This window comes from Arachis stenosperma, chromosome 1, assembly GCF_014773155.1.
Source record: "Arachis stenosperma cultivar V10309 chromosome 1, arast.V10309.gnm1.PFL2, whole genome shotgun sequence".
NCBI classification, from domain to species: domain Eukaryota; kingdom Viridiplantae; phylum Streptophyta; class Magnoliopsida; order Fabales; family Fabaceae; genus Arachis; species Arachis stenosperma.
The window spans coordinates 7,551,206-7,682,564 of record NC_080377.1 but is presented as its reverse complement, the minus strand read 5'-3'; the positions used below and the strand labels follow the sequence as shown (position 1 = coordinate 7,682,564).

Sequence of the window (131,359 nt, the reverse complement as noted above, 5' to 3'; positions counted from 1 at the left end):
GGTATTAAATTTATTAATAAAGACTATATCATTTGAGTTATAGTTCGTTGGCAAATAAGTTACGAACCTTGTCTAGTATTAAATTTGAATGTCAAATAATATGAATGTTCGAATAGCAATAATATTCATATTGCTTTTTAATTAGACAGACAACAATGACGTTTAAAACGTCTTTAAATAAAAATATCAATTCTATTATATGAATAATGAGAGATACGAATAATATGAACAATGGATCGCATTTTGACCCACTAACAAGGATTATATTTAATTATTTTAAAATTTGATTTTTAAAATTAAAATTAACTTTTTTTTTAACCTATTGTTCATTTTGTTAAAAAAAGGATTGTTCCCCTATACTTTTTCTAAAAATATATGATCTCGTCCATTAAATGGTTGTCATGTATTAGATTTTTAACATGTGTCATAGATTAAAAGTGTCATTTTTATTAAAAGTGTTGTTATATTCTTGAAATCATTATTTTAATTCTAATACCAATTTCTTAATTTGTTTACAATTTAATTTTTTAACAAAAAAAATTACTAAAAGATTGTTTTATTTTTTTTATTATTTTTTATAAATTTTATAATATTATTTTTCTGCTTTCATCTTATTATTATTTTGATTTTTTTATTTTGCAAACTTAATAATTTTTTACGAATTACATTTTTATTTGTAATATTTATAATTTTTTAAATATTTTTCTCTGATTTTTTAAAATCTATATTTTAATCTACTAATTCTTATTATTAATTGTTCTATTTTTAGTCTAGTGATTCTTATTTATTTTTGAATTCTTTAAATAAAATTTATTGTGTAATTGAGATTTTGAAAAAAATTATTTTATATAAATTTAAGAAATTTAATGTCCTTTAAATTAATATTAGTTAAAATTATTAATATAATTATTTTTTTCTTAAATATTCAATTTTATTCATAATTTATATTTTTATTATTAATCTATGCCTTTTAGAGTATACTTTTTAATTAGTTAAATAAATTAAAAAAAGTTATTTTTTCCATCTTTATATGAGTGGTGCTCTTTCAATTAATCTCATTAATAATAAAACATTCAAGATCATTCAAGAGATTAAGATCTAATATATAAATAATATCTATCTCAATGTTGTTGATCATAAGATATGCAAGAATAATAGTATAAGCTTGGAGATCTATTACTTTAGAAGTTGGTTGCTTTGTCCCCATATTACAAGACACCTATCATGTACCCTAAAGTTGATTCAGACTTTCTCAATTTTGAAACAATAATGGCTGAATTTTAATATTTGAATCTTTTATCCCAAATGCATATAATGGCCAACCAGATGATTTCGAATGCATATGTGTTAATAGGAACCGGATAAGTATGTGGAAAAAGAAGTGCATTGGGGAATAATAAAGCAGGGATTTTAGCATGTTGCCTAATACTATTTTGGTGGTCAAACTCAGCATCATGGTCATGACAAGTGGGAACACTCACTCAACTAAATTCATTTATTTGCATGTGATAATAATATATATGAATGCATGTTTAGAAGAAAATAATAATAGAAATGATGATAATATATATATATATATATATATATATATATATATATAAGGTTTAATTAATCTGTTGATCTTTATAGTTTTACAAAATTTTTAATTAGGTCCTTATTTTTTTTTTAATTGGGTTTCTCTACTAATTTTTTTTTAATTGAGTCTTTATACTTTTTTTTTCTTTTTATTTGAGTCTCTGTACTAATTTTTTTTTTAGTTGGGTATTTATACAATTAAGTCAATCACTATTAAAAGAGACCTAATTGAAAAAAAAATTAGTACAGAGACTCAATTAAAAGAAAAAAGATATAAAGATCTAATTAAAAATTTTGTAAAATTAAGGAGACTAACAGAATAATTAAACATAAAAAGAAAGCATTAGGAAAGATATCTGGTGACCCAAAGAGAGGATAGATTAATAGAAGACTATCTTTCTATTTTCATATTATTGATAAATTTAAGTAAAATATCCAAGACCTAGAAAATAAAATAAAATAAAATAAAATATTAGCTCATCTATATATAAGAATGGCAACAGAGAAATACCTTCCGTTCCCTCTTTATTTTTGTCACGGTATCCATAAATATTAATTAAATTTTTTTAAAAAACAAAATTTTAAAAAAATTAATATAAAAATAATGATCATAATGTAAACTAGTTCAACATAATTCAATTTACACTAAAAATTTATAATATATTCATAAAAAAATAGAAACACAATTTTTTAAAAAATAATATATACCACTGGTGGAATTTTTAAGAGACAATGGGGCCATGACCCTTAAATATTTTGTAAAAAAAAAAAAAGCCATTGGATTAAGATTTTACACAACTAAATCAGCTATATCAGGTTCAACACCTACATTTTCCATTCTTTTTTAACTTTTTTTGTTGTCCAAATTGGACTACTGACCTTTGTATTTTGGGTTTTGGCTAATTTACTAATTGGTTAAAACCTTTAAATTTCTTAGAGAAAAGAAAAAGAAAAGCCTTCGTATTTTACACATGGTATATATTACTTGTAGTAAAAAAAAAATTACAAGTATTACTTCCAATGAAAAAGAAAAGTAAGAATCTCACTGGTAGAATAAAAATAGTTGGACAAAACGATAAGATTTTACAATTTTCACGCTGCAATTAGTGGGATTGGAATTAAGATTTTTTTATTTTATTTAATTTAGTACTATCTATGGTTTATTGGTTCGTTAATTTAATTTTTTTAGATAAAATATTACAAGCATTAGTATAATTCGATTCGTATAGATTTGATGGAAAATTCACAATTTATATCTTTTAAATTCTACCAAAAATTATATTAAAACTTAAATATCTAATTATATAAATTTTATGTTAAAATTATATATTGACCCAAAAAAAAATTTTCATGATCGGTCATCGTGAATTAGTGGATATATAATATTAACTAACTAGAAAGTGAATTTAGCTTTCTCTTCTTGTTTGTATAAATATTTCATATTTATTATATTGCCTATCACGAACATAAATATTAAACTCTTCGAATTCTAACGGTAGTGCTTATTTAAAAAAAATAAGAGTTGGAAAAAATATTAGGAACTAATTTTTTTCAGCCAAATTTTTTTGTTTTTAAGCTTTTTTTTTTCATCTTAATCTTTGCGCATCTACTATTTTATTAGTTGCTAATTGACTGAAAATTAAATTAATTCCTTAAAACATCGAATTAATTAACATTTGGTTTTGCCAATTTAAGCATCCATCATTGGCAATTTTAAAGGGGGTAGTAATGACCTATTGCGTTCTCTAACTTTACTTGTAATGGAAATTTAATGATTGGGATTTTATTATGAAAATGTTATAGCATTAGAAAGTTTATAAAGGAAGCGGGGACATTGATGACCAACCTAAATAACTATGTTGGAAACAAGTCAACAACTACAGTAATTAAAACCGAAATTCAAAATGCTAATTATACAATTACAAGTCAATTACCAACAACCAATTCAACAATTTACACCACCTATTATATAAAAATGATAATGTTAAACAAACAAAAAAAATCAACTAAATTTATTTTATTTAACATTTATTAATTCTAATAACAAGTAATACGAGAGAAGTTCAATTTACACTCACTTTATATAAAGATATTTGTTGATTGTTTTTTATTTTTCACAATTCTAGCACGACAAATCAAGAATTAATCTGCTTTGAATTTAAACTTTATTTAAAAGTTTGCTGTTAGTTAATAAATTACTACATACATAAAGATGGTATTCAAACCTTTAACATTTATTTGAGTAAACAAGTGAGTTGATTACTCGACGTCTAAACCAACCCAAATTAGTTATAATTATTGACTTATAATTGTATAGTTAGTATTTCTAAGCCAAAAATATGTAACAAACCATCTTTATAAACGGGTTGAGGTAACAATAATCACTCTTCACAAACAACTCAAATAAACAGCTATAGAGAGAACTGTGATTCAGGGAAGAGAGATGTTAGTAGGTCTCTTAGCTAGCAAAAATATTTGTCATATATATCTCATAGCTTGCGTAAAATTGCATGAGAAAGGGGGCGCCGTAAAAATATTTATGATTTTTTTAAAAATTATTTATAATGTTTGAATTTTGAAGCACTCTTATTTAATAGAACTCTTTAAGAAGATGATGAAAAATTTAAACAATGTGAATAATAGACTATAAATTTAGTTTAAATACATATATAAAAAATAAAAAACTCCACAAATTACTTAAATAAAAAAATACACTCAATTATTCTAAAAAAATAACTATCCCAAATTTTAATTTATCAAACATTTCATTTTAATACCCTCTTTTCTCCCAACTGACTTTCGTCAATAATCATCCCACTTCACCATTGCTGTTTGGCTTGCCACACGACTCACCCATAGTAAAAATAACCATCTACTTAAGAATAAAAATAATCATCCACATACCTAATAAATTGAACATCCAACATATTTTAATTATATATAACTAAACTCAATCCAATCAAAATAATCATCCACATAACAATTGAAATAACCATCCACATACATGCTAAAATGATCATCCTAAAACAGCGACGTCGTCAGGAGGGGGGTTATGGCCAAACCAGCAACGGACGAAGAAGCCTGGCCGCGAGGTTGGTGAGAGCTCGACGACGGATGGGGTGCGTGGTGTAGCAGCGCCGAGGCTGTCGAGTTCAGCAGCGAGGAGTACGACCGTATGGAAAGAGAGAGGCAGCGGCGTTGAAAACGACCCGAAGTTGGCTTCCAGAGAGAGACGAGCCTGACACAACGGACGCACAACGGATCCGCGATGATGGCTGCCGGAAGAGTGGCGCGAAAACAGCGGTAGCAACATTGGGCTGAACGCCAAAGGGCAAGGTGTGTCGGGCTAACCGGCAGAGGTGTAAGCAGTGACAGTAGGAGACTGCGGTGGCATCGGTACGGCCGGTGGGAGTGCAATGGCGCAAGGTAAGGATCGGAGAAGATGAGATTAAAAATAAGTGTATGGAAAATTATGGTGAGATTAAGAATAAGCGTAACCAGTGTGAATGGATTTAAATGCTCATTCTAATTTTTTAAATTTTAAAATTTAAAATTAAATAATAAATTAATAATCTAATTTTTTATTTTAATTTTATTTTTTTATTTATTATTCACATTCTTCATCGTTAACATTTTTTTTATTATTAATAAAGTTGATTAGGATTGCCAAAATATTTATTACGATTAATAGAAGATCTAATTCGTTATTATTTTTTTTCTTGATTATTAATAAAGTTGATAGATGAATGATAAAATAATAATTTATAAAATAAAAAATAGATTTTATAATTAAATAATATATAAAAAATTAATTTGTAATTAAAATTAAATAAAGACTATTTAACAATTATTAAAAAATTAAAAAATATATTTTGTTATAAGACCATTTAAAAATCTAAACGTTGTGGGACCGTCGAATCCGGTACCCTATTACTATTATAAGAGTAAACACCCAACCCGGTCCCTGTCCATTTTCAATTAGGACAACGCGATCCCTCACCAAAAAACTAACCCACACCGGTCCCTATCTATGCAAAAAATCACTCATCGCGCCCCTTCCCGTGTATCCCCGTCCATAGATGACGGAAAAAGCTTATGTGTCAGTTACCGGCGCTGATCTGTCAGTTAACCCAGTGTGAAGTGCCAAGATGGATAAGTGGGAATGGACAGGGGTCGATTTGTCCCCCTGTCACATTAAAAAACGACGTCGTTGCTAGGTTAATAAGAAGCAAATGTTTTCTTTATCATTTCATTCCCCAACCTCTACACAAAGTATTCACAGTCTAAACAAGAAACCCTAGGAGACCATGGTTGGAAGTGGAGAACGTTGTGCATCCTCCAACCTGTGAGCTGGTGATAGTTGGAGTTATAGCATGAACTCTAATGAGAGTATTGTAGGTAGAAGGAAGAAGAGATGGGTCTCCCCAAAATGCTGTTGCGGGTCTGATGCTGTTCTGTTCATGTCTGGGACCAAAAGTAATCCGAATAGGTTATTCTTACGGTGCCCTAAATTCAAGGTATGTTCATGTAAATTTTTCTGTTGAATGTACAAAAATTCTATATTTAGTTCCAGGTCTGTTAATGGTGTTAACCTTTTTGTATCTGTCTATATGTAGACTGCAGAAGGATGTTGCTCATTTTTTGTATGGCTAGATGATTATGTCTCTTCCTTTAATGAGCATTTTTCGAAGACAACATCAAAAGGGGTATTGCAGAAGAACCAGCAGCGATTTGAAGGCCTTAGTGATGCGGTGGATGACAAAGTGGAAGAGTTAGAAATGAGGTTGATTGGATTAGAAAATCAATTGGAAAAGAGCAGGAAAAAAATGGGTGAAAGTAGATGCTTGGGGTTAGGTTGTAGTATTTTTGCATTTTTTATTGGGGTTATGGTTGCCTGTTTATTTAGGACAACTATGTATGCAACCTAATGAATAACTTTAGGGTATCTAAGAACTGTGTGGCAAGATGAGATTAGAAATGTAAACATTTTGGATGTAAGTTATATGAAGATGAATTATTATGATGAGTGTTTAAGGTTTGTTACTTGAACTTAATGCAAATTAGAGCAGCAAATATTTGTGCATGTAACATAGATTGAAGTAAACCTTGTAAAGCATAGCAAAAAGTACTATCATATTCATATTGTCAAGAAAGATGTAACTCATATGTTCACAGTGATAATATCATTGTAGAGGCAACATGGCCCTAATCAAAACTTAGACATTTGTAAAAACTAAAATACCAAAATAACAGCAAAACATTTGCTAACATAATTGTATTCTTCAAACTAAAGTCTCAAAATACCAAAATAATAGTATCACATATCTCAGTATCACATATATTAATGTCTATTATAACTGTCACCCCTGCCTAGAAGGCCTAAGTCTTGGAGGCCGGTAGTCGGGTGTTGGCACAAATTTCAGAAGTCGTGATGCTGTGGTTGAATTTGCAGCTGCCATCGTCTCTTCAGAAATCGCATCATGACTGGTTCCTGGAGTAGTCTTTCCAGCTATTGAGTCATTTGATTGGAGTTGTGAGCTGTGAGGCTTGACGATTGGGGCTTGGGAAGGTTGAGATTTGAATCATAAGGTTTGCCCCGGTGCTGGTATGGGTGGAGGCACGAAAGATGGAGCTGGAGGCCTAACAATCTGCTGCTTCTCCCTAACTGTTGGAGGGTTGTCATTGGAGTTTTTTCCTGCAGCCTGTAACAATGAGGGATTGAGATGTAATAATTTGTTGGATGAAATAGGTTTTGTTTTTTTAAACAATAGAAAAAAAATACCTCCTCAGCTGGTGGTGCAAATTGCGAAACTGAAATTTCTTCTCTCTGATTTTTGGGTAGTTTCTTCTTAGATTTTTTGGCTTTGCTCTGTGACAAAATTCAATATATTATAGAAAACAAGCAACAAAAGATAATTCTCAAACACAGCTATTGTACATAACACAACCATTCTCAATCAAGCAACATATAAACCTAATCAGTACATAACACAGCCATACTCAAGCAAGCAACATATAAACCTAATCAGTACATAACACAGCCATTGTACCTCAATTCTCAAACATAGAGTAAAGAAGTTATTGTTTAGGACAAGTCAATTCTTAAAGCTAACACATTGTACCTGGTCAGTGTTTGTTGCAATTAGCTATTGATACATGTTTAATAAAATTTATGACAACAAATAATGTAAATCCAATTAAAATGTCATAGTAATGTTTTATAATGATGGTTCCATTTTAGTCACATGCCCAGGAAGAACAAATCTCATAATCACTCAGATTATTAATTGAATCATTCATGTAGATATAGCCAAGCAGCTTCATTCCGTTTTCATGACACATGTATAATATTGCAAATTTTTTAAGGTTTCATTTGATCTCATTAAGGTCTTCTCAGGGACTTATCACATGTAGTAACTGAAGACAAACCAACCAATCACCATATTCTTATCTATCACAGTGGTGTGCTAAATTTAATACACAATCAAATCTGTTTAAGAAAAAATTCTGCTATGGACCCCTTTAGATAGTGCTAATGAATTGCAAAGGCCAATAATAACCACTAGATTCCTTTGATGGATATGTGTTTTGCTCGTGACATAAGAGCCAAACTCTTTCTATGGTGGCAAATAATGTAGATTCTACTTTGAAAGAATTAATTCATCTACTAATAAACTAAAAAATAAAAAAATTTTATCTCAATGAAGACTAATAAAACATCCAAATCCATATGATATAACACAATAATTAGAAAGAGTTATAAAAATTTAAAAAGGATTCACAGTGGTCTATGGTCTATAACAAGTGAAATCATATCATGTTAAATATTTGGGCGTTCATAAGAAAATGGAAACAAAAGAAAAAATGACTGATTGATAAATAAGTTATCCCAAGTTAGCTTAACCAAAAATAAAGGGAAAAAATGACTGATTCAGTTCTAGATACCTAAAATAACCATTCTAAAATAAATATGAACTTAAAATTAGCATCAACTCACAGTTGAAAATTAGCTGGATTATGAAATAAGTATATAGGATGCGTTTGAGAAAAAATAAAAAATAAGAGTAGCATCTAATTAAATTTATTTTCAGTTTCTGAAATCAAGTTGTCAAACCAATTTTTTGAGAATCAACAACAAACACACCCATAACTTTCCTTTTTCACAACTAAGTAATGCAGCAAAGTCTGTAAAAATGTAATATTCTATCTTAACATATCACCTAACTACTTGATAAGTTGATAGCATCGAAGAGCATGAATGTATGATAAGGCAAAAATAAAAAAAAAATAAAAAAAGCTGCATAGTGACAAAAGTTTTTCCTTTAACATGGCTTCAAAGTGCATAAGAATTAATTCCTCAACTAATAAACTGTCAAATATAAATGTTTTATCTCAATGAAACAGAGATTACCAACCAAATCAGAGCGTAGATCATACATAATTATTCAACATAAGTAACTAATTAGCAAGGTTTAGAGCTGACCTTTTGTTGATCGGAGATAAAATTCAGTCCCAACTCAGTGCAATCCTCTAGATCCTGCTTCAATACTGATAAAAACCAGCCCCAAGTGTCTTTGCATTCGTTTGGAACCACAGCATATGCAATTACAAAAAAGTGGTTGTTGGCATCTTGCCCCACTACAGATAATAGCTGCCACCATAGTAACCTTTGAGGAAGCACCCGTCCAACCCAATTAGAGGCCTGCACCCAGCTATAAAACCCTTTTTACATACTTCCAAACTTATATACAATTTGTCGAACAGTGGCAGCGACTCTGGCTGAGGTATGACATCAATCATAGCTGTGCTCCCTGGATTACTCCTGTGTAGTTCCATCAGATAGTCACGAAGCTTTTCATACTGAGCTTGTTCGTTGCCTATAACTATCTCTCTGGCAACCTTCAGTCCCCTGCTTATCATTTTTTCACTAAGATGTACATTGTACTCCTCAATCATATAATCCATTGCCTGTTTAGGCTTTAACTCAGGCTGAGTTAGTAGTCTTTTCACTAACTTTGATGTCACCCACTCTCTGCTAGCTAGATTACTGCCAAAATCTCTAGCACAGTTGTGCTCATTAATCAGTGTCTTCACCTAATAACACCCCCCAGCACTGTTCCAAGAGGTTAAAATCAACCAAGGACAATTCTCTCCTGCACATGCTGCCCTCACCCTCTTCTTTTCATTCTTTAGATACATCACATCCTTCCCTTCATATACAAAGTAGTCCTTTAGTGCATTCTTAAAACTTTCCATTGTGATGAATGTTTGTCCCACCTTAAATTCAACTTTTTCATATTCTGTCTCCTCATTGAAAGTATCAAATGCAGTCATGTTTTCATCATCATCAGACACCGGACTGTTAAATGCTTCACTCTCATATTCATAAGGCTTTTCATAATCTGAGTCTAGCTCTTCCCCAACAATATCAGAACTTGATGCCATTGTATTCCCAGCAAGTCCATGTCCAGCCTCCACACCACCACCTGCTTCAGGCCCATCAACTACTGCACCTTTTGTCCTAGTTTTTTCATCCCTCAGAATATATTTTCTCCTCCTACCAGAATATCTCTTGGAAGCCCGTTTCTTGGCTGTCTTTGGAGAATAACATGGACCACCTTTACTTGGTCCAGGTTTATCCCTATTTTTTTGTTGGGCCATCCTTGCTTAAATTTCTATTTGGGCTAGACTTAACCTCACCATCTGGTCCATCCTTCATCTTCTCAGCTAGACCCTGACTAGCTCTCTTCCTTGGTGACACCGTTTTCTTCTTTTTTTTTCTTCAATCTCTCCTTTCTTTTCTGTACCTCACTATCGTCACTGCTATGAGTCTCTTCATATTCTGGAGGAGGTGGCTTATATGGCTCGTCCTCAGTTGTTTCATACCCATCACCTGAGGAAGATGAGTCACTCATAATAACCTTCTCAGCTTGCATCTCCTCATCCACAACATCTGGCACACTAACCGGGTGATCAAAGCAGATATGAATCTCGTTTGTCTCCTTGTTTTTAATCTTGTTAGACCTCATGTCATTTATCTCAGTATCTCCCCTCATTGCATGTAAGCCGGATTCCAAATCAGGTGCCATGCAATCAAACCAAAACATAGTCTTGTACTCCCTATAACCCAACTCCTTCAGTAACATTTCAAAATCAAAGAAGTTTACCAAATCAATGTCTAAAGGTGGCTACTTCTTGACTTTTCCATTAACATATTCTAATTTGCCCTGTGCATTCCTCTTAAAAATTTCTCCATGATGAAAAATAGGAACTACTTCAAACTCATCCATCTGAAAATTATTTTTACTAATCAAAATCCAATTCATGACAGTTTAACATCACTGTGCCAATCATCTAAACTACTGACAATTAACATCAATTATTTAACAAATTAACTAAAAAAGTTCAAATTATATTCAGCATCACAACATTTATAAAAATAAACCACCAGGCAACCCATTTTAACCCACTAAACACTAAACACCAACATGCAATTTAGGAACAGAAATTGGATTAGAATAATGTTTTAGATGCCCAAATTCATTACTAACCTGAATGCCGACACAAGCTGCCTCCTCCACTACACGACGTCAGTGACTCCGTCAAGTGTGGCGTTAGAGGAGTCCTCCGAGTCCTTCCTGGCGGCCTTGTCAGCACCTTTATTAGCACCAACACTTGCTACTTCCACCACTCTCTTTCTTATCGCGCAAAGAAGGTTGAGGGGTTTTGGTTCTTCTGTAAATTTGAGTTAGGGCTTGGGGGGTTATGAGGGTGAGAATGACATTTGCTTCTTATTAACCTAGCAACGACGTCGTTTTTTAATGTGACAGGGGGACAAATCGACCCCTGTCCATTCCCACTTATCCACCTTGGCACTTCACACTGGGTTAACTGACAGATCAGTGCCGGTAACTGACACATAAGTTTTTTCCGTCATCTATGGACGGGGGATACACCGCAGGAGACGCAATGAGTGATTTTCTGCATAAACAGAGACCAGTATAGGTTAGTTTTTCGGTGAGGGATCGCGTTGTCCTAATTGAAAATGAACATGGACCAGATTGGGTGTTTACTCTTATTATAAAGTTGTAACTAATTGTATTCAATATTGAAAATGACAATGCATCACTGTTCTTTTGAAAATGATAATTAAAGAGTATTTATAATTAATAAAAGCAGTGATGATAAATGGGTTATAAAAATACTGAAGTTGAAAGTTTAAGTATGCATTAACAATATATATTGGCGTTCAAAGATTATATAGTTATACCGTTATACCATTAACAAAGAAGATGAGATGATACTACTTACTACCTAAAAAATAAAAAAGATGAGATGATATAATGAGTAATAATAGTTTTCTTTTTTTGGTTGTCTAGAGCAATATAATAACAGTTGAGTCTTGCTACTCAAACAAACTAGTAATAAAATGTAATCAAACAATCTACATGTAAGTTACACACACTTTTTTCTTTGTTTTTTCTTTTTTGCATTTAGTACTCTTCTTTTTTTATATTTTTTTATTCTTTTCTCTATTGCTGCTGTTTTTTTTATTTTACCTGAATTATGCACTTTTTCCGTTTTCTTTTTTTATGTTCTCTTCTTCTCTTTAATATTTTGTTGTTGTATTTTTTTTGTTCTCGTAATTTTATTATAGTATTTTTTATTTTTTTATCTTTTATTTTATTTGATTTTTTTCTTTTTTATTTATTCTTTTATAAGGTTAAAAAATTATTTGAAAAAAATACAAAATAAAAAAATGATAAAAAAATATTTCATCAAATCTTTAATTTGACAGTGGGTATTGTATTTATGATAAAAATTTGAATATTATTTTATCGTTGTTTTTTTCTTTTTTATTATTTTTTATTTTTTCCTCCTCTCCAATCTCCTCATTATAGTGTTATTGTAGCATTTTTTATTTTTTCATTTTTTTTCTTCTCTTTTTGTTATTCTTTGTTTTGTTTTGTTTTTTTTCCTCCTCTTAATGTTATTGTAACTTTTTTTTAGGGTCTTCTTTGTTCGACACATTTTTTCTTCTTCTTTACTTATTTTTATCCTTTTATTTTTTTTATAAGAAAAATCATTTAAAAGATATGAAATAAAAAATAATAAAAATTATTTCATTAAATCATATAATACATAATTATAACTTGGTTAAATTTGATTTAAGATTATTTGACTGCCTAATATTTTTTATTTTTTAATATTTAAAGACAAATATGTTATATTTTTCTCTTCTTACTGTATACCTTTAATCTTAAAAAAGATCTTTTATTTGTTTGGATAATATATTTCATTTAAAATTGATGATAAAGGATAAAGAGGTTTTGCAGAAAAGTTGTAGTCAATAATATGGAAACCCTAAGCTATGAAGCTATGAAATACATAGTAGGTTTGTAGTTTCAAGATGAAGACTAGACAAATTAAAATAGAGTTCGACTTTTGGGTAGATACATACAAAACATGCTCAGAAAGAGAAAAGAAAGACTGCCATCATCAGAACTGAACTGCACTGTTCTCGCTCTCATCTGTACTCTCCAATATTGAAACTGAAATACTTGATTAGTCACTGCTCATCTTCCACTATTTTTTTCAGGAAAGAACAGTTTTTTTCTCGAAAAAGAATGAGTTATCAAAATTCAATATCTTAAATATCATAGTTGATATTTTAATTCATATGTCATAATTTAGGAAATTTATTTAGTTTTTCTAGCCCATATTATAATTTTTTTAAATCATAATTTTAATAACAAAAAATTTAGTTTTCATACAATGATAGAGTAAAAAAAATTTACATAAATAATTAATCATGTGTCGTTAAATTGATAAAAATATTATTTTAAATTTAATATTTTAAAAAACTAATTAAATATATAAATACAATTAAATAACCTATAAATATAATAAGTTTTGAGGTTATAAATATCCAAACTTATATTATTTTGGATGATTCTTATCTAATATTCTCTTTGATATCAATTAATCATCCAATTATTTAAAAAATAATTTACAAAATAATTATTAACATTAAATACTTGAAAAAAAATGAATTTTATTAAATATGAATATAATCAATGAAAAATAAAATTAAGAATTCGTAAATTTAATTTATATTGAGTAATATTCTTAACTAACAAATTAAATTTTTTTTGGTGAGTAACAATCTAATTTCTTTAGTATATAGTTTAACTCTATATGTTAGTTTATATTTTTTAATATTATTAACTAACAGTCTGTAAAAATAATAAATCATAGCATTAATTAAAAAAAAAGTTAATATTATCTCAACTTTTTGTGTAAGACCTTGTATCTTTTTGTGCACAGTGTCAGTCAACAGGTCAAGGCACGCGCCAGTAACTGCCTTCAAAATATGCCTTCTTCTGGAAAAAGAAACTACATCAGGGATCTTATCTTTGGACCTTGGTAAACTTTGGCCTTTGCCTACATTAGGATAAATACTAAAATTGATGTTTAAATCATTTTAGAATAAATATTTGGCAGATTTTTAATAAATTTTTTATTTTAAAAAATTCTCAAAAATTATTTTTATTACAAAATTTTAAGAGTTATTTTTATTAGATAAATTAGTTTATTTTTTATTTTTAATTAAATTTTTAATATGTGTATTGAATTAATAAATTCTTAACAAATTTTATTATCAGATAATTAAAATAAAAAAAATATAAAACAAATTACTCCCCATTCAAAATCATAGAAATCAATCTGTCTAGTAAAATTAACTTTTGAAGATTTACAATGTAATAAATATTTGTTAAGAATTAAGGTGTTTAATGTAAATTCTTTAAACCAATATAGGTATTTATTTAGTATCTTATTATATATTAAAACCTAATAAAATCTAATATAATTCCTAACATTATTCCAATGTTTAGTGATTTATATTGATAACAAGAAATAATTTAGGTACTAGAATAAGAGTTTAATTTTTATGATAGTATAAAATGTTTTATCCAATCAAGTAATCACAAATGTTTTCTACAAATTATTTTCGCAATTATATAAAAGGTAGTTATTTTAGCTCACGTGACGTTATACGATTGGATGCATGTATAAAACAATTTTACACTTTAAATTCTTAGAATAATTATTAAACCAAAATTAAATATAATAAAACTATTGGAGTTAACACATAATAAAATGATACTACTCAGATTTTAAAAATAATTTTTCACAAAAGAACTAAACATTGACGGACTAATTAATTTTATTATTATTAATGTTTGGCTATATGCATAGAATTTTGTGAAAGTTAACTTAAAACAGTAAAATTAGATCATATTTTGACTATTTGCTCCTTTACACAAAATCTTAAAAATAAAAATTTATCTTTTAGAAAAAAACAAACTCCAAAATATAAAATTAATATTTTTATAATTTAAAAAATAACAATTTTACTTTTTGACTACTCTAAAAGAGTTGGAAAAAATAATATAAATAATGTTGCCGAAAGTAAATTCTGTACTTTTTTTGTTTTAAGAAAAAAATTAAGAATAAAAGGAATGTAAAAGAGAGGCGCTAAATTGTTGGAATAATAACTAGTGTATGCACTGACCAACAAGAACAAATTATTTTATTTGAAAGCATTTTAATTTTGTAACAACAAATTTGATGTGATTTAAAATTCAAACAAATGAATTTTTGATAATATTAAAAAAATAAAATCATTCCTTTTTCTTAAGCAATTGAATTTGATGATAATATTTATTCTCTTAAGCAAAAAATACTCGAACATAAGATATGAATTATGAACGGAATTAATTTCTAAAAACATATATTAAAAGGTCATCTTAATTTATTATTTTTATCATTATATTTAATCATTAATCTAATTTTTTAGTCTAATAATTTAATAACATATTTTAATTTATAATTATAAACATTGATTATTAGACAGCTAAAATAATAAATTCTAATAATAGTACTCCTTTTAAAAATAAATTCTAATAGTCTTCTATTAATATTATTTATCGGAACAAAATTATTTTAAAAATAAGTTGTCCATAAGACCTAATTCTTTTATGGTTAAGTCTACTGCATTCCAAAGATAAAAGATCTAATTCATTTCAGAAAAAAATCTAATCAATAAATCAAATAATTTGGAATTAAATTATTATCATTCCAAGAACTACCTTATAATAGTTATCAATGCGCTATATATAAATTAACTCTAGTTATATATATATAAACCATAAAATTAGTCTGTACTCTAAAAAAGAAATTGTTAGATTTAAAATTAAAATTGTACAACCTACTAATTCTTTAATTCCAAAACAATCTTATTCCAAGAACAGTAGGTATTCCAGAGAAAGAAAAAACACAAAAAAATTTGAAGAACAGCCAAAGGATGAGAAAAAGAAAAAACGGAGAAGAAGAAGACGATGATAATAGCAATTAGCAAGCGTATAAACTAAAGTCGAGTAAGATATAGGGCTAAGAAATTAAATACAGAATATTATCAATAGATGAACTAAAATTTCTGTTAAAGAATAACAAATACAAAGTTAGGGGTAATCCATCAAAATTATTCATCATATTTAATAATCATCGTATTCGTAATTAAATCAAGATCTTGATTTCTGTGGTTAAAAAAACATTTTATTTGCAATATTAACATTACCTGTCATAAGTGTCGAAACATGTAATAGTAAGAAGAAGCCACAAAACTCAGGATAGATAGCGCCACTATAATAATGTATGGTTTGCGGTGGCGCTATCCCTCCTGAGCTTTACAGATTCTACCATACTTGCTTTATGAGTTTCTCTTTGCCATGGTTTAGTGTCAATTTTTTAAGAGATGGAAAGAGGAACAAGAGAGAGGAATCAGAGAAGAAAAGAAAAAAAGAAGAAGAAGAGTAATTTATAGGAAAAAACTAGGTAGTTGGAAACCAAAATGAAGAGAGTTTCTGCTGTGTGAATTCATATGATTCAATCTTTATCATGTGATTTGAGGGAAGTCCACTTTGTTCACTTATTATATACAGGTTTTAGAGTACATAATTTCTTTTATTTTTAATTATTAAAACTTAAAAGAAGTGTATGCTTACATATAAATTCCGTTTTATACATGCAACAATAATAGTTAAAAAAAAGAATAATTATAAAAAATTTAAATATTAAACGGATTAAAAATTGTTAAATAATAATTTAATAAAATATATTAAATCATCTAAAAATTTTCAATTAATAATTTGAGTTTTTACGTAAAAATATTTATCATCTTAATCAATTTGGCGTTAGTTTATTTGATATTTTGTATTAAAAAAGATATATACACTCTTTTATCATTACAGAAAATTATATTATTGACTCCTTTCTAATTATAAAAACTTGTTAATTGAGTATATAATATGAGAACTAAGATATACGGAAATCAAAAGTTCAATTGGGTTGCAAAAAAATATCGCTATAAATTTGTTTTCTGTTTTTATTTATTGTAATTTTCTATAAAATTATTTAGTCTGTTCATAAATCCCTTTAAGTTACATTACATGTTTATTAATTTATCATTTTTTGTGTAAATTTCAAAGTATATTTTTATTTTTTTTGCTGTGAAACAACAAATAAACTTAAAGAAATAATACAATTGTGAGTTGGTGAGTTCGTAATTAGTGAATTATAATTTTTTATTTGACAACGTATTTTTTTATTTAATTTCTTCGTAATGTTGATTAAGTTAATTTATTATATAATTTCAATTTATTTAATATATTTTAGAGACACCAAGAGATAGTCATCTGAAATATTTATTAAAAATACTTTTTAAATAGTTTTACTTATTTGTTATATATATATATATATAATAAGAATAATGTTAGTAAAAAAAATTTTTCAACCAACATCAACTATTCTTTTAGAATATTTTATTTATTTTAAATTTTAAAATTTAAATCATAAACTTATAATTATAAACTTTAAATGTTCTAAAGAGTAATTATTTTAAGAATGAATGAAAAAAGTTAATATTAATTAAAAATTAATTTCTTATATTTTTTCTCTAATAAACATCTTCTTTACTCTCCTAAAGGCAATACAATGTTAAAAAAGTTGTGCTTAATATAAAAAATTTTTCCGATCACCAATATTTTTAAAGATTTTTTCTCTCTCCTTTTTTTTCTTTCACAATTAAAATTAAGAATGCTTAAAGGAAAAAAATTCTTCTCTTTGTGCATAAGTATTGAAAAAGATAAAAAAAAAACTGTGTATGCAATAATTGTGTAAAGTTAGGGCCGGCAATGGGTAGAGTAGGATAAGGTAGCGTATGATTTGGATTCTAATCTAGCTTTATCCGCAGGTTGAAAACTTTTTTAAAATTCTACCCTACTTTACCTGCAGGTTGAGAATTTTTCCATCTTAATTCTATCCGAAATCTAAAGTTCTAAACCCTACTCTACCTGATCCTACCCGTAGAAAAATAAAAAATTCAAACAAATATAAAATTCAACTCTTCCAAATATTATAAATATTAATAAAATAAAAAATAAAAAATTAAGTTCAAATTAAAATTAAAAATAATAAAATATTTAAAAAATTTAACATAAAATTACAAATAATACGATTATCAATTAATTTATTAGTTATTTTAATTTTCATAAGAAAAAAATTGTGAATTCAATATTCACTTTTCTCATTATATATATATATTATATAATATATTAGGAGTGCAAGTAAAATAAAGTAGGATATATCTTAAATTTATACTTTATTCTGTCCATAAATAAATTCACATTGTATTTTATTCTACCATAATAAATCGAATAAATAATTCTACCCAAATAAATTGGTCTGAATTAAATACCTACAAATAGGGTAGCCCTATATGTAAAGTGCCATATACTATAACATCTATTCAAGGTTTGGCCGATCAAATTTGTTTATTCAAGTCTTCATTCCTTTGAAACAACCTGAACATACATGGGTATAAGCAATATAGATATGTGACATGAATATGTAGTAACATTAATCAATTTCTCTAGAAAAGTATTTTCCCACAATTCACAATTTTTTTTCTCATCCTCAAAATATCTAGAAGAGAGACAAATTTCTTGATAATAAATTAGTAGCTAATTAAAAAATTTAGAGGTTTTGTTCTATTCGGAGTGATATCATCATCAACTCAATTAATTTTGTGTGAGAGTGAATATATCTTTATAAAAATAATGATTTAATTATGTCTTACAACTACAAAAAATTAAGTTTTTGTCATTTTTTTCATAATTTTTTTAATATATTTAGATTTAATTTGATAAAATTTTTATTTTTTACAAGTATATAGCTTATTAAGTTAATATTTAAAAGATAACTTTTAAATATTACAACATCTATATTTAGTAAATTAAAGTAAAATAACTTTAATAAATACAAATAACAATAATTGTATTTCGTAAAATAATTTTTAAAATTTAAAATAACCATAATAGATATAAATAGAGAGAATCGGAAAAAAGTTTTAATAGTGAATAAAGTTTGGTATTAATAATTTAATTAACACTACAAAAAAAATTGTTAAGTACTGTTGCATTAATCTAATAAATCCGTCACTAAAAAGATTACTGTCAGATTTACCGTTGTCTTGCAATTGAGAGTATAAACGACATCAAAAACCTCTTTCCGGTGAATTTTTTTGTTCGACGCTAATTACCGACAAATTTTTTGTCGGTGTTTTCAATGGATTGTCAAGCCTGGGGTTGATGATTACTGTTGGATTAACTTTGGCGCCATTTCGCTTTAAATGGCGCCAAAACTAATCCGACGGTAAATCCGCCGATAGCATTATGAATTTATTTTTTAATGGATTAATCTTGGATTAAAACTCTTGTTAATGAAATTGTTATCAGAAATCTAAAAGCAATAGAAATCAACAAATTATTTTATTAAAAATAAATGGTATGAATATAATAAAATGTCAGAGAAGAGTAATTACCCTAAAGAAACAAAAATGTATAAAACCCTAACAGCTAGAGATCCTGATAATCGTCATCGGTAGCGACAACGATGTCGTTGTGGGTCCTCCCGCTGAAGCGGCAGAGTAGGTGCTGCCATTTGTACCCGACCAGCAGCATCGCCGCCGAAACCAGCAGCGTCGCTACCCCCAGCACGCATCTGCTGGCTGTACTCCTCCATCTGTTGTTGCATCCGATCGAGCAAAAATAACCTTAACACAAGAAGTTTGGAATCATCCAAAGAATTAAAACAATTCCAACATTTAAACATGTAAAAGTTAAACATCATCCAGACAATTCCAGAATCACAATTCATCAAAATCAATAGTGAAACCATGAATTTCCACACAATCAAACAAGTTTTAATCAATCTCAAATAATCTCAGCAGCAATTTTCAGCAATTCAATCAACAACTCAAAAGAATTCCAAACACTTTCAGCTGAAATCAGAATTCAAGAAACTAAACTAACCTACCCAAACTACCTAAAATTCACTAAACAATAAATTAATCTAACTAATTAACTACTATAATTAAACTAGCTAAATAAAATTAAACTTAACTAAACATAAATTAGAAAGAATTTTAATCAAGAACCTGAAAGTAGAGACAACAAAAAATAGAGAAAAAAGAAAGGGTGCTCAGGCGTTGGGATGTGGCGGGAACAAAGAAGAGAGAACGGGGCGTAGGAGGTGGCGGCAATCAGAGAAGAGGGAAGGGGTGCTCAGGTGCTGTGATGCGGCGGGAACAGAGAAGAGAGAACGGTGTGGTTGGAGGTAGTTGCAGTCTTTCCATCGGCGGCAGGGCAGGGCAGTGGCGGCAGAGGCGATTGGATCAGTAGTGGCGGCGGTGGAAGGGGCATTGAGAGGTTAGAGGTTAGAGAGAGGGGGAAGGTTAAGGAGAGAAGAGAAATTCAAAATGAAAGGGGAAGGGTTTGCGGTTCCAATTTATGGCACTATTACCGTCAGATTTATCGGCGCATATTTCCAACGGTAACGCGGTTCGGATCTCCAAAACCCAGCGTTTCCATTAAACGTGTTTACCGTCAGAGGTCCGACGGTAAATCTGACACTACAGTTGGCGCCCATTTGTTGTAGTTTCCCGCCAAAAGTTACTGGCATACTACAAGAAATTATCAAAATAGCGATCAATTTTAGCGACCGAAACATTTGGTTGCTAATAGCGACTGATTTAGCAACAGATATAGAATTTCTAGGACCAGAGAAAAGTTGGTCGTTAAAAATTATTAAGGTGTAAAGAGAAAGAAGAAATTTCTTCAACCCCTGATTAGGTGGAAAGAGAAAGAAGAAATTATTAAGGTGTAACTTATTTCAATTGTTTGATATATATTCGTGTTTTTGAATTCTTAAGGTCTTTAGGTTTTTTTCTCTTCATGTAAATGGAATAATTTTTTTCTTTGCTTGTTCTGTACATACATTTGGGCCATTGGCTATAAAGATGCACATTTGGATTGTGAATCATAAATTTGATATATTTATAAAATTTTTCATTTAATTTCTATGTAGAAATTGTGAATATTTTTTGTATTTTTTTAAAAAATTGATCTCTGTTAGATACTTATATTTTGTTGAAATATAATTATTTTTGAAAATCAAGTTTTAATAGTGGTATATCTAAAATTAGTAAAAATCTATATAATTAAGAAATCAGTAACAGCGACCGATTTAGCGACCGATTTTAGATTTTATAGTCAGACATCAGCGACTGATTTTATTTGCGACCGATTTAGCGACCAAAGAGTTGGTTGCTATTTAGTGACCGATTTCTTCAGCAACTAATTTAACAACCGAAAAATTGGTCGCGATTTAGCGACCAATATTGTTTTGTACTAGTTTAGTGGCATTGGTTGAAAACCGGTCGCTAACGGTTAGCGACCGAAGTTGGTTGCTATTTTTTAATTAGCGACCAAGGTTTTAGTGTAACACCCTACCATACAGAGCCTTATGCTTAAGTCATAATTCAGAGATGGCAAGGTATTACGACCTCTAAAAATAAAAATTTAGTACGTATAGTAGTATGAATGATTGATTATAACTAGGAGCCTTTGTAGAAAAAGGGGGTAAACAAAAACCATCGCAACTAAAAAGCGCAACACTCCGATCGATAACGTAACGAACAAGGATAAACCAACGCGAGATTATATATACAAAGGAGTGTCAAAAACAGGAATATCAAGACTCAAGATCCGGCTGCGAAGATAACCGGTCCGAGTATAACAATATACATATGATAAAATAAGGAAAACCCCAAAGGAAACCAAAGGGACACAAATACATAAACCTATTCTCCAAAAATCTCCCATAAAAGGAGTCATCACAGTTTGTATTATTTAATGGAGATAAAAGTATCTAAGTAAAACATATAAACCAAAACATAGCCCCGAGAACAAAGGATCTTCGCAATATAGGAGTCTCCAGCATGCATCAGCGGGACACCTCACGTCCTGCATCTGAAAACCACAAAATCCGCATGGGTGAGAACCAGAGGTCCCCAGCATGGTAACAGTTTCCACATATATAATACATAATAATAGAGGAAAGCCAAAGGCAATCCTAATAACTCCCTCCAGATAATATCAAAGCTTATAAACAAGCTAAACCATATAAGGGCATCTGACTAAAGATTCTTCAGTCTAACTAATACTTCCCTTTCCAATTCCTTCAAACCTCCCAACCACCAGCAGGAGTATATTATAGCAAACACAGATATATCAAACAAAGAATATACAAATAGTAGCAGTTAAGACATTTAGACAATTAGCAAGTAATATGCAGTCAAATAGGCAATCTCAAACAATTCACATAGTATGCATATGATGAATGCCTGTCCCTAGTGGCCGATGATATCATCTTGTCGGTTATAGAGCCAACCCGACAAGTCCTGGTCGCTAACCATTGGACTGTCCCTCTGTCGTGCATCCCCAAACTCGAGTTATACTCGTTATAAACTTGATCATAAACATGATCCATATACATCACCCTCACTGGTGAATATTTACGGGGGTTCGAGCTCATCCGGGCCTTTCACAGTGCCCGGCCACACTTACGACATAGGGTTAACAGAGCTTCGAGTCTCGACCTGGAGCACGTGGTGGCTAGCCACTGCTACTACCCAAGGAAACTCGTACCTCAGATAGTGGAAGTGCAAATCAATTATCAATAATTCAGCATCAACATGCATGAATTCTCATCCATGGATCAACATCCATATCAGCCATTCCGGCTCACGGTTAAATCCATAACCAGCCAATATTCATAGCATACACAGCTATTCCGGCTCACGGTTAAATCCATAACCAGCCATTTCATTAACAATTACAGCCTTTCGGCCCATGGCATAACAAACACTTCCACCACCATCCTCCGCATCTCACATAATCATCTTGATCCTCATTGATCATACATTTTCCCCTTGCTTCACTCGCAAGTTATCACATTCACTAGTCCCTTTCTAATAGCTAGGCATATTATGATGATTTAAGACATGAATGGTGAGTTCGGAGGCTTAGAAGTATGAGATTTGGCTTTTAAAACTCAAAAATCAACTTTGGGATGAAAACAGGGCCACGCGTACGCGCACTCCACGCGCACGCGTGGATGGCCTCAAAAACTCATCGGCGCGCAAGCGTCGTGCACGCTAACGCGTGGATTCCAAACTTGCCCATCGACGCGCACGCGTCAACCACGCGTACGCGCGAGTGTTCTCGTGCCCCAGGCACAACACCGGCACAGTTCTGGCATAACTCTCGGAAAAATGGCTGGGCATTGGGTGCAGCACCATCGGCGCGCCCGCGCACATCACGCGTACGCGTGGATGGCACTTTTCGGAAGATCGGCGCGTACGCGCCAGGTGCGCCCACGCGCAAGGGGTCATTCTGCTAAAAATTTTCTAAGTTAAACGCTGCAGAATTTCACAGATTTAAACCCCAATCTTCCAACGGACATAACTTCCTCATTTTAAATCGTTTTTCACCCGTTCTTCGAACGGCATGGACATCCCGGATCCAATTTCATTTCTAAACAGATTTGATACAAAACGGAGATCCGTAGTCCAAGTTATGTCCCGTCAAAGTATGCCCAAAAACCATATTTTCATACAAAACCACAATATGCCATTTTCAAAGCAAACCATTTTCAACTCCTTTCAAAGTCAATCAAAACATGCCAATTTCATCCCTTTTCTTTGAAATCAATCAAAATGTATCAAACTCAACATCAAGCCTCCTCAACTCACACATTGACACATTACCACAATATACACAATCACTATCTCATCATTCTAGCCCACTTCACCCAAGTGGCTCAAACTCAAACATATTGACATATCATATACTACTCCTCATGCCAATTTTCAACAACACCAATTCCAATAAACCATTATTGTACACAATCAATATCACACTCACCATCAACATGGTTCAACCCACAATTCAACCATAACCAATTATCAAGCATATATCACAACATGCATATTTCTCATGCATCATACCACCAAGGCATCAATAATGATCATCACATATATGACCACATCATATATATCAACCCTTCAACAACATCAACCATTCAATGTCTATCTTAGGGCCTCTAGCCTAAGTATTTCCTACCACATTACATATTAGATACGGGAAACCGAAACCATACCTTAGCCGATTTTCCCAAGCTCCACCGGAGCACTTCCAAACCACTTATCCACAAGCTCTCAAGGCCTCAACACCTCCAAGAACAGATTTTTCACCACCAAACCCTTTCCAAGCTTGTCAAGTCACCAATCAAGCTCCAATATTCACATATACACAACCTAAGCCACAACCATCATACCCATACACAACATCTCAAAACCCAAACATCATAAAACAACAAAATACACTAGGGTTGAGAATATTACCACCTCCAAGGTCCAAGGAGACAAGATTAACCTTCTCCTTCAAGAGAGTTGGGTCCTATAACATCAAAGAACCCAAAATCTCAACATTTAACCCATGAAACTCGAAAATAAGGGCTGAGATTTCGAACAGCAACACGTGGCTTACCTCAAGATTGATTATATGGGTTTTGTAGAGCTCTCCGCGGTGAACGCGTGGCCGCAAACGGGGCGGCAATCGGAGCTCTAGATCAAAAGTTATGGTGGTTTGAAGATTAAGCAAAGGAGAGAACTTGAGAGAGTGTTCTTCCTCCTTTTCTTTCTAATTTCAGCTTGTGTGTGTAACAAATGAGGAGAGAGAGTGCTGAAAACTAGGGTTTTGGTTAAGTTATGTTGGGCCAAGGGCCCACTTTGGGTCCGGTTGGCCCGGTTTGACCCGTTCGGTCCAATCTTGGTCCGAATTCTACAAAATTGGTACCAAAATTCTCGTCTCAAGCTCCTCTATCACATTTAGCCATAAAAATCACATTTTAGGCTTTCTAGAATAAATTCTCATTTATGGGTTAATTAGCCGTTAATTAACCGGGTTTTACATCGCGACCACCATAATCGGTCGCTAAATCGGTCGCTGTTCCGGTAATTTCTTGTAGTGGCAATTTTACCGTCAGAATCCACTATCCACCGGTAATTATTTGAAATGACAAATTCCTCCTCATCAATTCCGTCGCTGAATCCAATGCCAAATTCGACGCTAAGCGTCACCGCTAAATCCAAGATAATTCCAATCATTCTCATCGTTTTCTTGTAGTGTAAGAGTAAATTTAAATATTGCTAATATATGGAATTATATTAATTTTTTATTTTAATAAATACAAACTAAGTTACCTTAAAAAAACTTTTTTTGATTACTAGAAAAACACCCTTAATAATATTCTAAAACTATAAATACAAACACATAATTTTTTTAATTCAACAAATACAAATATGCTTACATTTTGAAAAGTACAAATATTTTGTCAAAAATTTTATCAAACCAAATCGGATATGAACAACTGTTTATATGGTCAAACCAAACTTTGGTTAAATAGTAAAGTATACTACATTTATTGAAAAAATAAAAAATATTATCACAATAAATTAATACAAAATACTACTTTTATTACATATATATATATTAAATAGTTAAATAAATAAAAATTATAAAATATAATTTAAAATAATTATTTTATATAATTAAGAGCTCTGTATATATACTAAAATTTTAACCGCATATAGATAAATATTAAATAAAACTACTTCATGGAATGCTTGACACTCAAACTCGATTATAATTACGAACCTAATATAGATATGTTTAAAGGGAACAAGAATATCAGAATGAGGATTTTTTTTCTTCCTTTTGGTTCATTCTTCGTTGGAATCTAAGTATTTTTATTATAATCACTAATATTAGAATTAACCATGCAAACTTTCGTATATGATTCTGACAACAAAAAGTAGTTCTTCTTTCTAAAAAGTTTTAGAAAATACTTTTAAAATTGTTAATCATTACATGTGTTTTTTTTTAAAAAAAGAGTTAAAATAAAAAATAATTAAATTTAAATTTAAATTTTTAAAAAATACATAAATAGTATCTTTCTATTTTATTTTTAAAGATTTTATGTTAATAAATAATATTTTTATAATTACTAAAATAATTATTTGTATTTAATTTTGTCTGTGTCTAAATATTTTTTAAGAAATACTACGCTTCAAATTTTAACCAAGTTATTGAAAGTTTGGAACATTATTTTTTTATTAAAAATAAAAAATTGGTTAAAGATTATGTAAACTAGCGCCACTACCTTTTATCAGTTTATGCATTGAATCATAGACTATGGTTCTTTTATGCTAAAAGACACACAACCAATTTTTAAAGAGCAATGCTAGGGGCCAGCAATTTTTGTGATTGTTAGCCATCAACTAGCTATCAATGATGATTTGATGGTGTGAGATTGGTGTGAAATTTCATCCAATGGCTCACCTTCCTCTGCTGGTTACATGCTGGCCAAAATTCAATAAAACTGCTGGCCTCCTAGACTTTTCCATTTTTAAATGCAGATTATTGAGTACGTGCTCTTGTACATTATTATAAGTTGCCGACTACGTATTTTTATTTCACTGTTGAGTGAATCATTAAAAAAAAAAGATTATGAATTTTTTATAACAAATATTTTAAAATTTTAATTAGTTTTTTCTTAAAAATATTTATATGAAATTAACTGGCGTTTTTAGAATATTTTTTTAATTAAACTCTAATAAATTTAAGAAAAATAGCTTTAATTATAGTTTTTTTAGAATTTTGTTTATTTACATTTGAATGGATTTATAATTTTTTATTGGCACATGTACATTTTTAAATAAGTTTTTTTTATATTATTGACTTTTCTTATTTCCTGAAGAATAATATTTATATGTAACTGAATATGAGAATGAGACCAAGAATGAAATTAGTTAGAGTAATATAGAGCAAAATTGTTGCTTTACTCATATCATTTTTATCTTTAATTAAAGTTTTTAAATGATTTTGATTTTGTTCTGTAATATTTTTTTATTTATAAAATATATTTTTCATATTAATTAAGATGAATTACACATTAATGTAATTAGTTATTTTAAAATTTTATTTTAAAATAGCAGATATATTCTTTTATTTATAAATAGTAAAATATATGCGTGACATATATACATTCTTTAAATGTTAATAGTAGAGATATTCTTTTATTTATAAATGATGGATAATTTTTATTTTAGAAATTTTTATGGTTAATTTTTTTATATGGATTAAATATATGCGTAATATTTTGTAATTAAAAGTATGGATATATTTTTTAGGGTAAAATACATCATTAAAGCAAACACTAACTAACATTACATAAAAATCCTGAAACCAGAAATGTTACAAACGTTCTTGTGCATATACCTATATAAATCAAATTGGTTAAATTTAAATTATACATTATATTACTAAATTGAATCAATAGAATTTGAATTAGTAGGGAACAATATAAATAGAAATTACTTGTTTTGATTTACCAAGGAATAAAAATCGAAATGCAAGAGATATATACTAAATCGAATCAAGCTTATTCGATTTACTATACATATGTTGTTGATTCGTTTTACTGTTTGTATGATTCGATTTACTACTTATACCAATCTTATTGACATTTATTCTATATTAATAGTAAAAAAAATGAAGAAATTGAAAATTCTAATTTTATTTTAGATTTGAATACATTTGTTTGTATATACGAAAAGTAATACAAAATAAGAAGTAGAAAGGGTTGTGGTCATCAGAATTAACCAGGAAGAAGTTTAAATTAATTCACGAAATATCTATCTTTTTCAGTTAAGATTACTTATAATTTAAAAATAAATTAATTGATTTTTTTATTACTCATATATGTCATTTGGAATATTCATAACATGTTGATCATTTGCAAATGCACCTCATTGTGGAAAAATGGTTGTACATTGTTTTGTCAGAGGATGGTTAATTTAGCGAGAGAGACTATGCTATAGTTGTCCAAAGTTTCGCTAAATACAGTGGCCTGATTGATGCAGAATTATATATAGATGGAATCCCAGAATCATACAAAAGAGATTTGGTGTATGAAATATTTTTAAAAGAATGTCTTTCTGAGTCAAACCTCATCAAAATTGTAGAAACAGTAAAAAAATGAAAAAGATAAAAATTTCAATTTTAATTTTAAATTTGGATACATTTGTTTAGATGTACAAGAGAAAAACACGAAAATAAAAAGAGATTATAATTATCAGAATTGACAAAGAAAAATTTTAAATTAATTCACAAAATGTTTATATTATCTTTTTCAGTTAAAACCGCTTATACTTTGAAGGTAAATTAAATTAATTTCTCATTACTCATATATGTCCTTGAAACATTTATATCATGTTGATCAACCTTATCATTTATCAAGAGTGTAGAAATGGTAAAAAAAAAACAAAGAAAAGAAGAAGTTGAACTTTATCTTTAACTTCTTTTTTTTTCACTGTTTCTGCAGCCTTAACTTAGAGAAACATTCTAAAATCTTTTAGAAATGTTCTATACACCAATTCTCTTTTATATAATTTTGAAATTTCATCTATATAAACTTTAATCTCGTTCGGTCTTTTTTAGAGGTGTTTAAGATTTGATTTGGTCCAAAATCTAATTCGGATTTGAGGTATACTTTGTGAGATTTAAAATTTTTATTATTATTTTGTGTTATTTTTGGATTGAATTCAAATTATGTCTCATATCATGGCCTATGATTCGAAATGATTTTTTACAATATATTTTAAAATAAAATTAATAATGTTATATTATACTTTTATACTTCAATTAATATTTTTGTTTTAAAATAATTTATTTTATTATAAATATGATATAACATTTTTTAAATTTAATTTTATAAATAAAATTTATAAATTTATATATGTTGATATTATATTGGATCCACCAGTTTTAACCCAATTTATTTTAGATTACTTTTGGATTTGTAAAAATTGATTCATTAATCTTTTAGATTTAAGTCTAGATCTACATAAATCCAACCCAACCTATAAATACTCTTAATCTCTTTTTATCAATCATTTTCTTCCTTTTTCTCCCTTACTGTTTCTGCTAATGCTAATTTTTTCCTCTCTTTCATAACTCTATTCCTTTGATGAATGTCGATGCCATCTTCTTCAACTCTTCCTTCTCTCCAGTTCTAATGTCATTTCTCTTTTTATTCCGACATTGTTTTTCCTCTTTCCTATTTAGAGTGAAGATAGGACAAGTATATACATATTCACGAGTTTAGATACGAGACAAAAATTAAAATATTTGTAGATAATGAAAAAAAATGAAATATTTAATGCGGATATAAATAATTAAATAACTCGAGCAGAAGGACTAGACGATCCAATTGTCTTTCATTCAGAGGCGGCGAATTCAATAGCAGATTTGCGAGTTCAATTCTTTTTTGTTTCCCTTTGTTTCTTAGCTTGTTAACACCAAAGAATATATTGTATTTATATTTTTAAAATACTAAGTTTGTGTTGTAGTTATCATAAATTATTGAATTTCTTTTTAAAAAAGATGAAGTTTAGTCAATGATAAATGGTTTTGCCGACTGCTTATTAATTCATGATGATTGCTTTTGAACAATTGATGGAGGCCCAAAAGTAGTAAACTCACCGGAAATGCTGTGATATTGCGGTTGATGTAATGACAGCTGACCAACCTTGTCTAATTCTACTTTTTCATTAAATTAAGATATTTAAATGCATTCTTGTTCCATATAATTTGTCATGATCCCATCACAGACCTCTTAACAACACTTCTCTTGCTTTCAACCACGTTTTAATTTTGTAAGATACATGGTATATCTTACTAACATACAAGAGCTACACCATTGCCGGCTAGGTTAGGGATGGATGTATGGAGTTAGACTTGGGCTCCAACGAACTCAACCTAATATTTTTCATCAACGCATATATAAGTTGAGTTTAGCCCGCTTTAATTGTTGTGAGAATAGTCGGATCTAATTAAAGTTTAATATATAACCAATTTGACTTGATCTAGTGGTTAGTTTATTATTTTGCTTAAATAAGTATTAGAGTTTGAATTTCTTCTTGTATATAAGCAACTCATTAGTCAGTAACAAACCTTTAAATAGAGTTTTAATCTGCCACGGATTAGTCTTTGACCTTTTTAGGTTAAGGGATATTGTGGAAAAAAAAAGTTTTAATATATATTTAATTTATTAGTTAAACTCATCTAGTTAAATAAATGTCACAGGTTCAAAACAAATATGAGAGTTCTTAATCTATTGATATGAAAAAATAGGATAAATAACTATCCAATCTAACTTGTCCACGACATAGTTTGGGAATTAAATTGAAGGAACTCCTCAATTTTCTATCCAATTTCTGGATATAATAAGAGAGAGATTCACTTAATTTCACTTGTCCACATTATAATTTTCTCACGAAGCTAAAAAGAGAGTTTCACACCTCTAATCACTAAATGACAACTACCATAATTTATAAAATATTTATAATATCTTATTAAGTTAAAATAAAAAAAATTCTAAGTCCATAACATAAAATCTAATTTAGTAACTAAATAAATAAAATTAAAATATATTAAACTAAATTAAATATTCTAAAAATATAATCTAATAAATTTTAAATAATACTTGATCTCTTTATATCACGAACATTTGAGACACATATTACCTATTAAATTAGAGATATTGTGGCAAAAATTTTTTAAATATATAGATAGTTAATTTTTAATATGTACTAACATGATTGATATATATTATAATTTATAAAGTAAAATAAATTAGTTCAATATATAATATAGTTTTTTAGTATATATTACTAGTTTAATGAAAAACAAACTAGGTGAGGTCAAATTAATGTAAAATATAATTCAAAACCAACATTAGAAAAAAAAAAACAACAAATTTAACCTCAACCCAAAAAACTTCAGGCTTAACCAAAATTTCAGGTCGAATCAATTTGTGTAGCCCCCCTTTGAAACTGATCTCTTTGCACTTCCACGTGTAACTTGTTCTTTGTGTTTGCCCTTTTGTCTAAATCAAGCTCTCTTTATTAGTAGACCACACTATATATGTTGGTTTAGGTTTGAACTTTGAACGATACTATGATGCCTTGGAGGTTGGCAAGATGTCTATGTGAATGGGAAGGTTTTTGATGTTCTCTTTAATTTGGAGCTAAGAAAGTTAAGCCTTTCCCTAACTAAAATTAAAAAAAAAAGTAATGCAGATAATATTCTTCTATTTTTTAACACCCTAGAGTTTGCAGGATTGTTAAAACAAAATTCTAAACGTCCAATAATTTTTTTATAACAAAGACTAACTAACTTTTTTTTAGCTAAAATTATCAGTGTCTTTTATTAATATTTTTTGAGTTCTGTTACACATTCAAACGATTTATGCAACCAAACAACCAAGTCATTTAATTTATATTGCGCGGAGTTTCGTCTTTTTCTTCTTTCTCCTCCTCCTCCTTCTCTTTTTTCTTCATCTTTTTTTCATTATCGTCGTCATTACCACCACCATAAAAGAAGAAGAGAATCTTGAAGAATTTATGGAATAACTTTTATTGAATGAAAAAAAATGTGACAGAAAAAAAAGAAACCATGTTTTTAATCTTAACCAAATTGATCCCTTTTACACACCCATAGTTATTAACTATTCTTGAGGGATATTAACTTGATGGGTTGCCACGGATTTATTGGGCTACAGTTGACTTATACTTTGGACTGTTGCTTTCAATACCCCCTCCCCCTCAAGCTCACGTTGCTCCTTGAAATAACTTTGAGCTTGTCTTTGAGCCTCTCATAACTGGTTGCTGACAAAGATTTTGTTAAAATATCAGCAACTTGTTCAATTCTAGGAATATATACAACTTGTAATGACTTATTGTTGATCTTTTCTCGAACAACTTGAATATCTAACTGAAAGTGCTTTGTTTTGTCATGTAAGACTGTATTTGCAGTGAGCAAAACAGCGCTTAAATTGTCACAAAATATTGATGGAGCAGTAGTCAATGCAATCTTCAACTCAGACAACAAATTCTTCACCCATGTAATCTCTGCTTCACAGGCTGTCAGACTTCGAAATTCTGCCTCAGTTGACGACCTACTTATAGTTGTTTGTTTCCTGCAAGACCAAGTAACCAAAACAGACCTCCGATCCTCTAAATCTGCTGCCCAGTCAGAATCAGAAAAACCATACAACCTATAGTCATTGCATTTATGTAAGAGCAAACCATGTTCTTGTGTTCCTTGAAGATATCGTAAAATCCTCTTCACAACCTTCCAGTGAGCAAGTAAAGGGCTGTGCATGAATTGAGAAACCTTCCTCACAGCAAAACTCAGGTTAGGCCTAGTGATAGTAACATATTGCAATGTACCTACCACAGATCTGAAGAGCTTCGGATCCTCAAATTGTTCTGAACCTGTAGACAGTAACTGCAAAGAGGAGATCATAGGAGTAGGCATAGCACTTGCCGTACTCATTCCTAATTTAGACAGTAAGTCTTTAATGTATTTAGTTTGAGATAAATGAAGCTGTCTAGTTTCAGATGAACCTCCATACCAAGAAAGTAGGATAACTCTCCCAAGTCTTTTAGAGTAAAAATCTTGTTTAACTTTTGTATCATAACATCAATTTCATTCGAATCATTACCAGTGATGATAATGTCATCAACATAATATAGAATGTAAATGACATAATGAGAGCTATGTTTGATGAATAAAGATGTATTAGACTTGGTACTAACAAAGCCAAAACTGTTTAGAGTATTGCTAAGTTTTAGAAACCATTCTCTCGGAGCTTGCTTGAGGCCATAAAGGGCTTTATTTATTTTATACACTAAACTGTCAGAATCATGAGAGAAACCAGTAGGTTGATGCATATATATAGTTTCATGTAAATCACCCTTAAAAAAAATATTATTAAAATCCAATTGTCTTATAAACCAGTTTTTAGATAAAGCTATACTTAACACAATTCGAATGGTGGCAGGTCTGATAACAGGACTAAACATCTGTTCAAAGTCAAAGCCTTCAGATTGGTGGAAGCCTTGAACTACCAATCTGGTTTTGTACTTTTGTATGATGCCATTAGGAAGCCTTTTTATAGTAAAAATCCATTTAGATCCAATAATTTTGGCATTTTAATGTTTTGGCACAAGTTTCTAAGTATAATTTCTGATTAAAGCATCATACTCCTCCTACATAGCATTTTTCCGATGAAAAATAGCTAATGCAGCACTAGGTGTTTTAGGAGGTGTTTCATGTAAAATGTTTAAATTAACATTACTAATTAAGGCTTTGGGTTTAGAATTTTCAATTTTAGACCTAGTGAGCATGGGATGTTGATTTAGAAGTTTAAGAGATATAAGAACATCTGCATATATAGAAACGAGTGCAGAATTATTATTATTATTATTATTATTATTATTATTATTATTATTATTGATAGGGTCAATAGGTGGAGGGCAAATTTGTATCCCAAAGATGGGAATAGGATGCTGCGTTTCAATAGTAAAGTGTATGGAATTAGAATTACTAAGAGTACTTGAATTATAACTACTAATATCGCTAGGATTACGATTTGTATATTGAATATTTGAAATAGAAGAACTATGAGATGAAGAGCCTAAAATAGAACCTATACTAGGAATAAAATTTTTAAAAGAACTAGATTTATTAGAATTTCTAGAGGAGTCATTCTTATCAGTTTTAACAAATAATTCCTTGTAAGGAAAGGAAATTTCATCAAATTGAACATAACTTATGGTATAAAGTTTACCACAAGGTGAAAAGCATTTGTAGCCTTTTGAGTTTAGAGCATAATAAAAAAAGACACATTTATGAGATCTAAAATTTAACTTTGTTTTATTGTAAGGCCTTAAGAAAGGAAAACAACTACTACAAAAAACTCTTAGAGAAGTATAGTCAGGGACAGTGTTAAACAAGGTCTCATAAGGAGATTTGTTGTCCAAAATTGGAGCTGGGATGCGATTAATTAAGTAAGTCACTGTTAAAACAGCTTCATCTCAAAAAATAAATGGCATAGAGGCTGTAGATAGCATGACAAGACTCATTTCAATGAGGTGCCTATGTTTTCTCTTAGCTTTGCCATTTTGTTTTGGAGTGTAAGGATAACTAAACCTTTAAACAATACCTTCATTGGCCAGGAATTGACTGAACTAATGAGAAGTGTATTTCCTACCATTATCAGACTGAAAAGCTTTTATTTGGTGGTTTGTAAGATTCTCCATTTGCTGTTTAAACTGTTTGAAAGCTAACAGAACTTGAAATTTAGAGACAAGTATAAAAAGAAAAGTAAACCAAGAATATGCATCAATAAAGGTAACATAATAACGAAATCCTAAGTGCGATACAATGGGTGCTGGACTCCAAACATCAGAGTAAACAAGTTGGAGAGGTGCAGTGTAGACAGTAAGTGAGGAATTAAAAGGTAATTTATGCATTTTAGCATGCATACAGTTTTTACACACATCAAAAAACAAAGTATCTTTATTTTTATCCATGTCAATATTACAACTTGATAGAATTGTGAGTATAGTTTTCTTGGCTATGTGGCCAAGTCTTTTATACCACAAGTCCAAAGAAACTTTGAAAGAAATAAAAGTACAAGGTTGTAAAGAATCTAAAGAAAAATTAGGAACAGTAACATTGAAAAACCTGTAAATGCCATCCTGTCTATGTCCTTAAAGAAGTACTTTGTCAGTTTGCTGGCATTTAACAAAACACACGTGAGCATAAAATTGAAAATGAATATCATTATCTTCAGCAAATTTATAAACACTGATAAGATTTTTTGTGATTTCTGGAAAATAAATTAATTGTTGTAATCTGAAATATCTGTTAGAATCATAAACATATAATAAAAAAGTACCAATTTTAGATATAGGCAAACTTGAGCCATTCCCAATCTGAACTTGGTCAAGGCTTGAGTAATATGAGGATCTGATAAACGAAAATGAATAAGGAGTAATGTGGTGGGAATCACCAATATCTAGCTCCCAGAAGGAGTCAATAATAGATCTTGGAGCAGCTATGTAGGCAATAAGATGATAAAAAGATGGAGGGGGTGGTGGTGATGTAGTTGTAGTGGTACTGGCTTGTGACAAATTAGAAGAGTTTGATGAATTGGTAAAGGATGTGGAAGAAGGAGTATGAGAACTTTGTGATGGAGGAGGTATATTTGGTTGAATCTGTTGAAACAATGTCAAACAATGTGGCCAAATCTACCACATACCTGGTATTATGGCCTATTCTAATTGAAAAAGGATCTGCCTCCTCGTGAAAACCTACTACCTTTACCTCTTCTTCCTCCAAAACCACGACCTGAATTGGAATTGGAAGGAAATGAACTCTGAGAGATATTAGCTTGAATCATAGAGGTTGTGAATTTTCAAAATTTATCAAGCATATCATCAAAGGTCAAAATTTGAGTTTCAACCTCACAAAGGCTGAAAATTTCTCATTTGGAATTAACAGTGTGAAGTAAAACTTGATATTCTTCATTCAATCTCTCAAGCAGTGCATCAACATGTTTTTCAATAGTTAAAGGAGAGCCTAAAGCTACTAAAGAATCTGCAATCTCCTTAATCTTCGAAATATATTCAGAAGCTGTTGAACCTTGCTTCTTGATAATTTTTATTTGTGCTTTGAGCTGTTTGACACGATATTTAGTAGATTTATCAAAATATTATTCAATTCTGCCCCAAATTTCATGACTGAAAGAGCAACCAACCATTTTAGTTTTGAATACAGGATCAATATATGCAGAAGCTAAGACTGGAGATTATAATCATCTTGAAGCCACTGGGTATACACTGATGACTCGATTTCATTTTGTTGATCTTCAATCGTAGTGAATCTAGGAGGAACACGATCTTTATAGAGATGATTTTCCAAAAGCTGACTTCGAACTGCCGCCAATGCTTATTGTTGCCAAGTTTTGTGATTTCTTTCTCTTAATTTATCACTAATCGGAGTAAAGGGTTGGGAGTTGAACAATTGAGGTGAAAAAGAAAAGGGATTGAGATTAGCAAGAAGATTATTGTTGTTGTTGGCAGAATTTTCAGGATTTAAATTATTGTTGTTGTTGTTGGTCACAGGAGGTGAATTGTTAGATGAATGTGGAGATGCATCCATGGTTGAGAAAAATCTGAAGTTCTTGATACCATGAAAGAAGAAGAGAATCTTAAAAAATTTATGGAGTAACTTTTATTGAATGTGAAAGAATGTGTACAAAAAGAAAAGGAACTATGTTTTTAATCCTAAGCAAGTTGATCCCTTTTATGCACCCACACTTATTAACTATTCTTGAGGGATATTAACTTGATGGGCTGTCACTGGTTTATTAGGCTGTAGTTGACTTATACTTTGGGCTGATGCTCTCAATACACCATACCACTATATCCATCTCTTTCTCCTCCTCCTCCTCCTCATCATGTTTCTTTTTTTATTTAAATTTTTTTGATCTCCTCCTTCTTTTTCTTCTTTCTTCTCTATCATCATTATCGTCATCACCAACAACACCAACATTTTGCTAACATCTTTATTGATTCTGATTTCTGTGGTGACACCATTAAGTAATTTCAAAAACGAAAATATTATCAAAACAAAACCATTGTATAATATTAAATGAATAAAAAATTGTCCATTATATAAATTCGAATTTAGAAACACATGTGTCTCGAATGAACCGAAAATATTATCAAAATGAAACCATTGTATAATACCAAATGAACTGAAAATTGTCCATTATATAAATTCAAATTCAGAATCACCTGTATCTGAAATGAATCGAAAATATTATCAAAATGAAACCACTGTATAATACCAAATGAACCGAAAATTATCCATGATATAAATTTGAATTTAGAAACAAGTCAATTTTGAACAAAAATACATCCAAATCAATTTTGGATCCGACAATGTCATCAATATGACAAAAATTCGATGATAACGATAATGACGATATGTATTAAAAGAAGACAATGATGATAACGATGATGATTATGATGATGATGACGATGGAGAAGGAGAAGGTTGAAAAGGAAAAAAGAGATGAAATTCGATAAAGAGGAGGAGGAGGTGTTGGTGACAATGGTAACGAAATTGAAAAATAATAAAACGGAAGAGAGAGGGAAGAGAAAAACAAAAAAAAGAAGCGCGTAACTCAAATCATTTAGATGAACTTAGATGTTAAAATTGTTTAAACGTGAAAAATTGTTCATTTTTTATTAGTGTTTCTGTATCATTTAATGTCTCTCGGTATAATAATAAATTAACATTCATATATCAAATTCGTTATTTCTCCTTGTGTTAGCTAATGAATTTGTCGTACTCTGTCTTTGGTATCTCTTCATTCCTAACTCTACAACTACAAGTCATTCGAATTGGTGTTATTCTTTAATTTGCCTTGTGTCTCAGAATTGGATCTTAGTGGATTCTCAACTTGATAATAATCTTCTTGTAATGTTTCTATCTACCTTCATTCTCTGCTATAATACCAGAAAACTTTTCTGTGCACTAATTCATTTGAGAATTGTGACTATCTGTGAAAGAAGAAGAATAAAGAGAAAAATATAGCATAATTTTTATACTAATTCTTGATACTACTAAATGCAATGCTACTAATTGAGTTTAAATAAGCTATTTAAGCTCATCCTTGTTACATTTTAAAGTATAGTAATCATACTACTAGATGTGTTCCTCATTTTTCTTTCTAGTTTTGATTTTCTCATCTTTGAGACGCTTACTTTTTTAATGCCAAGTATTACTAACAAAAAAAAACATATATAAAGTGTTCTTTATCTAAATGCTTTAAAAAATTTTGGTCTAATTATATCATGTATACATCAAAATTTTACCACTAAATCGGTCATTCAAATAAAATACATATTGATGACTGATTTTTAGTGTATAAATAATATTTTATTTTTTTTTTTACGGATGCATCAATAATATAGCAAATACCAAAATCAAAAGGATTATTATGAAGTGCTAAGCATCATCATATTCTTAAACTCCTCAAAATCAAGTTGTCCATCCAAATTAGTATCATAGGATAAAATCATTGCCCTGCAATCCTTATTCCCACTCTGTTGTTCCAACAAGCCAAGCCTCTTCAACACACACTCAAGCTCTTGGCTACTTATGAATCCATCTCCATTCAAATCAAACACCTCAAACGCCTTCGCAAGATCGCTTTCGACTTCCTCAACCTCGCCCTTGTTGTCGCCATTGTCGTTGATCTTTAATATGGAGTCGTAGAAGAACAAGAACTCATCCAAGTTGAGGCTCTTCTTTCCAACTACATGCTCTTCTAGCTCCTGGAGGCTAGTGCTGGAGCCTCCTGTCTTGTCTAGAAGCCAATTCAACTCGTCAAGGCTCACTAATCCATCGCCATTCTTGTCCAGCTTCTCAAAAATTCTTTTCAAGTCATTGTGGGTTAGGGAACACATTTTTGTTGAGTAGAGTAAAAGGGTACCAATAGCTTCAGTTTCAAAGGTCACAATTGTTATATGGTTGGTTTATGTGTTGATGCAATACGTGAAGGGTCCTTTATATAATGTGTGTAGGGTAGGCAACACTTCTAGCCTTTCATTTTTTTTACTTTTTTTTTTTAATTTTTTTGTTAGGAGTAAAATTTGAACCTGCAATTTTTAAGTGAGTATGTATAAGAAGATTATTCCATTTGAATTATAATTCGTCAGTTTTTTATTTTTTGCATTATTATTATTACTACTATTGAGCAACATATTGACATCGAAATTCCATTATTATGACTAATCTAACAATTTAACCTGATATAATTAATTTGTTTAAATTATAACTTAATTATGTTATTTGTACATTAAAATAAGTTATTAAATTAGTTATATATATAAAATTAATATTAAAATATAAAATATAAAATATAAAATATATATTAAAAATGATTAAATACACCTGTTATATATGAATATATGCTAACTAATTTTTTCTATGTATTTAGTATTTTTTTATTGTAAAAAGGAGTTAAATGCAATCTTTATAACAATTTTTTTTTAATTCAAATTAAAACAACTAATTTAAAACTTATCATACTTATTATTAACAACTTAATTCCACGCACGTCCTTAAATATTCTGAATTATTTATGAAAAAGGAGAAAACTACGCTAAAGGAAATAATAAATAATTTTATAAATAATGTGGATGAGAATGATCCAAGTCAGTTTAGGAGGCAATATGCATGAAGCTTCGCATAGTTTTGCTTTGAAAGCCACATTATTCCATCGAATGGGATGTTTTCCCCTATATCTATATTCTAGAGCCTAGAATTTTCTAGTAGTCATGATATTTTCCTGCCCCCACTCAATAATTGTATATATGCCTCTTCAATAATTTGTATTTTAGTTGGATACTTTCCGTATTGATACTATACCTGTGCTGTCCTTTTGTATGTATGTATATCTCATCGACCATAATTAAATATACAGAGGAGGGTTATACGTAAGTAAATTTTATAATTTGTAGTTATTAATTAATTATTATTAATATTTTTAATAATATAATATTATATTTAATAATATAAAATTTTTTGTTTATTAATTAAATTTTAATAAAAATATTGATTGTTACGGATCCGGCCCACGAATCCGGGACCCGTCATCGAGCCCGAAACCGGTTTTTCGGGCCAACCCATCTCATCTCTCTAGAAAGGCCCTGAAACCGGCCCCCAGAGTCCTAACTAACTTTTGAATTCAAAAGTTCCTCTTATCTTAGCCAGATAAGATAAAGATAAGAAAACCACCATCACCTATAAATAGAGGACCCAAGTCCCCTCAGGTATTCATTCGTTCCTCATACCTTACACCTCTTAGATATATTCTGACTTGAGCGTCGGAGTGTCTTTGCAGGTACCTCCCCTCCTCTCCATCCGGACGATCCAGCGTCTAACTCGACCCGCGGGTTCCCGATCCTCCTCCTAGATCGTATCAGAATCATCATGTACATTGGCGCCGTCTGTGGGAACCTGCGACGATCGAGCGAGATGGAGGGCATCTTGGACGAAAATCCATCAAGCCAAGACGACTCCGAACCACGTCATCCCACCCCAGAGCAACAGGAAGTCATAAACCAAGCCCGGATGGCCAGCACCATCCACCGAACAAACGAGCACATGGTCACAGATCCACAACATCCCGAGCAAGCAAGGGACAAAGCGACACAGATCATTCAAGATCTCTGCCTCCGAGTCCAGGAACTTGAAGGTAAACTCACCGACAAAGGAAAATACGCCAACCAACACGGAAGCCAGGCAACGTCCAGGCCACGATCCTATCGTGGAAGGTCGCCAACACGGCAACACGAGAGAAAAGATGATCGTAGCACTTCACGTAACTACCGGCACGAAAGGTCGCCAGAACGGCGACACAGTAAAAAACACCACCGCAGTGCATCCCACAACCTAAACCGTCAACACGATTCGGACGAAGACCCCAGACATCGGCACACAAAGCGCACAAGAAACGACCACGTCATAATGGGAGCCACGCCCTTCACAGAAAGAATCTTAAAAGCAAAGCTTCCCAGAGGCTTCGACAAACCCACCGACATGAAGTACGACGGAATTAAAGACCCTCAAGAACACCTAACGGCTTTCGAAGCCAGAATGAACTTGGAAGGAGCATCCGACGCAGTCCGATGCAGAGCCTTCCCGGTGACCCTTGCCGGACCAGCGATCAAATGGTTCAACGCCCTCCCGAACGGATCCATAACCAGCTTCCACGACATCACAAGAAAATTCATGGCCCAATTCACGACCCGAATCACCAAGGCCAAACACCCCATCAGCTTGCTAGGGGTCACACAAAAACAAGAAGAATCTACAAGAAAATACCTCGACCGCTTTAACGACGAATGCCTGACTGTCGACGGACTCACGGACTCCGTTGCCAGCCTCTGCCTAACTAACGGACTTATGAATGAAGACTTTCGCAAACATCTCACCACCAAACCAGTATGGACCATGCACGAAATCCAGAACGTCGCCAAAGATTACATCAACGACGAAGAGGTTAGCCAGGTCGTCGCTGCCAACAAGCGGCAGCACGGCAACCCGACTCCCCGTCATAACCCTCCACCCAAAGAAAACCAACGAGACCACCTCAAGCCGACCCACCGACCACCAAGAATAGGAAAATTCTCCAATTACACCCCCCTAACAGCACCGATTACTGAGATATACCACCAAATAGCAGATCGAGGCGTCATCCCCAAAGCCCGACCACTCAAGGAAAGAACAGGAGGAAACAAAGCCCTCTACTGCGACTACCACCGAGGTTACGGACACAAAACACAAGATTGCTTTGACCTTAAAGACGCTATCGAACAGGCTATACGAGACGGCAAACTCCCGGAGTTCGCCAAATTCATCAGAGAGCCAAGGCGTGCCAACATCGACAAGTCACCAGAAAGAGAAGGGCGCAACCCAAGAACCCAAAAGCCGCCCCTCAGGGAAAACCCCGAAGAGGATCCGACCATCATAGTGAACGTCATCACGGGCAAGGACGTACCGAACAAGTCAAAGCTAACAATGAAAAAGGACCTCAAAATAATGGCCGTCAGGCACCGCGACCCAGTCACCATAGCCGACGGCACGATAACTTTCTTACCGGAAGACTGCCAACACGGCACGTCGGCCGAAGACGCCCCCTTCGTCATATCAGCCTGAATCGGAACAGGGCTAGTAAGAAGAATATTGGTAGATACTGGCGCCGACTCTAACATCCTTTTCCGAGGAGCTTTCGACAAACTCGGGCTCCGCAACGACAACCTCCAGACACACCGTCACGGCGTCACGGGCGTCGGAGACAACTTCCTCAAACCAGACGGGTCGGTTACCCTTCCCATCACCATAGGAACAAGCAATCAGAGAAAGACGATCTTGTCCGAATTCGTAGTCCTAAAGGACTCCACAGCCTATAACGTCATTCTTGGGAGGAAAACAATCAACGACTTCTCCGCAGTCATCTTTACCAAATACCTCCTCATGAAGTTCAGGGCCGACGACGGCACCATCGGAACCATTCACGGAGACCGGGAAGTCGCGGCCGAATGCGACAACAATAGCTTAGCCCTAAGAAAGAAATCCCGGGACGCAGCCGGAATATTCCTTGCCGACCTAGACGCACGACTAGACGGCCAACCTAGACCGGAACCAGAAGGAGACATGGAAAAACTACAGATAGGGCCAACCAAAGAAGAATACACTTTCATCAACAGAAACCTCCCATACGACCTCAAAGAAGAACTCTCCCAACTTCTGAAACAAAACAGAGACTTGTTCGCATTTACACCAGCCGATATGCCGGGAATAAGCCCCGACCTTATGTCTCACCATCTGGCGGTGGACCCCCTAGCCAAACCAGTGGCACAAAGAAGACGAAAAATGTCACCAGACCGAGCAACCGAAGTCCGAAAACAGGTGAAAGCCCTACTCGAAGCCAACTTCATCCGAGAACTCCCTTATACGACATGGCTAGCCAATGTCGTACTAGTTAGAAAATCTAACGGGAAATGGCGAATGTGCGTCGACTACACTAATCTCAACAAAGCATGCCCAAAGGACGCCTTCCCCCTACCAAACATCGACGGGCTAGTAGATGCGGCATCCGGCCACCGATACCTCAGCTTCATGGACGCATATTCCGGCTACAACCAGATCCCGATGCACCAACCAGACGAAGAAAAGACAGCATTTATCACCCCAGACGGAACGTACTGCTATAGAGTAATGCCCTTTGGCTTAAAAAACGCTGGAGCCACCTACCAGCGACTCGTTAACAAGATATTTTGCAACCTATCCGGAGACAAAATAGAAGTTTACATTGACGACATGCTCGCCAAGACGGAATCCGGGGAACAACTAACCGACGACCTCAAGGTAATAATGGACACCCTGCGAAAACACCAAATGCGACTCAACCCAACAAAATGTGCCTTCGGAATGGAAGCAGGAAAATTCCTCGGTTTCATGATCACACAACGCGGAGTTGAAGCAAACCCAGAAAAATGCCGCGCCGTCCTCGAAATGACAAGTCCCAAAAATCTCAAAGAAATCCAAAAACTCACCGGCCGACTAACCGCACTATCCCGGTTCCTAGGGGCATCGGCCCAAAAGGCAATTCCTTTTTTCAAACTTATGAAAAAAGGAACCCCCTTCAAATGGGAAGCAGAATGCGAAGAAGCCTTCCAACACTTCAAAAGGGTTCTAGCGGAACCTCCAATCCTCGCAAAACCCCAAATAGGGGAAACACTATACCTATACCTCTCCATAACGGAAGAAACAATCGCCGCAGCACTCGTCCGGGAAAACGAGAAAAAAGAGCAGAAACCCATATACTTCATAAGCAAGGTCCTTCAGGACACGGAAGCTCGTTATTCACGCCTGGAAAAACTAGCTTTCGCACTCCTCTCGGCGTCCCGACGGCTACGACAATACTTCCAAGCTCACCCCATAACGGTCCGGACCGACCAAGCGGTCAAACAGGTATTACAAAAACCCGACCTAGCAGGAAGAATGCTAGCATGGTCCATCGAGTTATCCCAATTCCAGGTCAGGTTCGAACCCCGGAACGCCATCAAAGCACAGGCCCTAACCGATTTCATCGCCGAGATGACACCGACCAAACCCACACCCGAACCATGGAAACTACACGTCGACGGCTCATCAAACTCCACTCACGGAGGTGCCGGAATTATACTCGAAAACCAAAACGGGATCATAATCGAACAATCAATACGATACGACTTTCCAGTATCAAATAACCAAGCAGAATACGAAGCCCTCTTAGCAGGCCTAACCCTAGCCCGAGAAGTCGACGCAAAGGTACTCGAAGTAAATACCGACTACCAGGTGGTCTGCTCCCAAATAAACGGAAGCTACCAAACCCGGGATCCCCTACTCCAACTATACCTCAACAAGGTAAAGGAATTGAAGGAAGGATTCGAAAACTTCACCATACAACACGTCCCCAGAGAACGAAACGCCAGGGCGGACCTACTTTCCAAGCTAGCGAGTACAAAATCGGGACACGGCAACAGATCGCTAATCCAGGAAGTCGTTAGGTCGCCTTCCGTATCGGCAACGATTAGCGCACATCTAACATCCTCAAATCGGGAGTCCTGGACATACCCAATCCTTCAATACCTCCTTAACGGAACCCTACCACCAGACCCAAAAGAGGAAAGGCGAATAAAAAGGGAAGCCGCCAACTACACCATCATAGCAGGACAACTATACAAACGTGGATTCTCACAGCCCCTACTCAAATGTGTTGAACCCGAGAACACGGAATACATACTCCGCGAGGTCCACGAAGGCTGCTGCGGTCACCACATCGGAGGAAAAACGCTAGCTCAAAAAATCATCAGGGCTGGCTATTTCTGGCCCACAATCATTCGAGATTCCATACAAATAACAAAAAGCTGTGACAAATGCCAAAGGCACGCCAATATGCACCAAGCCGCCCCGCATCAACTCAGCATTATATCAGCAGAACGGCCATTCGGCAGCTGGGGAATCGACCTAGTCGGGCCCTTCCCCACAGCACCCGGCCAACTCAGATACCTCATCGTCGCCATAGACTACTACACCAAATGGATTGAAGCCGAGCCCCTGGCATCCATAACAGCGACCCAATGTCGAAAGTTCGTCTGGCGGCAGATCATTACCCGATTTGGAATCCCCGAGGTCATCATCTCGGACAACGGAACCCAGTTCACCGACAAAAAATTCAGAGAACTCCTAGAAGGATTACACATATCCCATCGCTTCAGCTCGGTAGAACATCCCCAAACGAACGGACAGGTAGAATCCGCCAACAAAATAATCGTTAAAGGACTCAAGAAACGACTCGACGAAGCCAAGGGACTGTGGGCAGAAGAGTTGGGGTCAGTACTATGGTCGTACCGAACAACTCCCCAAACGAGCACGGGAGAAACGCCCTTCCGACTAACATACGGCGTGGAAGCAGTCATCCCAGTGGAAATCGGAGACCCCAGCCCCAGGAAAACGGTCGGAGGTAACGACGAAGAAGCAGAACGAGACCTCGTGGACGAAGAAAGAAGCATAGCTCACGTCAAAGAGTTAGCACTCAAACAAAGAATCAGCGTAAGGTACAATCACGGCGTCATCCGACGAGAATTCGCGGAAGACGACCTCGTCCTACGACGAAACGATATCGGCCTACCGACCCCAGGAGAAGGAAAGCTCGCCCCCAACTGGGAAGGACCATACAGAATCAAGGCCGTAATCGGAAAAGGAGCGTATAAACTCGAACGACTAGACGGCAGCGAAATACCGAGAATTTGGAACGCAGCCAACTTGCGAGGATACTACACTTAAATAAAGTCACTTTATTTATTTTTTCCTTTCTTTCTTTCTCCTAATCACCCTTTAGTTTCTTTTATTTTTTACTGTCTTTTAGAACCTCGGGTACTCTTTCCCTCACGAAGGGTTTTAACGAGGCCCAAACTATTCAAAATAAAATTTTACAAGTTATTTTCACCTCATCCCCATTACAAGTCACTATTGTTTCTCAAAACACGGAACGAAGACACGGCCATCGCTGGAGGACTGATCACCCTTCAGGCCGAACACACGGATATCCAAAAAACCGACCAAACGAACGGTTACGTTAAAACACGACCCAAAAAATGCAAAAAAGCCCGAACGGCCAAATAAACACCACAAACGGATCATGCAAAAGGCCCGAACGGCCGAAAATACTATTAAACGATCCCCAAAAGTCACGGCCCTTGGCCATACAAAATATTCAGAAACTAACAAGTTCAAAAATAAAATACAAAAAGAAACCACTCAAATATCTACAATCCGCCCATCACGGATGGTCTTGAATGCTCCCGTCACAGACACATCCACGTCAGGGGCCAACACCAGAAACTGCGCCTTCATCGTCTCCTCGGTAGCAGCAACGGCATCCCCAGCATCAGCCAGCAAAGCCGCTTTCTCCTTCTTCAGAGCTTCGACCTCAGCCTTCAGAGTTTCCGACTCGGCGAGAAGCAAAGCAGCTTGAGAACTTGCATCTGAGGAACGCTTCCGCTCTTCAGCCAGTTGAGAAAGAAGCGAAGTCTCAACACCGGCAAGTCGGAGAATCTCCGCCCCAGCATCCTCTGAAGACTTCGCCGCTTTCTCCTTTGCAGTAATAGCGACCTTGAGCTCCTCCTTCAATTTGGTCACATCAGCCTGAGCCTGCCGAAGCTTCTTCTCCAACAAACCCGCTTGGGCCATCACGGGCTCAGCTTTCCGAACAACCACAGCTGAGCGAAGAAGGGCACGGTAAACCGACTCAGCCTGGAACGAGACATCACAGCCATCAAAAAACGACTCCGTTCCAGGCAACAAGTGCTGATCAATGAAGCCCGTGGCGTCGAAACGTCGGTCCATCACACTAGGGACCAAGCCCTCCCCTTCGAAGGTCTCGCTACCCGGCTCCTCGGCCCTACTCCTCTTCCGAGAAGCCTCAGTACCCGTCAAAACGACCACTTCAGGCGAGCCGGGAGGAACTTGAGCCTCAGTAGGCGCCCCCGAGGAAACCACCCCCTGAGAAGCAGCATGAGAATCCACAGCCGGATTCGAAACAGGAGTGGAAGGGGACGGCGATCCCTCCTCCCGAACCAACGCTGCCTTCAGCCTCGCCAAGGTAGTCAGCCCGCTAGCCATCTCAACTGGAAGAAACCAATAGAAGAGTTAAAAAAAAAAAGAAGAAAAAAAGAAAAAGGGAACACACCTATATAAGTCCGACAAGCCTCGGGATCCCCCATAACATCCCGAGGATTCAACGGACGCTCGCCAAACAAATGCCACAAAACGCTGGCAATATCCTTATCCTCCCGGGACAAATCGTCATAAGAAACTTTAGTCAGCACCGACGGCCCGGCGCCAAAATTCCAGTACGTCGGAAACCGGCGCTCGCCTTCCAGGGTAAGCCAAAACGGGCGGTGCCCCTCAACAGGACGCACCTTAAAATACTCCCACTTAAACCCGTGAAAGGAATCCTCAAACAACCCGAAAATCCGACGATGAGGCTGAGCCCGGAAAGACATATACCCTTTCTTATGCTTCCCCTCCTTAGTCGGAAGAGTGCACAAGAAAAGGAAAAGAAAAACGGGAACCGAAGCCGGAAGATCGAGATACTGGCACACCAACTCGAAACACCGAACGGCTGCCCAGCTGTTCGGGTGAAGCTGAGACGGTGCCACGGAACACCGACTAAGCAAACCCTGAACAAACGGAGAGAAGGGGAACCGCACTCCGAGCCGAGTAAACATGGATTCGTAGACCCACATCCAGTCCGGCACGGTGGGAGAATGGAGGTTTAGATAGCAGACGCGCTCATCCGCATCAGGGAGCACGAGCTCGTATCGCCCCTCCTCTTCACCGCCACCACAAATTGCCCCTTGATCGCGGAGCCGTTGGAGATCACCCTCCGTCATCCGCGACGGAACGCCCCACACATCGCTGGTCACCCAACCATAGCGATTGGGAATGCCCCTGGAAGGGACAATGGGGGCACCCACACCCTCATTCCTCCGACGCTGCATACCTAAAACAGGGAGGAGCACCACCATCAGCCTACCAACTCGACACAATTACGAAAAATAAAAACCTAAACACCACTACAAAGCAAAGCAGAAAATGGCGGTGCTCAGCCCCTTCCCCAAACTCAAACACCAAACACAGCAAAACAAAAAGGGAAGCAGGCAGAACAAAACATGGCAAAAACAGAAACAGGCACACAAACAAACGCATGGAAGAAATAACAGAAAAGAAAAAACCAACCTGGTAAAGGTAGAAGAAAACTTGAAGAAATACAGGGAAATGAGGAGAAGCAGAAACAGCACCAGAAAGCAAAAATCCACTAAGCAGTTTTTTCTCTCAGGAAATGAAGAAGTTCTCTTTCAAAAGAAAAAACGGGCGAGGGAAATAAAGGGCCAAAACGAAACGGTTTCAAAAAGACAAAAGGACACAACTGACCCTGTACGTAACAAAAACTGGTGGGGGCAAAAAAGAGAAAACACCTCCTCAATAAATGCCCCCCTCGGAAAAGCAAAAGTAATCAATTACGCCTCAAAGGACTCAAACAGGCGCAGCAGGCACGGAAAGGTCACGTCAAGACCAAAATACGGTCAAGACGAATCTTTTACCAAACGAAATCGAGAAACCGACCTCGTCGCCAAACGAACACTCGACCAGCACCAGAGACAGTAAGAAACGTCTCAAACTCTTAGCGACAAACCGACCTTACTCGCTCTCCCGCTACGGGGGCAACTGTTACGGATCCGGCCCACGAATCCGGGACCCGTCATCGAGCCCGAAACCGGTTTCTCGGGCCAACCCATCTCATCTCTCTAGAAAGGCCCTGAAACCGGCCCCCAGAGTCCTAACTAACTTTTGAATTCAAAAGTTCCTCTTATCTTAGCCAGATAAGATAAAGATAAGAAAACCACCATCACCTATAAATAGAGGACCCAAGTCCCCTCAGGTATTCATTCGTTCCTCATACCTTACACCTCTTAGATATATTCTGACTTGAGCGTCGGAGTGTCTTTGCAGGTACCTCCCCTCCTCTCCATCCGGACGATCCAGCGTCTAACTCGACCCGCGGATTCCCGATCCTCCTCCTAGATCGTATCAGAATCATCCTGTACATTGATTTTTTAAACTTTTTTAAATATATAAATGGAAAAATCTAAGAAACGGTAATTTCAATTAAAATGGTTAGGATATTTAGTTAACGGTCTGACATTATATTTTTAGTCAATAATTTTAAATATTATTAATTAATGTTTATAAAAAAAGAAAATTATATGGTACAGATCTAAATCTGTACAGATTTAAAGATATAATGATATGGCAAAATTTAAACTACACATTCTAAAGCTACGCTTTTTACTCAAAACCGTAATTCTTCACAAAGAAAAGCGTCACCTAATGGGAAAAAGTAAATTAGAAGATTTAAGAGAAGAAATAATTAAGTTATCAAAATTAATAGATAAAAAATTAATGATTTTAACTAATGTTAATTGTAATGACACCAAATTCTTAAAATCAATACAAAATGATTTTTCTCAAAATCTTTATTTTACTATAAGTTTTATTGAAGGACTTCAAAAACCTGAAAAAACTTATTTTTCACACGGAATTTCTAAAAAATGTTACCATGGAAATGATTCCCCACATCTTTATCATACCTTCAACCCACAATTAAATTCTATAGTAGATATGCTTGAAGAAATATTAGTATCTATAAAATTTCAAAGGGATAAGGAAAAAGAGAATCCCAAAGAAGAAAAATTTCAAAATATAATTAACATAACAGATCTAAAAGTAAAACCACCATTGAAATTATGAATATTGAAGAAAAATTAGAAGAAGTTACAATGCTTTTTAAACAATTAAAAATGGCTCAAGAAAATAATATTATGGAACATGGTTTTCAAATAGAAGAATAGTTAGTTAATTCTGAAAATATAGAAAATGAAGAACACATTCTAGATTATTCAAGTGACGAAGAACCAGCAATTCCAATACAAGTAAAAAATGAAGCTGAAACATCTAAGGATAATCAATCTCAATTTAAATAGGAAACAGGTTTTGATAATTATGCTTTCAAAAAAGGGTTTATAAATAAAGATTCAAAATATACAAAAATACCATCAAAATACGTTCCTAAAATCCAGGAAATGGAACGAGAAAGAATGCTTGACTTAGACTGTAAAAAAGAATGAAAAGGAAATTTTTGAAAATTGGTTGAATTCCTTTTTATTAGAAGCATTTACTAATCCAAAACTTAGTGAATTGTTTGGAAGAGATATTTGGAATTACATAGGGTTTCATACTAAAGGAACTATAAGAGATTATATGACATCAATAGATAACCAAATAATAGAAGAATTAGCAACAAAAATAATAGCTTATGATAAAATATTATATATAATGATGATTCTATATAAAGAATTTTTTGAAAAAAATATTATAGATCATAGACAAGAAGTCTATAATAAAGAATATCAAGAAGCAAAAAACCATCTAGCTAATATTCAGATATATGATCTATGTAATGTAGAGTCTTATATATGTGAATATAGAATACATTATTACAAATTAAAAGAAGAAGATAAAAATCATTATCTTAGTATGTATATAACAAAACTTCCATATCCTGCTAATGAATTTATAATGGGAAGATTTATAAGAGAAATAAATAGAGGGACAATTGAAAATAATTTTGGTGGAGCAACCTCTACAATAAGAGAGGAAATAAAAGAACGTTGTATGCAAGAAGCGACTCAAAAAAGATTTGCAAATATAATTAGAATTTGCTGTCAGGATAATGAAGAAATACCCCAAAAATATGGTCTTAATAAAAATTTTCAAAGAAAAAGAAAATATCAATTTAGAAAAAGAAAATACTATCCAAACTGGAGAAAAAAGAGGTACTTTAGAAAAAGAGATAACAATAAAAATAAAAGACAAAAAAATGACTATTACCCGAATAAAAAAGAAAATTGCAAGTGTTGGTATTGTCAAGAAGAAGGACACTATGCGAATGAATGTCCCAAAAAGAAGGATAAAAAAGATCTTACTAAGCAAATAGAAATTGCTAAGTCTTGTTTCATGGAACAATTAGAGGAATCTGATGATAACTTAGACTATATTTTTGAATATGTCTCAAAAATAGACTCAGAGATTGAGTAATAATGCTACATTTATTACTATAAAAATAACAGAAAAGTTTATAAATGCTTTCATAGATTCTGGAGCAACACAATGCTTTGCTAGTTCAAATCTAAAACTTGATTGGAAAAAATTAAAGAAACCATTAAGAGTTAGAATAGCTGACAAATCAATACATAAAATTGACCAAAAAGCAGAGATGGCTGAAATTTTTATTCAAAATTATAGGTTCATTGTTCCATCTATATATATGTTAGATTCTGGAATGGATTTTATTATAGGAAATAACTTTTTAAAGCTATATCATCCATTCATTCAATAATTAACATATATAGTTTTAAAAGTTCCACACGATTCTTCAATAAATCAAAAATCAAAACGTATAAAAATACCGACTACTACTATAGATAAGATCTTAAAATTTAAAATATTTTCTATATTAGAGACATGTTATTTAAATTTATACTTTCAGATAAATATTCCAAAAAATAATCTTGAAATAAAGATAGAAGAACTTTTGGATAAAATTTATGCTGAAAATTCTTTAGATATTAAAAATACAAATAACGAATTAGTAAGCATTAAATTAAAAGATCCTACAAAAGAAATAAATGTTCCAAATAAAATTCCTTATTCCGCAAGAGATAGAGAAGAGTTTTCATTAGAATGTAAAGATCTTTTGGAAAAAGGAATTATAAGATTAAGTAAAAGTTCTCATGCGGCTCCAGCCTTTTACGTCAAAAACAATAATGAAATTAAAAGGGGAAAACGAAGGATGGTTATTAACTATAAAAAAAATGAATGAAGCAACTATTGGTGATGCTCATAAACTTCCAAGAAAAGATTCTATTTTAGAAAAAATCAAAGGAGCAACGTGGTTTTCATCTCTTGATGCAAAATCAGAATATTGGCAACTTCGTTTAGATGAAGAAACAAAGAAATTAACTGCTTTTACTTGCCCAACAAAAGAATCAACAAGTATGTTGCTCTATGAATAGAATGTATTACCATTCGGATTAAAACAAGCCCCAGGTATTTATCAAAGATTTATGGAAGAAAATCTAAAAGAGTTAAATGAATTTGTTTTAGTATACATTGATGATATACTAATTTTTACAAAACAGGATAAAGAATATCATCTTCAGAAATTATTAGTTGTTTTAGAAAGATGTAAAGAAAAAGGATTAGTTCTTAGCAAAAAGAAAGCAAGAATAGCAAAACAAGAAATAGAGTTTTTTGGATTAATTCTATCCATTCAAGGAAAGCTAAAACTTCAGCCAAATGTCATAGAAAAGGTAAATTTATTTCCTAATAAAATAGAAGATAGAAAACAATTATAAAGACTTTTAGGGTGTATAAATTATATTTCTGATCAAGGTTTTTTAAAGAATATAACAGAATACACTAAAAGCTTATTTCCAAAAATAAGTACTAAAAAAGAATGGAAATGGGATGAAAAAGACAGTATGCAAATTCAAAGAATTAAAGAATTATGTGAAAAAACTTCTAGAACTTTATATTCCAGAAGAAAATGACTACTTAATAGTAGAAACAGATGCTTCAGACATAACCTGGTCAGGATGTCTAAAAGCTAAGAAAGCTATAAAAAGTTTGGAACAAGAAAAAGAATCACTAGATTCTAAATATTCCCCAAAGGAATTACTTTGCAGGTATATTTCAGGGACTTTTACTCCAACAGAACAGAGATATACCACTCATGAAAAGGAAACTCTAGCAGCAATTAAATCTCTTAAGAAATGGAAAATTGATTTACTACCCAGAGAGTTTACATTAAGGACAGATTCAAGTTACCTAACAGGTTTCATACGATATAATTTAAAAGTTGATTATAATCATGGACGATTGGTAAGATGGCAATTATTTTTGTTACAATATCCAATAAAAATTGAATATATTAAGGGTGACAAAAATGTTATTGCAGATACATTAACAAGAGAATGAAGTTCGTCTACAACGCATTAGATCAAGAAATTCAAAAATATGAGCAAGAACTCGAAAAATGCAAGCATTGCCAGCAACTAAGGACACAGATCCAATCTCTCAAGAAGGCCATTGAAGCAATGAAATCAACACAACAAGCAAAACCATCAGAGTTCAGCCAGCTAAGCATGGTGGACAAATCAGGTGAAGAAAAAATTTTGAAAAATAAAACAATTGCTGAAATCATTAAAAAATCCACCCAAGATAAAAAAATATTATGTAATTTATAATGGCCCCATGAAAGGAGTATATGATGCCTGGGAAAAAGCAGCACCATTCACACACCAGTCAAGGATAATTCATAAAGGAGGATTTTCAACACTAGAAGAGGCAAAGGAATCCTTCAGGGAATATGAAGCTCTTCATCCAGAACAAACTCTAAAAAGAGCAGATAAAGCTCCGATTCAAGCCCAGAGAATAGGAATAATGAGAAATATTCCTACAAGAGCTGAAATCATGGAAAAGAAAAGGGTCTGTAGATCAAATCTCAGAGAAACCCTCAACATAGTCCTAAATTGGACTGAAGAAAAAAAGGGCAATTTTGGGATATTATCCTATTGCCAAAGAGCAGCTAACAAAGCTGGTTATATTTTCAGATGCTTCCCCATCGGACACATATCAGTTTTTTCAGTATGGATTAATTGATACAATTTTAATTTTTAATGATCTAAAAATTATTAGTGAGTTTCCTGCAGGATTCGTTGATGCAGTAAAGAGATTTAAAAATATGATTGACAATGTAAATCCAAGGGATATATCCCTAAAATTTACGAATAGTCAACCTATTTTTAATGAAGAAGAAGAATGCTTGGTTCCAGCACATCAAGTAATATTTATGTCCATCTTCCCAGGAAATTTTCAACCAATTGATCAAGTTCAAGATTTAACAATCTACAGTCATGAAGGTAGACTAGCCAGCACACTAGCAAGGGTCTTCGAAAGAACTCAAAAGATAACAAGGGAATCTCACACAAGAATCAATTATAAAAGCAGAAATACTCTGCTTGTGTCCAGTAAAAGAAATGAAATTGAAGAGAGAGAGATGAGACTCTTGGTAGAGTTTGAATCTATATTCTACAATCTATATGGACTCTTAGAAAAACTCCCTGAAGGGATAAAAAGGAATATCTGCTATTTGATAAAAAACAAAGAAGACCACAAGTGCCAGCTGTGTGTCTCAGAAATATTTGAAGAAAGCAATAATGAAATGGGATCCACCCACATGATAAAAGAAGAGGACAGCTCATCCACCCACATAAAAGAAGAGGACAGCGCATCTGAAGCATCTCTCGACATTATTGCATAATGACGTAAGCGCTTAGGTCATAGAGCACCAACAATGTAGCTGGTGCAAGATAATAAACAATGACGTAAGCAATGACGTCATAAGAAGGGTAAGGATGGAAATTGTCCATCAGACCCAACCATTATAAATAGATTGCTTAGACAATTGTAGAAGACATCAAATAATAGAAAGCAGAATGCTAAGAGTACTCATATGCTAGGAGAGCAAGGAGGAAGCTGCCGAGGCGATTCTATAGTCTGAAGAAGAATTTCCTTAGGAAAAACCAATTCTAAACTCCCCTCTGGAGTTAGTATCTACAATCTCCCATCTGGAGATAAAAACATCTTATGTAAAATATTCTAAATAAAGGAAGTTTTTCTCCAGAAAGGTACGCCTTTATCCTAATCTCTTAGTTATGAATTATTTAGAAAGTTTAGAATTAACGGAAGAATCTGATTATTATAGATTATCTGCTTTATTAGATAATGAAAAACAGGCTGTTCTAAAAACAGGATTAAATCTCAAATCAAATGAAAATTTTAATAAACAAAATCTTTTAAAAGAAGTTTTTAATAGAAAAAATATAATATACTATGGAAAAATTCAACTTGAAGCCCCTATAAAGATAAAATCCGCCAATGGAGAACTTGAAATAGCTTTGATAAATGATGAAGAATTGAGTAAACAGATTGAGAAAATTAAGGATCAACAAAAAAGATCTAAAATTGGATGGATTCATATTAGTACTATACAAGTCTTAATCAAATCTACATATATGAAAGGAATTAATTCACCAATAAGTTTAGCAATCTGTGACAAAAGAATTACTGATGACCCAATAGATCAAATAATTGGAATTGTTCATGGAAACTTGGCAAACGTAAATGTTAAATTCAATGCCCATCTTGGATATGCTATACCTTTATCAACTGAAAATCTTAGAAGATCTATAAGTTTGGCTTATAAATTTCACAGAAAGAATCTAATGGAACAAGACGATGAACCATTTTCAATTACATATGCAATAAATTATGCTTTAACAAATAGCCATCATAGTATAATATTTAAAAACAGAGAAAGAATTTATGTTGATGAATTATTTCAGAAAATTGTAAAAACAAAAATACCAAAATATAAAGCTATTGAAAATCCAGTTCTATTATTAAAAGAACCATCAGGAAAATTAGTTTCATCGAATTTTCAAATAAGAGAATCTAAAATTAATAGCCCTTTAAGTTTATCCAAGTTAAATATTAAAGAAGAAAATTCTGAAATAAAAGAATTAACAAAAAAGGTCGAAAAATTAAATGAAACCCTAAACATTAAATTATGACAATAAATAAAGAAAAAATATATGTAATTTATCAAGACAAGAAACAAGAGCTCTTTGAAAGAGAAAATCGGTTGAATTATTTACAGTTTTCTGAAATAAATCAAAGAGCATTTAAAGCTCTAAAAATAATCTATGACAAGTTAAAAAGAGAAGTCGAAGAGCTAGAAAAATTAATAGAATCTCTAGAAAATAGTGATGAATCGATGATAGAATTTGCAGAAATTCTAAAATAAATAATGAAGCATACAAAGATTGAGAGACCAGAAAATAAAATAAAAAGGAAAAGGGCGAAAAAATTAAAAAGTAAAATAAAGGAGTATAAAAGGGAATTAAATAATCTTCAGATCGAAATTGATGACCTTATAATAAAAAGGATAGAAATAAGAATAAATATAAACAGGTTGAAGTTAAACTTAAAAAATTTATAAATGCCTGGAAAACCATATTTTGACTTAAAAGAATTAAAGCTATTAAAAGAAAAAATGGAGAATGAAGTTGAAAAATTAAAAAGATATTTAGAAACAACAGAAAGTGTAGAAATAAAAGAAGTTTTTGAGGATTTAAGAAAATATATTAAAGAAAAAGATAAACAGATAAAAAATTTTATATACAATAATCCATGCAAAAAAGAATATTATAAACTAAAACAAGATTGAAAAACTATAAAAATCAGAATTATGGTCAATACTTTTGATTATGAATTGGCAAATTATTTGAAAAAATTTTAAAATCGTTTTACTTTTAAAAATTGGTATCAGAACCAAGTTAATAATTAAGGGTAACACTTTCTCTTTAAGCAATATTTTTAGTGATACGCTTTTAAATCAAAATCTGTAAGTACAAACATGTATCTGTACAGTAGATAAACCCTATAAAAAAATAACAAATTGGACTATGTTTTGGGTCGCTCTCAATTGAGATTTCAGTAGAATATATGGGAATAGAATAGAATAGCATTCTAATCCTTGCGGGGGGTGCCCCTCATTAGGAATACTTATCAACATGAACACGTATCAGGCCGGGGCCCAGGAGTTGATGTTCTTGTTTGTTTTCAACCAGATATTCTCTCACCTTCTCTTCTCTGATATTTAATTAATTAATTAAATATTCTATGAACAAATATATTAAATTATACGATTGGAACAGCTGTGGAGAGAAGCTAACCACATTAGCTGAAGCCATGGTTTGGTATGGTGTGTTGATGTCAATGAACGTACAATAATTGCAAGTTTGCTGCAACTAGCTACTGCAATGCTGCATGATAATTGAGACAGGGGTGTGAAAATAAAATAACGAAAATATTTCACAATAATAAAAAAAAAACAGTCAAATTTTATTTTATATTTCTAATATTATCAAATAACAAAAATATTAATGAGCACAAGTGGCTTGTAAAAGTGTGAATGGGCTAGGGTCGAGAGTGCCTCCATGCTCTCCATTCCAATCCTTATCTCCTAAGTGCTAACTCCCAGATCATCACCATTTTTTATTTGCGTTGCGGGGACATTTTCGTTTTTGGCTTTTCTGCCAATTTTTGCGGAATCCTCCAAGTTAACTTAAAAATTGAAAAGAAAAAAAAAGAAAATAATCTAAAAAAAATATGCAAAGAGAAAAGTACAACATGAAATAAAAATACAAGAATGCACGTACAAAAGGAATTGTTCAAATATGTAGACGGAGCTTGAGAAATTAGTTTTTTCTTCAAAAGTTAATGACATGAAATACCATAAAATTTCTCAAGAAAAAATGTTGGATTTTATTAATTACTTAGTATTCTGAGGTTGTTACTTTGAACTAACAAAGACAGTTGGGCTCAAAATGAGGGCAATCTAAAGCTTTCGAGCAAGGTGTGAATGGCGGTAATTAAATTAGGTTAGTTTAGTGATTAGATTAAACAAGGGTGAAATTTTAATTTAATTTTATTTTATCTATCAGTAATAAATCTTTAAATAAAATTATAATTCATGGTTTATATGCAGATTGGAGAATCCTCTCTTTAGTAAAGAATAGATCTGTTACACATTTAAATAATATTGTCATCCAAGTTCAATTAAGTAAATTCAACACGAATAAAAATTACTCTCATTTAAAAGAAAGTAATTACATTTACACGCACACAATTATTTTCTTAACCAAGTCATTTACGTTCACAAAAATCAAGTTATTTTTCTTTTTCTCTTTTGCGTATTTTTTCTTCTTCATCATTCTTTTGTTATTGCTGTTATGACTGTTATTGCATTAGAAAGTGAAGAGAAATAGTTTTGAATTATGCAGGACAACAAGTCTAAATACACTTTAATTCACTCAAAAATAAACCAAAATTACATAATAATTGCAACACAATTAATTTAGAAAGAGAGAGAAGCAGAGAACAATGGTAAAGAATCTGCAGGTTTGAAAAGCAATAGATGTTAATAATAAAAGATTTTCAATATGAACTTAGAGATTTTTGCATGTGGATTTCAAATTTAATGGAAGAGAATTTAGTTACAACAGAAGAAAAAAAATTAAAAAAAGGCCTTTTAGAGAAAATGAGTATACTCATGGCATTTTATATTAGATTCATAATTTATATCAGAACTATTGGAGAGATTTCATATTTTTGGGGTTGTGGAGATTAATAAAATATTTTTTCTCTAGTAGAATACTTGAGAAATATTCATTGTATTTATTATTTCTTGTTATGTTTTTTTTTTCTATTTAATTTTACTGATTTTCTAAGGCTTTGTCAAAGAGTTAAACTCAAATTTAACACATAAATTCAGAAATTGTGTTAAATTTGAGTAAATTAAAAAGAATTTTGAAAAAATTAAATAAAAAAGAGAAGATGAAGAAGAAAAAGATGAAAAGAGAAGAAGAAAAAATAGTAGAAGATGAGGAGGAAGAAGAGAAAGAGTTTTGAATTGTGCAGGACAACGAGTCCAAATGCACATTAATTTACTCAGAAATGAACTGAAATTATATAATGATTATGACACAATTAACTCAGAAATGAATCGAAATTACATAATAATTGTGACACAATTAACTCAAAAATAAAAGAAAATTTACCATAATGATTGTGATACATAAACTCAGTTCAAAAACAAAAACACATCCAAAATCAATTTTTGAATCAGACAATGTCATTAATATATTTTTTTCTTTTTGTTTGATTTTTTCTTTTTCTTGATTTTATTTTTATCAAGAGAATAAATAAAAAAGAATTTTAAAAAATAAAATAAGAATGTGAAGATAAAAAAGAAAAGGATAAAAAAGAAGAAGAAGCAGTAGAAGATGATGAGAGAGAGGAGAAATAGTTTTGAATTGTGCAAGACGAGTCCAAATGCACCTTAATTCACTCATAAATGAACCGAAATTATATAATTGATTGCGAATATAATTAACTCATAAATGAACCGAAATTATATAACAATTACGATACAATTAACTCAGAAAGAAAGAGAAGCAGAGAACAATGGTAAACAATCTGCAGGTTTGAGAAGCAATGGATGTTAATAATAAAAGATATTGAACATAACATGAATTTAGAGATTTTTGCATATGGACTTCAAATTCAATTGAGGAGAATTTAGCTACAAGCCTACGACAGAGGAAAAAATTAAAAAAAGGCTTTTTAGAGAAAATGAGTATATTCATGGTAGCTTATATTAAATTCATAATTCATATAAAAACTGTTCGAGAGATTTCATTTTCTGGGATTGTAAAGATTGATGAAATACTTTTTTCTTTGTCTCTGTAGAATACTTGAAAAATATTCATTGGATTCATTATTTCTTGTTATGTTTTTTCTATTTAATTTTACTGGTTTTCTAAGGTATTATTCAAAAGCTAAACTCAAATTTAACGTATAAATTCAGATATTGTGTTAAATTTGAGCCAATCAAAAAGAATTTTGAAAAATGAAATAAGAAAGAGAAGATGAAGAAGCAAAAGATGAAAAAGAAGAAAAAGAAGTAGTAGAAGATGAGGACGAAAATGAGAAATAGTTTTGAATTGTATAGGACAACGAATCCAAATGCATCTTAATTCACTCAAAAATGAAACGAAATTATATAATGATTGCGACACAATTAACTCATAAATGAACTGAAATTACCTAATGAATTGCGACACAATTAACTCAGAAATGAATCGGAAGTTATCATAATGATTGCGATACATAAATTCAGTTCGAAAACAAGCACACAAACAAGACTGAATCATAAAAAAACATATCCAAAATTAATTTTGGATCAGACAACGTCATTAATATGTTTCTTCTTCTTTTTTGTTTGATATTTTCTTCTCTTTTTCTTGGTTTTTAAGAGAGTAAATAAATTTTTTTTTGAGAAAATAAAATAAGAAGGTGAAGATGAAGAAAAAAAGATGAAAAAGAAGAAGCAGTAGAAGATGAGAAGAAAGAAGAGAAAGTGTTTTGAATTGTGCAGGACAACGAGTCCAAATGCACTTTAATTCACTTAGAAATGAACCAAAATTATATAATGATTGCGATATAATTAACTCATAAATGAACTGAAATTACATAACAATTGCGACACAATTAACTGAGTTAGAAAAAAATCACACAAATAAGATTGAATCATGATTAAAAACACATCGAAAATCAATTTTGAATCAGACAACATTAACATGACAAAAATTTAACATCAACAATAATAATAATGATGATAACGATAACAACGATATGGATAAGAAGCTGATGATAATGATAATGATAATGATCATGATGATGAAAGAAGAGAAAAAAAAGAAAGGAGAAAAAAAATTTAAATGAGAAAAGAAGAGGATGAGGTGGTGGTATTGTTGGTGATGATGATAAAAAAAGAGAAAGATAACAAAGATAACGAAAAAGAATAAAAAAAAGAAGCGATGATAGACACACAGAAATTTAAAATATTTAGTTGGATTTAGTTAGAGTTGTAACTTGCTTCATAACTTTTTTTAAAAAGTATATTTGCAAAATGTCATTGAAAAAAAAAACCCACAAATTCGTGTGGAATCTGGCTCAGAACTTTTTTTTAAAATATTTTTGCAAATGTCATTGAAAAAAAAAACACAAATTCGTGTGGAATCTGGAACCCCAATTTGAATAAATAACTGCAAGTTATCTTTCACAAACGGACATTTTCTTCATCAACTCCACTCCTACAGATTCAGAATGTAAAGTCCAATCCCCATTTCACTTCTATCCATTAACTAAATCCGTTTATGGCGGAAGAACACAAAACGCATTCCACCACCCAACAACAAAAAAATCCCACATCACAGTTCCAATTCTTCAAACACCCTTTCGGATTCGGATTCACACCTCCAATTAACCAACCAATTTAAATACATATATATTTAAAAAAAAACACCACCACCATGGCCACAGACGCAAAAACACCAACACCAGCAGCGAAATTTCAGAACGCAGAGTTTCGGGAATTAACGGCGCCGTTAACCTCCCAAGACGGCCTCCGTTTCTGGCAGCTAATGATCTCCGGTTCCGTCGCTGGCTCCGTCGAACACATGGCCATGTTCCCCGTCGACACTGTCAAGACCCACATGCAAGCCCTAGGCACCTGTCCGCTCAAACGAAACGTCACCGTTTCGCAAGCCCTAAGAACCATCATCACGTCGAACGGAGGGCCCATCGCTCTCTACCGCGGAATCGGCGCAATGGGCCTGGGCGCAGGCCCGGCCCATGCCGTCTACTTCTCCTTCTACGAAACCTGCAAGACCTTCTTCTCGCGCGGGAACCCTAACAATTCATTGGCGCACGCTGTTTCCGGTGTATGTGCCACTATTGTGAGCGATGCAGTGTTCACGCCGATGGACATGGTGAAGCAGAGGCTTCAGCTGAGTGGTGCGAATGGTTATCGTGGTGTCTGGGACTGTGTGAAGAGGGTGATGAGTGAGGAAGGGTTTGGTGCTTTCTATGCTTCGTATAGGACCACTGTGTTGATGAATGCGCCTTTTACCGCGGTCCATTTCGTTACTTATGAGGCTGCCAAACGCGGCCTTATTGAGGTGGCCACACCGGAGAGCGCCAACGACGAACGGTTGGTTGTCCATGCGACTGCTGGTGCCGCTGCCGGTGCTTTGGCCGCAGCGGTTACTACTCCACTTGATGTTGTTAAAACTCAGTTACAGTGTCAGGTATATATGTAGGGTTTGTTTTATACTTATTCAATAGTTATTTATATGTAAATATGAAAATTCGTTGCATCTTTGGATCAATGCATTTAGATAGCAAGAGAGTACGAAACAATATGGATCTTAGGAGTCTAGTATGAGAATTGTACAACTATTGAGAAAACATGAGAGTAGAGAGGGAATTTGAGTGAAGAAATCAGGTAGAAGAGACTCTAGTAATATTTCACTTAATGCCTCTGGTTTATACTATTTCCCTCCTATAATTAATCTATCTATTTCTAATAATTAGGCTTAATTTGCGCACGAACATGTTAGAGAGTATAATTAGAACGAGTGCATTATAAAGAAGAAATGGTTGGGGGTAGCACCTGTTGCCTATTGGTGAAAAAGATATGAGAATATTGTCTTAGGTGATTTAGTCGGGTAATGAGAATACCTACAGAGATAAGAAGACTAGAATAAATAGAAGACAGGCGAAATAGAGGAAGGCAAAGAAAATTTATTGACAAAAATATTGAAGCTGACTTGTTTGTAGATATGGTTTATCATTTTATGATAGGATGCAATGGGTGCTTTTGTTCTATGTAGTAGACACCACTTTTCAGTGGGTAGAAGCTTGTAAGTTTTTCTTTTAATTATACTTTTGTATCTGCCTAAAATGTTATTTGTTCTCAAGAGGATTATGATCATAGAGTAGATAGTTGCAGTGTTAGGCTTTTGTGTCTACCTATTCATGCTGGTCAAGTTGCAAATATTCAAATATACTTGCAAATTAACCGAAGAAATTGTCAGCTGATGTCAAATTCGACTCTGGAATTTTAGAAGCTCTGCTGAGGTCCTTGAAGCTGACCTAAAACTGAAAAGAAAGAAAGTAGAGTAAGTTAGTCCCTCAACATCTTGACCGACTTGTAGCAACTTCAGGACCTTTGGATTGGCCTCCGAACATTGGATAGGAATTTAATGTCAGTCACTCGTTGACTTCAATGACTAATATGATGGTTTGTTTGCAAATTTTGTGATAGCATAGCCTAACCTTTGATTGCATTAGGCTTATGACAAGTTGCAACCTAGTAATGCTATGTAGAATCATGAAGTGTCATGAACATAGATTAGTGATGGTAATGGGTCATGTCCTTGTAGCAGACACCAACCAAGGAGAAGAATAAGTTGTTGATCTGGATTTCAGATTATGATTTAATGGAACAGCTCTTATGGGTTATTTATCAGAAATAGTTTGTTCCGGTTAGTGGGGTGTTAGGATGCTGAGTGCGAGGTTCTAACTTCTGCACCGTGTGCTCTCTTCTCACGAATCTGTAGCCTGTGTGAAAGGAGTAATAACATTATAAACTTGAGGATGTGATTACATGCTGCCTTGAATGGACCAGATGTATTTGTGGTGGAGTTGAGCTTAGATTCTTATTATCCGATAAATGATGATATTAAGATAAAATTAACCCCCCCCTTTTTTTAATTTCTTTTTCTTAGAAACGAAACACATTTTCCTCCATAACCCTTCTCTACCCTCCAACCAAACATATCCTGGGAGTAGGTTATCTAGGTGGCCAGAAATGGCCTTGGTCCCAGGATCCAGTGGTTTCCTAAGAGACTTGCTGCGTTTAAGTGTAACTATGAATATCATTTTAATTGATCGTTTGGTGATGTTGGTTTCATGGGAAGTTTGATGCCGTGTTGAAGTGTCTATCTAGTATATACTACATACCTACAACACTTAGCCTGTAAGTTTGGATCTATCTATATGTTATTGCCTTGTTGGCTCAGTTTCGTACAAATTATGTTTTCCCTTCTTAAAATATAACTTACCTTGCTCAACTTATTTTAACAAATATCAAGAAAGAAATGGTAGTTGGAGCCGGGATTTTACTTATGATTGGTATTATGCTTTATAAACTTGATAAAAAAGATGATATTATGAAACCAGCACTTCAAAAATTATTCATATACTCGAGGGTAGAGTCGTATTCTGAGGTGTAAGTTTAATGTACTTGTGTGGATTGAGTTGAAAATAGTCCAAAATATATTTAGTCAAGAAGTTCACAGCGAACAGACAAGGAATGAGTTGAGAGAAAGAGAGAGTTACTAATCAGGTATTTAATGTCAAACTGTAAAAATTGCTAGTCTACCATTGATTATGTTAGTAATAGTTAGTCTTTGATTATGACCCATCTGATTCTCATTTCAAGGCTAAGATGCATGCAAGAAATTTTATGCATATAGATACACGTGTTATTCCTTTGTATGTACCTTATCAGCTTCTGGACAACCAATATCATAGTTGGTATTTTAATATCTGCTGGAGGGAGTATCTGATATCGGTTTATGGTGCAGGGTGTCTGTGGATGCGATAGGTTCGAGAACAGTTCAATTGCAGATGTTTTAAAAACAATAGTGAAAAAGGATGGATACAGAGGGCTCATGCGAGGATGGATTCCAAGGATGCTGTTCCATGCTCCTGCAGCCGCAATCTGCTGGTCAACGTACGAGGCTGGGAAGTCCTTTTTCCAAGAATTAAATCAGAGTAAAGACAGCAGCACTATCATATGAACAAATGGAGTTAGAATACCCCTTGTTCTGTATTTACATTGTGGTTAGTTTATTTGTCAACATCATTAGTAAAGAGCTTCTTCAATCAGGGGCATGGCCTAGCTTTTCAAGTCCTGTAGAACCCTGAAGGATTACATAATTATGAGGCAGGCGTTAGCTTAAGTTAGGGGGTACATTCTTTTTAGTATTGTACACCCTGCCAATTTTGATAAATTATTCTTACAATTATATTTTTATTATTTTTGTTTAGCTCATTGTAATATTTAATACCTTTTACGACAAGGTTATTCCTTGAATACATCCCCTATCCCACGCTTATAGCAAATCCATAGTTTAAGGATTCATGATAATGCATTTGTTTCTTTACCTTTGTATTATTAACATTTGACCAGAAGGACTGTCATATTCTGGAACTTTAAGGGATTCACTTTTATGGCAACTACTGTGTTATTCAAAACTTTTATCTAGCTCTTTAATTTGTTGCTCTGTTGTTGAAATCAGGTAGGGTAGGTTTTGTCATGTGTGATTCGTTCGTGTTTGTGGGATTCTCAGGACAGAGTTAAGTTTTGAATTTTCCATATAGTTTATATTTGGTTTTGGCTGGTCATCCTTTTCCCCGAAATTCTCCCTACCCTTTCATTTGTCACCTCACTTTTTAGTATTTTTTTAATTTTTTTAGATCTTATAGTACTGATTAAGAATATAACAAAGTCTAAAATATCAGACAAACGAATTGAAGAGAGTATTGTTTACCAGAATTCTAATTCAAATTGACAGTAATTATAACGTTATTTTTCTGTAGAATTACTTACATAACTACCCTTCATCAGAAACAGACCTAAGATTTCAGAAACAGAAAATTAATTTATAAAGAATATCACATTATACAACACACTCTAAATGCATGATGCACAACATAACACTTCATAGCAAAGCATAAATATTTCCATGATAAATCCTGATGTCCATTTTCCGAGTGCATCACCAACATTTAGTGATCACAGTATACTGAAGAGAATTGCTGCTGTGGTGATCTCAACAATCAGGATCTTTGCTTTCTTCAAGTATAATCAACCAATCAAGATGGATTAGCAGTTCTCAGGAACTTACAACCTGACCAACAATTACGGTAATATCATCAAGCTTCCCACCTGATACAATGATATAGTAGTGTGGTTAGCCACAAATTCGGAGAAAAATAGTCATTATAAAATTGCTAAGATTAGTCTCTAGGTAAAGATACGAATAGTAGCTTTCATGATGTCATAAATTCAAACCTCCATGCGCCTTGCAATACACAACTGTAAGAAGGAACGGATTTTCAGACGTGGAAATTTCACGACATTATCGTGTTGATTCTCATCATTGATCAAGAAGGAGGAGCCAAGTATAGACCCATAGAACGTCAAAAACATCTAATCAATGGTGAAAATCAACACGATAAGGTCATGGGAAATCTTCACATGAGCATACCCTCGTTTTATGGTGTGTTTTGCCTTACCTGTAAGCTTCATTCCAAGAATCTTCTTCCATAGCGGCGCATCATAACCCTGGCATATTGGTAGAGAAACATTAAAAAAAAATATGAAAAGGGAGAACCAAAGTTTGTGAAACTCTTAACTAAACTTTCTCTGATTCAAAAAGTTGTCAATTTTGACAAAGTAGTACATTGAAAAATTAATATACTTGGACAATCCGAGTATATTAATTTTTCAATACACTACTTTGTCGAAATTGACCATCATTTCAAAACGGAAGCGGTAACTTTTTCTTTACCTTAGACCTGGCCTCCAATGAATAGGGAGAATCAAAATTTGAATCCGTGGCATGAATTCTTGCCAAGTTAGCTAATGCCTTTGCTAGCAACAAAATGAATTTCAGGTTAGTGAAGCTCAAATGGTGGTTTTCTAAATTCCTCCAAATGGATGAATCAACAAGAAAGGAAAGAAGGAAGACAATACCAGCCTCAGTAACATCTCTGTACGTAGCAATGGTTGAAACAATTTCATAGTCAAAAACATTATCAAAAAGACCATCAGACCCCATGACAATTATATCTCCCTCTATCAACTCCACATTGCTTACCTGTTTTCCCAGCTGAAGAGGTTGGTATGAAAAGATATAACAGAAAGAACCACAAATATCTCGAAGCAAAAATTAGAATATAAATCAAAATTGCAAGGTTGTGTGCAAAGGCCAGCACACAATTCTGAGTAAACATTACATGTCTTGGCCTTAACCTAAGCAAACACATGGTTCTTCATAGTTTGAGTGAGAGGATGAAATTAAAGCAAGTTAAGATGAATGTGAAGGGGTACCGCTGCATCAAGGTATGTTTGGCCGGCCCTCTCGGAGCTCAGTTGGAATGGACAGTCAAAGTAATGTTCTTGTGGTGAAGTGGAAAAAATTACACTGCCTGGAAAAAGAAAAACAGCACATAAAAGAAGATTTAGCTCTCAACACTGGAGGAGGGTGTTGCGAAAGAAAGAAAACATTAGCAAGAACATTAGAGGATCTCACTTTAATTTACCCAAAAATTTTCATATAGCAAATTCCATTAGACATATCAGCAAAGATCATAGTTGGATGAAATATAGCATTAGATCTTACCATTGCGGATAACTCTTAATCCACAATCCCCAACATTGGCAATCTTCAAAATCCCATTCTTCTCCAGCATAGCAACAATGCTTCATGAAAAAGATAGAAAATGAAGTAACTTAAAAGTGGAATTGTTTAAAATGCACAAGTAAATATTTGAATATATCTACTGAAAACTTAAAATCCAATTGAAAAGTGAATGGACTTACACAGTGGCTGAGCCTGTTGAGGAAGTAGCAGCATGCGATTTCCTTATAAGAATTTGAGGATCATAGTTCACCTGATTAACCCAACAATATCCAAGTTGCTAGTTAGCCAACAGCATTGACTACATAGAAACATTCACATCGATATTCCAAACAATACCCTTGATTCATCATGCTTACACATACCACCCAAGATGTTAATGGCATGTAGGGAGCTCGGTATCACATTTTGTAAGATAGAAATGTCAGTGTATTTTTTGCAAACAGAAGAGACTCGCGTGTAATATTCCTTAGCCTCAAGGGAGGACAGTGTCATTCACCCAAGAAAAAATGCATGTAGCTTGAGAACAGAATCATTATAACTTAAAAACAATATTCATTGTCAGTAATTACCTCCATATCTTCAACAAAATTAGAAGCATTAGCCAGGAATTCACGTGGGAACAACGAAGGATCCACATCCTCTTCTGCCCAACTGTGGCACAGAATGAGAAAAAGATAATGTTAATACAGCTCAATTTTAACATATGATGCAATCTTACTCCAGTTAAGTTAATTAATCAAAACCAGTTTCAAAGTTTTATATTCTGTTTTTGTTCAATGATTGAAGTTTTACACTAGGAAAGAGCTAGATACAGATAGAGAGAGAGAGAGAGAGAGAGAGAGTAGCATACCCAGAAACACCATCAGCAATAGCAAGAACTCCCCCATTATAGTTGCTGACAAGCAAAGCATCTTCCCCACCTCTATCAACCTTAAGAAAAAGAACAGGACTTCAGAAAGTGGGAGGGACATGGGAAATGATAGAATAAATTCCATCTAATGCCACCATCTTGTGTTGGTACTTTTCTTCCCTCTAATTTGGGAGGAATAGGATTCAATGCAAAATGCTAATTTCTTTCCCCCAACAAAATTAGTATATTCCATTGCTATATCAAAAAAATAGAATGAAAAATTACTCCATTTTAATAACAAAAATATCAAAACAATGGAACAGAACAATTATATGATTATATCACTCTACTCCATTCCATTCCCTTACTTTCCTCTCCATCTTATTCCATTCTATTAGTTTCCACTAATTACCAATCCAAACATAAATATGACATGGGTTTATCAGAATTTAGCACTCTTAGTACCTTGTCTGGATGAGGAAGGAGGCAAGACCCAACAGAAAATGAAACCTCTGACCTATCAACATAAGCAAACATGAAACAAACAAAGAAACCCAAGTTTAAGAAAGGCCCAACAAGTCTAAAACCATGAAAGAGAATCAGATAAGATATAGTTTGGTCAGTAGCTGACCGAATTGCAGGGTTGAGCTCAGAAGAAGAAGAACAACAAGGAAGCAACAGTCTTTTCTTCTTTTTGGCAGTTTCATCAATACCACCAGATATAGAAGAATGAAGGAGTGGTTGAGAGTGAGGAATGATTGCAGCCCTCAATATGGGAATTGCCATTGCTTCCTTCTTCCTCTCCTTCACACACTGCCACTGCCATGAATTGTGAAAATGAACGTTTATCACTTACAATAAAAGAAACAAAATTACAAAGTAGGATATAAATATTAAAGATTTTATAATTCTCACAACAAGCACCAGTGGTCTAGTGGTAGAATAGTACCCTGCTACGGTACAGACCCGGGTTCGATTCCCGGCTGGTGCAGAGCTGTGAAGAGGTTTGCGCTCACTGTGATGGATTGGGTCTATCACCAACATCTGTTCACTCGGATGAAAAGGAACGCATCTGAGCTCTAATATATCAATTTTTTGTTAACCAACATTGTCTACGCCAATAGAATTTGTTGGTTTAATAATAGACTCATGTATTAGTGTTGGTATGATCTCTTAACACTCGTATTTAGACAATTTATAAAATTGAAACATGCTAATTTTGTAGGCACTATACAACATACCCAAAAATTATTACTAACAAATTTGAATGTCGCTCATCTTTTAAAAAGGTTCATTAATTAGGTAAGGGTGGTTTTTTCTTTTCGTTTTCTGCCAGGAGAAGTAGTGGTGGTTGACAACGAACTAGTTCGGTTAAATCAAGGAAAAGCTATCACCTTATAGTTTAGTTTAAGCTAATAATAATTCTTGAATAACCCAAAATCAAAAGTGCTTCCATGATCCGATTGACATTTGAAAATTTAACAGCTTTGATTATATTAGAAGAGATCAGAGTGCTAGAAGGAATATCTCTGTTGCTCATATTGATATCTTACCTTCAAAGTTCAGGGAGATACACCATTCAGGTAAAGGTCATAAAATAATTTAGAAGCATTTCACTTAAGGTGGACCATAATCATATAAAAGTTCATGATATTAACATTTGATATATAATGCACATTTGAAAAGAAGTAAAGGGGCTAGTATCAAATAATTTAATTAAATAGTTTGGTTGCTTATTGCTGGTGGTGTGTTCTTTCAGCCCCAATCACCACAAATTAGGAGTAGCTAGCTCTAAGGCCAATTTGTTACTTCACTATTAGTTTGTAAATAATATACTTACATTAGAACTTGATAGATATTAGAGATGTGAAAGATTAACTTGATGATGAATAATGGTGAATCACGAAAGGGATTCAACACAGCTATATACTGTGCTTTTTATATTACAGTTACATCCACCAATTAATCTACAGTAATCTAACTACAGTTGGTGTCAACTGCTAACTATGGTTAACTTAAAAGTGCCACCATGGTTAGTGTCATAGAACTGGACTCTGAGAAGGTCCAACAATTGTGTGATGCAGACATGCAGTGAATCAAGAAGTCCCTGAAGCTGAGAAGGTTCAGATCGCCAATTGCCAATTACCTATGTCCTCTATGTAAGGTTCTCATGGATCTGATCTTTGACAAGTTTAGCAGACAAAATTTAGTGTCTAAGTTTTTGATGGATAACTTCATTATAATGTTTTTTGTGTTCTTCGGAAAACTACGCTGTCTCTCAGGGCTTAAAAGTAGTAGAAGTGTTAGTAATCAAGGCAAAGTCTTAGGGTTAATTATGCACTTAAGCCATAGAATTTTAAAAATGTGTAAATCAACCTTCTGAATTTTCCTAAATGTGTAAATTAATCATGTTGGTAATTCTCCCATAAATTAACAAAACAAACCCATTTTTGTGTCAAGGGCATTATCCATGCTTTCGTTTTTTCTGACAGATCAATGGAAATTCAGGAACCTCGAGTACTTCTAAGCTCTTTTCTAACGCTACTATTTTAAGTGTATTCAAAAATCTATCATTAAATTAATCACCGTTGACTAATATAAAATATATGTTAAAATATAAATATTAAATAATATATATTATATATAAATACATTGTGATTGATTTTAATAACTATTTTTAGTGTGTATATCATAATTTTTTTTAACACCGAAATATGCTAGTAAAATTGTTGTTGGAATAATATTCGAGAAGGAATTTAATATACGATTTTCAATCAATTTTCTTATCATATGTGGTTATGATTTATAATTCAACTCGTTACATACTTTTTTGAATGTGCGGGGAAAAAACATATGGTTAATAATATTTTGGCGTTCATAAACACATGCGCAAATATCCGAGACTATCAATAACTTCATTAACATGAGAGTCTTTCTAGATAGATATGCATAAGATTAATCTTAAAAAAATTAATTAAGAAAAAATAAGGATTAATGTTGATCAAGTGTTGGGTGACAGTCTCAACCTGCGAAGCTGATCGATCCAGCGGTCCTCGGGAACCCGATCGGCCCAATCGGGAGCCACGCCGCCGAAAGAAACGCCGCGCATGGCCTCCATAACCCGCGTCGCGTTCTCCTCACTCAGCGGCGCGTTTCTTCTATTCTCGTCCTCACTGAACGCCCTCCGTATCTCTTCTCTTCTATTCCTCTCTTCTTCTTCCTCCTCTTCTTCTTCGTATACGACGTCGTTTTGATCCAAAGACCAGATCCCGTTCTCAGCCACACCGTTAATGCCGTTCTCGCCGTCCGACTCGCCACTGCCATCGTCGACGCCGGAGATCGGCTGGTAGTATTCCGCTGCAGCTGCCTCGTCTCCGGAATTCGTATCCGAATCGCTTCCGTGCCCGTTTTCTACGCAACACAAAAAAAAAGGGAAAAATAATGAAATTAAAAAAAATAAAAATGAAATTATGGACATTGTGAAGAGATTTAGTTTTCACCTTGGTTGAAATTATTGATGGTAGAGTTCATTGTTGGGAGCTGAAGAAGAAAGTGGAGGCAAAGATCGAAGAGGGAAGAAACTGTAAAATAAGCGCCCTGAAACTGAAATGATATTTTAATAACAATAAATCAATAATAATCGTAAAAGATGAAAAATGCAGTGCACCAGCCGGGAATCGAACCCGGGTCTGTACCGTGGCAGGGTACTATTCTACCACTAGACCACTGGTGCTTCTAGAAAACTCAGTTACATAAAACTTTTATCGTCGACATTCAGAAATTTTTTACATTCTATACCAATTGCATGGATTCAATAAAAAGAATATGGTGAATGCTATGGTGTCTATTTACTAAAAAGAGTTAAAAATTAATATTTAATTTAAAAAATATAAAAATAAATAATTTTTAAAAATTCAAAATTTACTACAAAAAAAAAGTTAGGCAAAATTTAGGCACCAAATCATAGGCACCATAGAATTGGCCAAAGAATATATATAAAGAAGTAAATTATTACCCTGTTTTATTTAACATAATTTTATATCTACTCAAGAATAATTTCCAGGCAACATGTTATAAATTAGTTAGTAATAATTTTTGATATACATAGCAAGCAACTAATAGAATGGTTAGGTGCCAAAAGGATCTCCTAAGACCTCTTCGCAAAATACAAGTGATGTGTGCTGACCACACCACTCTTGGAATCTCTTGGTAGAAATTGTTCAAGAAAGGTTCAAATGTTTAAATTAAATCCGAAGCTTCCATACGGCAAGTTTTTCTCATAAAAATGATGGACATAAATTCAAACCATTTTAGTTCCGGGGACGATAAGAACGAGAAAGCATGAGACATGTGTCAGCTTTTGTCACAAATATTATATTAAGTAAATTAAATAGCATGATGAACATGTATTATTGGTTCCTTCAACAAATTTGAAATCAATTAACATTTTTTTTCATTCATTTTTTTTTTTGTATAAACAAAACACTCACTCTAAACATTCTCATCATTCAGTTTCATTCATGGATTTAAAATAAGGTACTGTTTGGAGAAGATGCAAAAGATTGAGAGGCCTATTTGAGTGGTAACTAGGTGTGATGATTGTAACAGCGTGTGTGTGGGTTCTAAATTCTAGTTATGATGTAAGTTTAATTTAGGGTTTATAATAAATAACTTCTAGTAGTATTATAATCTATAGAATAAAAAATATCCTTAATTTTAATTGTGTTAAATACATCTGACTATAAATTATGCATGCTTTCTTTTCATTATAGGTAGAAGATAAATTATAGGTGATTCTATGTATGCATCTTTTCTTGGTACGATTTTCACAAACAAAATCCAATAACATATGAATGAAACTTAAAGAGAGATGTTTATGAAAGAAAACAATTAATAAAGATAGCTACTTGCATGAGAATTATTAGTAATGATGCTACTACTACCTACTAGGTACCTTATATTTTTCAAATCAAATAACGCATGGATAAGAATTGAGAAACTTGCTTATTAATAAATCAAGCGAAAGAAATTTTTGTAATGGATATGTTTCTTTATTATTATATTTTGATAAACATGTCTCCTTATTATTATTATTATTATTATTATTATTATTATTATTATTATTATTATTATTATTATTATTATTATTATTATTATTATATAATACACATTAAAATAATAATGAAAGCGTGGCATTGAAGGGGCCAAATTACAATTGATAATGTATTTGGGTGAAGGAAAATGCTACTTGTACAACATAAATCAGCCTTTAGTCAGTCTTTAAATCTAATATTTTATTATTTTAATTTTTTAATTAATTATATTTCCTATTTTTAAGGAATCACTATTATTTTAAACTTTATCAACTAAAAAATCTCTAAGTTCTTATCATTATAATAAAGTATTTCCTTTATTTTCTCCCTCTCTCTCGTTCACACTCTCTCTCTCTTTTAAAAAAATCAGTGAAGTTTTCAAAATTAATTAAACTCACTTCAATTATTTTTTTTATTTAAAACATTTAAAACTCATGTCAAAAACACATCTAAAATTAAATAAACAACATAAACACATTTAAAATTATGTATTAACACATCTAAATTATTGTTATTGTAGTTCTAAATTACATATTGAACACAGAAAAAGTTAAACTCAAATACACATCCAAAATTATAAGAATGTACTCTAAATTTATCAACACATCCAAAACTCATGTAAAAAAACTTATATGTACATAAGAACATAAAACAATGTAAACACATCTAATATTATAAGAATGCACTTTCAATATTTTATCAACACATCCAAAACTCACGTAAAAAATTCTATATATACATAAGAACATAATAAGCAACATAAACACATCCAAATTAAGTATTGACACATATAAATTAAGTTAATATTACAACTTCCAAATCAAATATATGAGTTAAAATCACAAACACATTTAAAAAAATAAAACATAGACATATTTAATATTATACAAAAATTGAAAAAATATAACCTTTTATTAAATGAAAAGAAAGGGATAACATATCTCCATGAATGAACTCAACCAAATTTTTTTAAAATTTTGCCAGAGACAGAGAAAAAGTGCGATGTAGAAGAGGAGACAGGAGAAGCACAGGAAGAGGAGGAGGCGGTTGTGCGTGGTGCGAGGGAGGACACCAGGGATGGGGAGGAGTCCATCGATGGAGGAGGTGTGTGCGCGTCGCGAGGGAGGTGCACGTCGCGAGGAGGAGCGCGTTCGCCGAAGGAGAAGATCCTCGCAGAGGAGGTATGCAACGCGGGAGAAGACGAAAACGGTCACATATGAAGAGGGGTAAACGTTGCAGTTCTGAATATTTACGAAGGAAGATTTTACTAGTGATGAAAATCTGATTTGAAATATTTGAGATTTGTTAGGATTTATAAGCTTTAAATTTAAATTTTGAATTTGAATTTTAGTTAATCCGGTTTTTGTAGATTTGTATTTAAATTTAAAAAAAGAAAACAAAAAATCTATTTTAATGTGTTTGTTTTAATTTTTTTAAATTAATGTAATAAAAGGCTGAATATTGTACCATTTTTAAAGGATACCTAGTTGAATTGCTGGGTGAATAGGCTTCAATCAACAATTATTAATCTAATGAAATAAGGGGGCCCATGATTTCAAATTTCAGTTTGTATTGAGCTATTTTTTTTTTTTTTTGTACCGTTGGTGAAGCATGTAGGTCTAAGAGACAGAGAATGATGCATATCTCTCTTTTATTAATTCTTAACTTTTTAGCCTCGTAAAGTGATCTAGAAATTAACTTTTTTATATAATTGAAAAAGTTAAAAAATATTTTTCTTTTAAATAAAATAATAACTCTTATCTACTTCTAATAAAACTGAAAAATTGGTTACTTATATATAATATATATATATATATATATATATATATATATATATATATATATATGAATTTTGATACACTAATCAAAGAATTTCAAGTTGTGAGTTTAAAAATTAGTTATTTTTTTCTAATATGATAATATCATTACATGTATGTATATTTTTTATAGTAAATATTATTTTGATATTAATATTATTTTAACAAATAATACACATTCTTTTTATTTTACTAATTAAAAATAATTTAAATATACAACTAATTATCTATTTTTATACAGATCTTAGGAATATTTGGTGTATAAATAATATTATTAATTTGGTAATACACGATCATCTGTGTTAAACTTTTTTACTTAATAATGTATAAATATTAAATTCATATATATATATATATATATATATATATATATAATGAAAATTGATTTTATTCTCCAAAAAATTTTGCTTCCAAACGCACTCTAATTGCTTATAATTTGACATGTAATTTATCTTTAGTACATGACATAATTTGTATTAATCAAGAAAACGGATAAAAGCCTCATAAAGTAAGTGAATATAATGGATAGCATAACTTCAACTGTGAAAGATCTTGAGATAAATTTAGTTTACCCAAAAAATTCAATAAATGAAAAAAAATTGGCTTATCTTAAGAAAATTGGAGAATGGATTTATAAATATACTTTTCTTTCAAAAGGCTTGCTCGGATATATTTCTTTCCCTCTTTCTCTTTACGTAAGAAAGGAATTCTAGAACCTATTAATGTGTTCATTTATATACGGTATACTCATTCAGTATTTTGACAATTATTTAATGCTTTATTACTTAGCCCTCCAAAGGAACCCAAAATTAAATGTTTGTTTAATTTTGACCCTTCATTGCAAGTCTCTTTGCCAATTGTGGTCAAAGCAACCCTTGGTTATTAATTAGCTTGGATTTAGTCTGTGATTTTATATTTTATTTTTAATAAAAAAATAAATATATCCTTAATTTTTTAATTCAAAAATATATAAATCTCTAATTAATTAAAAATATAAAAATATTTTTATTTTTAAAAATATGAGATATTTAAGTTTTTTTGTCTAAAATATATAACGACAAATCGATCTCCTAAAATGACTCAAATGTCTCGCGTTTTAGAAAATGATGGACGTTTTTGTATTTTTAATTAGTCGATGATTTAGTTATCTTCGAGATAAAAAATCAAAGACTTATTTGTCATTTACTCTTATTTTTAATTTTAATATATATATTTTTTAAAAGTTTGTAAAGAAAATTAAAATAATAAAAATAAAAGCTTCTTAATCCAAAAGCATCCTTAGGTTTTTATAAATTTTTGTTTCTTCAAATACACATAAAAAGGAGAAAAAATCTCGAACATTGACAAATTTAATTTATTGTGGAAAATGGTACAAGGGGTAATATTGGAAATCCGGTAACGTTTCCTTTTATATATATATAATTTAAGTTGAGATTCGAGAGAGAAAGAGAAACAGAAGAGTAGTACTATAGAGAGAAGAATTTGAAAACCCAAAAAGGCTCATCAAGTTCTTTTACTTTTCTGTTCTTTGAAGAAGCGTGGAGCTTGTAAGTATGAATAACAATAATAAAATTGAAGAAGTTGTGTTAGTTGTGGATGATTTGAGATCAATATGTATGAATTATCGGTGTAGAATATGCCATGAAGAAGAATTCGAGAGCTCCAAAAGCTTGGAAGCTCCTTGTGCTTGTTCTGGAACCGTTAAGGTAGTTATTTATTTTCAAATTTTCTGTTATTATGGCTTTGTTTTCTTTTTTATTTATTTATTTATTAATTGATTGCGTTTTTATGTTGTGCAGTTTGCTCATAGAGATTGCATTCAGAAATGGTGCAATGAAAAAGGCAATACAACTTGTGAGATTTGTCTCCAGGTATCAAAACTTGAATCAACTATGATTTTTTAAACTAATTAATTTTTTGTGGATGGTTTCTTCGCTTATGTATATTCGAATTCAATGATATTATTTTGACTTAGTCCGTTAAAAAAATATTGGGATTTGAATTTCGTTCTGAATATGTAAGAATGAAAGGATATTATTTAAATTTTTTTAAAAAAAATTATTTATGCATCTTGTCTATTAAAATATTAAAAAAACTTAATTTTTTTATTTTTTTAGTAATTAATGATCAAATAAGATACATGAACATTTAAAGTTCCTTTCAGGTTTTATTGTTTTTTATTGTCTTTGATTGACTTTGCTCAAAGTTTAAGTCTCTGTTCTATTTTTTTTACGATGGTTTATTTGTTTTGTTCTAATTAGCATCAATGTTATTCTTATTATGATAATTTTGAGTGTATGGAATTTGCTTTATCTAAAATTATTATTATGCCCCTGTTTTGACAGCAATATGAACCTGGATATACAGCACCTCCAAAGAAATCTCAGATAGCTGATGCAGCAATGACCATTAGGTAATTTCACATTATAATTAATTTTTATTTTAATGATTCTTAAGGTATATTATTAGATTAGAATAAATATGAAAATCACATGCTTAGGCTGCTGATCGAGTGCAACACAGAATTTCACATGTTTCAAAGTGACTCAACTTTCCCGCGTGCAATACAATCAAAGTTAAATTATGTGCGTTGCATCTAATTATTTGACTTAATCGAATCTTAAAATGTGATCTCTTTTATTGTTTGGCACATTAAGTGTGATCCCTTTACGAAACTAAGTTACACTTTGTTTCTTTCTATTTAGTCAAATTTGTTTTTAAAATGTAAAACTCCACACTTGTGTTCGTTTGTCTGTGCTCCACATAGTATTTAAATTAACAACTAAAAAAAAATTAAAATTGACTAAATTAATCCTTAAAAAATTATTCGTTATTCAAATTAGTTTTTGAAATATTTTTTTAATTAATTTTGTCTTTTAAAGATTTTTAAATTAATCATATTAATCTTTTCGTTACTTCCATTGTTAACGTATTAGAATTTGTTGATGTGGTACATTAAATAACATCACAACATACACCTAATGGTCCTAATTGACTATTAACATTACTAAATTATAAAATTAGATTAAATTAATCTCAAATTGAGGGATTCCAATGCTTCAGGTTCTCCCATTCCTTTGATTTGATCTAATTTCATAAATTTATTATCTTAATAGCTAATTAAAACTTCTAGATGTGTGTTGTGATGCCACTTAACGTGTTACATTAACAAATTTTGACAATATCAACAAAGAAAGTGGTGGAAAAACTAACATGACTAATTAAAAAATCTTTAAAGAACGAAATTTGATTAATAAAATCTTTTGAGGATAAATTTAGAGATGAGTGATCTTTAAAAAACTAATTTGACGATTTACTCATATATATATCTTGGTGAGCAATGAATTTTATTTTTTCACAAAAAAAATTTATATAATTCTTTTCATTTTATTATTAGAAAAGTCTTATTTTAAATTTGAAAAAAAAAAATATATGTTGGTTTTTCTCTAAGTTCAATTAATAGGGATTTTAGATATTACTCTTAATCTATCAAGCAGAGACACTCATAAAACACATTAGATATGTAATCAGTGTAATGAATTAATCTCACATCGAAAAAAAAAAAATTACGATCCATTAATTTAACATTTTAAATTTTTTTTTCTGCATGGTGCTGTGTCAATATTACTTATTGGTAGCGGTTTAACAAGTCTTTTGAATTACACATTGGTGATTATTATTTTAATTGGTATACAGGGATAGCCTGCAAATAACAAGAAGGGAGGTAGAACCCTTAATAAACGCAACAACAATTGAAAGCGATTACTCTGAATGCAATTCTGCTGCAGATAGAAGCGCTTCTTGCTTTCGATCACTTGCTTTCTCTGTAAGCACTATCATCTTTTATCTTTTATTTCATACATTCAAAACTTAATGTATTCCCTCTTAATCACACTTAGTATTAGATTTTTCTAATGGGTAAATAACGAGTCAAGGACTCCAAGGTTGACTACAATTATGGTCAACTAAAACTACAATTGTACATTGCCTTTTCTTTTTCTTTAAGGAAATGAAGCATTTGTCGCCAAATGACCTTCTAAGCATTTTCTTAAAGAATTTTGTGTTGGAGAATAAATAAGATGAATAGTTCAATTTTTTTTTCTTTGACTATGTCATGTGTAACAAGAAACATAATCCATACCTATAGATAATTGGATGTTTATTACAAATATGAACATGGTAATATATGTCTATTGTTTGTTTAATAAGACACATTTTAGAAAGATACATCAATATACAACAACAGCACATATTTAGTGTTTTTGTTAGATAAAAAGCTAAGAAATAAATATTAAATAAGATATAGGTTTTTCTTACAATTTTATCCTTTCAAAATTTTTAAAATTTTACTTTTATTCTCATCACATCATCAACAAATTTTTTAGTGAAATTAAAATTGGTTTTTAATAACAAATGTATTTATATCTCTTTATTAGTGATTTAGTGTCTTAACAACTAAATTATAATATATATATTATCTGAAAGTATTATACATTAGAAAGTTTTATCATAATAATAATAATAATAATAATAATAATAATAATAATTATTATTATTATTATTATTATTATTATTATTATTATTATAATTGCACATTAGAAAATTATAGTCAAATTAGGATTCCAATAGATATTTCTATGCGTTTTGTTTTTCTTTAAAAAAAAGTTTACGGATTTCATCCTTTTCAAACAAGGTGTCCAAGAGATTACAAATTTGGGTTGGATCACCTTCCATCCACACTCCTTCACAATAATTAGCTTGCAGTTTTGATGTTATATAGTGCACGTTATTATGTTGTTGGAAAGAAACCACTTTAATAAGCTAATGGGCTTATTTATTTCAAACAATACTAGTAATTTTGGATATAATTAATTTGGGTCATCACAAAAAATCATAATCAAAACAAAATTCCCAATATTTTTCTAGCCGTATTTATAGTTTTATACCAATGATTTATTGAACTTAGCCAAGTCAACTAATAAACTTAGAAACCTTTGTGTGATAACTCATTATTGTTTCCTTTTTGTTATGCAGTTTACACTCATCTTGCTTGTAAGACATCTTTTTGCATTGCTTACAAGTGGCATGGAAGATTATCCATTTACAATTCTTACTGTAAGTACTTGGTTTCCACCATTATTTATTTATTTATTTTGAAAAAAAAAACTTAAATAAATATCTGCTTTTTGAATAATGTGTCTAACTTATTTTTTATTTTTATCTTTTTAGGTGTTTATATTAAGGGCAAGTGGAATTATTGTGCCCATGTACATAATAATTAGGACAATTGGAGGCATACATAGTAGTATTCACCGCCACTATCATCAGGTTTGAACTTTGAACAAAAAACACCTTCATTTTTATTTGGGAAAATAATACAAATAAAATAACCCCCCAAGTCCCTAACTTTGCTTTAGTTTTTGAAATGTGCAATTCAACACATTAAAGTAATCAAATGATGCAACACATTTTTAAAACTTTGGATTCAACTTTGCACATGAACCAAAGTTCAAGAGTTATCTAAAAGACTAAAACATTCCACTTATAACTTAAATAGATACTTTAAGATATTTATTCGGTTGGATTTTATTTACACACACTCTGATTTAGGCATGCAACAAAACACTTAGAGAATGATTTGTTCTGTGTATTTTAGGATTCTGACGATGATGACACATCGACAATATCTGATGGAGATGATGAAGAAAACGAGACAAGCCAGGATGAAGATTTAGGATATTCATAGTTATGGTTGTCATGGTATGCTTTAATTGTATCGGAGCATTGTGCTAATGCTCTTGTCAAATTGCGATGTTTTGGTGTGCCACAAATTCTTTATTATCATCAAAAGAATGAAATTTAGATAGAAATGCAATTTATTATCAATATTTTTAGTATAAAAAAATTTATTTAGTATTAGTTCAAAATATATGACAAAAAATGTTAATCACTTAATATTTCTCTATTTAAACTTAGGATTTAGCTTAAAGACACATACTAACGTTATCAATTTTAAAAAAATATACGTAAAATAATACAATATTTAAATTTCCAATACATTTATTATTTATTTCAAAATAAAAATTTACGAACTTCTACTAGTAATAATCTTTTTTTTAACTTGTCAATCGAATGAATTTCCTAAGGAAAAAAAAAAAAAGTATTGTCACCAAAGCATTTTCTTTACTCTCCACCTAACCATCCAATCCTCAACTATGATCTTACTAACCAATGGTTGATCCAATCGAACTGGGAAGCTTAAAAAAAGGAACACCAACTATGACACAATGTTTATTAGGTACGTATCATTTAATAAATAAACCCATTATTCAGTCCAATACGTTCATCATGATAGTGTCAATTCTTAAAAGTTAAAACTAAAATTGAACTTTAAAATTGGCATTCAAATCCAACTGTACCTAATCTATGTTTACAAAATTCCCAAGCTCCATGTTCTCTTGATTTGGGGATGCAGCCTTTTCTCCCACATTGTAGAGGCAAAATGTTGGTTTTACTATTGGGTTGATTGGAATTTGGAAGTCACAGAAGGAGCAAGGTTTCACTGCCTTCTCACTTCTCAGGCACCTATGTTCTCAATATCAGCACCCTTGTCCACTCTCTTGATAATACCAGCAATTACCTGAGAAGAGAACAACAAAACAAATGTTAGCAGAGTTATAAAAATCAGGTTTAGTTTGTACTTTACTTCCAGTCCTTCACATCATGTGAACTTTTCCATCAACTTTCCTAAATATGGAATTTTGATGCTCTAAATTTTGTTAAATGTGTTATTTTTGTTCATTTCTGGGAAAAGAACCAACATGGAGATAAAGTGTACTTAAACCTAAGAACTACAGGACTCCACCTTTGAAATGCTAATACCGGTTCCCTCATTGACAGTATTTGTTATCTATATATCCTACCTTTCCAGGTCCTAGTTCATAACTTTTCTTCAGCCCCTTGTTTAGAAGAGTCTTCACTGTTGTTTCCCATTGAACAGGTGAAGTAACCTGCAAATTGTAGTATAGAATGCAATTATTTCCCATTCATGTATTTCTGCATGATGGAGTTTCAGCAGCATACCTGACGTGCCAATATCTTCTTGATTGTGTCGGGATCTGCATGTGGCTGTGCATCCACATTGGAGATGACTGGTATTCTTGGTGTTCTGATTTCTGTTGCTGCCAATGCTGCTTCCAACCTTGACACAGCTGGTTCCATAAAACTAGTGTGGAATGCACCGGCAACAGCTAAGCGAACCTGCAGAATAGAGTGAAAGGCATTAAAACTTTTTAGGAAAGTTAGCATTGGAAAGATAAGATTTGGGGATAGTTCATACAGTCATTCGAGCCTTGAAAGACTTTGCCTTAGATTCCAGCACTTCTACTCCTTTTAAGCCCCCAGAGACAGCATAGTTACCCTAAGAAAACAAAAAACATAAAAAAGAAGCTAGTGATGAGAAATTTAAACACTAAATTTTGTCTGCTAAGCTTGTTAAAAATCAGATCCATAAGAACCTTACAGGACATAGGTAATTGGCAATTTGAACCTTCTCAGCTTCGGGTACTTCCTGATTCGCCGCATCACACAATTGTTGGACCTTCTCTGAGTCCAGTCCTATGACACTAACCATGGCACTTTTAGCAGCATCAGCAGCATCCTAGATAAAGGGCGGAAGTTATTTCTGTGAATAAAAATTACAAGCTTCTATCCAAACAAGTTGATGTAAGTCAGACAAGAAATTGGAACACATTGTTTACCTGCATGGCTTCTCCCCTCAATTTGACCAACTTAAGTCCATCTTCAAAGCTTACAATTCAAATAAATACATGGGTTGATAGCAAGTCAATTAAAGAACAAAGTTGAACTCCAAACAAAATCGTACTTCATCGATGGTTCGTAAACAATGGTTCTAACAGATGGTACTTTCATGACAGAATAGGTCACTATGACAAAAAAGAAGGGGCATATATGTCGTACTTGCTATTCCTTTGGTTTTACAGTGATTTCTTGATACATGAGGAATAATATGAAGAAAAGGGGGCCATAAGGGGTAAGCATTACAAAATCCAGTTATATATTAATTACTAATACTTGGCAAATCACCTGAAAGCCCCAGCAAAAGCAAGAGCAGTGTATTCTCCCAAACTTAGACCACACGTAACATCAACAGAATCAATAATCTGTTGTCCTCCATCTCGTGCACGAAGTAGCTCCACAGCAGCGAGACTTGTGACATAAATAGCAGGCTGAAGAAGTAGAAAAAAATTGGTAAACATTATGTCCATGTAAATCTTTATATGTGACCAAAATAAACATGGAGAACAGACTGGTGGATAACTATGTATGGACTCACTAATATAATATATTAATATCATAATCATAAAAGATCTCTATTAAAGACGAATTTTTTTATTACTACACTAAGTCTTTTATTTTATTCTTGAATATAAATAAAGACACGATGAGGAGGAGAAAAATTCTTGGTGGGATTTGACCCAGGAATGAATTAACTGCCAAAGATATTTAGTATTTACACATTATAAAAAGGTTGAATGAAATACACATGCTGGAGGCACAAGTTAACAACAGCAATTTGTGAATTGACTGTAAAAATATCCATCCAACCAAAACTAATTACCCTCCGCATGACAAGCAATCATTTAACTAAAGTTGCCTAGCTCAATTATTTGCACATAAACCAACTCCATAATACTTCACTAATTATTTTAACGATAAACTAAGATGAATGTACCCTATATTCTAAATTCATGTTCAATAGATTGTTAAAAAAACAACCACCACTACCCAAAAAGAAGTAAAAAAGATTTACCACTTTACCTGACTAAGAACAGTTGAATCTAATTTATCCTTTGGGCCATTGATGCATATATCAAGAAGATCATACCTGAAGGCAGAGAATAGACAATATCAGTTACAACAAGGAACCCAGAATCATAGAATTTAAATAAATAAATAAATAAAAAGACAAACATGAGAAAATAGTTATTATAAAACGAAATCAGCAACTACCCCAATATCTCATTTGCCTTCTTATACAGAACCGCAGCAGCAGGCACATTATGAGCTTCTTTTCCCATTCCAACGGCTTGTGCACCCTGCAATCACATTAATACAGAAATTCATACATCGAATAAACAAAATATATCATATTTCATAAAAATTAAATAAAAAATGCTGATCACAATTTTCCGTTTACCTGACCGGGGAAAAGAAAAGCGTTGGAGGGTTTGTAATCGGAGAAGAGAGCATCGTTGAGAACGGAGACCTGGGATCCGGAAGCGACGCTCATGAAAACCCTAGATCGAAGGAGGGGAAGGTTGAAGGTTCTAGAATGTGCATTTGATGGGGAAGAAGGGAAGTTGTTGAGAGAGAGAGAAGGGAGAGTGAGGGAAGAAGAAGAAGCCATAGCTGGGAAGGAAGAATGTGAGGTTCGGATAAGAGGGGAATGGTGAAGCAAAGCTTGCATTTGGTTGCAGAAATAAGAAAAAAAGTGTTGCTTGAAGACGGAGATTACAAAGACGTTGGATTCTTCTTCATATTCAAAACCACTTCACTCCCAACTAACTAAACTATTGCAGTGTTCTAAAACCGAACCGGACCGGTCAGTTAGAACGACTCAACCGTGAATCAATGGCATTTGCGGTTCAGAAGTTTGAACTTTCTGGTTTCTCCTCTCACTCTCTTTTTTTTTTTTTGGACGGTGCCAGGCCCATAAAGGGCCCAAAGCACAACAAGCGGATGAACCACCCATGACCCTGACCCACCCGACCCGGAGATTATTCCCCAACAGCTCCCCTGCGCGCCGGTGTCTTAAGCTGGCCAATGAAGCCCGAACCCTCGCTACTGTCGCCTACTGCCTACAAGCGCCTGAATCCCGTTCCAGTTCGGCGCAACTCCGCCGTAGGGTCTGAGAATCTTGTACGCCGTCAGCTTCAACTCAGATTCCAGAGATTCCAACTCCAAATCATCAGTTTGAGAGCTCCAAGTGGCTTCATGCATATCTACCACTTCAGAGGTCTTGTTCGGAGCCATCATTAGTTGAATACAAACCACTGGACCAGAGCTAGGGAAGGAGTGATGCGTCGGAGAGGATGACGGGGCTGGGTCACAGGGACTTCGAATGCAGATTGGACTCTGCCGTAGGTTGATCGGTGTTCGAGAATCTTGTGCGCCATTTGCTTCAACTAAGATTGCAGTGATACCAACTCCAGATCATCAATTTGAGAATATTGTTCCTCTCACTCTCTCAAACTGAGGAAGGAGAGCACAAGCTGAGGCCGAGAGTCTCGCGAGAAAAAGACAAACGAGAAGGAAGGATTGGTGGTTTCTTTTTGGACTTGGGCTATGCCCAACAACCCAAACCCGACTCCGAGAACCACCCGACCCACTCCATAAACTAATGTTGCGTTAGTCATGACTTCCCTGGCCGCCGTTACTGTGAATGGACTCCGTAGCCATGAATTATGCTTCCTAGTTGCTGCGGATGGCTTCCTCTGCGCGGCAACCTCCTCTACACAGCCATAATTGAAGTCTCTCGGCCTCAGGTATGATTTGTTCAATTTTTGTTCTGATTTCTTGTTTAATCTGATTTTTCTGAACTTTTTTTCTGTTCTGATTTCTAATTTTTTTATGTTGCGACTTGATGACTTTTCTATTCGTTATGATTATTCGTTCTTTGTTCTTGGTTTTGATTTTCTGATTGTGGTTATGATGATTTTCAATTTGTTATGATTATTAGTTCTATTTTCTATTTTTGTTCGGGAACTTGACCCTTCCAGAATTTTCACATAATAATTGAATTTGTAATACTTTTTGGCTAGATAGTTAGACTTCAGCAAGATGTTATCCCTAGATATTTGTTAAGTTGCAAAATTTAAAAAATTATCAATGATTCATTTTCTTCACACTGCAGGTCAAATAAGGAGAGCAATTTGCTATTTTAAAGGATAAATGTTCTTATATGCAACTTTGTAGAAAATAGGACATACTGGGCATCTTTATGGGCTCAGCTTTTGTATTGAAAAGACAATATATTTTATGCAGAGGAATAGAAATTTTAAATTGGTATGTTCTCCTGTTGTTCGGTGTTTGTTTTCTTTGATTATTGGTTCACTATTGTTTTTTATTCTGAATTTTTTTTTCTTGTTATGATTCCTTGCTGTATTGTTAGTGCTAGTGCTTCTTAGCTAATGCTTCTGCGTTTGCGTTTGTGTTTGGGTGGTTCAACATTCTCAGCTGCTGCTTCATTCCAACGTACACAACACTCACTCTTCTCTTCAACTTCTTCTGCAATGGTTGCCACCGAAGAATCGCTCCGCAAGGCCCTCACCGAAAAGCAATCTGCCATCGAGGCTCAGGGAAATGCTGTCCGTGCACTCAAGGCCGCCGCAGCACCCAAGTCTGACATTGATGCCGCCGTCGAGTCACTCAACGCACTCAAGCTTGAGAAGAACGATGTCGAGCGCCAGCTCCAGTCAATCCTCTCCGCCGACGGTGGACTAAGCAGGGAGGCATTCTGTCAGGCAGCTGTCAACACGCTCGAGCGCCGCCTTTTCTACATCCCATCGTTCAAGATCTACCGCGGTGTGGCCGGCCTCTATGACTACGGCCCTCCCGGATGCGCTGTCAAGTCCAATGTTCTCGCCTTCTAGCGCCAGGTATCCGCAATTTGTTCAATAACTGATTCGATTTAATTGAAAACTTAGGGCTTTCGAATTTCGGTTCTGGTTATGGAATTTGCATGTTGTGTATTGTAGAAGGAATTGAGTGAGACTTGAGTTATTTCACTTATTTGAGGTTGCTGATTGGCACATGCATGTTGTTACAAAGTTAATGGCTATGGTTACGATATTTGCTTAGTTACTTGAGCTTTCAGATGATTAAGTTCTCGCATGCTTAAAATAGAAATAGAAATGGATGTGCTTATGGTTTCATTGTTAAGTTGAGAGGTTTATGTTGTGTTGTGTCGCTTTGCTTTGTATTTGGCAGCATTTTGTTCTTGAGGAGAACATGTTGGAAGTTGACTTCCCCTGCGTGACACCTGAGGTTGTCCTCAAGGCTTCAGGTCATGTGGATAAGTTCACTGACCTCATGGTTAAGGATGAGAAGACGGGGACATGTTACCGTACCGACCACGCACTTGCTCAAGGACTTTTGCAATGAGAAGCTGCAGAAGGACCTCACGATGTCATCCGAGAAGGCTGCGGAGCTTAAACATGTCTTGGCAACCTTGGATGATCTCTCTGCTGAAGCACTTGGTGCCAAGATTAAAGAGTATGGAATTACAGCTCCTGAAACCAAGAATCCACTATCTGACCCATATCCATTCAATTTGATGTTCCAGACATCTATTGGTCCATCTGGCTGGAGTCCTGGGTAAGTAACTTTCCCGTCAAAGCATGTGCTATTTTCTACAAATTTACTGCGGTGAAGACGTTTATCCCTTGATCAAATGTGGCAGCTATATGCGTCCTGAAACTGCACAGGGCATATTTGTAAATTTCAAAGACTTGTACTATTACAATGGAAACAACTCCCATTTGCTGCAGCCCAAATCGGGCAGGCATTCAGAAATGAGGTTGGTAATTGTTGCCTTGTTTTTTCTCTACAAACACCTAGATGTTTCTCTTTGAACTTGTTACATTATTCTTTAATGTGATGACAGGTTTATAACCTTTTCTTTTTCTTGATTGTTGTCTATGTGTAGATATCTCCCCGACAAGGCCTTCTTAGAGTCCGTGAATTTACATTGGCAGAAATTGAGCACTTTGTTGATCCAGAAGATAAATCTCATCCAAAGTACAAAGAGGTTGCTGAATTGGAATTTTTAATATTCCCAAGGGAAGAACAAATATCTGGTCAATCCGCAAAGAGAATTCGCCTCGGTAAAGCTGTGTCAAAGGTCAGTTTGAGCTATGATGAGTTCAAGCTTTCTTGTTCTCCTCTGCCTGATTTTCAGTCATCTTCTATTATGTTTTATGATTCTTTTTTCCAATTTTATTATTATTTTATTATCAGGGAATTGTCAACAATGAGACTCTTGGTTATTTCATCGGTAGAGTATATCTTTTCTTGACACGTCTTGGTATAGACAAAGACCGGTTACGATTTAGGCAACACCTTGCTAATGAGATGGCCCATTATGCTGCTTACTGCTGGGATGCTGAGATTGAGTGTTCCTACGGTTGGATTGAGTGTGTTGGCATTGCAGATAGGTCTGCATATGATTTGCGTGCTCACTCGGTAATGACCATTAAGTAACATTCTCTGAGTGATATCTTTATTAAACCAAGATACAGTTCTAATAGATGAATAGGATGGTAACTTTGGTGGTTGGTATAATTCAAATTGTGTATGTTAACTACAAGATTAAGGAAATTTGATGTGTATACTATAAATATAATTCATGTGCTTTGTTGACGTTGGCATATTGTTGAGTAAAATACATTTTTGTCATTGGAAAAGTCATTTCCCCCTTCGTTTTAACATTACACGATAAATCATTTGATCTATCACTTATTCTACTCTTGAAGTTTCATTTTTGATTGTCTAGTGCTTAATGTGCATTTTTAATTAATAAAGCAGAACTTTCAACTTTGAAACAACTTACATGGGGCTTTAATGCTAGCAAAAAGCTGGAAGGGCAGTAAGTTTAGAAGTGTCTATACTTAACGGGTCATACTGTATTACTATATTTTACCCTCTGCTGTAGTATCATGATCACTAAATAAGTCTTTTAGTATATTATTATACGCCTGTGGTTTGTTTTTGTTTCATTCTCATTGCAACTTTTTATTTGATATTTCAGGATAAAAGTAGGGTTCCTTGGTGGCTCATGAAAAATTTTCAGAACCTAAGGAAGTGGAGGTACGTTGTAACATTAATAGTGTTTATATATACACTGGTCCTGAAACTTGATATGCAACACTAAAATCTGCGGTACCCATTAGTTGATATGGTTTATGAATGATGCCAGAAATTGGTTATAACGCCAGTCAAGAAAGAGTTGGGTCCGGCATTCAAGGGGAGTCAGAAGAATGTGTTTGAAGCACTTGAGGTAATGTATAGTGTAATGCCTTTAATATGGTGACACTTGGTAACAGCTACCGGGGTTACTTATGACACATCAAATTTTTCTGCAGGCAATGAAGGAGAAAGAAGCTTTGGATATGAAGGCTGCTCTTGAATCAAAAGGGGAGGTGGACTTTGAAGTTTGTACACTAGGTGAAACTGTGACTGTTACAAACAAAATGGTAACTATTCAGAAGGAGAAAAAGAAGGAGCACCAACGAGCCGTGCTTATTTGTATTAAGGAAAGAACACAATCCATGTTCCAAACTCTTCGCATCTTCTTTGTATGGTTGATATAAATAAAAGAGAATGAAATAATTTTTAAAGAGAAAAATATATGATTTAGTGAATTTTTAGCTAAAAATAAATTATTTTATTATTTATAAGTTTTAAAAGAGATTAGAATAAAAAAAATTAGTCTTGATTTAAATAATTTAATACTTTGAGTATTGTATTTTTTTATTTGTAATTTAGTCTCACTTTTAATAATAAATATAAATAAAAAATTTATTGTATGCATATTTAAATTTTTTAAATTATATTGTGAAATGATAAATTAAATTTTTTTATTTATGATATTATTTAAATAGTATATACCATTAATTATTTGTTTTGTAATTATATTTTAGATAAAGATTAGTAAAACTATTTATTTTCATACTCAACGTAAACTGATGTTGCCTAATAGTAGCGGTTTATGACCAATCATAATCATGCAGAAACCGCGACAGACAACAGCGGTTTCTATGTTGCCACAATTTAATGTAATCCGCGACTGGCAGCAACGGATTCTGTGTTCCTGTAAATCGCTACTGCCAGTAGCGATTTTCATAGATATGTGAAACAATGCATTTGCGTTTTCGTTTTGGAAACAATGTATTTGCGTAATTTTAAAAGTGAAACAATTTATTTAGGTGAATTGCTCTAGTTTCGATGACTATTATTGTAACCCTTGATCCAACCAATTGAAATAAAATATTAGAATTTAATGCTCAATTTTTTATTATTATAATACGAATTATTCAATGAAACTTAATGAATATTATTATTATTATTATTATTATTATTATTAGAAGATTACCTAAAAAAATAAAAAAGATAAATATTAAATTAGTATTTTAAAAATTTTGACATTGATAAAATAATATTTAATTGTTGTTATTAACAAAATATCTCTAAAGTATTTTAAAATTTGACAAAATTACTTTTAACATAAAATTATGATGTCACAATAAATAGAAAATACTAATATGACCATTAAAAGAGAATTTCAATAGTGGCAGAGAGGACACCGACTTTCACAGCGTATTGAAGCGCTAGTGGAGTAACGGACATGGCCGATGGCAAGAGAGCCGAAGAGCTGGTCGAGTCGATGCCTTCTTGACCGCGATGCTGAAGAGCGTGGGGTACGAGGTAGCAGAGGCGGGAGGCTTTGGGGTCGTCGTAAATTCCAACGATGCTGCACTTTGATCTTCACGTGGCTTTTCGTCGTCATCAGAGAAGGAGAAGAGAGACGAGTGTTGGTGCTGTTGTAACTTGGGGATTGGAGAGTTGTGGTTGTGGGAGCTGGTGGCACATGTTGTGGTGGTAGTGGTAGGTTCAGTAAGGGTTTTGTTGTGGAAGAGAGGGAAAGAAGAAGGTTTGGAGATTGAGGTGGTGGCGGAGGTGGCGGCAGTTGATGCGAGAGAAGAACAGAGGTTCAAAAGTGAAGCAATGGACAGGAGTAAACGCGTCGCTCTTCTCCATTACACTATAGGGGGTTGTACTCTCTTGTGTTGCTAGGGGCGGAGCTAGATAAAATATTAGGGGACCAAAAATATTTACATAATAAAATAAGACTAAAATAAAATTTCAAAGGAGATTAAATTGAAATTTACATATAATTTATATGTAAAAAATTAAAATTGTCACTATATGGCTCCACCCTTGTGTGTCGGCAGCGTTGCCATCATGCGTGTCCTCCCTCACCAGCACCGACGAGGCAAGACGAAGAAGGGGTTGGTGGTGGTCTTGATGTAGTTGGAGTTCTCTGCCATCATCGGAACTCTTATTTCGGCAGTTATATTAAGATTTTTTGTTTGCTATGATGTCATCTTTTATGTTAGGAGTAATTTTGTCAAATTTTAAAATTTTTTAAGAACTATTTTATCAATAACAACAATCAAATACTATTTTATGAGCATTAAAATCTTTCGAATAATAATTTGTTATTTATCTCAAAAATATAAAGGTCGTATAACATGACATACCCAACATAAAGCAATAATTGAGATTCTCAAATAAATCTTCTTGCTTATTATTATGCACTACCATTTGATCCATTAGGCTTGAACACCACACTTGATGTTATATTCTTCAGAAATGCCTTGATATTAATTTGAGAAGACCCACCTTTTGCAATTGCAAGATGACACAATCTCTGAAGCTCTTTAGCCCTTTTTCTCATACCACTTCCAACAACACTATCCAATTGCATGAATTTCCTGAGTAACGGAACAATTTCATCACTTGTCACCAAAGCATCACTTCTATCATCTTTCTTCACTCTCCACCCAACCATCCAATCCTCAACTATCATCTTACTAATCAATGGTTGATCCAATCCTATTGGGAAGGTTAAAAATGGAACACCACCATAAACACCTTCCATTATAGAATTCCAACCACAGTGTGTCCAATAACCCCCTATTGAAGGATGTAACAACACTTTCAATTGGTCACACCAAGGTACCACCAAACCCATCATGTTGTTGTTACCAAAAATCTCTTTTATTCTAGAATCCTCTTCACGTATAACCCACAAGAATCTAACACCACTTCTTTTCAAAGCATTAGCAATTTCATCCATTTGTGCACTTGAAACCGAAAGAAAGCTTCCGTATGAGATATACAAAACAGAATTAGAGGGTTGGGTATCTAGCCACGCTAAATAATAACCGTGGCCATTAACATTTTTATCATCAACATCACTTCTTGTTCTTGAATTTTCTTCTTCAAGGCTAAAATAAGGTATGTTTGGGCCAACCGTGTAAATGGGTGTTGAGGTTTTTACTCTCATAGCATCAATGACTTTGGATTCTAAGTCATAGAAGGTGGGCAATAATATGCAATGTGATTTAAGCATCGATTCACAACTTTTCATAGCCCAATGCAACACTTTCTGGTTGTTCTTGTCAAGAAGAGGAATATCCGCTAAACGAATCCAAGATTTTCCAGGAATATAATCTACGAGTTTGTCACTATTTCCTCCTGCACATTGAAAATTTTGTTTCCTTGTATAAATATTATAATTAGAAATATGATATCAGTACAAATGATACTACTTACTAATGCTATTAATTATAGTAAATTGTACATAAAATTTTGATATCCTATTATAAGAATAAAAGTATTGATTGATCTTACTTTAATTTCCAACAACTCACAGGTCCACACAGGTTAAATATAATTGTCGTATTATCACATGTCTTTTCCGTTGCTTAAACTCGACAAGTACAATTCTGTGTTGAATTCTTAATAGAAATACAAAAAACAATACTCATGTGTTCTGTTCTGACACGTACTATGCCTTTTTTCAAGTGAACCTGTCACTTATCCTTTTTCTTTTTGTTCGCACCTGTCACTTATATCTTTGTTCATGCAAGTTTCTATCACGATTTTTTTTTTAAATCTTAGCTACTTATATAATGCCTGATTATGATTGTCGTATTGATTGATGCATGTTACCAACTATTTGTGAGAGAGATAAAAAATAGAGTCTCAGCGCGGCTGTAAATCTCAAATTTTATTATTTCCCTCACAAATTATTTTTACTATACGTCAAATTGCTTCCACTATATTTCTAATAGTCCGCTTCTTTTTTTTATTATTTTTTTATCTTATTGTTACTGTTTATAAATTGCCAAGAACAATTTTCAGTGACTTTTAATATCGCAATAAAATACACAACTGTATCATAATTATGCATCACACTAAATATCATTCAATATTCAAAAATATTAATCTATCTATCACCTTTTACATTTTTTCAGTAGATTTCAAGAAAGGAAACCATTCCAATAAAAACACTAAAATATCTTTTTTTTAAGACGTTTATATGTGTCATGATATTATTGGATATTTTTATTAAACTGATTAATAATTTATTTTTTAATAAATCAGAACAAATCGATTTATTATAGCAACAATAATAAACCCAATTGTCCACACTATAATTATTAGACCCGATTTGATCCGAACGATTTACACAATTCAAATCGAATCATGTTTAAATTTTTTTATAAAAAGATAAATATATTTTTGATTTTTTTTTAAAGAAAAATCATAATCCAATAAATTATGTAAATTGATCGGTTCGACCAGATCTGATAACAATTGAGTTTATTATTATTGTTATAAAAAAATCAATTTTATTCTAATTTGTTAAAAAATTTAAAAATAATCAATTTATTAATACGTCTAATAATAATACAACACATAAATATTTTTACAAAAAAATATTTTATGTTATGAGAACATCCTCAGAGCATCGTCCTTCAAAAAAATGGTAAACATATATACTTAAAAGGTTGTTAGTTCTACGAAACATCTTCATTTTTGTTTCATCTAAAAATAGTAATATGAATGGTTAGATGATTCAATAAAAATATTAAATTAAATATGTTTAATTATTTAATAATTTATAATATTATAATTATATAAAAATATTTATATAAATATGTTTTTATAAAAGTAGTGAGTTATACAACAACAACAACAACAACAACAACAACAACAACAACAACAACAACAACAATAATAATAATAATACTTATTACAAGTGTAGGAATATTTATATAGCTAATGTGATAAAAAAAAAAAGCTAACAAATCCTCGTGAAAGTTTAACATTCATACATTATATTTGGCTCATAAAATTATCCATTTCAAAAGTTTAAATTGATAATAAAAATAATATTATTTACTTAATTTTTGTATAAATAATTTTTATTTGTTTTATGTTATTTTTTATTTTTAAAATTTATCAAAGATCAAACTTTAAATTCTTTAAACATAAAATTTTAATATCATATTATAAAATCACTCATCCAAAAAATTTAAATTAATAAAAAGAAATAACATAAATGGTTATATTTTTAACAATAAACAAATATTTAAAATAAAAAAACAATTATTTTCTACAATACTATATATATAATATTTTTCTTAACAAGTTTTCTTAAAAGATTAATAAGGGTAATACTTTTTTATTAAAAATAATTATTTACATTTTTTCTTGTTATTTTTTAATATTGAAAAAGAGAATTCACAAGTGAGATACCACACTTACCTAACAGGTTTTGATGATATTGGTGCAGCAAGTTAAAAGAGTGCAGCCAGAATTCGGAAGCTGTAGTGGTCCAAAAAGCAGCCACCGGAATATTCCTCCGATTTGCAAGAGCTGCAACCCAATATAAGAAACCGTCGTAGATGATAGCCGTGGGTGGTGGTTGGTCAACTATTTCATTGAGTAACCTGTCTATGGCAGGTTCCATTTTGGTCATAACGGCTTCCACGGTGCTACTAAAAGAGGGCGATGATTCGTTGGATACGAGATTGGGAATGGAATGGATTCGAATGTTGTTGTTTTGTTGTTTGGTAATAATGGAAGGGAGCCATTGTTGGGTGACAACAAAGGTGATGTGGATGTTGGGGTTGGTGGAGACAATGGAATTGGAGAGGTACATCATGGGGTTTATGTGGCCGCAAGAGGGGTACGGCACAACCACCATGTGCTCATGCCTCACCGCTCTTGGAGGATCATCAACACACTCCATCAAAACCTATAGATTATTGATTATTCTTCTCAAATGCTCACACACAATAAACTACCTTTCATTTATAGTAATCTACCAATAACGGATGTTTCATTGAGTTCCTGTGACAATTGTATGATACGTATGTTTAATCGTGTCTTAATAAAAAATATTTTTTTAAATATGTTTAAACACATTTATATATCATATAACATATCAGCATATACAATTTTATTTTTAGCATATATTCTTGAAATAAAATTAAAAATAGTATATATTATTTTAAAATAAAAAATATTTTAAATATTTTATGTAATTAAAATAAGACATGAGTAAAGTATTGGTTTTATCCTTAATATTTGGGGTAAGTCTTAAAGTTTATTGTTTTTAACATTTCAATCGTCCTATTTAAATTCCTAATGTTTCAAAATTGACTCAATATTATCCTGCCGTTAGGGATTCGTTAACAGAATTGACGGCGGGACAATTGAAACAATTTTAAAACGTTAAGGACTTAAATAGAACGAAAATGTTGGGGACAAAAACGATACATAGAAATAAATTTTAATTTTATTCTTTAATAATATTATTTTTTACTATGTATAATATTCAATTATTTTTTAATCACATCTAAGTAAATTATATTTAATCACACTACTTTTATTCTAAATAAATTTTTTTATATTTTTATATTAACTTATAATTTTAAGTGTAAAATTATATAAAAAAATTTATTTAGAACAAAAGTAATGTGATTAAATATAATTTACTTAGATGTAAAAAATTGATATTATTAAAGGATAAAACTAAAATTTATTTCTATGTATCATTTTTGTCCTCAACGTTTTCGTCCTATTTAAGCCCTAACATTTCAAAATCATCTCAATCTTGTCCTGCCGTCAATTCTGTTAACGGATCCCTAACGGCAAGACAACATTGAGTCAATTTTGAAACGTTAGAGGTTTAAATAGAACGATTGAAACGTTAGAAACAACTTTGGGACTTACCCCAAACGTTGAAGACAAAAACGATACTTTACTCAATAAAATATTAAAAATAATAAAAATTAATTTATATTTTAATATCAATAAAATATCAAAATATTATTACATATTTATCTAAAAAATAATTTATAATTTATATATATCAATATCTTCGTATCTTATAAGATTTTAAGATTCATACATTAGCGTGTATGTCATGTTGTGTCCCAACAAATATATTGATACATAAATATATAGTGGCTAATTTTAGTACATACATAATATTTTTTATAAGAATAATATACTATGTGTACACAAAAATAGTCACAGAATTAACTAATAATATAAAATATATTATAAAATATACATTAAAAATTAAATTAAATAATATATGTGTTTATATACAAATATATAATAATTAATTTATTAATTGGTTTTTTATATCCATGCAATATTTTTCTTATAAGAAAAAGTTATTTATGAACGTTCATTTTTTCCCTCAGATTTATTACCTCTTTTTATTTTTTAAATTAATGAAAAATTCATGCATTTACATATATATACGTTTAAAAATACTCTATCCTTGAATATATATCAAAATTTTTAGTCATGTATTTTATATACTTATATGAAAAAAAATAATATAGTAATTATACTAAAATATCTCTCTTTTTACAAGTTTACAGAGTGATTTGTTTTAATTTTTTATTTTAATTTTAAATAAAAAAGATATACATAAAAAATTATATACCAAATAATACATATATAATACTCTTAATTTAAAACGTACATTCTATTATACATATACTAGCTATTATAGTTATAATGTTTCAAAAAATATATATTACTAAAATTAAAATAATACTTTTTATTAGCAACATCTTTTAAAAAATATTATTAAAAAAGTATTATTAACATATAAAAATATAACTTTAATTTTAATAATATTTACATGATCATTGTAGTTATAAACATACTAAAATCTACCCCATATATAAAATTCTAAAAATATTACATGTAGAACACTTGCTATTACATACGGAGACAAAACAATAAAATAAAAAGTAAATGCATCTTTAATTTGCTCAAATATAACCATTTTTCATTTTTTGTATTTGTGTAATATTAAATTTTAAATTATTTAATTATGTAACTTATCCTAAAAAATATATAAATAATAATGGCTAACTTTAAAAAAAATACATGAGAAATTAAATTCACGTGGATATATTTCAATCATCAATTCTCTTATTGAGGCCCTTTCTTATATATGTGGAGCTATTTGAATAACTCGCTCCTAGCTAAGTCCTACCAGATAACTGAGATAAGTGACTTAGCTTGCTCCAATGACAACATAGTAAAAATTATATTTTATATATTTAAAAAAGATTTAATTATTCTACAGGTCCTTATAATTTTATTAAATTTTTAATTAAGTCTCTATAATTTTTTTTTAATTAAGCCTTTTTACGTGATTTTTTTAAATTAAGTCCCTATTAACGTTTAACATCACAAAAAACATTAGTGAATTGTGAAATAACTTATTTACCTTTGTCTTTCACCTATAAACACTCCATGTTTGTGACTTATATGAGGTTTCTCTTCTTTCCCGTTTTTCATTTTCAGTTTTCATCTTCTACAAACTTATGGCTCAAAGTCAAAGAACCTCTTTCATTCTCTCTTCGAGAAGCTGTGTTTCCAAAAGTTCCAACCCAAAAAAAAGAAGACACATGTATTTTTGTGGAGAAACAATTACCGTCCACCGTTCCTCAGCCGTTTCTGACCATGGTAGGAAGTAAGTTACTTGTGGGAAGATATCAAAATGCAACATTTTTTAGTGGATTGATGATTTTGAGTGGATTGAGGATGATGACTGTACAAATAATGGATGGCCAAAGGATAAGAAAAGGAAGGTTCATTGTTTTTGCAGTGACACTCTGAACCTTCAAATTTCAGGAACAACAAAGAATTTTAATAGAAGATGCAAATTTTTTGAGTGGGTTGATGAAGTTGGTGCAAGAAGTAACGTATCTACTGCTGCTGTTGAAGTTGTTGGAACACAAAATTGTACTAAGTTGGAGGGTGAAATGAGGAAATTAGATGCATAAGAAAGAAAGATAGAGAGGCTAAACGTGGAGATGGAGAGATTGATTGTTGAAGTCAGAGAAATAGATGCTTGTGTGGGTAGATTATGTGATGAGTTCAATATTCTCCAAGAACAAGTTGGGAGATTGGATGACAATATAAAAATTCAATGTAAAATACAATATATGTTATTTATGTTTTTGCTAGTCTTAATAATTGGAATGTGGTTTGTAAAAGTTTAATGTTATTTGTGTTATGAAATTCTAATGTAAGGGATTCTATGGCTTCAATCCAATTACTGCTAATTATGTTTAGTTAGAATAAATTTTGTATTTTGATGTATTTTGTGTGTGCATAACAATGAAATCATAGTTGAAAAGAAACTTTATCAATGTGAATATTTAAAATTTTTTTATTGCTCAACAAGTTGCAGGAAAAAGTGGTCGTATAATAAGCCACATATCTAGATATCCATTAAGTAAGTGTTTCTGTAAATCATACGTACACAAAATATCACAAAATAAATGGTTATATAACATGCCACATATCTAATCCAAAATAAAGGTCTAAGAACATCTTCTCTTTAATAAAGGTCCAAGAATATCTTCTCTAATAGCATCCTTAAACTGACCAAGTGACTTGAACTCCAACTCCACCTTAAACATATATTCCCTACTCATCTCAGCCTTATTATATTTAGGATGTTTTCTATTCTTAATTATATTATCCGAATCTTCCTCATAACTATCAATATCTTCAGTTTCATAACCCTAAAAAATCTCTCCAACTTCAACATCACCCCTAACAGCGGCATCATTCACAGCAGCATCAACACCAGCAATTTGAGCATTGTCATGTTCATTTAACAGGCCATCAAACCCCCAAAAGCATTTCTAACTCTACCATCATTTTCGTCTTCAACATCAAACCCAAAATGATTCTCGTGGTCTCTATCATCAGCACTGTCATCAAATCTATTCTCCTCACTAGATGTTCTGATTCACCTTCAACTTCTACTTCTACGAAACCACTGTCACTGTACTCAACTTCAGTTGGAACATAATTCTTATCATTCAAACATATCTCAACACCATTACCTTTCCTGCAGCCATCAATAACATACACCGAGCAATGCTTAACAGTCTGTAACACTAACAACCTATCCATTTTCATTGCATCTCCATTACTCATCAACTCTCTAAGACCTGAGTTCAATTAACAACCTGGTTCACAGTACCATATCTTAGCATATCTTTTGTACCCTAACTTCTGCAATTCACTAACTATTTCTTGCAAACTTCATTCATCGAGCTCAAAATGCATATCTTCCAACATACCCTTCCCCTCGAATATTCTAGCCCATTTCCTATATCATGAAACTTGCCATCGTGATGTATGTCTATAGTAAATTCTGAATCCCCCATCACTACATTAATAAAAACAGAAACAAAATCCATTTAAAGTAGCATCGTCACAGTAACAACAACCAACAATCAAGAATAAACAAAATTCATCATTAGCAAAATTAATTTATATTTCAATTCACCCATTAACGAAATCTATGTAGATAAATATCGATATTGTAAACCCTAAATAAACCATTATCAAAACAATCCAGAAATCAATTCAAGAAATAGATATTCAACCAATGTCATATTTAAAAAAAAAATTAGTATACACATCAAGTTTTAAAACCGAAAAAAGAAGCTTTTTATCTTCACCTGTGTTCAGACAGACAGTTCGAGTGCAGGGAGATGGAGCAGACGCACAACGCGAGGACGGGAGGCCAGGCGCTACAAGGCTCGGCTCGATGCGGTGCAGCGATGGCGATGGGCTTCACCGAGACGGACGGCAACGGGAAAATGCGCAGACCACCTCTGAACAAAACAGAGCAGAGCAGACCGGCGCAAAGAGAAGGAGGCGACGAACAGCAGACCACCAAGCGTTCGTTGCAGATGATGCCAACGACGGATGACAATGACGGCCCGAAACAGGGGAAGCAGGAGACGATGGATGCGTTTTCCAGAGAGAGCCTTAGGGTTTCTTTTTTTCCTTGGGATAAAATGCAAGGGGTGCTTTTGGTATTTTGGAATAATACATGTTTGTTCAGCTAGCCACTCCAACCAAATGACAAGAATATTTGTTTTTTACCAAGAATATTCTATTATCTTTAACGTTATACACATGGCAGGGATTTAATTGAAAAAAAATCACATATAGGGACCCAATTGAAAAGAAAAAAAGTATAGGAATCTAATTGAAAATTCGGTAAAACTATAAGGACCTGCAGAGTAATTAAACCTTTAAAAAATTATAAATATAATAATAATAATAATAATAATAATAATAATAATATAAGTTAAACTATTATTTTAATTTTCAATATTTAGACCACATTCTAATTTAATTTTAATATTTAAAATTTTTTAAATAGATTCAACATTGTTCCACAGTTAAATTATACAAAAATTTAGAAAAAAAATATAATGATAAAAGTATTATTATAAAAAATTAATAAAAATAATAAAAGTATCTCAAAATATAATATCTATGTACATGTTTCATCTATTCAATATAATTTTATATTTCTATAATTTTATTTCAGTATTCTGTATTTATAAATAAATACAGTCTAATGATCAAATTAGATTTTTTATGTTAAAAAATTATTAGAAAAAAAAATGTCATTCTCTACTTATCTTATGAACATATATAGTAATTTGACAATTTTCAATTTTGTCGATAATATATCTAAGCTCTAAACTTTTGTCTCTAGTTATTAATCACTGGGAAATAAGAGTGAATGAAGTGACTTTATACAATAAAATCTGCTATATATAAGGGCCTATTATTGCAATCCAACTTAACACATTGAAAAAGTTCTATAAGATCATAATTTATTTATTGAATGCAAAGTTCATGGGTACTTGATGCATTAATTGCTTTACAAAATGTCTTCAAGAAATGCATTGAGATTCTGCACAGAAGATCCACCTTCCACAATTGTATTCCTACAAACTTCTCTAACCTTATTTGCTCTTTCCCTTAACTCTCTCCCTCCCCTGCTCTCAAAATCCATAAACCCTTTTACAATCCTAGCAATTTCTTTTCTCATCACAACATCATTTTCTTTGTTATTAGTCCCTAATCTTTCTTTCATCTTAACACCAACCTTCAAATCCTCAACAATTTGCTTACTATTAGGAACTTGATCAATAGAAATTGGAAATGTTAGAACAGGAACACCACAAAACATAGCTTCCAACACTGAATTCCAACCACAATGTGACAAAAAACCACCTATAGAGTTATGTGACAACACCCTCAATTGGTCACACCAAGGCACAAATAAACCACTGTTACTATTTTGACTTAAGAGTGTTTTGTTTGGTCCACGGTACACCATCAAGAATCTCACACCACTATCACATAACCCAACAACAAGTTCTTCCATTTGCTCCTTTGAAATTGAAAGATAACTTCCTAAGGATATGTATAGAACAGACCCTTTTGGATGAGAATCAAGCCACTGCATGTAATTGATGTGTTCATTGTTGGTTGCTTCATAGAATGGAATTAAAGGCCCAATTGTGTAGAGTGGGAAAGAGTATTTGGATTTTAGAGTGTCTATTGCATTTGGTTCAATCTCATAGATTGAATTGAAAAGAAGGTATTTTGCATATTGGACCTTTGATATGCATTGCAAGTATAGTTGCAACACTTTTCCATTCTTGTCATGGAAAATTGAAGGCAAATCTGATATCCTTAATGGGGAAACGCCAGGGATGTAATCTACACGTTTTTCTCCATTCTCTGCTTGGAAAATCAAAATTCAATAAGAAACATTTTTTGAACATTCATACATTCTATGTACTTTATCAACACCTATTTTATCACTCTTGAAAAGAAAAATAGAACAGTAACTCAACAAAACATGGATAGCTTCTTCAAATCTAGATTGTGTTCTAACTTCTAAATTCAAATACATTTACCCTAGAGTTAAATGAGTGGAATCTAAATAGTATGTTCACATAATGAAATACTAAAAAAAATAGTAAATTTTTTAGAGTCTTAATAGTTGGTCAAATAAAGTGTATTTTTTTACAAACTATATTATTTATAAAAAAAAAATAAAATATATATTAAAAATAAATTAAACAACAAATTTGGTAGGCTGATTTTTTTTGCACATAAAGCATTTTTTATTTTCCTTTTTCTCATATATCTATAATGTTTTGCTTTATAAGTCAGGGTAAAAAAAAACACCATATCTAACTAGGATAATTCATCTATTAATTTTAATTACTTATATTAGGTATATATTAAAATCAGGCATTAAAATTAATTATTAATACATCGCAGAATAGATATTGAAAGACAAAATATACATGCATATTTATATAGAAATAAATTGTAACTAATCCTGATGATTAGTTTTAGCGTGGAAAGCATTTTTGAATTTGAATTTGTTGTTACCGAAAGAGTGATTTTCCAGAAAGAGTTGATGATGAAGAAACATGGAGAAGACTGAAGCAGAAGCAGTCCAAAGCAAAGCCAAAGGAAGCAATCTACGAGTGGCAACAGCATGAGCCCAAAGAAGCTCAGTGTCAGCAATGATGAGATCCACATTCACATTGCCATTAATCTCATCAATCACTGCCTCAAAGGGTTCTTCCATCTTTGTCATCACTGCTTCATAGAATCCTGGGAAGTCGTTGCCGCGAACTTCCTCTGATGGCAGAACGTTTGGAATGGTACAGATTCTAATGCTATCAGCATGAGCATGATTGGTGTTCTTGTTGATTAAGGTTTGCCATTCTTGTGTCACAACAAAGGTGATGAGAATGTGATTTCTTGAAGAAATTAATAAGGATTTGCAGAGGTTCATCATGGGAGTCACATGGCCTCTGCCAGGGTATGGCACAGCCACAATATGGTACACCATTGTTGCTCAATCAAACTTATTCTCTTTCATGAAATTGCTAATGGTGTTGCCATATGTATGAGGAAAGTTTTCAAGTATACCGGTACCGGTGTTTTAGTGATTTTTAAGGTAGAAACTCAGATATCAACTTAAACATCTTCTCAAAAGTTTAAATTGATTTTGGGGGTTCATCAAGGATCAAATTCTTGATCTTTCGGATCTAGCGCTCTAATATTATGTCATGATACCACTCATCCCAAAAGTTTCGGCTAATAGAAAAAGGTAACACAAATAGTTATATTTCTAATACTCCATAAATCTTCATTGTACACATTGTACAAATATTCCATTGGTTCATCATACTTTCCCTAATTTTAATTATATATATTATATAATTTTTTTATAATTAAGAACAATTAAAAATTACAGAAATAAAAATTTTTTATATATTATATGTGAAAGTTTTATAAATTGTTTTTTAATTAATAATATATATTTTTTACTTGTTAAAAAAATTAATTTCAAAATGGTGTTTATTATAAAAAAAAATACATATGTGACGGGATTTTATTTAATAAAATTAGCTAGAATATTAGGTTCCATTTATTACGAACACGTTTTGTATTCAATTATAATTGTTTCTTTCTCCTATATAATATAGGTTCGGTATATTTGAATTCAAATGATCATTTTATTTAATTTGTAATATTTTTAAGAAGAATGTTAGGAGTTAATATTTTTTAGATTAATTAGCGTCGGTCACATATTTTTGTATTCCAATTATTTCTTTATATATTTAAAGTAGAAATAATATTTATTTGTGTACCTTATTCTAAAATAGAAAATAAGAGTTAAAATGTTTTTTAAAAAAAGAATAATTATTTAAATTAATTATTGATATTTTTAAAATTAGATATTTTAGTTTCTTAAATTTTAAAATAACAAAACAAATTTTAACATTAATATTTTTGTTTAACAATACAGTTATTCTTTAATTTAATGCGAATAGTGAGTATAAATCCCTAAAGAATATAAAATATCTCAAAACAATGTTTAAAATATTTTAAAATTTGTAAAATAATTATTTTAATTAAATAGATCAAATTAAAAAAATTGTATTGTCTAACAGATATAAATTTTGAAATTATTTTGAGTAGTATAGAAAAACTTGGATGTCCAAAAAATATTTATCTAAATATCTAGGTACATGACAAAAGAAGTTTAGATATTTTCTGTGTAGGATAATATATTTTTATGACTTGATTTTAATGTAACGTCTTATTCATTCATGTAATGTCTTTTATTTAAGGGTGCTCTCATAAACATGTAGAAAATGTCTTTTTTTAAAGATATTTTTTAATATTTAAAATTTAATATATATAATTATTTAAATTATATTATTTTTGTTAAAATTTGATTAAATAAATTAATTTGATAAAAAAATAGTGAATTAAATTTTAAATTTATCTAAATTAATATTATTTTTTATAAAAAATAACTACAATATCTCTATTATATAAAATAACTAAAATACTCTTATTATATATATTAATTTTGAGAATTCTAAATTCTAACCCTTTTCTTCTCTATCGTTATAGGATTAGAATTTAAAGTATATATATATATATATATATATATATATATATAATAGGGATATTTTAGTTGTGTTTTATAATAAGGATATTATCGTAATTTTTTTATAAAAAATATTAATTATATTGATTCAAAATTTAATTTATTATTTTTTTGTTAAATTAATTTGTCCGGTCTAATTTTTTTTTAGTGATTTGTCCGGTCTAATTTTAATAAAAATAATACAATTTAATTTATTTTATGTGTTAAATTTTTATTTTTAAAAAATATCTAAAAAAAAGATGTTTTTAACATTTTTATTTAAATGGTTTTGTTTATTTATTTGTCTCTGTGTTATCTTTTAGTACTGCTTTATCATTTTACTTTACATATTATTGAGATTCAGATTCACACGGAATGGACAAGACTGGTTTTTCTTTTCCCCTTTCTTTTCATTTGAAATTTTTAATGCTAGGCTAGCTTGGCGTTACTTGACATTTGACAAATCAGAGAGAAAAAACAAAAGCAAAAGGTCCACATGATAATGATGCTAAGCTGTTCTTAATTTTTCTTATCAGACAATTTTTTTTACCCTTGAAATGATTCCATTTTATTTTTCTTTTTTCTTATATTCGTTTTTTTTTACAGTAAAACACTGGTCTTTTAAAACTAATTAACTTTCATATATGAATTAAATTAATTAGAATGTCAGAAAGTTTTAGATATCATCAATAGTTTGAACTCAAACCATGTGAAAGTAAATTATAAAAACATTCATTCTATTAAAGTAACATGCTTGTAGAGAAATAAGAACATGCTTGGTTGAGATTTAACTCTGACACTAGTACATCAACCCATACATTGATCGATTTCTTAAACAAGAATTAAAAAGAAAATAAAAACATTATAAATCCTCAACTAGCTAGAATCTAGCTAGATGAATTCTTTATTTGAACTATATAAGTTTCTATATCGCATTCAAGTAAGTTTATTGGTGGTAGATTTAATTCCCTTAACTCATGCATGGAATCATGGGCTTGGGCCTCAAAGGTTGAATCTCAGAATCAGGCCTGTTCACTTTTTATCTTGGGCTTGGATTTGTGAAACATAATCAATGAAAGAATCAAGATTGGTCTCAGTTGATCCACCAGGAGAAATAGCCTTTTGGCAAGCCTCCCTAAGCTCCAAAGCCCTTTTCCTCATTTCTTTGATCTCATTATTTTCACCATCCATAAACCTTCTCACAAGGTCACATATTTCTTCCCTTGACACAAAATTCTCCTTCCCAATCTTTTTCCTCACTCTCCATCCTGCCCTCCAATCCTCCACAAACCTCTTGCTGTTGGGCACTTGGTCCCAAAATATAGGGTATGTGAGCACTGGCACCCCGGAGAAAGCAGCTTCTAAAGACGAGTTCCAGCCGCAATGCGACCAGAACCCGCCTATAGCCGGGTGGCATAAGACCTTAAGTTGTTCAACCCAAGGAACCACAATACCTTGTTCCCCAAGGCAACCATTAAGTTTCGTAGTTTCGCCACGTGCCACCCAGAGATAGGACACTCCGCTATCTCTAATCCCGGCAACAATTTCATCCATTTGAGCACTTGAAACTGAAAGAAAGCTTCCTTGTGAAATGTATAAGACTGAACCATCAGGCTGACAATCTAGCCATTTGAAGTACTCAGGAGTTTGTTCCTCCTCATGATTATGAGCATGACCATTGCTAATTAGGTTGGCATTAGAGGCAAAAGAGTCACCATTGGATTGGGCCAAAGTTGTGTTTTTGGGCTTGAGTTTGAAGAAAGGGACACTTGGGCCCACAGGGTAGACAGGAATGTTGTATTTGGATCTTAGAGCATCCACTGCTTGGGGTTCAAGCTCATAGGCTGTGGTGAACATAAGGCATTGGGCTTTTGAAACTAAGTTTACAGTGTTCAATGCTCGCTCCAATAGCCTCAGGTCCTCCCCATGAAGCACTGTTGGAAGGTCTCTAATTTGTGTTGGGCTCATTCCGGGGATGTAGTCCACCACTTCATCTCCAATTTCTGATTATTACAAAAAATGTTAAACCACCAATGAAGCCATGTTTGTGAATTGTGAGTTTTGTTATACAGTTGTAGAGTTTAATTTTAATGTATTCACAGAGAGTATATAATTGCATTTATTCTTTTAAATGACTATACATAGTATCAATATAAAAAATAGTTAATTTTACTGATTTAATGTTATCTAATTGAATGCATGTGTAAAACTATTTTACACTAACAGACATCAAAATTAAATGGGATATTTGTAACAATATATAGATATTCTTAAATGAATATATATTTACAATTATATATAATTTACAAATAAAAAATAATTATATATTTTATATTTTTAGATTAATATTAAAATAATGTTTGAACAAATAAATTTAGAAAATGAAAATCACAAAAGACTTGTAAAATATTTAAAAATTTGACCGAAATGATATTATTAAATAAGGTGAGTTCTATGGTGTTTTTATTATAGTGCTTAAATTGTCTAACTTATTTTTTAAAATAAAAAATAAAATATTTAAAATAAAAAATAAATCATACAAAATTTATTAAATATTATTTATTTACTTTTTTTAGTATCTTGGTACAATGTGATAACTAGACACTATAACATTCAACATTAAATAAATAGCAGTATTTTTACTGACTAAAAGTATGACATGATTAATACGAATACTTAGGTGACAATTTTATATAGTGATGGATTATTTTTGACAAATTTTTTTATTATTTCAAAAAAGTTAGTCATTTATTTTCACCTCTTAAAATTATTTTATCAGAGTATTTTGAATTTATCTTTGATAGTTTGTTTATACATATTATATTAGAGAGACATGATATTTAATGAAATCACTCTTTTACACACCCTCCGAAAGACAACTTTTTCTATTTTTTAACTTCTGATCAATAATCATTTTTAATATTAAAAACAAAGGATATTTAAAAGTAGGGTTTATAACATTAATCTCTACTAAAATGTTCGAAAATAGAACCTGAAATCTGAATGGGAAAATGACCATTCTCCTTGAGCATGTCAAAATGGTAGAGCAAGGAGTAAACCGTGGCGGACATGGGCCACAGCGAAGCCACCGGAATATTCTTCCGGTTGGCAACACCAATGGACCAAACCAGTTTGGTGTCAGCAATAATGGCGGTGACCGGAGGGTCAAGGCGGTCCAACAAGTCCTCAAAGGGACCCTCCATTTTGGTGGAAACCGCATTCATGAAAGCAGGGAAGTCCTTCGCTCGATCAAGCTCCGAGGGAATAACGTTCGGAATCGTGGCGAAACGAACGTTGTCGGGTTTTGCTTCGTTTCTTATGAAACCGTGCCATTCTTCGGTGACCACGAAGGATACTATGATGTCTGGTTTTCTTGTGGCTAGCATCGAGCAGAGGTTCATCATGGGGTTTACGTGGCCCCTTCCAGGGTACGGCATTGCCACCACGTGGCACATGGATTTGGATTCCACGTGGATAGTTCCCATGACGATTATGCTCTTCTTTGAATGGAGAATTTAATGTTATTTGGGTTTGGAGGGACAATGAGGTTTGAAGGTGTTTATATATACATAGAAGAGGAATACTTTATAGTTATATTGGAGCAGAGAATTATATTCTATTATTCTTACATTATTGTGATGGATGGGAAGAAGATAATTCATCATGTCATTTTTCGATTTTCGGACTATGATCATTTTATTTGTTCATTTTTTTCTCTATTTTATCACTTTAATTTGTGTTCTTTTTTTCCAGTGAAGTTGATATCTAAAAGTCGTTAGATGAAAATGTAATCAAATTAATCAAATTATCTAACAACTCTCAAATATCAATTTCAAATAAAGTCGACTGCACCTAAATTTTTACCTTTTTTATTATATATGCTATGTTTTGTGGGACGATCTTTAATTTTAAGCAAAATTTGAAGAGAATTTTGAATGGATTACACCTGTATTTATCATAATTTTTATCTTAAAATATGAGGCTATAAAATTTTGAGGAGAAAAAATAGTATTTATAAACAGTATAATTAGATATTTTTTAAATATTATCTTTTATTTCATTAAAAAAAACAAAATAAAAAATATATAATTTTTTTAATTTTTTAAATAACTAATACATAAAAGTAAATATTTAAATTAAATAAATAATAATAAATTCTTAAAAAATTTATTAAAAACTAAAAGTTAAAATACAACTAGCATTTCTTATTTACAAAAGGCACTATATGAAGTGCATGTTAGATATAAAAGTAGTGTAGCAATTAATAATATGATCCTTTTGGAGAATTTCGAAACAAAATAAGAGTAATGGTTAGTTGCATGATTGTTCATGTCTGATTTATTTTAGCCCTTATTGGGCTGCTCTTTAAATGCATTGTACAATAATGGTTATTATGGAGAAATCATAGTCTGCAGAGTTGTTGTAATAATTTCTACTTTCTCCATATCCAATTGTTCACAATAAATTACTAAATTAGTTATTATATATTTATATATAAATATATATATTATTTAATTTATTTTTAATATATATTTTATATTAATAACTAATTTAAAATTAAATTTTATGATATATATATGTTTTCAATCCATCAAATAAACAAATGCATTATTTTTTAAAATTTTACAAATTTATTAAGAAAATTATTAGCAATACTTTTTTAAATATTCTGTATTGTTCACTAGTTCTATAAGACTGTCATATATATGATCACCTATATATAATTAAGAATAATCATGTTTCATGCACAATTATAAGGTGCAAGTGGATGTGTAAATGAATTACAATCATGCATTAGGTGTACTTTAGTCCAGAAGTTAAAATACCTTAAAATCTAAAAATGATTTTTATATTTTATTTTTCTAAGAAAAAATATGATTCCTTGAAATAATTTTTTTTTAAATATTTTAAAATGAACTTCAAACTTACTATATTTTGAGGGAGACAAAATTAAATGTATTTAAGGTCGATAATTAATCTCGATTAAATATTATAAAAATATATGGGAATATTGACACCTATTTTATTATTGTAATCTGTAAATATGAATTCATGATTTCAACGTTATCTTTTGTGTTATTTCTAAATACTCAAATTTGTATATGAAAAATAAAAGAAATCGACCAATGAATATAGCATTCTAGCGAAAATGAATAAATAATATAACGAAATTAATAATTTTGAAGAAAAACCCCAAATATCTTTACATTCATAGGTAGCTAGTCATAAAAAAAAAAACATTCATAGGTAGATAAATGGGCCAATCGAGGCCGAAATAAACTAACAAATGGCCAAAAACATGAATAGCCCGTTTATTGTATCAAGACGTTTTAATTTTATTAAAAGGGAAGTGTTTTGGGTCTATGTTCACTGATTAAAAAAAAAAGAACTATGGTTCTTTGACAAAAAAAAAAAAAAAAGAGAAGAGGAATTAGGGTTCTTTATTGCTATGACGCCAAACCCTAAACTTAAGAGTCTATAATTCAACTCCAAAAAAAAAAAAAGAGTCTATAATTTTTTTTTTCTTTTTTAAGTTGAATAAAATTTAAAAGTTGTCTATATTGGTCGTTTTCATTAATTTACTATTAAAGTGGCAAGCTAAAATATTAAAGTGATAGAATGTGTAACATCTGAATTTAATCTAAATTATATGACTTTTAAATTTTATTAGATCAAAACTGGAAAAAAAATATAGGGATTAAAAGTAAAAAAATTAATATTTTATAAGACCAATTAAGCTTTAATTCTTTGATATCAGGAACACTAAAATGTGTTTATAAAAAAATAGGGAGAATTACTCTAATATTAGAGGAGTTCATTGTTAAAAAGTACTTTTTAGTTTCTATACTAAAATTACTCCAAATGATTAATTTAAGCAATATTTAAGGAGAATATCCAAAAAAAAAAATGATAAGAAAATACTATTCTTTTGTTGTCAATGTTCTTTTCTCTTTCTCCTTCGTTATGGGCTTTTCTTGTCATCTCCACCTTTTTTTATATATCTTTGTTTGAAGAACTCAAGATTGGCGCTTTTTTTTTTTTATATGAAAGTAAAAGTAGTGATATATTTTAATATTATAATTTTTTGTATTTTTTAAAAATGTGGAAGATATATAAATCCGAGGGTCCGATTTCTATAATTTAATTTTTTTAATTTTTTTAACAAAAATCTCTTGGTCTGATTTCTGTACTTCTCACAAATCGAACAGTCCAATTTTTGTTTATCTAATTAAACAGTTCCACATTTGAAAATAACACCCCATCAATCCATATTTTAAAAAAACACCTATGCTACTCCAATATCAAAAACAGAAGTATCCTCAAAATTCAATATATGGTTAAGTAGATAGAAAAGAAATCCAAGAAAGAAAAAAAAACTTGCACACCTTAGATAATGCAGCCATACAAAATATTCTTTAGATAATGCAACCAAACAACAGGCACAAAGCTTTATAATAAGAATAAATTACCATTTGTACTCGTAAAAGATATAGAAGCTGACAAATATACTCATATAAGAATAAAACGACAATTGTAACCACGGAAGATGGCTTCTATGTGCCAAGAGTACCCTAACGGACCAATTACATACCCTGGGTACTCTTGGCACACGGAAGCCATCTACCGTAGTTACACTTGTTGTTTTATTCTTATATGGGTACATTTGTCGGGTATCTTTTATGGATACAAATAGTAATTTATTCTTATAATAATTATAAAACCACAAATACTAATAAAATTCTAGCGAGTAATCTCCAATGTCAGGATAAATTTCCTGCATAAAATTTATTGAAAGAAATTATAATTAAAAATGGAGATAAACATATATCAAGTTTCAATCCAATTCATCATGATATTTTATCTATCGACAATTTATCACTGGTATTTTTATATGAAATGTGTAACAAAAGAATTAAGGATACTATAATCAATGAGGTCAGAATTAAAACTGAAATTACATTCCAATTCCAAACAAATTAAAAAAAAATTAAAGATAACAATTTCAATTCCAATTCCAAACAAATTAAAAACTGAAATCACATTTCAATTTCAAATACATACATAAGGTTGAAAAAACCTAGAACAAACCTAGAACAATTGTTTAGACGAATTGAAATAAATCTAGAAAATTGTTTCAATTTCAATTTTATTGAAATAATAAAACACATTCCAATTTCAATTCCAAGTACATTTGAATTCCAATATTTTAAATCTAGAATAAATCTGTGCTTGAAAAAGATCAACAGGAACAGGAAGATGCGAGGAGGGAGAGAGACAAGGGAGACGACACAAACAGGAAGCACAACTCGAGCAGACATGGAGGCGAGAGATGCGTGAGCAACTGAGCTCAGACGAAGGGAGAGGCCATACGCGAGCACAAGCACGAGCAAGAACGCGAACACGAACACGAACGGAGGTGAGATGTGATGATGAACACGAACGCAAATGATTGATAGTGAATCTTCCTTCTAGAATAAGGAGCTCGGTGGTCGTGCAAATCCAGATCAGTGGCGAGACGGCGTCAACGTTGGTGGAGCCTCCACGAATTTGGAAAAAAATTGGCTAGGGTTTGATTTTCATGGAGGAATTGCTGTTAGGGTTTGGTTTTTTGTGAAATAAGGAGTGAAAAATTTGAAGAAAGAGGGTTAGAGTTAAAGGACATTTTAGCTTTTTACATTGTTATACACATTCCATTCCCATTAGAATTAAAGATAACCATGGGGAAGATGGGAATTAAATTGGTGGTAATTGAATTTCTTGGAATAAAACATACCCGAGAATAATTTTTTAAACTTTGAACCAAACATGGGAATAAGATATTCACATCTCAAAATTCTTGAGAATACACTTGTATTCTCTCCAACCACACACACTCTTAAGGAGCAAACTTGTAAAGAAAAGAATAAACTACAAGTCGAGAGAATGAAATTAAAATATTTAATAATGACTCTTGCTATGTCATGGACTTTGCCTGTTGTTTTTCTGGAGTAAATATTTAATTCGGTCTTTGTCCATTTTCACAAAGAACAAAGCGATTTCTGTCTAAAAAAGGGGACACTTCGACCCTTAACTTTTTTATTTTAGGACAATACGATCCCTCTATTAAAAAAATTTGTTAAATAATAACAAAAATTAGTTTTGTGAGGATTTTATTTGTATTTTGTGGGAGTTTTAAACCTTTACAAACTATTAATAAGTTTGTTTTCAAAAAATTCCTTCATCAATGGTGGTTAAGTGAAGAAAAACCATTGATAAAAATGATGCTGTAAAAAAAAGTGATTGTAGTACAAATATTTTTTAGGGAAAAAAATAACATCGAATAAGAAATGAAAGAAGAGAACTTTAATGTTGATAATATTAGTATTGGTGACGATGACGGTAGAGGAGATAATGACGATAAAGTAATAAAAATAATAGAGATAGGAGTGATAATAATGTAGATGAAGAAGGTAGTGGTAGTATTTGATTAAATTATTGAAAAGAATTTTGTGGAGGTTTAAAACCCCCCACAAAATTAATTTTTGTTATTATTTAACGGATTTTTTAACAGAAGGATCGTATGTCCCAAAATAAAAAGGTTGAGGGTCAAATTGTTCTTTTTTTTAAAAAGGAATCACTTTGTCCTTCGTAAAAATGGACAAGGACCGGATTGAGTGTTTATTCTCTTTTTCTGTAATCATATATTTGTATAATGTAGAATTAGGAATAATAGTATAGTGATGGTTTCAGTGGCTAAGAGAAGGGGGGTTGAATCTTAGCCCCCTTTTTGCTTGCTAACTCTTGCTGGACTTAGAGGAAAATTTTCTGTTTTTAGCTCGTCCCTAGCCACGAGACATTTTTATTTTGTCTCGTCACTTGACACGAGACATTTTTGATTTTTCATCTGAACAGTAACAAACAGAATTGAAGTAGGAAGAGAGAGAAGATTACACCCAGATATATCCTGGTTCAGCTGCTAAGTGCAGTGCAGCCTACATCCAGTCTCCATCACAACCTGCTAGTGCAGTGCAGCCTACATCCAGTCTCCATCACAACAATGATGGAATTTCACTATAATCATCCAGATTACAATTGTAAAGTGCTAACCCAACTACAAGGGGATTCCCACAGAATCATGAAACACAACACAGATGTACAAAGGAACTCTAAGACATCTATGGCTTTTTCTTTTAATTTTGCACTCTCTGCCTTTTTTCGCTCTATGACTTTTTCATACAAACCTCACTGTTTGCCTTTTTCCATGAGACTCAAAACATGACAAAATTAAACAAAAAAATACTAAACAGAAAACATTGAAGGAGAAGAAGAACTGCTAGCTTAGGTAGCTCTGAGACTTCTGTGCCTTGCACTCTCAAATCTTACTCCTTACTCCAAACAGTGGTTGTTCTCTCTTTTTAAAGAAGAGGGAAGCCTCCACACTTGAAGCCAACACCCAAACCAACTTCTTCCTCCTTCAAGAAACAGAACCGGTTCGGCCACATAGAGAGAGAGAGATAACCATGCAAAACCCAACATGCAATTACCTCTGGTTCTTTCTTGATCATCACTCTTCATCAATCCGAGCTCTCCATCCTTGGCTTGCTCTCCAAGATGGATTTCTGGCCCTTGATGCTTCATGATGATGATGACTTCATCTGCTTCAATCTCTGCCTCAACCATCACTTCGCCACTCTAGCTACTTCCTGTGGTGGTTGAGCAGAATCAAAGACAAGCCATGCTTCAAGAATATTCCTTGTTGGCCGAATCTTCTTCCTTCTTTTTGAGTATGAAGGATCCGAGATTACCTCACCAAATCTAACCATATTTGGTGATTATCTCAGCCACAACATACTTTTGATTTTCTTTTCTTGCCATCATTAATTTGATGGTCTTTATGCATGCAACTCCTTTTTTTCGGTGATAGTAGCTTAATGTAGCTTCCATGGTTTCCTGGTTAATGACCGAAGAGAAAGAAAGAGAGAGAAGAAAGAGAAAACAAAAGCAAAGCTATGAGTGTTATGATGAATAAAGTAATTAGGTTGCACTTTTCCATGCTTTGTGTAGTAGCGTGTAAGCTACCATTAATTGCCATCAAATCACTTTGACCTTTTCTCTCTCATTTCCAAGGACTGCATTAACTTAACTTGATAAAATTTGAGTTCCTTCACAAGTTAATGTGTGAAGTCCGTTGGAAGCATGCAACCAAGATTCAATGTCTTGGGTTTTTATTATTTTAACCATTGTGCCCCAATTTCATTTTTCTTTCGGACCATGGCATGCATAAAACAAATTTGGGCTATTGAACTTTGGCCCACTTATAACATTTACTTTCCTGATAAATTTTTGGATCAAGCATTGAGCACATAAGAAAGCATTCATTTGGGCTTGCATCATTCATTCTGGCCCAATTAATAATTCAGCTTCATAGTATGAGAAGCATCTAGCAAGGCTTATAATTGGGCTTAAACTAGAATTTCATTTTTGGCCCAACCAACACAATCTGCACACAAAATTATTAATTAAGCATATGAATTAAGATCAAATTAATAATTTTGTAATTAAATATTTAATAATGTTTGTTCATCATCAAAATTAAATAAGAGTTTTCCAAACTCATCAATCTCTCCCTTGATGACAAACATTATTAAAATTGAAATGGAAAGAATTTAAAGATTGAGTAAAAAATACTCTCTTTGAATTTTGATTTCTCCCCCTTTCTAAATGTCACATGGCTCCCCCTTAATGTATGCTATTTTACCAAGGGAAGCATTAACCTGTAACATTTTAATCAAGCTTCAAAGACAATGTTATTTAGCATGTTATATGATGCTAAATGCTTGATTTATGAGCAGTTTTAAATTGATAATCAAAACTCATTTGATATCATAAACTGATTTTCTGCTCAATAGTTTACACACATCAACTGAGCACACAACAATGTTAAAAAATCAATTATTTTCCAGTCAAAATATCAAAGGCATATCATTCAAGTAAGGAAAATAATTTTTGAATCACACATGATCACATCATGACAGTTTGTAAGACATCATAGTTTAAAAGAACTGCCAAAAATAAATTTTCAAACCAACATTTTTATCAAGATGAATAAGAACATTTCGATTTCAATAAAAACATGTTCATCAACAACCAGGCATTTAATAAATCAAACATCATTATAAACCAAATGCCAAATATAATAAGCAGTAGTAATCATAGTGAAACAAATGTGATAACATGTATTCTTTAAACAAGGATGATCATGAACTTTCATCAATTGAAAGTTTCATCCCCTGTTTTCAGCAAATCAATCCTTCCCTGTTTCATTTTCAATTTCAATTTTGGAAAACTAATGTTTCCTCCCCCTTTTGTCATCAAGGGAAACCTGCACCAAATATGAAAAGCACAACAAAATATACATAACAAAGCAACAAGAGTGTATCAAAGGATCACAGAGCAGTGAGTATCAAGTCATGCTCATACAAAAAATAGATTGAGCCTAATGAAGCCAATATCAAATAAGGGTTAACTACAAAAAATATCCCCGAATTATTCAAACGCTGACAAAAATGCACCCGAATTTTACTATCAACAAAAATACCTTTAAATAATTTAAAAATACAACAAAAATACCCAATAGTAAGTATGTATTTTCAAAAATTATCTTAGAGATTGAATTTTGATGCAATTTTTTGTAAGCATGATTAGAAAAATGAGATATTATTATTCTTAAAATTTGGCAATTTTTTGCTGAGTATGTATTTTTTTTGTGATTTTTTAAAAGTATTATTGATTGTTAATAAAAAAATTACAAAAAAATTATATACTTAACAAAAAATTACCAAATTTTAAGGATAATAATATCTTATTTTTTTAATCATTCTTGATAAAAATCGCATCAAAATTCATTCTCTAATGTATTTTTTGAGAAATACATATTTAATATTAGATAATCTTGCAAAAAAACTAACATTAAATATGTATTTCTCCAAAAATACATTAGAGATTAAATTTTGATGCAATTTTTTACAAGAATGATTAAACAAATGAGATATTATTGTTCTTAAAATTTGGTAATTTTTTGTTAAGTATATATGTTTTTTATAATTTTTTAAAAGTATTATTGGTTGTTAACAAAAAAAATTATAAGAAAAATATATACTTAATGAAAAGTCACCAAATTTTAAGGATAATAATATCTTAATTTTATAATCATTCTTGCAAAAAATTGCATCAAAATTCAATCTCTAAAGCATTTTTTGAAAATATATATTTACTGTTGGGTATTTTTGTTGTGTTTTTAAATTATTTGAAGGCATTTTTGTCGATAATAAAATTTAGGTGCATTTTTGTCGGTGTTTGAATAATTTGGGGGCGTTTTTGGTGGTTAACTCATCAAATAAAAGTAAACAACAGTCATCAATCATCAGAAAGATTGAATTCAGAACCAGAATCAGCTTCGTAATCCCCTGTTCCCATTTCATCATCAAAGCTCTTAATCATGAAGCCAACTCTATCATGACATTTCTTCCAAGCCCTTTCCTGTTCATATTCCAATTTTCTGGCAGTCTTGTGGGATTTGAACATCAACTTGGACATGTTGCGCATCTCATTGAGAACCTCCCGGATTGATGCAGTAACATTTGAGGGTTCAGGGTGGCTTTCCAGATCACTGAGAGATGGTTCAGAAGGGACAGATTTCTTGCCTTTCTTGCCCGAAACTCCTCCTCCTTTAATTATTGAAATCTTGTTCTCAACAGTTTCATTAGTCAAATCAACCTTAAAATACTCAAATATACATGTGAGGAACATGCCATATGGAAGGTTAGCCTTTTTTGTACTTTTCACTGCTTCCCACATATGGCGTATCATAATATAAGCAAATAAAATTTGGAAAGAAGTAAGAAGAGCAAATAGAATAATAGAATCAGAAACTGTTACTCTGTGGTGAGAACCTCCTTGTGGAGTGAGAATGTGAGTGATGATACGGTGCAGAAGAGAGTTCTCAGGGCCGAGTGCTCGATGAGTTGGGATTAGTCCATCCAAACCAGAGAGATTTGCACAGATGTGTTGCAAGACTGTTTGTTGTGCAATGCCAACTTGATCATCCCACTTATCAACCATGTAAACTTTTGGCCCTTCATCTTCATATCCAAGAGCAGCGCCTATGGTTTGAGGATTGAGGGTCATGTAAACACTTTTGACGTAAGAGTGAATTGAGCCATCAATCAAACGTATGTTTGCATAGAATTCCCGGACCAGTCCCGGGTAAACAAATTTCTGAATGTGAATCAGTGGAGTCTACTTCAGAGCATCAAACATGGGAGTAAAGTTGATTCCTTTGGTGGCCAGTTTTTCAAGATTTACCAAGTAAGAGAGACAGAGGGGGCGTTTCAGCAAAAGCTCTTTATGAAATTCATAGAAAGCACATGAGTAGAATCGAGAGGGATCAAAATGCGAGTGAGTTTTGTGAAATTTTTTCTTGAAGTCGAGAGACTCCAAATTTGCAGGTACTCTTGTATCATGCAGAACAAAGTTTTTTGACTTTTTCTGAGAGCTTTTTGTGTGTGGAGTAGATCTTTTCGGCGGTGATGGTGGTGGTGAGGTATGTGATTCCTCTTCTTCTTCTTGAACACTAGGTTCCTTGTTCTTTCCTCTCCCTGAAGATTTGTGAGCGATAACCTTGCGGCGCATGGTTTCGGTCTTTTTGGAAGGAGGTGATTGAGTAGAAGAGGAGGTAGAATGAAGGTGGATATGTGTATGAGTTTGAGGTGATGAAAACGGTGGGCTTTTTGGAATGGGGGTTCGGCCACTTCTCTTGTGTGCCGTTTTCTTTTTCATGGTAGGATGAATGAAGGAGTTGAATATGAAAGGGTGGGAGTGCCGAAAGAGAGTGAGGAGAGAAGGAGGTTAGTGGTACAATTAATGTGGATTGGAGAGAGATGATGGGGAAGTTAATAACCATAATGGCGCGGTTATTAACCAAGGGGTTTTGAAAAAGGTGGTTTCCTAGAATCAAGGGATTAGATGGAAAGAAGGATTTGATTTGACAATAACCACTTCCAATGAGATTTGAAACGACAATCAAGAGATTTGATCATCATAAAATAAGGAATCAATAAAAACTCAATGAGGGGTCAAACTTGATTTTGTGGGGCCCATTAGAAGCAAAGTCTGCGCAGCCTCCCCCTTAATCATAGCTCCTCCAGCATGCCTTATTTTTATCTCGTCCATTCCTACGAGATAAAACCGGACAGAATCAGAAATTCACAAATTTTCAACATGATTTAAATCAAACATTCCCAAGCTTTTCCTTAACAAACAGAATCTATCTTCACAGAGAGGTTTTGTAAAAATATCAGCAAGTTGTTCTTCAGATTTTACAAATTGAATATCAATAGTACCCTTTTGCACATGTTCTCTAATAAAATGATATTTGATTTCAATGTGCTTTGTTCTTGAGTGCAGAACAGGATTTTTGGAAATATTTATTGCACTCATGTTGTCACAAAATAAGGGTATGTTATTGATTTTTAATTTGTAATCTTCCAATTGAGTTTTTAACCAAATTAATTGTGAACAACAAGCATATGCGGATATATATTCAGCTTCGGCTGTGGATAGAGCCACTGTGGCTTGTTTCTTGCTTGACCACATGTTGAGTGAGCTTCCAAGGAAGCAACACATGCCCGAGGTGCTCCTTCTATCCACTCGATCTCCCGCATAATCTGCATCACAAAACCCTACTGCACAAAAATCATCAGATTTTGGATACCATAAGCCATAATCACATGTTCCCTTAATATACCTAATGATGCGTTTAACAGCCGATAAATGGGATTCTTTTGGGTGAGATTGAAATCTTGAACATACACCCACACTTTGAACAATATCCGGTCTAGAGGATGTAAGATACATTAATAAACCAATCATTCCTCTATACCGTGTCTCATCCACATCTAGGCCATCATCGTCCTTTTCAAGTTTAGTGTTAGGATGCATTGGTGTTCCCATTGGTTTGGAATTCTCTAAGCCAAATTTCTTTATCAATTCTTTTGCATACTTGCCTTGGTGAATAAAGGTACCACTAGGAGTTTGTTTAATTTGGAGGCCAAGAAAGAAAGTTAGCTCTCCCATTAAACTCATTTCAAACTCACTAGTCATGAGTTTCCAACTCTTCACACAAGGACTCATTGGCTGATCCAAACACAATATCATCCACATAAACTTGAACAAGAAGGATGTCATCATTAGAAACTTTAATGAACAAAGTAGTGTCGGTGGTTCCCCTTTGAAAATGATTTTCTAATAGGAAGGCACTAAGCCTTTCATACCAAGCTCTTGGAGCTTGTCTAAGGCCATAAAGAGCCTTTGAAAGTTTAAAGACATGATTAGGAAAATCATTATGTTCAAAGCCGGGGGGTTGAGCCACATACACTTCTCTATCAATAAAGCCATTAAGGAAAGCACATTTAACATCCATTTGAAACATTTTGAAACCTTTATGGGCAGCATAGGCAAGAAGCAACCTAATTGCTTCCATTCTAGCTACCGGAGCAAAAGACTCATCAAAATCTATTCCCTCCTCTTGATCGTAACCTTGGGCCACTAATCTAGCCTTGTTACGAACAACTTGTCCATCCTCACCAAGTTTATTTTTGAATACCCACTTAGTACCCGTTACCTTCTTACCATCCGGATGAGATACTAAAGTCCAAACCTTATTCTTGTCAAATTGAGCAAGCTCTTCTTGCATGGCCTTGACCCATGATGGATCTTCAAGAGCTTATTTGACATTGTTGGGCTCCATTTGTGACAAGAGAGCAAAGTTGCTAGGTTCGGTTTGCCTTTTGGTGGAGGATCTTGTGGTTATACCTTGAGAGGGATCACCAATGATGAAGTCATGAGGATAACCCCTCATGGACTTCCATTCTCTAGGCTTTCGGACAGGTGTTGAGCTTTGATGATCTTCTTGTGGTCTCACTGTTTCAGTTGCTCGTGCCTGCTCAGGAGACAAAATGGAAATGTCTCCTCCAATCTGACGAGACAAAACCGGGCTGACAGATTCTTCATTTTGCACAGATTTAGGATTTTCTTTACATGTTCCATCCTCTTCACAATCTGAATCAATATCCTTTACAGTACTGGGAATTAAGTTAGAATCACAAAAAGTAACGTGTATGGATTCCTCTATGGTTCTATATTCTTTGAGATAAACTCTATAGGCCTTGCTTGTGGTGGAATATCCAACAAACATTCCTTCATATGATTTTGGATCAAATTTTCCAAGGTTTTCCTTATTGTTAAGAACAAAGCATTTGCCTCCAAAAACATGGAAGTACTTAAGATTTGGAGGGGTTCCTTTCCATAGCTCATAAGGGGTTTTCTTTAACCCTTTTCTAATGATTGTTCTATTCAAAATATAACATGCTGTGTTCACAGCTTCAGCCCACAAAAATTTAGGAATCTCATTCTCACATAGCATAGCCCTAGTCATCTCTTGAAGGCTTCTATTCCTTCTTTCAACCACCCCATTTTGTTGAGGGGTTCTAGGGCATCAGAAATTATGAGAAATCCCTAAGTCATTACAGAATTTTTCAAAGTCTTGATTTTCAAATTCTCTTCCGTGATCACTTCTCAAATGGGCAATTTTCAAATCCTTTTCATTTTGAATTTTCTTGCAAAGGGTAGAGATGGCATAAAATGCATCATTCTTATGAGCAAGGAAAAGTACCCAACCAAATCTAGAGTAATCATCAACCACCACAAGGCCATAATGTTTACCTCCCAAACTTTGAGTTCTAGTAGGACCAAAAAGATCAATATGTAACATTTCCAATGGCCTTTTGGTTGAGATTCCATCTTTTAATTTAAAAGAGGATTTTACTTGTTTGCCCAATTGGCAAGCATCACAAGTAAGATCCTTATCAAACTTGATGTTTGGAATTCCTCTAACCAAGTTCTTTTGGACTAGCTTAGAAATTTGGTACATGCTAGCATGACCCAACTTTCTATGCCAAAGCCATTTTTCAATTCAAGAGAGGTAAAGCATGTTACATTTTGTTCCTTTAAATCCTCAAGAGTTAATCCATACACATTATTGCATCTTTTAGCTTCAAATAAAACATCCCCAGTTTTCTCACAAACAACTAAGCAAACAAGCTTCTTAAAAATAACTTCAAAACCCAAATCACACAATTGACTAACACTAAGTAAGTTATGTTTCAAGCCATGTACAAGAAGGACATCATTTATACAAGATGAGAGATTTTTACCCACTTTCCCAACAGCCACTATTTTTCCTTTTGCATCATCACCGAAAGTGACAAGTCCTCCATCAAATTCATCAAGCTTTATGAAGAAGGTTGGCTTTCCGGTCATATGCCTAGAGCATCCGCTATCCATGTACCACATATTTTCTTTCTTCTTGGATGCTAGGCATACCTACAAAATAAGCTCAAGTGACCTTAGGTATCCAAATTTTCTTGGATCCTTTCACGTTAAACCATCTCTTATGTCCCAAATCATTGTAATAAAAAACAACTTTACAAACTTTATCACCAATCATTCTTTCACCAAAGAAACATTGAATAGGAAAGTGTCCACTTCGATTGCATAGCCTACAAAATCTTGGAGTTGCCTTTTTGTTAAAGTAAGTTGGGTCTTGATACTTTGTATCATTTGAAGATGAAGCAATGTTTTCAAAATGTGATTTTTCAGATTTATAAAATCCCAACCCAGCTTTATCATAAAGAGGTTTTTGACTAGCCAAGATTTGATTCAAATTTTCAGAACTTTGGGTGAACTTGGCTAAGTCTTCCTTAAGTCTTTTAACCTCTTCGGGCAACTCTTCATTTTGCTTAAAACAATTCACATATGCAAGGACAGAATGGTCACTTTCACAGCTTCTAACTTGGGCTTTTAACTGCTTATTCTCTTCCACAAGATCACAAACAGTTTCGGCCTCTCTCAGTTTTTCTTTGAGAAAATCATTTTCAGCTTTAAGAATGAAATTTTGTTGTTCAAGATCTTGATTCTCAGTTAGAAAACATCTTATTTTTTCAGAGAGGTGATCTATCATAAGATGAAGGTCTTCAGTTTCAGGGTTTTGAAAGAATACCTGATCTACTTCATTTGCCATGAGACAAGGCTGTGACTTAGTCTCAGATTCTTCATCATCATCATCTGAGTCATTTTCCAAATCTTCCCATGAAGCCATCAGTCCCTTCTTCTTTCCTTTTTTCGGCTTTTCTTCCTTCTTTAACTTGGGACAATCAGATTTAAAATGCCCCATTTCCTTGCAATTGTAATAGATTACTTTGCTAAGATCTTTCTTCATCCTCCTTGAGCTGCTGCCTTTGTCTTTGAGTTTCATCATTTTCCTGAATTTTTTTGCAAACAACACAAACTCATTTTCAGAAGAGTTATCACTGGATTCATCATCCAGAGGGTTAGTCACAGAAGAAAAGGCAATTCCTTTTTTTTGAATCTTTTTTTAAATAGGAGTTTTCAAATGCAAGAAGATTTCCTCTCAAATCATCAAGTGTCATGGAATCTAAGCTACTACTCTCAGAAATAATTAAAGCTTTTGTTTCCCACTCTTTTGTAAGACATCTCAACACTCTTCTCACTAGCACAGATTCTGAATGTGAAATTTCCAGAACCTCTAAGCCAACAATGATAGTGTTGAACCTTTCGAACAGTTCATCAATGGACTCTCCTTCCTTCATTGTAAACATTTTATATTCTCTGTTCAACATGTCTGTCCGAGTCTTCTTTACAATGGTGGTTCCTTCATGAGTGATTTGTAGCATGTCCTAGATTTTCTTTGCCGTTGTGCATCGTGATACCCGTCGGTACTCCTCAAAGCTGACAGCACAGTTGAGCAGGTTTACTGCCTTGGAATTTAACTCTACCTTCTTCCTATCTTCCTCGGTCCATCTTGCTTCTGGTTTGAGGGTGACCACTCCTTCAGCATTTGTGGTAGTTGGAAATTGAGGTCCTTCCAGGATAATCTTCCAAAGTCTGTAATCTACTGCTTGTACAAATATCTTCATCCTCTTCTTCCAATAGGTATAATTTTTCCCATTGAAAAGAGGGTGTCTGTTGCTTGATTGTCCTTCGGTCAGATTATAGGACACCACATTTGCGCCACTGTTTTCCGCCATAAGGATCTTTGCTCCAAGCTGCAAAGCTTGATCTCTTTGAGACCAAGCTCTGATACCAATTGATGGTTTCAGTGGCTAAGAGAAAGGGGGGTTGAATCTTAGCCCCCTTTTTGTTTGCTAACTCTTGCTGGACTTAGAGGAAACTTTTCTATTTTTAGCTCGTCCCTAGCCACGAGACATTTTCATTTTGTCTCGTCACTTGACACGAGACATTTTTGATTTTTCATCTGAACAGTAAAAAACAGAATTGAAGTAGGAAGAGAGAGAAGATTACACCCAGATATATCCTGGTTCAGCTGCTAAGTGCAGTGCAGCCTACATCCAGTCTCCATCACAACAATGATGGAATTTCACTATAATCATCCAGATTACAAATTGTAAAGTGCTAACCCAACTTACAAGGGGATTCCCACAGAATCATGAAACACAACACAGATGTACAAAGGAACTCTAAGACATCTATGGCTTTTTCTTTTAATTTTGCACTCTCTGCCTTTTTCCGCTCTATGGCTTTTTCATACAAACCTCACTGTTTGCCTTTTTCCATGAGACTCAAGACATGACAAAATTAAACAGAAAAATACTAAACAGAAAACATTGAAGGAGAAGAAGAACTGCTAGCTTAGGTAGTTCTGAGACTTCTGTGCCTTGCACTCTCAAATCTTACTCCTTACTCCAAACAGTGGCTGTTCTCTCTTTTTAAAGAAGAGGGAAGCCTCCACACTTGAAGCCAACACCCAAACCAACTTCTTCCTCCTTCAAGAAACAGAACCGGTTCGGCCACATAGAGAGAGAAGAGATAACCATGCAAAACCCAACATGCAATTACCTCTGGTTCTTTCTTGATCATCACTCTTCATCAATCCGAGCTCTCCATCCTTGGCTTGCTCTCCAAGATGGATTTCTGGCCCTTGATGCTTCATGATGATGATGACTTCATCTGCTTCAATCTCTGCCTCAACCATCACTTCGCCACTCTAGCTACTTCCTGTGGTGGTTGAGCAAAATCAAAGACAAGCCATGCTTCAAGAATCTCCCTTGTTGGACGAATCTTCTTCCTTCTGTTTGAGTATGAAGGATCCGAGATTACCTCACCAAATCTAACCATATTTGGTGATTATCTCAGCCACAACATACTTTTGATTTTCTTTTTCTTGCCATCATTAATTTGATGGTCTTTATGCATGCAACTCCTTTTTTTCGGTGATAGTAGCTTAATGTAGCTTCCATGGTTTCCTGGTTAATGACCGAAGAGAAAAGAAAGAGAGAGAGAGAAGAAAGAGAAAACAAAAGCAAAGCTATGAGTGTTATGATGAATAAAGTAATTAGGTGCACTTTTCCATGCTTTGTGTAGTAGCGTGTAAGCTACCATTAATTGCCATCAAATCACTTTGACCTTTTCTCTCTCATATTTCCAAGGACTGCATTAACTTAACTTGATAAAATTTGAGTTCCTTCACAAGTTAATGTGTGAAGTCCGTTGGAAGCATGCAACCAAGATTCAATGTCTTGGGTTTTTATTATTTTAACCATTGTGCCCCAATTTCATTTTTCTTTCGGACCATGGCATGCATAAAACAAATTTGGGCTATTGAACTTTGGCCCACTTATAACATTTGCTTTCCTGATAAATTTTTGGATCAAGCATTGAGCACATAAGAAAGCATTCATTTGGGCTTGCATCATTCATTCTGGCCCAATTAATAATTCAGCTTCATAGCATGAGAAGCATCTAGCAAGGCTTATAATTGGGCTTAAACTAGAATTTCATTTTTGGCCCAACACAAAATCTGCACAACAAAATTATTAATTAAGCAAATATGAATTAAGATCAAATTAATAATTTTGTAATTAAATATTTAATAATGTTTGTTCATCATCAAAATTAAATAAGAGTTTTCCAAACTCATCAATCTCCCCCTTGATGACAAACATTATTAAAATTGAAATGGAAAGAATTTAAAGATTGAGTAAAAAATACTCCCTTTGAATTTTGATTTCTCCCCCTTTCTAAATGTCACATGGCTCCCCCTTAATGTATGCTATTTTACCAAGGGAAGCATTAACCTGTAACATTTTAATCAAGCTTCAAAGACAATGTTATTTAGCATGTTATATGATGCTAAATGCTTGATTTATGAGCAGTTTTAAATTGATAATCAAAACTCATTTGATATCATAAACTGATTTTCTGCTCAATAGTTTACACACATCAACTGAGCACACAACAATGTTAAAAAATCAATTATTTTCCTGTCAAAATATCAGAGGCATATCATTCAAGTAAGGAAAATAATTTTTGAATCACACATGATCACATCATGGCAGTTTGTAAGACATCATAGTTTAAAGGAACTGCCAAAAATAAATTTTCAAACCAACATTTTTATCAAGACGAATAAGAACATTTCGATTTCAATAAAAGCATGTTCATCAACAACCAGGCATTCAATAAATCAAACATCATTATAAACCAAATGCCAAATATAATAAGCAGTAGTAATCATAGTGAAACAAATGTGATAACATGTATTCTTTAAACAAGGGTGATCATGAACTTTCATCAATTGAAAGTTTCATCCCCTGTTTTCAGCAAATCAATCCTTCCCTGTTTCATTTTCAATTTCAATTTTGGAAAACTAATGTTTCCTCCCCCTTTTGTCATCAAGGGAAACCTGCACCAAATATGAAAAGCACAACAAAATATACATAACAAAGCAACAAGAGTGTATCAAAGGATCACAGAGCAGTGAGTATCAAGTCATGCTCATACAAAAAATAGATTGAGCCTAATGAAGCCAATATCAAATAAAAGTAAACAACAGTCATCAATCATCAGAAAGATTGAATTCTGAACCAGAATCAGCTTCGTAATCCCCTATTCCCATTTCATCAACAAAGCTCTTAATCATGAAGCCAACTCTATCATGACATTTCTTCCAAGCCCTTTCCTGTTCATATTCCAATTTTCTGGCAGTCTTGTGAGATTTGAATATCAACTTGGACATGTTGCGCATCTCATTGAGAACCTCCCGGATTGATGCAGTAACATTTGAGGGTTCAGGGTGGCTTTCCAGATCACTGAGAGATGGTTTAGAAGGGATAGATTTCTTGCCTTTCTTGCCCGAAACTCCTCCTCCTTTATTCATTGAAATCTTGTTCTCAATAGTTTCATTAGTCAAATCAACCTTAAAATACTCAAATATACATGTGAGGAACATGCCATATGGAAGGTTAGCCTTTTTTGTACTTTTCACTGCTTCCCACATATGGCGTATCATAATATAAGCAAATGAAATTTGGGAAGAAGTAAGAAGAGCAAATAGAATAATAGAATCAGAAACTGTTACTCTGTGGTGAGAACCTCCTTGTGGAGTGAGAATGTGAGTGATGATACGGTGCAGAAGAGAGTTCTCAGGGCCGAGTGCTCGATGAGTTAGGATTGTCCAAAGAGAGATTTGCACAGATGTGTTGCAAGACTGTTTGTTGTGCAATGCCAACTTGATCATCCCACTTATCAACCATGTAAACTTTGGCCATTCATCTTCATTCAAGAGCAGCGCCTATGGTTTGAGGATTGAGGGTCATGTACACTTTTGACGTAAGAGTGAATTGAGCCCATCAAACGCATGTTTGCATAGAATTCCCGGACCAGCCCCGGGTAAAATTCTGAATGTGAATCAGTGGAGTCCACTTCAGAGCATCATGGGAGTAAAGTTGATTCCTTTGGTGGCCAGTTTCTCAAGATTTACCCAAGTAAGAGAGCAGAGGGGGCGTTTCAGCAAAACCTCTTTATGAATTCATAGAAAGCACATGAGTAGAATCGAGAGGGATCAAAATGGGAGTGAGTTTTGTGAAATTGTTCTTGAAGTCGAGAGACTCCAAATTTGCAGGTCTTGTATCATGCAGAACAAGTTTTTCGACTTTTTCTGAGAGCTTTTGTGTGTGGAGTAGATCTTTTCGGCGGTGATGGTGGTGAGGTATGTGATTCCTCTCTTCTTCTTGAACACTAGGTTCCTTGTTCTTTCCTCTCCTGAAGATTTGTGAGCGATAACCTTGCGGCGCATGGTTTCGGTCTTTTTGGAAGGAGGTGATTGAGTAGAGGAGGTAGAATGAAGGTGGATATGTGTATGGTTTGAGGTGATGAAAACGGTGGGCTTTTTGGAATGGGGGTTCGGCCACTTCTCTTGTGTGCCGTTTTCTTTTTCATGGTAGGATGAAGGAGTTGAATATGGGTGGAGTGCCGAAGAGAGTGAGGAGGAAGAGGTTAGTGGTATTAATGTGGATTGGAGGAGAGATGATGGGGAAGTTAATAACCATAATGGCGCGGTTATTAACCAAGGGGTTTTGAAAAAGGTGGTTTCCTAGAATCAAGGGATTAGATGGAAAGAGGGATTTGATTTGACAATAACCACTTCCAATGAGATTTGACAATCAAGAGATTTGATCATCATAAAATAAGGAATCAATAAAAACTCAATGAGGGGTCAAACTTGATTTTGTGGGCCCATTAGAAGCAAAGTCTGCGCAGCCTCCCCCTTAATCATAGCTCCTCCAGCATGCCTTTTTATCTCGTCCATTCCTACGAGATAAACCGGACAGAATCAAAATTCACAAATTTTCAACATGATTTAAATCAAACATTCCCAAGCTTTTCGTTAACAACAGATCTATCTTCCCAGAGGTTTTGTAATATCGGCAAGTTGTTCTTCAGATTTACAAATTGAATATCAATAGTACCCTTTTGCACATGTTCTCTAATAAAAATATTTGATTTCAATGTGCTTTGTTCTTGAGTGCAGAACAGGATTTTTGGAAATATTATTGCACTCACGTTGTCACAAAATAAGGGTATGTTATTGATTTTTAATTTGTAATCTTCCAATTGAGTTTTTAACCAAATTAATTGTGAACAACAAGCATATGCGGATATATTCAGCTTCAGCTGTGGATAGAGCCACTGTGGCTTGTTCTTGCTTGACCACATGTTGAGTGAGCTTCCAAGGAAGCAACACATGCCCGAGGTGCTCCTTCTATCCACTCGATCTCCCGCTAATCTGCATCACAAAACCCTACTGCACAAAAATCATCAGATTTTGGACCACAAGCCATAATCACATGTTCCTTTAATATACCTATGATGCGTTTAACAGCCGATAATGGGATTTGGTGAGATTGAAATCTTGCCCACACTTTGAATATCCGGTCTAGAGGATGTAAGATACATTAATAAACCAATCATTCCTCTATACCGTGTCTCATCCACATCTAGGCCATCATCTCCTTTTCAAGTTTAGTGTTAGGATGCATTGGTGTTCCCATTGGTTTGGAATTCTCTAAGCCAAATTTCTTTATCAATTCTTTTGCATACTTGCCTTGGTGAATAAAGGTACCACTAGGAGTTTGTTTAATTTGGAGGCCAAGAAAGAAAGTTAGCTCTCCCATTAAACTCATTTCAAACTCACTAGTCATGAGTTTTCCAACTCTTCACACAAGGACTTGGCTGATCCAAACCAATATCACATAAACTTGAACAAGAAGGATGTCATCATTAGAAACTTTAATGAACAAAGTAGTGTCGGTGGTTCCCCTTTGAATGATTTTCTAATAGGAAGGCACAAAGCCTTTCATACCAAGCTCTTGGAGCTTGTCTAAGGCCATAAGAGCCTTTGAAAGTTTAAAGACATTAGGAAAATTATGTTCAAAGGGGGGTTGAGCCACATACACTTCTCTATCAATAAAGCCATTAAGGAAAGCACATTTAACATCCATTTGAAACATTTTGAAACCTTTATGGGAAGCATAGGCAAGAAGCTAATTGCTTCCATTCTAGCTACGGAGCAAAAGACTCATCAAAATATTCCTCCTCTTGATCGTAACCTTGGGCCCTAATCTCCTTGTTACGAAACTTGTCCATCCTCACCAAGATTTTTGAATACCCACTTACCCGTTACCTTCTTACCATTCGGATGAGGTACTAAAGTCCAAACCTTTCTTGTCAAATTGAGCAAGCTCCTCTTGCATGGCCTTGACCCATGATGGATCTTCAAGAGCTTGTTTGACATTGTTGCGCTCCATTTGTGACAAGAGAGCAAAGTTGCTAGGTTCGGTTTGCCTTTTGGTGGAGGATCTTGTGGTTACACCTTGAGAGGGATCACCAATGATGAAGTCATGAGGATAACCCCTCATGGACTTCCATTCTCTAGGCTTTCGGACAGGTGTTGAGCTTTGATGATCTTCTTATGGTCTCACTGTTTCAGTTGCTCGTGCCTGCTCAGGAGACAAAATGGAAATGTCTCCTCCAATCTGACGAGACAAAACCGGGCTGACAGATTCTTCATTTTGCACAGATTTGGGATTTTCTTTACATGTTCCATCCTCTTCACAATCTGAATCAATATCCTTTACAGTACTGGGAATTAAGTTAGAATCACAAAAAGTAACGTGTATGGATTCCTCTATGGTTCTATATTCTTTGAGATAAACTCTATAGCCTTCCTTGTGGTGGAATATCCAACAAACATTCCTTCATATGATTTTGGATCAAATTTTCCAAGGTTTTTCTTATTGTTAAGAACAAAGAATTTGCATCCAAAACATTTATGTTAAGAACAAAGAATTTGCATCCAAAAACATGGAAGTACTTAAGATTTGGAGGGGTTCCTTTCCATAGCTCATAAGGGGTTTTCTTTAACCCTTTTCTAATGATTGTTCTATTCAAAATATAACATGCTGTGTTCACAGCTTCAGCCCACAAAAATTTAGGAATCTCATTCTCACATAGCATAGCCCTAGTCATCTCTTGAAGGCTTCTATTCCTTCTTTCAACCACCCCATTTTGTTGAGGGGTTCTAGGACATGAGAAATTATGAGAAATCCCTAAGTCATCACAGAATTTTTCAAAGTCTTGATTTTCAAATTCTCTTCCGTGATCACTTCTCAAATGGGCAAATTTCAAATCCTTTTCATTTTGAATTTTCTTGCAAAGGGTAGAGAAGGCATAAAATGCATTATTCTTATGAGCAAGGAAAAGTACCCAACCAAATCTAGAGTAATCTTCAACCACCACAAGACCATAATCTTTACCTCCCAAACTTTGAGTTCTAGTAGGACCAAAAAGATCAATATGTAACATTTCCAATGGCCTTTTGGTTGAGATTCCATCTTTTAATTTAAAAGAGGATTTTACTTGTTTGCCCAATTGGCAAGCATCACAAGTAAGATCCTTATCAAACTTGATGTTTGGAATTCCTTTAACCAAGTTCTTTTTGACTAGCTTAGAAATTTGGTACATGCTAGCATGACCCAACTTTCTATGCCAAAGCCATTTTTCATATTCAGATAGCATGTTATTTTTGTTCCTTTAAATCCTCAAGAGTTAATCCATACACATTATTGCATCTTTTAGCTTCAAATAAAACATCCCCAGTTTTCTCACAAACAACTAAGCAAACAAGCTTCTTAAAAATAACTTCAAAACCCAAATCACACAATTGACTAACACTAAGTAAGTTATGTTTCAAGCCATTTACAAAAGACATCATTTATATAAGATGAGAGATTTTACCCACTTTCCCAACAGCCACTATTTTTTCCTTTTGCATCATCACCGAAAGTGACAGTCCTCCATCAAATTCATCAAGCTTTATGAAGAAGGTTGGCTTTCCGGTCATATGCCTAGAGCATCCGCTATCCATGTACCACATATTTTCTTTCTTCTTGGATGCTAGGCATACCTACAAATAAGCTCAAGTGACCTTAGGTATCCAAATTTTCTTGGATCCTTTCACGTTAAACCATCTCTTATGTCCCAAATCATTGTAATCAAAAACAACTTTACAAACTTTATCACCAATCATTCTTTCACCAAAGAAACATTGAATAGGAAAGTGTCCACTTCGATTGCATAGCCTACAAAATCTTGGAGTTGCCTTTTTGTTAAAGTAAGTTGGGTCTTGATACTTTGTATCATTTGAAGATGAAGCAATATTTTCAAAATGTGATTTTTCAGATTTATAAAATCCCAACCCAGCTTTATCATAAAGAGGTTTTTGACTAGCCAAGATTTGATTCAAATTTTCAGAACTTTGGGTGAACTTGGCTAAGTCTTTCTTAAGTCTTTTAACCTCTTCGAGAAACTCTTCATTTTGCTTAAAACAATTCACATATGCAAGGACAGAATGGTCACTTTCACAGCTTCTAACTTGGGCTTTTAACTGCTTAGTCT

The 131,359-nt window shown here is 32.7% G+C and overlaps 10 protein-coding genes, 3 non-coding genes and 1 pseudogene across 21 annotated transcripts; 6 read left to right on the top strand and 8 right to left on the bottom strand.

The window, feature by feature from the left end:
• Positions 1–37,752: 37,752 nt before the first annotated feature.
• On the bottom strand, positions 37,753–38,557 carry LOC130940744 (probable calcium-binding protein CML44). Its single transcript, XM_057868978.1, has one exon. The coding sequence runs from the start codon at positions 38,492–38,494 to the stop codon at positions 38,024–38,026; it is 471 nt and encodes a 156-aa protein (XP_057724961.1). The 5' UTR covers positions 38,495–38,557; the 3' UTR covers positions 37,753–38,023.
• Positions 38,558–40,022: 1,465 nt separating this feature from the next.
• Positions 40,023–41,750, top strand: LOC130974458 (uncharacterized). The gene has a single exon (XM_057899340.1). The coding sequence runs from the start codon at positions 40,023–40,025 to the stop codon at positions 41,748–41,750; it is 1,728 nt and encodes a 575-aa protein (XP_057755323.1).
• An 18,718-nt stretch (positions 41,751–60,468) lies between these two features.
• Positions 60,469–64,652, top strand: LOC130945396 (uncharacterized). Its single transcript, XM_057874120.1, has 2 exons — positions 60,469–61,543; positions 63,887–64,652. Exons 1-2 carry the CDS (start codon positions 60,767–60,769, stop codon positions 64,100–64,102), a joined length of 993 nt encoding a protein of 330 aa, XP_057730103.1. The 5' UTR covers positions 60,469–60,766; the 3' UTR covers positions 64,103–64,652.
• A 294-nt stretch (positions 64,653–64,946) lies between these two features.
• Positions 64,947–68,400, bottom strand: LOC130961166 (probable protein phosphatase 2C 26). Of its 9 annotated transcripts, none has more exons than XR_009079397.1 (12): positions 68,215–68,400; positions 68,049–68,100; positions 67,584–67,663; positions 67,303–67,384; positions 66,913–66,983; positions 66,713–66,792; positions 66,421–66,518; positions 66,064–66,199; positions 65,879–65,956; positions 65,604–65,652; positions 65,380–65,403; positions 64,947–65,253 (listed from the first exon to the last, which is right to left on the bottom strand). XR_009079397.1 is itself a non-coding variant. In XM_057886899.1 (12 exons), the coding sequence occupies exons 1-12, from the start codon at positions 68,367–68,369 to the stop codon at positions 65,201–65,203; spliced, it is 963 nt and encodes a 320-aa protein (XP_057742882.1). In that variant the 5' UTR covers positions 68,370–68,400; the 3' UTR covers positions 64,947–65,200. The 9 variants fall into 9 exon arrangements, 6 of the variants coding, with proteins under 6 accessions (XP_057742882.1, XP_057742888.1, XP_057742892.1 ...); XM_057886899.1 differs by having other exon boundaries at positions 65,879–65,961; XM_057886905.1 differs by having other exon boundaries at positions 65,879–65,961; positions 66,064–66,187.
• A 103-nt stretch (positions 68,401–68,503) lies between these two features.
• TRNAS-GCU (transfer RNA serine (anticodon GCU)) lies at positions 68,504–68,574 on the top strand. The gene has a single exon. It is a non-coding gene; the product is annotated as a tRNA-Ser (tRNA).
• On the top strand, positions 68,575–68,663 carry LOC130954410 (small nucleolar RNA snoR114). The gene has a single exon (XR_009076301.1). It is a non-coding gene; the product is annotated as a small nucleolar RNA snoR114 (small nucleolar RNA).
• Positions 68,664–70,350: 1,687 nt separating this feature from the next.
• On the bottom strand, positions 70,351–71,261 carry LOC130939896 (uncharacterized). The gene is made up of 2 exons (XM_057867964.1): positions 71,084–71,261; positions 70,351–70,994 (listed from the first exon to the last, which is right to left on the bottom strand). Exons 1-2 carry the CDS (start codon positions 71,112–71,114, stop codon positions 70,585–70,587), a joined length of 441 nt encoding a protein of 146 aa, XP_057723947.1. The 5' UTR covers positions 71,115–71,261; the 3' UTR covers positions 70,351–70,584.
• TRNAG-GCC (transfer RNA glycine (anticodon GCC)) lies at positions 71,246–71,316 on the bottom strand. The gene has a single exon. It is a non-coding gene; the product is annotated as a tRNA-Gly (tRNA).
• Positions 71,317–75,923: 4,607 nt separating this feature from the next.
• Positions 75,924–80,363, top strand: LOC130938465 (uncharacterized). The gene is made up of 7 exons (XM_057867156.1): positions 75,924–76,199; positions 76,293–76,364; positions 76,839–76,906; positions 78,190–78,319; positions 79,528–79,608; positions 79,723–79,821; positions 80,150–80,363. The coding sequence occupies exons 1-7, from the start codon at positions 76,047–76,049 to the stop codon at positions 80,237–80,239; spliced, it is 693 nt and encodes a 230-aa protein (XP_057723139.1). The 5' UTR covers positions 75,924–76,046; the 3' UTR covers positions 80,240–80,363.
• A 408-nt stretch (positions 80,364–80,771) lies between these two features.
• On the bottom strand, positions 80,772–84,156 carry LOC130968339 (uncharacterized). The gene is made up of 10 exons (XM_057893554.1): positions 83,714–84,156; positions 83,527–83,612; positions 83,335–83,401; positions 82,600–82,742; positions 82,254–82,302; positions 82,016–82,153; positions 81,833–81,913; positions 81,577–81,753; positions 81,417–81,503; positions 80,772–81,133 (listed from the first exon to the last, which is right to left on the bottom strand). Exons 1-10 carry the CDS (start codon positions 83,981–83,983, stop codon positions 81,071–81,073), a joined length of 1,161 nt encoding a protein of 386 aa, XP_057749537.1. The 5' UTR covers positions 83,984–84,156; the 3' UTR covers positions 80,772–81,070.
• A 169-nt stretch (positions 84,157–84,325) lies between these two features.
• LOC130968337 (glycine--tRNA ligase, mitochondrial 1-like) lies at positions 84,326–88,911 on the top strand (annotated as a pseudogene).
• A 1,888-nt stretch (positions 88,912–90,799) lies between these two features.
• LOC130962912 (UDP-glycosyltransferase 87A1-like) lies at positions 90,800–94,430 on the bottom strand. The gene is made up of 2 exons (XM_057889068.1): positions 93,916–94,430; positions 90,800–91,836 (listed from the first exon to the last, which is right to left on the bottom strand). The coding sequence occupies exons 1-2, from the start codon at positions 94,400–94,402 to the stop codon at positions 90,887–90,889; spliced, it is 1,437 nt and encodes a 478-aa protein (XP_057745051.1). The 5' UTR covers positions 94,403–94,430; the 3' UTR covers positions 90,800–90,886.
• A 5,899-nt stretch (positions 94,431–100,329) lies between these two features.
• LOC130961855 (UDP-glycosyltransferase 87A2-like) lies at positions 100,330–102,556 on the bottom strand. The gene is made up of 2 exons (XM_057887894.1): positions 101,926–102,556; positions 100,330–101,262 (listed from the first exon to the last, which is right to left on the bottom strand). Exons 1-2 carry the CDS (start codon positions 102,392–102,394, stop codon positions 100,394–100,396), a joined length of 1,338 nt encoding a protein of 445 aa, XP_057743877.1. The 5' UTR covers positions 102,395–102,556; the 3' UTR covers positions 100,330–100,393.
• A 2,228-nt stretch (positions 102,557–104,784) lies between these two features.
• On the bottom strand, positions 104,785–107,499 carry LOC130945058 (UDP-glycosyltransferase 87A1-like). Its single transcript, XM_057873720.1, has 2 exons — positions 106,980–107,499; positions 104,785–105,990 (listed from the first exon to the last, which is right to left on the bottom strand). Exons 1-2 carry the CDS (start codon positions 107,470–107,472, stop codon positions 105,020–105,022), a joined length of 1,464 nt encoding a protein of 487 aa, XP_057729703.1. The 5' UTR covers positions 107,473–107,499; the 3' UTR covers positions 104,785–105,019.
• Positions 107,500–131,359: the final 23,860 nt, after the last annotated feature.

Bases quoted from the DNA above. Each gene is read 5' to 3' on its own strand.
- LOC130961166 (XM_057886899.1), bottom strand. From the start codon at position 68,369: ATGGCAATTCCCATATTGAGGGCTGCAATCATTCCTCACTCTCAACCA. The intron at 67,664-68,048 runs GTACTAAGAGTG...CTTTTTCTTAAG, and splicing joins TCCTTCCTCATCCAGACAAG to GTTGATAGAGGTGGGGAAGA. The intron at 66,793-66,912 runs GTAAGTCCATTC...TTTTTCATGAAG, and splicing joins TCAACAGGCTCAGCCACTGT to CATTGTTGCTATGCTGGAGA.
- LOC130961855 (XM_057887894.1), bottom strand. From the start codon at position 102,394: ATGGTGTACCATATTGTGGCTGTGCCATACCCTGGCAGAGGCCATGTG. The intron at 101,263-101,925 runs GTAACAACAAAT...TTTTCCAAGCAG, and splicing joins TCTGGAAAATCACTCTTTCG to AGAATGGAGAAAAACGTGTA.
- LOC130945058 (XM_057873720.1), bottom strand. From the start codon at position 107,472: ATGGGAACTATCCACGTGGAATCCAAATCCATGTGCCACGTGGTGGCA. The intron at 105,991-106,979 runs GTTCTATTTTCG...TGTAATAATCAG, and splicing joins TTTTCCCATTCAGATTTCAG to AAATTGGAGATGAAGTGGTG.
- LOC130940744 (XM_057868978.1), bottom strand. From the start codon at position 38,494: ATGTGTTCCCTAACCCACAATGACTTGAAAAGAATTTTTGAGAAGCTG.
- LOC130968339 (XM_057893554.1), bottom strand. From the start codon at position 83,983: ATGCAAGCTTTGCTTCACCATTCCCCTCTTATCCGAACCTCACATTCT. The intron at 82,743-83,334 runs GTAAAGTGGTAA...CTACTTCTTCAG, and splicing joins ATTCAACTGTTCTTAGTCAG to CCTGCTATTTATGTCACAAG. The intron at 81,134-81,416 runs GTAGGATATATA...TTCTCTTCTCAG, and splicing joins ATGAACTAGGACCTGGAAAG to GTAATTGCTGGTATTATCAA.
- LOC130974458 (XM_057899340.1), top strand. From the start codon at position 40,023: ATGTACATTGGCGCCGTCTGTGGGAACCTGCGACGATCGAGCGAGATG.
- LOC130945396 (XM_057874120.1), top strand. From the start codon at position 60,767: ATGGCCACAGACGCAAAAACACCAACACCAGCAGCGAAATTTCAGAAC. The intron at 61,544-63,886 runs GTATATATGTAG...TTTATGGTGCAG, and splicing joins AAACTCAGTTACAGTGTCAG to GGTGTCTGTGGATGCGATAG.
- LOC130939896 (XM_057867964.1), bottom strand. From the start codon at position 71,114: ATGAACTCTACCATCAATAATTTCAACCAAG. The intron at 70,995-71,083 runs GTGAAAACTAAA...TGTGTTGCGTAG, and splicing joins CATCAATAATTTCAACCAAG to AAAACGGGCACGGAAGCGAT.
- LOC130938465 (XM_057867156.1), top strand. From the start codon at position 76,047: ATGAATAACAATAATAAAATTGAAGAAGTTGTGTTAGTTGTGGATGAT. The intron at 76,365-76,838 runs GTATCAAAACTT...CTGTTTTGACAG, and splicing joins CTTGTGAGATTTGTCTCCAG to CAATATGAACCTGGATATAC. The intron at 78,320-79,527 runs GTAAGCACTATC...TTTGTTATGCAG, and splicing joins TTCGATCACTTGCTTTCTCT to TTTACACTCATCTTGCTTGT.
- LOC130962912 (XM_057889068.1), bottom strand. From the start codon at position 94,402: ATGGAGTGTGTTGATGATCCTCCAAGAGCGGTGAGGCATGAGCACATG. The intron at 91,837-93,915 runs GTAAGTGTGGTA...TTCAATGTGCAG, and splicing joins ATATCATCAAAACCTGTTAG to GAGGAAATAGTGACAAACTC.